The sequence below is a fragment of the Diabrotica undecimpunctata genome, chromosome 7 (assembly GCF_040954645.1).
Source record: "Diabrotica undecimpunctata isolate CICGRU chromosome 7, icDiaUnde3, whole genome shotgun sequence".
Taxonomy (NCBI): domain Eukaryota; kingdom Metazoa; phylum Arthropoda; class Insecta; order Coleoptera; family Chrysomelidae; genus Diabrotica; species Diabrotica undecimpunctata.
The window spans coordinates 97,073,118-97,189,921 of NC_092809.1; the positions used below are offsets into that span (position 1 = coordinate 97,073,118).

Consider the following 116,804-nt stretch of genomic DNA (forward strand, 5'->3'; position numbering starts at 1 on the left):
TAACTTTTTGTCAAACTAAGTGTTCGATATGTCCACCATTTTCTTTAATTTATTTGTCAATATATTCCATAAAAGATCGTCTCATATTAAATAGCATCATTGGTCCTAAAGAAACTGCTGCAGTATTTATTTCTTCCCATAGTTGGTTGCGAATGTTTATGGGATTCTTATAGACACGTTCTTTTAATGCGACCCATACACCAAAATCAATCAAGCGGATTAAATTCTGGGCTACGTGGTGGCTATAATGGATGAATATATTCTTTTGGATACATATCCAAATCTTATGGTATATTATGGAACTACATCTTATTTGTCGCAGAGGTTAAATAATGTATTAAACTGTTTTGTATCTCGTTCATTGGTTACTTCTATGCACACGGAATAACCTATCGATGACATTACTTATTTATATGATTACGTTACAGCTTACGAGTAACTATAATTACATCTCGAACAAATGGACTATTATGATTTACTAACAAACTAATATTATGCTGAAGTAAATTGTCTGTGTGTTTACTATATTTATAACACTATCGATTATTAGGCCAACAATGATGTTTTTGTAAAAATGCTTTCTCTGATGCTGAGTCTTTAAGGTTAGATTTGTTTGCAAAAGTATTATAAAACAAGACACATATGTGTTATTCAATACCTGTGCTCTAATTTCTATTTGTCGTAATAAAAATGGGTACACAATTTACGGAATGAATAATAAGTATTCTTTTCGGATTTTTTATGAATTAAATAATTATATCAATATCTCACCACATTGCCAAGGAATGTGACTACTACGACCAATACAACGTTCAGAAAAGTTGTATTTAAGTATGCTCTAACTACCTTCTCTCTAGAATGTGGTGGTATAACATCTTGCATAAACCACATATTTTGGGTTTTCAGCATTTTACAATAGAGAAAAAGTAATACAACGCCATTATAAAAACTGAAGAAGCGATAGAAGAGAGAAATTGTAAACATGATGGAGGCAAACGTCTGAATACGGACACGGCACCTAAAGTAGAAGATGAAGACTCTTTTCTCCAATAAGACATTTTGTGATGTTACATTATCATCTTTGAGTTGTTTTAATAAGAATAAACTATAAATTATGCTTATCTGCAGGTATTCAGAGCTTTACCGCACAAATATTAAACTAAGAATTATTATGCAACTGACTTATAAAATGCGATTATCTCGAAAACAGTTGAATTTTCAGGTTACTAAAAAGTATACCTTTTCTTTGTAAAAATAATGTATCCTTTATATTTATTAACAAAAATAAAGCTAACTTAAAGAGCAAAAAAGTTAAGCGCAAATTTATGACACAAATGTGTCATATGTGGCGCCCTCTATTAGTTACATTAAAGTATGTATAAAATTATAAATTGTCCTACTCAAAAGCATCCAACTGTAAATTTTTGTCCAAAAATATTTACAAACGTAAAAGTTATAGCGAAAAATAAAATTTTAAATTTCCACTTTAACACCCTGTATCTTTCTTAATATCAACATTTTATTAAAGCAAGTTGGCTTAAATCGTAATATTTTAAAGTGCAGAATCTACGGTTTCTGTTTGTACAATTACTTAAGGACCACCCTGTATATATATATATATATATATATATATATATATATATATATATATATATATATATGTATATGTACAACATATTTGCCTTTATAATATAGTTTTTTTATAGAGTATTTATATCCCAAACCATCAAACTGACTAAATAAAATGTATATACCAATCAAACATTACTTTTTAAACACCATTAAATAAACATTAATTCCGAACATATTGATGAAGCGTAATTGTCTGAAAGTTATTTATATTGTACTTGTTACATAACGTATTAAGGTTGCAGATCAAGGACAAGACAATTACTTTTGGTTGTATTGAAATGGGTACACACATTTTTAGTTTTTTTTTACCAACTACCAAATATCCAATAAAAACTTATAGCGAATATGCTGCTACATTACAAAAATAATTGTGTGAGTTTATTTAGTTATATGTTCTGATAAAACGAAATCAGATTGTTGTACAGTGTTCAGTTAACTAAATAGAGTAGGTAAGCATTTTCCACAACATTACGACATAAAACATTGTCTAAACCAATTTAAATATCTATTTTGGTGTCAAAGTGTGTTCTTAATATCGAGTAGGTAGTTTTGCTCGTGTTTCATAGTGTGACACGGGTCTTAAAAATATTGGATTTATATAATTATATATTATATAATTCTAATATAAGAATATAATATACGGTGTGTCCCGTGTGTCAATTTGAAAATGTACCACCCTCTATAATTTGGTCCCGATAGAAAATTTTAAAATATGTAAAAACACGTCAAATTTATTTGTGAGGGGGTCATTTTGTATACCAGTTTTCAACTAAATTACAGTGGGTGATCAAATTATTAGAGCCACCCCTAAAATTTTACTTTTTGTTTAATAATGTTATGTAAATAATCTATAAAAAGCATATTTTTGTGTTTAATTCTATTTTACTGTGATTTAGAATCTTACAAAGTTTGCAAATATTAAAAAAAAAAACGAGTAATTACAAGAAAGTACTTAAAATTAAGCCTAATAACTGGTAGTGTCACCCTTTGCAACAATGACTGCCTGGCACTTTCTTGGCATACTTTCTATGCATTTCTGGCAATTTTCTTTAATTCTTCCACTCCTCTGCCATACTGCTATTAAGCGCTCGATCAATTGATGCTTTGTGGTTAAATTTCATCATAAATTTCTTTCTTCGTGAGCTTCCAAAGATTTTCTATTGAATTCAGATCTGGCGAATTGCCAGGTCAGTCGAGCACCTTTATCTGGTTGTCAGCAAAGAATTTTATAACAGTTTTTGCCTTGTTACAAGGCGCCGAGTCATGGATAAACGTGAAACTCTTATTCGGTAACCACTATTGGACTTGCGGAAGCATTTTTGTTTGCAGTAGTCTTAAGTACTGGTCCTGCCGCATTGTTCCTTCGATAATGGAGAGTCTACCAGTTCCTTAACTGCTTATGATAGACCACACCATAATGCTCAGGGGGTGCTTTACCGTCCTTACAATACAATCCGCTTTATATTTTTCCACAGGTCCTCTCCTAACAAATTCAGCTCTATCCATGAGGATCTGCACGGTAGATTCATCCGAAAAGCAAACCTGGAATAATATTATTATTTTAGAATTTTGGACAAATTAAACAGCTGTAAACTACACAAAAATAAAAAAACAATATTAAGTAATGTTATTTACTTGATTCCAATCATCAATGATCCAATCTTAATCTTTAGCCCATTAAAGCATTATTTTCATGGCTGGTATGAGTACCGGCTTTTTTGCAGGGCGACAGGTCATTGTGTCATTAATAGTGATGCCAGACTCCTGTATCATTTTCGTTAAAATACTTTGAGATTTCCTTGAAACTTTAGAAATTGATGCTATTTTACTGTTGGAGTGATTAGTGTTCAATAATAAAGTTTTTATTTCCGCTTGGTGAGGCGTTTCCATGACATTCTGGTACTACTGGTGTAACGAATATGCAATGTTTGCTTAATTCACAAAAAATAGTATACGACTGTTAGAATATCACTAGAGAGCAATGTAAACACAAGGAGCACCGTGAATCATGTGTGCCTTATAATTAACCCTGGGAAAAATCATCAAAGGTGGGATTGCGTTTTCACAAGCATTAACGCAACAGCAAACGAGACCAATTCTCCATGTTTTGTTAACGTTATTTGTGCTATTTGTTTAATGCTCTTAGGAGCTAATATTTTTTCAGGGTTCTGAACAGTAGATACCTCCGTTTAATCATCATTGACGTAGGCCAATACAGTAGGAAAACACGTGATGAGGGCCAATAACATGTTTTATGAAAATATGTATTAATATATCATATAATACGTTGATAACAGGCTTATTAAAACCTATGACACGTGTAAGGATGCAGCCTGTGGAGTGCGAAATTAAATATCTTTAAGTAGTTTTAAAAACCTTGCAAAAAAGCTTGATCCCTTCGCCAATTTTGAGGCATTTTTTTTTTGTTATTAGCTTGGCTCCAACTTAGGAACCTATTTAATTGTAGCTATATTCCAAGTTATTTATGTTTGTTTATATTTTCTTGCATATCTAGTTAATGTTGTTCTTGCAATAGAAAAATGCATTGCAGTACGTTTAATTCACCATATGCCATCGAAAACAGTTCGCAATGCTGCAAACATATTTTCTTCGCTAGTAAGACCAATTTCCGTTTTCCTCTTTTTGCTGCTCACCATATTTTACAGTTTATATAAAGCACTATATAAATCATTGTACCTATTTTTGAAATGACCGTTATGCCCCAAAGTACAACTATGTTTTAACTGTTAGTATATTAAAAAACAGTTATGCTTTATATTTTTATGGGACAGTAGAATATTAATGCATGCAACAATCAACTACATAAACAAAATAAAATTACTTTAACTCTGACATTAGGTCCTTAAATAATATCATAACAGAAGCAGCCTTAACTAATATCGGTAAAACTAAACTTTGTAATAGACAACCAGTGGCTTGGTGGACCAACGAAATTGCACTAGCTCTATATATAACAAAACGCGCGTTTAATAAACTTAAAAAGCATAATACGAAAAAAAATTTACACAATTTTAAAAAATTTAGAGCAAGAACGAGATATCTCATAAAAAAAGCAAAAGAAATACATGGAAAAATTATGTCTCTTCTATAAATTTATCGACCTCTTCAGCTATCATTTCATCTAAAATTCGTAAACTCAAAGTTTTCAACTCTTTTAGACAAATAAACGCATTAACTCTTGGTCAAACACTAATTACTTGTAACAAAGCTATTGCAGAAACATTTTCTGATGTTTATCAACAAAATTCTATTCTAGCAATAATAATATACCGCAGGAAATGTTAACGCAGAAAGAAACTATATAATCCTCTATTATCACTATAAACGATATCAGTGATCCTTTAAACATCGCCATAGCTCTTCAAGGATTAGAATTTACTATTTCTGATTTAAAAAACACCTTGGCTGGACTAGATGTTCCACCAATATTTATAAAAAACTCACCATTTACAGCTAAACTAGTTTTACTAGATTTATTTAATATTTGTTTTCTAATACATAAATTTTCTGACCTTTGGTACCAGGCAGTAATAATTCCCATCATCAAGCCAAATAAAGCTGAAGATAAACCCACTTCTTACCGCCCCATCTCGCTTACCTGTAATATGTGTAAAATCTTGGAAAAATTTTAAACCTTTGTCTAACATGGCACTTGGAAAAAAATAATCTCCTTGTTCCTTATCGAAGTGACTTTCGAAGAAGCAGATTGACGTCAGATAACCATGTTACTTTACAAACCTCAATTAATCAAGATTTTGCAAACAACCAAAAACTGTTTGCAATATTTTTTGATATAAGCCAGGCCTTTGAGAGAACTTGGGGACACTGCATTTTGAAAAATTTAAGCGATATCGAGATTCAAGGTTACATACTAGCATTTGCAAACAATTTTTTTAAATAATCGATCAATAGAAAATAGGATAAATGGCCTTAAAAGCTCAACAAGAACACTAGATAATGGAATCCCTCAAGGTTCCATAATAAGTCCAACATTATTCTTAATTGCTATCAATAGTATTATTCATGAAATTAGAGCACCTATTAAAGCCAGTATTTATGCAGACGACATCGTCATTTATACTAAATCGAACAATATAGAATCGGCAATTAAAATTTTACAAAATTTTTAACTCGGCTTGAAAATTTAACTTCTCTACAGAAAAAATACAATACATAATTTTTAATAAAAACAGATCTCGGTATTTAACTGACCTGACTTTAAATAATTTATCATTGAAATAATTAGAAGAAGGTAATGTTCTAGGTTTAACGTTTACCAAAACCTAAAATTGGAACTTGCATATCAACAAACTACAACATTCCTCTCAAGCTAGGTTAAATATACTCAAAATTCTGTCTAATTAATTTTGAGACGCAGATACTAAAATATTAATAAACTTATATAAATAACTCATTAGGAGTAAACTAGATTACAGTTTTATTTGTTATAACGCCGCAAGCAAAACTACCTTAAAAAAGCTTAACAGTATTCCATCTGCAGCTTTGATTTTGGCACTTCGTGCATTTAGAACTAGTCCCACTAGTAGTCTACAAGTTCCAGCTAGAGCCAAGTCTAAACATAAGGCGACAACAATTATCACTAAACTACATTGCTAAAATTTCCATTCAGAAACATCATCCTTTTCTCTCTCAAATTTTGCACCCTGGCATCCTCTCTTTTAAAAAGACAACAAACTGCATACCTCTAATAGAAAGAATAAATGTCACAAATTTTAACATGGATCAACTTAGCCTATTGCTATATACAAATGCAATAATCTATTCTCCATGGACAACCCGCCTACTGACCACTAACACTAAGAAAGTACCCCAAATCAAATACAAACTTCTCGATAATTAAATGTCTTTTTACAAAAATCATATCCCATTACCCCAACTACTTACAAATCTTTACCGACGCCTCTAAAACCCCAAATGGACATGCTGCTGCTTACTATTCTGATGAAGAAAACTCCTACAGCATACACTTACCTACAAATTGTAGTATATTCACAGGCGAGACCACAGCTATATTAAAAGCCTTAATTTTTTTCAAAACGAGTAGGTAACACGATGAAGTGCGTCATAATTACAGAGTCACTTAATGCGTTATTTAAATTAAAGCAAATTCATACAACAAATCTTGTTATACAAGCAATAAAAATGAATTAGAAATACTTCATTCCATGGGAAAGGACACAGCTTTTATTTGGGTACCATCGCACACTGGAATCTGGAGAAATGAAAAAGCAGATCAACTAGCAACTACAAGCCGTATCAACTTAGAAGATACTACAAAAATTACAAAATATCCTTATAGTGACATAAAACATCTAATTAAAGTTCATTGCAATAACATTGGCAAAATTACTGGGAAAATTCATCAACCAAATTATATCCAATATGCCCAAAGGTGAACAGCTCTTTGAATAACCCCACCAATAGACGAGATCAAGTAATTATAAACCGTTTAAGAATTGGTCATACTGCGGTCACATACACATTTTTAATCAATAAGGATTCACCACCAGTTTACAACAACTGCTCCACTTCATTGACAGTGAAACACTTCCTGCTTGACTGCCCATGTTTCCAAAATCAAAGAAGAATGCATGGAATTTCAGACGACCTCAAATCGTGTAAAGTATAACACTATTTAATGTACATAATCATATTAAAACTATTGTGTTTGTCGTCCTACTAATAATCCTGCGTGGTTGACGTGGAATAAGTGTACTAAATAATAAAAAAAAAACTTCAGAAATTAGACAAACTTTGGAGATCGAAAAGTTACTTACACTCACAAATTAGAATAGGCTTTTTATCGGAAATCTGTTTTACTTCCTAGATCGTATTGTAAGATCCTGCACTTGGACTTATTTTTGCCTTTCTCTACTAGGTGGCCATAGTAGTAACGTATTCCATTTAAAAGATACTTTAAGGTGACCACTGAGCCTCTATGTCCAATGTCCCCGGTCTCCCCTATAGTGGTGTTTAGGGATCTATACAATAATATAAATACATAGTGATACTGCTAGAATTAAAACAATTCGAATTAATCTTAATTCAATAATTAATTAATTCATCTAAAGATTAATCCTTTGGTATTTGTTTATCTTTTGGCAGGTAGCCAATTTGCGTGGAATATATTGCTGTTATTGGGTTATAGACTGGTTTTCTGTGTAGCGATCCCTTTTTAGCATTTCATTTTTATTAAAATCAAAAAAAAAAAATTGCGTCGCTTCTCGACAGATATAAAAAATAGATTCTATTACTTATTTACGTCTTTTTACGATGTTTTCAAGGCTCGATTTTGTATGAATTAATTTAATTTCCATTTTATTGCTGACGAACTTAGTAATAGTCGTGTTTAAAGACTCTTGAATTCTTGAATTGAAATAAGGAAGCAGCTAGTTCCAGATTTCCGTTTTTAATACCACATCATGAGTAACATGGTTTCGTAAAGAATTCCGTCGTACCTATAATAGACTGAAAAAGAAGTTTTCACTTGCTAAGGTAATCAGTTTATTTTAATTATTGTATTAATTAATTTGTATTCATATTATAATCATATTTTGGTTAAATAGCCAACGCGCTATCTTTGTTGATAAAATTCTTATCATTTTTAAATAAACATATTATATAAACTCCCAATTTTATTTCTGAAAGTAACCGCAGTTTACATGTTAACGAAATCGGTACACAAATTTGATTACGGTATAATTTTTCTAATGAGGTAACCTTAGTTTAAGTTATAATGGAAGAAAATACACAAGAAAAAAAATGTCTGAAGGTTTTTCAAACAAATAGAGATAAAATAAGAAAACACTGGGATAAAACAGAATCAGAGGTGGAGGAAGTTTTGACAGAACTTAGAGAATGGACAAAAAGCCAAAATTTTCCAGAAACGCCAAGTAAGTAATAATAAATATATTAAATAATTTACAGTATTAATTTTAAAAATAATTTATATTCTTCTTATTTTTTAAATAGCTGCATTAAATACATACCTATTATTGGTTATTTAAATTACAATTTTTGTTTTTACTAATCTCCGAGTTTACTGTATCTCCTTCACTATGTTTTGTATTTCATCTTTCTAATTTGTTATTTATTGCATGCTTGCCAAACCGTTAATAGAATAGAATAGAAATATGCTTTATTGTCACTGAAAATTGTAAAATTTTATGGACAAAGCTTACAAAAAGTAAAAAAAAGCAATAACAATTAAAATTTACTAAAATTACATAAATCATCAATCATCAATATCACAAAATAAAAGATAATAAAATATACAATCCATTGTAAAATTTAAATATATTAAAATTGCATAAGAAAACCTTACGAACTAATAAGTTTATGTTGCTACATTTGAATATATATATATATATATATATATATATATATATATATATATATATATATATATATAGGGAATATTTCTTAGTATAAGTATTTAGCATAGTTTTATTCGTTAGTTACGCCACTGCAAGATACCACTTAAACCTATATTAAACCGCGATCCATAAAACTTCTCTTATGGATCTATGTGGATCCATAAGACTTCTCTTGTGGATCGCGCACTTTTATTCTAATGTTAATGCCTTTTCGAATAATGAAAGAACTTAATAGACCTACATATTGGGGGCTCAAACGGGATTATTTCGAAAGAGACAGTAACGTTTTATGTGTGCCGCGAATTATGGAAGCAAGATACGGGCAATAAAAAACAGTGCAATTTTTGGGCCAAACAAAATAGATTCAAGGACGTGACTTTTCTAACATATGGCAATCATCAAGTGTAGATAAGAGGCTGGCTGTAGTGACGAGACGAAGACGCAGAGGACAAATGGCTGTTTGCAGACGACGATAAGATTAATTTATGGTTTATCGATGTTTAGACCCACTGGATGATAACAAATGGTCAGGTGACTTTATTCCTTTAATAGGTCGTGCCAAGATTATTTTTTTATCATGAACTGTGAACATTAGGAAAGAACTTTTAAACAAACAAAACAATATTTGCAATTATTTGTTGATTTAACTTTATTCTGTTGATGTGAGGACTTAGATTTTGATAATGATAGTTGATACTTGACTCTATAATAATATTTTAATTTGAATGTTAAAATCAAAATCTTTTAGTAGGATATTTTGCTATATTCTGAGATATTACTCTGATTAATATATTGTTGTAATATAAAGAGAAAAGATTTGCGAATTAAAAGCGACCACAACCTCGTTCACGGTAATACTTATTTAGACTACACTCAGAAAAATAATCTAAGTTTTTAACTTTTTAATTTTTTTTAAATAACTTTGATATCAATTTTTTTTTTAAATGCAGTCTAAACAAACGACTCTTACCAATTATCAAAAAATTAGTCATAATATTAAAAATTCGGCATATAAAGCTGTTAAGGCGTTGCATATTATAGCATATGGTGATGAAGGGGTACGGCGACAAACAAGAAGGAACTTGCGAAATTTTTCAGGCTTTGCGTGGGATAAAAATGCCACTGAGAATATGCTGATAAGATAAACGACATAAAACAGAAACTAGATATGCCAGACTTAGTTGCAGTCTGTAACGTATTGGATCTGGATTATTCGGGTGCAAATGACGACGTAATTAAACGTATTTTTTTCGTTTTTGAATGAATTAAATGTAGATGAAAAGAATGACGAAGATGACGATGAAGACAATGACGCGGACGACGATAAAGAAGCTTATGACGAAGATAAAGACGTTTATGACGATAAAGACGGTTTCGACGATGAAAACGATAATGAATACGAGGACGTAACTGAAAGTAGGCGGACAATGGCTTTAAAGACGAAGAAAAAAACAAAATCAGGTAGAATGACGGCCGGTAAAGTAAATGATTCTTTTGCTTTGACTTTTAAAGACGTAGAAGACAGCATACGACTCTTCGATGGAAAAGACAATTATCCGGTGAGAAAATGGATTACTGACTTCAAAGAAGTTCCTGAGTTAATGGGATGGAATGATTTGAAAATGCTAATTTTTGCCAAATGATCCCTTAAAGGAATTGCGAAACTGTAATTATTCAGTCAGAAAAAGGAATTAATAGCTGAAAACTATTGAAGAAAAGACTTATTTCGGAATTCTAAAATAAAATAAGTAGTGCTGAAATACATAAAATGCAGGAGTATGTACTGAAGATGAGGGAAATTGGTAGCAGAGGTAACATAGAAGACGAGGTCATAATACAATTATATAATAGAAGGTATTCAAGACGACCCTGTTAACAAAGTTATGCTTTATGGCGCAAACAACTTCAGAGACTTCAAGGAAAAAATTAAATTGTATGAACTCATTAAAAAACAGACGACACACAAATCCTCTACAACTGAAACGCCTAGAAAGAAGTGAACAAACAATGAAGTACGACGAGATGGCAGAAACAATGAAATACGACGAGATTATAGCAACAATGAAGCTAGAGGAGATGACAGAACAATGTCGGAAAATAGGATTAAGAAAGAAGAACAATGTTATAATTGTGGAAATCGAGGGCACAGATCGAGAGATTGTCCTGATAAAGCCAAGGGAACGAAATGCTTCAAATGCAACCAATTTAGACACGTTTCCTCTCGATGCAATGCAAAAGAAGATAGACCTTCGACTTCTGGTCAGGTAAATGTCATTGACGTGGTATACAAAAACTCAGTGACCTTAAAATTTGAAAAAATATCGTTACGTGGATTGTTTGATACAGGAAGTGACATAAGTGCAATGGGACAAGATATTTTGAAAAACACTTTGATGACGTCATTCTTATAAAGAATATAGTAGAGTTAAATGGATTAGGAGGTATTAAGGTTAAAACTTTAGGTTCTTTTAACATAATAGTGGAAATTCAAGGCGAAGATTTCCATATTTTATTTCATGTAATCCCAAAAGGAGCACTAGGCGTCGAAGTTATTCTTGGAAACAATATACTAAAACAAGCAGAGGTTGCCATAACCGAAGATGGAATTATTGTATGCAAAAAAGAAGTAGATAATATGATAATGAGGATTGCCGTTGACGAGGCGACACACGATGATAATCTACAACTGGAACATATAAAAGACCCAAATCTTGAGATGGAGATAAAAGAATTAGTGGAAAATTATGAACCGCGACAGACCAAGGCTACAGATATAAAAATGAAAATAATTCTAAGTAGCGAAGAGACAATCTGGAAGAATAAACACCCAAGACAAGACACAAAAACAAGAATCTATGAAGCAACAATTAGACCTATATTAACATACACGGCGGAAACAAGACCTGACAGAAATGAAAATACTCCGACGAATATCAAGAAAAAGTCTGTTGGATAAGGAGAGAAGCGAAAACATAAGAAGAGATAGAAGAGACAATAGAAGACATAAATGGATGGGTGACAAAACGGAAATATTAGTGGAAAGAACACCAGATGTCACCAAATGGACAAAGAAGTATTTGCAGACCAAGAAAAAGATGGTGCGACAATTTAAACAGTTTAGGAGGCTAATATTGAAGAAGAAACAGGCTTTAAAACCTACATACAAGAAGGAAGAAGAAGAAGAAGAAGAAGAAGAAGAAGAAGAAGAAGAGTTTTATCATTCACTTCTTAGTGCATTTCTGGACTTTATTTAAGTTTTCTTGGAGCTGTTATGCTGTAACAACGAGATCGGAATGTACCGCCATTATTGCAGTATCGTCCGCATATGTAGTTGTACGTACTTACTTATTAATGAAGTTTATAGAAGAAAGTAAATAATTGCATATGGCTATGTGTGTGTTCGAATATTGTTGAGTAGGTATATTTGATCATGTAAGAAGAACTAGTGACAGCAGATGGATAAAGAGGATAACCGAATGGAGCCCCATAGAAAGGAGGAAAAGAGGACGACCCCGAAAATCCTGGAGGAACGAAGTAGACGACGCCATGAGTGAGAGAGGCCTAAACGATGGAAAATGGAACAACAGAGGGAGATGGAAACGGTTAAGCGAGCGAAGGGTGTGAATACTGTAGAATCCCTAAATATATATATATATATATATATATATATATATATATATATTATATATATATATATATATATATATATATATTATATATATATATATATATATTATATATATATATATATATATATATATATATATATATATATATATATATATATATATATATATATATATATATATATATATAGGTATATTTGAAAGCACGTGAGATAGCTAGTAGTTCACCAGTGTGGATAGTACACCAAGGAGAAATGTTATAAAGTTCGATAGGTTGTTGTACAGTGGTCACAGAATAAACAAGTCCACTTTCAGTCTTTGACGCATCGGCGTAAAGAACTATGTTATATTTGTTTTTGTTTATCAGCTTTAGAAAGAGATTTTTTAATCTATTACCACTGGTGTTTTTGTTTGTTAAATTTGGTGAAAGAAATATCTTGATAGAGTATGTTGGTCCAATAAGGGTTATTAAAGAGTGGTAGAGTTCTGGTTTCAGACAAATATATATCTTTTAATAACGGTTGTAGAAGAGTAGGAAATGAATGTATAAATATATTACATAGAGGGTTCTTATGGGGTTTGTGTGATGATGTAATTAAAACATATACTGGAATAGAGGCTGCTATGCAGCAGCATAGCAGAGGAAAAGGTTTTCTCATGAAAAAATTCTAAGATCTCTTATGCTCTCTGAACAAATCAAGAATATTTAGAAATGAACATATCGATCATAATTAAGTAAAAACCTATTTTAGTTCATATCACGTTCAATTTTGTAAAACACACAAGTATTTAAATCCTGTTCTTAATAAATATATTATCTTATTAATAAGGAATAGTCAATCATTTCGTTAACATAGATATTGAGTGATCTTATATTTTATTATTTTAATTCTAAACGTTAATTGTCATTAATGTTTACAATGTTAAGGAATAACAGTGATACTAACTAAAATAATTTGGAAATATTTTAATCACCAGGTCTATCTACTACTATTGCTTGTTTACATAATAAACGTTAATCTTTAAGTAAATATTCTAGTTATTATAAAAAATTGAGAGATAAGACGCAAATATTTTTTATCTGTTAAAGGTTTCACCTAAAAAATCTGAATTGCCTTTAATGAGAGCTAATAGCCCAGGAATTCTAAATTATTGAAAAACTATTTTAAAGTTTACTAGAATTGAAGCGAATCATGTATTGCCTTTTTACTATTTTTACAACTATAATTCCTTTTCTAAAACCACTTAACTGCACATAATTTGTTTTTTAATAGCTTTTGTGATTGTTTCACATATGGTTAATACTCCAGTCACCGTGGAGGAAAAGAGGTCAATACCTCTAAATTTTTTATAACTAAATCGATTTTGCTCATAATTTGGAATTAGGCTTATCTTACCTCCCTCTTCAAAAGTTATATATGCGATAGGTGAGCTTTTTATTTTTAAGGGGTGAAATCACTCCTTGCGGGTTGCCCACGCAACTTCAAAGGACTGTCGCTTTTCTGTGTTCGTTAGTTCTCTGAAGCAAATGTTCAGTTTAGAGGTGCCTATACATAACATATATATATATATATGTATGTATGTATGTATGTATTATATACATATTTGTGTTAGTGTTAGTGTGTCTGTTACCAGTTTTTCGAATATACTTGAATAAAGCATTTATATATACAGAAAATAAGTTGATGCTCCAAAATATAAATAACATGCTCCAAAATTTTTTAGAATAACTCCGTTAATTGTTAAGCTACAGTGTCCCTTAAAAAATATTTTGAAGGTAATTTTAAAAGATACAAGACTAAGTAGATTAAAATATGTTAAAATTCTTTCTTTTTAAATAGTAAAGGGCCAAAGTGCTGATTACAGGTGTGTCAGCCGCTGTATCTCAAACTTCAATTGGCTATATCTCTATTATTTTTCGAGCTACAGCAAAAATAAAAAAATAAAAATTTTTGTTAAGAAAAAAACTACATTTTCGTATAGAACCATTTTTCACGTATCTCTAATAGTTTTAGATTTATTTTGAAAAAATGTAAATTTTTAGATAATTAAAAAAAAGATTTTTTTAATTTAAACATGATTTTTTCAAAAAATACGCATTTTAAACAGGCTAAACTTTTAAAACTTATAAATAACACTAAAATAAAATGAATTGTAGAAGATATACGTTTAATTTCAATTCTGATCGAAATAGTATTACTTATACTGCTCGTTTTCTTTTTAAACGTTAGAGTAATTCAAATTCTTTCCTTCGTATTTCGCTTTGTTATAATCAAAATGGCTTTTAACATAGCTCATTTTAAAGGTTTTTTCTAGCTCTTTAAAAAGTGTTGTATGAGTTTTTATCAAAAAAGATGTCCATTTTCCGATATTTGATGTTAAATGCATCGAGTATAGTATCCCAAAAATAAAAAGTCAAACAATTATAAATCGCTTAGTATTGTACTTATAAAACTTAATAAAAAAACAATCTCTTTGTTTTTTTATAAGCTTTATTTTTGTTCATTATAGATTTTTCAATAAAACGCTTTGTTTTTGAGTTATTCGTACAAAATCATTGGAAAACATGTTCTTTTTTGCGAAAAGTTTACCTTTTCAAGTGCGTATAACTCAAAAAGTATTAATTTAGCGTAAAAAAATTATATGACATTTTTTGTTTAAAATTTGATTCTATATCAATTCCCGGAGTTATTTTGAGTGTAAAAAGTTCAACCTCCTAGATGGGGTGCCAACCACCCCAGGGGTAGAAGCACACATCGGCACAATATAACTTATGTTTTTTGAGTAATTTACTACCTAGTAAAAATTTTAGATAAATCGGTGCAGTTATAAAAAATTTAAAGGGAAAATGCCACAGTAACTGGACTATAACTTCTACTCTGGAAATCGTTCTCAAATAGATGTTTTTCTACAAATTATTTAGAAATGTGGAGAAACAAAGATTTTGTTATTGGTTATAATTGGGTACTAAATTTTTGTTTTGTAACTCTTGTAAATATTAGCTTTTTTTAAGACTCTTAATAAACATCTGTTGTTAATCTGAATACTAGAAATACCGATAAATTTTATTAATTAATTTAATAATTTTTAGCTGATAGTATGCTTGAATTTTTCGTTACAAATAATAAATATAATATAAAAAGAACCCAGGATAATATTAAATCATATTATGGCGTACGAAAAAATGTACCGGAATTTTTCAAAAATTCACATCCTAGATTATCTGAAATGCAAGAATGTTGGGACATGGGGTAAGTAATTATAATTTTATTAAATCATAAAGATCTATGATTCTATTCTTCTATTCTTTTTAGATTTTTCTTTGTGATACCTAGCATACATCGCCCCATTTACCTTTGAGTAACTTTGTGTTACGATATTATCTCTTTCTTTAGTGTCCGAGTTTCGCAGCCGTATGTCATGATTGGTAGTATACACTGATCGACTGCCTTTTTCTTCAGGTAGATTGCCATCTTCGATTTGAATATAACTGGATTTCTGCCAAAAAATGTCCAAACTAGTTTCATTCTTCTGTTGATTTCTGGAAGTAAGGAGCTAGATTTATTTAATTAATTGTCCTATGTATACATACTCGTCTATTGTCTCAAGTGAAGTGTTGTTTATTATTACATCTTGGACATCCACTAGCTCGTTGTACATGGTTTTTGTTTTTGTCAAGTTCATTTTTAGGCCAACTTCATTGCTAGCTGCATTTAGGTCGCTTATAAGTTCTTATAATCTTCCTCCTTCTTGGAAACTACACCCGTGCCGGTGTAGTTTCCAAGAAGGAGGAGTTCTGAATTGAGTAGGGGCTCTTCAGTACTTCTTGGAAAACACACTCGGAGGGGGGTAGTTCTCAACCTCAACATGGCGCGTCCCAATGGCTGATAGGGAACGTCCTACAGATATGTGGGGCAGGTGTGAATAAGGCTCTGCCAAATAAACACCCGCGGATCAACTGAGAGCATGGCATAGGGCAGCTGCTATGTTATTACAGGATCGGAGCGGTAGAGAAAATCTCTTTACCGGTCTGATACTGAATAATCACAGGCGGTAATTATGATTTAACCGGTTGTGACACTGCGAAATCACCGAATGTTTGCCGGTATAAGCAAACCCCCACTTACTGACCAACGGCTTCGGGCGGATGAGTTGGTAAGTGGAAGGGCACTCTTTTGTCCTGGGATTGAGAAATCGATCTCAAAGGCGGATGAACCAAGATCAACGGCATAAGGATGCAGAAAGCCAGGAGAAACCACTGCATTAAAGATCCCTAAGGATTCTCAAGAACAACCACAAATGGACGTAAATCAAACAGTGGCCCCGAGTGCCCGGCGTCCCTTTAATGGGACAGGGGTGCGAAGAATCCCCGGGTGGAGAAACAAATTTAGTGTAAGCGATTTAAAACGCATAGCAACGTGGAATATAAGAACACTTTATGAAGCAGGAAAATTAACAACAGTCATGCTAGAAATGGAGAGATTAGACATACAAGTATTGGGCCTTTCAGAAGTCCGATGGACAAAGTCTGGAAACTACACCAAGGATAATAATACTATTTTCTACTCAGCAAAAGTACTAAAGAACACAGTCATGGTGTTGGTATTATTATCAACAATAACTTAAAAGAGTTTGTGACAAATTTCATTCCCTTTAACGAACGTATGATGCTACTTCAGCTGAAAGCCAAACCTCTAAACATAAATCTAATCCAAGTGTATGCTCCAACATCTGATAGCAATGATGCCGAGGTCGAAAAATTCTTCGCGGACTTAGAACTGTTAACAAAAAACATAAAGCAGCAGGAGGTAAAAATAATTATGGGCGACTTTAATGCTAAAGTCGGTCGAGGAAAAACTGGAAATATAGTAGGAAATTTTGGGTTAGGTAAAAGAAACGAAAGAGGAGAGAGACTAGTCCAGTACTGCCAGGAGAAAGAATTAGTCATAACAAATACATACTACGACCTACCCTTACGAAGATTATACACGTGGACTTCTCCAAAAGATAACACCAACAATATAATCAGAAACCAAATGGATTTTATAACGATTAACAAAAGGTTTCGTAATGGAGTACAAAGTGCAAAAACCTATCCAAGCGCAGATGCAGATACGGATCATAATCTATTACTAGCAAACGTCAACATTAAACTCAGGAAACCGAAGAAAAAAGTTAAAACTACCAAAATTAACATCAAAAACCTAAAAGACGACAACTGCCAACAGCAACTAAACGCAGAGATAAATAAATTAAATAAAGGAAGCGTTGAATGGGAAGATATGAAAAAAGCCATACTAAAAGCGGGAAAGGAGGTCCTAGAGGCTCAGAAGTAAAGAATGCCCTACAGATTGCAAAACAAGGAAAAGCACCGGGTCCTGATCAAATTCCAGTTCAACTGTTAAAAGCCTTAGATGACGGTAATATAAAGAGACTCACCCGAATTCTCAACCACATATATGTAGAGGACAACATCCCGGAAGAATGGCTTAAATCGATATTTTTACCTCTACCAAAAAACAACAATCCCAAATCATGTAATGACTATAGATTGATAAGCCTAATGTGCCACCCTTTAAAGATTCTCTTGAAAATTGTTCAAAACCGAATTTATAAGAAATGTGAGGAGCAGATAGATGAAACTCAGTTTGCGTTGACGGTACTCAAGCCTTTAGGAAGGCCTTTGACCGAGTGCAGCATAGCACCAAGTTAATAGATGAATTAAAAAACATCAATTTAGACAAAAAAGACATTGAGTTTATTAAGGCTATATACTGGAACCAGAAAGCAGTAGTAAAGGTGAACGATATAGAAACAAATAATATACTAATTGCGAGAGGGGTTAGGCAAGGATGCGTCTTGTCTCCGACGCTTTTCAACATGTACTCACAGGTCATATTCAGAAAAGCCTTATGGGAAAGAGAAGAGGGAATAAGAATTGGTGGAGAAATCATAAACACCATGAGATTTGCAGATGACACGGTAATTATGGCTGAGAGTATAGAAGAACTACAAACTTTACTAGATGCAATAAATAGTGAATGCATTCTAATGGGACTTGACATCAACACAGATAAGACCAAATTTATGATAGTATCAAGGAGTCCAATAAATAATGAACAACTAACTCTTGGTGGACAGCAAATAGAGAGAGTGACAAAATATAAATATCTGGGAACTTACATCAACCCAGAATTCGATGCAGACCATGAGATCCGGGTACGAATAGAAATGGCAAGTGCAGGGTAGAGTCGATGGCAAAAAGGGAATAGGTAGAAAGAGGAAGTCTTCTTCTTCTTCTTCTTCTGGTTCCTATCCGTTTCGGATGTTGGAAATCATATTGGCAATCATGACCTTGCTCGCTGCGGCTCGAAACAGCTCCGTTGAGGTTTTCTTAAACCATGTTCTCAAATTCCGCAGCCATGATATTCTCCTTCTACCGGGTCCTCGCTTACCTTTGACTTTACCTTGCAATATAGACTGCAGCAGGGAGTAACGGTGCTGATTTCTCATAACGTGTCCCAGATATTGCAATTTTATGCGTTTGATCGTAAACACAATCTCTCTGGTAAAGAGGAAGTCATGGCTGCGAAATATTCGAGACTGGACAAACATGACTGTAGACGAATTATTCCACGTTGCAAAAGACAGAGAAGCTTTTAAAAATGTGGTCGCCAACCTCCGTTAATGGGGACGGCATAGGAAGAAGAAGATAAGTTCTTATAGTTCTGCAAGATTATTAGCAATCAGAACGATGTCGTCTGCAAATCTTAGATTGATGAGGTATTCTCCATCAATGGATATCTTTTTGTTCTGCCAGTTTATTTTGCTGAATATATTTTCTAGAGTTGCAGTGAAGATCTTTGGTGATATTGCGTCTTCTTGTCGGACGCCTGTGGTAGTGCAAAATTCTGGAGTGTTTTAATAAATTTTTAAGTTGCTTGTCTGTATATATTTGCTAAAGTTTCTATGTACGGTTTGTCAATGCCGTGGTTGGTCAAAGCTTCTATTACTGCCTTGGGATATATAGAATCCAAAGCCTTCTCGAAATCTATGAAGGTTAATGCGAGCATTATTTCATATTCTTTAGCTCTACTAATTAGTTCTTGAAGTGTATGAATATGATCTATGGTACAAATCCACTTCTGAAGCCAGATTGTTCTCTCGGCTGTGCAGCATCTAATGCGTTTGTTAATCTCTTGTTGATGATCTTTGTGAACATCTTGTATACGATTGGTAGTAGACTTATAGGTCTGTAGTTTTTGATTTCCTTTTTGCTACCTTTCTAATGAGTGAAAATTATGTTTGCTGTATTCCAGTGGTCTGGTAAGCATCTCGATGTTAGGTAGTTCGTAAATATGCCTAATAAGATTTTTTAAGTTTTATTGCCAGCGTATTTAAGCAGTTCCAGTGTTATACCATCTATTCCAGCTGCTTTACCGCTTTTCATTTTTGTAATTGTCGATTCTACTTCTTCTGGAAGGACTTCTGGTACATCTTCTTGCTTACTGATTACTTCTTCAAGTGTGCCAGGGGCTTTCTATAGTTCGCTGTAGAATTTAGTTACGAGTTGTATTATTTCATTTCTGTCTGTAATTCTGGTGTTTTCGTTTGTTAGAGCAACGATTTGCTTCTTCCCAATGATTAATGCTTTTCTTGTTTTCCTGTTTTCGATTGCATTTGCTACCAGTCTTTCATTGTATTTTCTTATGTCTTTCTTAATACTTTTCCGTATTGTATTACAAAGTTCTGTGTATTGTATTCTCTGTATTTTGCTACTTACTTTTATTTCCCTTTTTTGTTTATTTTGTTTACAAACAAAGAATATAAATAGCATGTATATCATGTACATATACATAGCATGTATATATATATATATATATATATATATATATACATACTATTTATATTACTATATATATGTATATATATATATATATATATATATATATATATATATATACTATTCATTTAATCATCGATCAGCTACATTTAAAATTATCAACATGTTGCATCCTTAGTTTATTATATCGATGTCATATCAGAACCCTAATGAATGGTTAAACAAGTGTTTCTCCTATTTAGTTTTATTAGTATTGGAAAATATTTGGTTTTTTCTCTCCAACGTACAGTTGCTATTTGCAAATTAAATTTTTACGTCACATATAAAATTCCTTGATATAACGTACATTTCTCCACATTGCTATATTATCAATAATAGGAAGAGAATTATTAACTATAAAACAAAAAAAAATTTGGATGTCAGCTATTAAATCTCAATTTGTTATTTTAGGGTTTACATTCCTCTAGCTATACCACACGAAGGACTTTACAGAGTATCTATTGTCAAACTATTACCATATACCTCAAAATTTCATGCCAACAGATATCATGCGCATTTAGCAAATCTATTCGAAATACGGATTTGTGAAGATTTATCAGTTGGTGAGATACTTATTGTCGACTACAGAAATCTGCAATGGAGTCACGTGTTTAAAATATCTCCTTTTGTTATACACAGGATGGCAACAGTAGTTGAGGTAAGTTATACATACGTTGTAAGACTTTAGGTTCAGATATTAAAAATTTTATTTAATAGTACTTTAATAGCATTTTTTTCTTCCATCCTCTATAAAGTTTTAATTTGTGTCTTACAAATATTCGAAAGATAAACACTTAAGAATTGCGTCTTAAAATATTCAAAGAAAAACACTTTAGTGTCTCTTAGAGAGTATAGAATAAATATCCAATTGGATATCTACACCGCCAAATTGACTTTTTAGTTTATTTTCTCTGGTTCGTCCATGGTAATTTTAAAGTAATATCAAAGTTTTCAATCAAGATTGACGTGCATATCGAAGTATATTCCGCGCCAATCGAGCTATTCACGGTTAAGAGGAACACTCTTCACCCCGTTTGTAGAAGAATTTTACCGGCGAAAAAGTATTGTCGCAGATATTAAAAGATTTTATAGTCCGAGTTCGTTTTTTAGTCGAGTCTGGGGCTCGCCTTAGACCAGTCACGTAGTGCTGGTATTATCCCAGTACTATCGAATTCCCATTTTCGATCTTGAGTCACGTAGTGCTGGTATTATCCCAGTACTATCGAATTCCCATTTTCGATCTTGAGGGCATTAGATCGAATTTAACGGGTCACGCGGTACATGCCACTTCGGTAAGAGCGATGTTTGGGTGTTTGAATACGCCTAAGGCTATACGAGTGTATCTTCTACAGTTTTTGTTTACAAAAACTGGTAAAATATGGAGAACTGATCCTCTTGACTTATTAGTAGTTTAAACGTCAGATTTTGGTTGATTATATTAACCCCATACTGCATGAGTTTTTTATTCTTTATTAAAAAAAGATTTATGATTACAAACTTGACTTCAAGATTACGGTAAAAATATAAAAAAAATCCTATTTGTATTTGTCTTATTTTTTTTTCATCTGTCATATATGGCACACCATGGAATAAAACAAGATTCAACAAGTAAAATTAATAAAAAAAATGTTTACTACTTTCTAATTATAATAATTATTCAGTATGCAAGTTGTAACAACAATTTCTATCTTTGTTTAAGCAAAGGAAAGCATTACACTTCTCGCATTTTATGAAGCTTTTTGAACCACAGAGATATTTGCATCTTTGCCTTTCACTACACCATAATGGAAGATGACCATATCCATCTGTTCGTACATCTTGCATTGGAATATCGGTTGCTGGACCCCTTATTTTCTTGTTTTGTAAATTTTACATAGCTCCTCCACACGGACTACCCCTTTTTGTAGTAAAACCAGCTTTATTAACTTTATATAAACACCCTTCTACTGCCATTTTGAAATCTGCCCTAGATTATTATGTTCATTGTCATTTCTTCTCCATAGAATCCACGCATTGACAGTCATCAAATCAATAATATGGTAAAATATACGCATGTACCATTTTTTGGATCTGAGTTTGATCCTATAATATCCCAATATTGAATGCAGGAGATCTACTCCCCCCAAATACTTGTTGTATATCGTTACAGCTTTTGGACATGGAACCATATGTGCCTTATCGTTTTTCGAAAACCATTTAACTTCAACTGTTGGCATACTCCCAGCATATGTTGATAAAATGTTTACTAATTTGTTGTCATACCATGTAACAACAGATATTTTTGTACTATCAATTGTGGCGACTTTCTCTACCATAGCTCCTCGGCGGTTCTTTTTTAATTCCGCGTCTTTTGGCATATTACTGTCTGGCACTCTGTTTATTTTAACTGTTTCTAGTGGTAACATACCCTGTTTCGTTAGATAAATTTGTAATGGGACGCTGATAAACCAATTATCAAAGAATATTTTGTGATTAAGTATCGGTACTCTTTGTGTTAGCCGAAGAACCACATTTAAAGTTATCCCTAAATCAGGAAAACCATCGTGTACAACATTAGTTTGGCTTCCTACAAAAATTTCATAATCGTAGGATAATCCGCTGACACCACTAAGAACAAACTCCTTATATCCCCACTTGGGGGGTTTCGCGAATTATATTGTTATATAGATGAACGCGCCTTTGTTGGAATTATCTGATCATATATGGCTAACAATTCCTCTTTTGGAACTTTGAATAACTGATTCCTTAGTTTATTTAGTAGCGGTCGGATTTAAAAAGGTTTATCATGACCAGGATTACCGGCAGCAATAGCATCGTTATTGTTCGCAAAATGTAAAAAACGTTTTATTTATTCCCATCTATTGCATGACATAACATCTGAGATCATTCGATAATTTAGGCTGGAGTTCCAATAACTTCTAGCGTTTGGCAATTGTACTATTGACATATAAATACAGGTTTCTAAGAACTGTTCTAGCTCATTTTCAGAAAGTTTCAAAGGTTTTTGAGGTCTTTTTTCCACTGAATATAATATAGTTTGATAAACTACATCTTTGATCATCTTATTTGTTAAAAAAAATTTAAAATGCGTAAGGGTAATCTGCTTGTTGCAACTCAGGTGGCAGGTCAGTAGAACCGAGAAATCTTATATCATCATCTGATGTTACCAAAATGTTACCAAATTTTCTTCTTTCCAAGTTGGATGATTTTTATTTCTATTCTTTTTTAGATTTTGTCGTAATTTGTCCAAAGAAATAAATATGAACTTCGCTATCCGAACTGTTTTTAAATCCGTTTGTGGGATAATAATATCTGATTCATTATTATCTATTATATCATCTTCATAGTCTGACTCTGGGGCTAATATAATAGGGGAAATATTATCATCTGATAGCCCTTCGTCGTCACTGCCATCTGGTATGTCCACTACCACAAAAGTTTCACCATACAACTTATTTGGATCCATTATCTAAATTTTAATCAAAGAATACCAAAATATATAGAAATATGTGAAAATACTTACAGAAATTCTTTCTTGAAGGTCTATCGATAATGTCGCTATTTTTTTTGTAAAAAAATATTCAGTAGAAACTTTGATAATTGAATATCAAATTGTATTTGCATAAATTCTTATGAACAGCTGTCAGACCGCGGCCATTTGCAAATTTTCATAAAAGTTCACTTTGCTGCATTGAGATGGCGCTTTATTACGAAAGGTTATGCGAAATATGTGCTCCATATGGACATGCCATGCATAAATACTTTAAAATAAGACTCGATCTCTAACGGTTAGGTATAGAAATAAGTATTGTGCCATATATGAAACACTATGCGGTAAGAGGTTAACAAATCTGACTTATCAATTTGTGTAATTGTCCAAAAATTGGTATATATTTTTTTAAAGGGTAAACGTAGGCATGTCTTTTAAATGTGACATACTCTATACTGGTTATAAAACTAGAACTTAATATACCGAACTAGTAAGAAACGTATAAGTTACTACAAGAAAACATTGCAGTAATAATAATATATACCGTTTCATTGTAGAGCATGTCAAGAACCAGATTACAAGAAATCCACTTTGTTGAGCCCCCATCATCGATAAATATATTGATAACAATTGCGAAGACCTTTTTAAAGAAAAAAATTGCTGACAGAGTAAGTAGTTTAGGTAAAATTACTAGTAAGGATTCTAGCAGTATAGTACTAGAAGAATTAGGGTTTTAAATTATGTATTCTATCGAATATCTTCCGATAGTTTAAAGATTACTCTTCCGATAGTTGTTGACAACCACATGTATCGCGGCTGATAGAAAAACCACAAAAGTTGAAAAGCAAACAGTGATTTTTTGCATTTAATAGCTGTTATATACATGCAGTTATATATATATATATATATATATATATATATATATATATATATATATATATATATATATACATATATATATATATGTATATATATAATATATATATATATATATATATATATATATATATATTTTATATATATATATATATATATAAATCTGTACCTTATTGATATTTTATACACGTTTTTCTGTTTTTGTGGTCTTCGTACGTCTGTTTGTCCTCTTGGATTTTTATTAAATACCTATTATTAAGTTTTAACCTTTAAAATAAACGTACTATATAACATCATTACTTCTAGTTTAGTTTTGCTTATGTTGATGATCATCGATTATACTCAGAGTAATCTGAAAGTTGTGTTAGGTCTCGTAGCTATTGAAAAGTTCTCGTACAATATACAGATAAACTGGTTGCCTACATCCAGGTTGTTAAATATCAATATAATCTAATTTATTATTTTATAATTTTATATTCCTTATAAATTATATAATTTCAGATAAGAATACATAATTCCATGGAAACTTTAATCGATTATGTACCCAAAGATATATTACCTGAAGACTATGGTGGTGATGACAAACCTTTAAGTGAGTTAATCGGTAAGTATATAGACAGGGCTATATATATATATAGATATATATATATATAGATATATATATAGATATTTTAATTAACACAAATAGTAACAGAAATATTTTTTACTATGATAAAGGTAAATTTGAGATTGACTTTTCGTTCCCAAAGCAAAGAAGTCCATACCATAATAACAAGACAATTATATATATATATATATATATATATATATATATATATATATATATATATATATATATATATATATATATATATATATATATATATATATATTAAATAAGATATTTTAATTAACACAAATAGTAACACAAATATTTTACTATAGTAAAGGTAAATTTTAGATTGACTTTCAGTTCACAAAGCAAAGAAGTCCATACCATACGAAACGCATGCACTTATAAGAAAAATATAAAATGATGACTTGTAACGATTTTCGAAAGAAATGCTTTTCGAAAGAAATGAGATATGGTTTTTACGGTCTGCAAAAGGAAATATGGCGCGGCGCTTCATAAGAGGTCAAATAACGGAGGAAAAGGAACTAATAGAACCAAAAATATCATAGAAAAGGAGACGTGGATTGACTACCTAAATAGTTCTACGCAGAGGAAGAACAAACGACACTAGAACCGGAAACACCAGAAATTACCACAAATGAAGAACTTAATATAAATGTACAGAAAGTTCGGAAAATACTTGAAAACCTGAAGAAGAGAAAAACAGCAGGTAAAGACGGGGTACCAAACGAATTACTGAAATATTGTGGAGCAGCAATGACAGAACAATTAACAACATTAATTAATAAAATTATAAAACACAATGAAATACCGGAAGAAGGGAGAACGAGCCAACTAATTCTACTATTTAAAAAAGGAGATAAAAACAGCCAGAAAACTACAGAGGTATAAACCAGTTAAATACTACGCTAAAACTTACAACTAAAATTTTACAAGTGCTAATAAATCAGAGGATAAGTTAAGAAGATAAACAACAGGGTTTCGAAGAGGAAGATCGTGTAAAGATGCAATATTCATTATAAAGCAAATTAATAAGAAATTACTAGAGTATAATAGACCAGTATTTCTGTTCAAATATGTAATTCATCTTTTGTATAACAGAGAAGTTCCCTTAAATATTATAAAAACTATCGAAAACATCTACCAAAACACAAAATGTAAGTCACAATATATGGACAACTTACAGAACCTATACAAATAGGCAGCGGAATAAGACAAGGCGATTCATTGAGCCCCATGCTCTCCAATTTGATCATGGATGAAATCATCAAAATCGTTAACAAAGAAAGAGGATGCAGAACGGGAAATAAAGAAATAAAAATACTCTGTAACGCAGACGACGCAATATTGATAGCCCAAGATGAAGATCGTCTGCAAAGACTGGTCCACTGAACATAAGAGCAAAAGAATTTAATATGACAATCTTTTCTCAGAAAACTAAAACAATGGTAGTCAGCAAAGAACCAACCAGATGTAAAATAGAAATTGATGGCATCAGTATTGAACAAGTGATGGAAATAAAATACCTGGGAATAACATTGTCCAGCTATGGAGATCTGGATAAAGAAGTGAGAGATCAAGTACAAAAAGCAAATAGACTGGCAAGATAACACTACATGGCGAAACAACACATTAATACTGAGATGAAGTCAGGAATTTATAAAGCCGGTGTAAGATCAATAATTATATAAGCCTCAGAAAACGCAAAGGCTACTGGAAGCGACAGGGATGAGAGTACTGAGAAGAGTTATAGGAAATACTCTAAGAGATTGAAAGAAAAGTGAAGACAGAAGAAAATGTAACGTACAGTGTATAAATGCATGGTCAGAAAATAGAAAAAAAAATGGAATAACTATAAGCAGAATGGAGGAGTTCCGTGTTGTCAAAATAGAAAGAGATAGTCACCAATCGGCAAAAGAAGTATCGAACGACCGCGCAAAAGATGGAGTGACAACCTTTCATAGAGGTATTAATCCGCCAATGAACAAGCAAAATTGCTTATAACGAAGAAGAAGAAGAAGACTTTTAGAAAAATGGATATTTTTAAAAACAGGACTTTAGAAATATTGTAGTGTATAGTACATTGTCCTGTATAGTACAGGATTTTTTTGGATTTTTAATGGAAGTTTTATCCATATTATTCGGCATCGTGAACAAATCTAATCCTCTATGAGTTACCGAGACCTTATGTCAGCAATATATTTCGCAATTGAAACTTTCACTCGTCTTGTACTTTCATAAAGATAGGGAAGCCGTCTGAATAAATTTTAAAGTTTAAAGTTTAAGTTCTCTTTTATTTTTTAACATAAAGTATTCTTTCATTTGCAGATCTATGGAAAGAAAAACTTATGGAATATAATGAACGATTTGATATGCTTCAAGAATATTCAACGAGAGATTCTCAGTAATTTATTTATAGTCAAATTTAAATTTTATTTTTGATGTGTAAAACAATATTTTTTATATTTTGTATATTTTGGTAATAAACTTTAGGAATATTTAGTTTTATTTATAATACAGTAACTAACGGTATTGTAGTTACTAAAATAATATCACGATAAATATTATTGGGAAGAAGAGAGAAAATAAAAAAGAAAGTAACAGAACCATAGTTCTAAAATCACTAATAGAGACCATAAACTTGGCGAACCATAGTTGAGTATCAAAATTGTAGACACTAAATTCATAGAAATGATAATTGAGGTTTAACAGCAAGACTCTTGCCAGGATGTGATTGTAGATAATGTATCAACTTCTGTATTAATAAAATAATGGACTTAATAAAGTATCTCATAAAACTTGACAATGTTGACCAGTAGAAAAAAACAGCAGATAATCGAAGCCTCAAGTTTGTAACGATTTAAAAATCTATATAGTTTAATTCTTGTATTTCAAAATTCTTTAACTGGATTTACAGCATTTACTTTTGGTCGACCCTGTATAAGGCGTCATTTGCTTATATACTCATATAGCAAAGAAATAATGAAATAAGTCATACGCATGATATCGTAAGTTATCGTATAATTTAGCTGTCTTTATGAGTTTTACCAAGAAGCCTAACTGTAGCGGAAAATTTATTTTTTATTTAAAGATTGTCATATTAAGAACACATGAATAAAAGCCATATTTTTATAAAAAACGTTAAATGGAGTATTACAAAAGAACATCTAATGTATCAATATAATCTAAAATATATTCGGTTTCATTTAGGAATTTCATCTTTTTAGTTTTCTTGCTGTTCTGTCAATATATTACCTTATCTCTTTACTTTTTTTGTTTGAATTCCTTTTTACTTTTGCTCAGATTCTGCTAAAATTTTCTCGTTTTTATTGGCTTACTTAGATCTTGTAGTTCTTGAAGTTCTTTGTTTATAGTTTTTTACTTTCTGCGGTGGATTTTCTTTTCTTCCTTGCGTAGTTATTTATATTCAACTTTTGCTTGTTAGGTTCTGTACCCCTGTTGCATCATTAAATATGCTCTGTTGTTTCTCTTTATTATAATCTGATATTCTTTGTCAAAACAGTCATTATTTCTTGTTCTTCTTTGTTTACCTTTCATGCCTAGTAATTCTTCAGCTGCTTCTTTCGTGATGTTTCTGCACCCTTCCTATTCTTCATTTATGTTTTCATGTTTAAGTCTGTTTTCTAGTTTGATGTTTATATTTCTTATTATTATTTGTATTTTTAAGTCCTTCTACATTGTATCGTTCATGTTTCTAAACTATTTCCTTTTTTCAACATTTAAAATTTAGTCCTTTACCCTACTTTCGATCCAGTAGTGATCAGAACCTCAGATCTCCTCTTCTGGTGCGAACGTTTATTATATTGGCTTGGTGTGTTAAGTCTAAGTCTATCTAATATAATGATCTAGCATATTTACTGTAAGTCCATCTGGTAATTTCTTTGTGCCTTTGTGTATATCTTTTTGAGCTAAAATCTTTTAGTTAAAATTATACCATCGATTAAAAAAGAAACTACTATAAAAAAGTCACTTTTAAAATCGAAGCACCAAAAATATTTAAAATATTTCTGAAGCACCAAATTTTTTTCATTTTGATGGGCTGTATTTTCATTCCTGTTCCATACCATGCAAGTTACACGTTTACTTTGTATTCCAGTTCTTCCTTTGACGGAATTTTTAGTTTTTTATTGACGCTTATACAATGACAGTATTTGGTTCGTTGTGTAGTTGTGGCAATCTGCTGATTCAGCTGTTGATTTATCTCCTGTGTAAACACATTTCGTCATAATGTTAGGACTTTGATTAATTCTGTTATTAAATAGACTTCTCGGTTATTTGATACTTAAGAGAATTACATTTTTGTCAGACATAAACTTTGAATCTCGATAATTGCGATTCGTTCTTTTCACTGCCGTAAACGACATATGTAGAATAATTATAACAAAATACAATAAGTATTGTATTTGTAAAAATATGATTTATGTCATGAATGACTCGATGTATAACTTCTTCAAAATAAAGACGTGTTGACATGTTTTACATTATGTATATACAAACCAAACAAGAATCCGCAGCTTATATACTTTGTTTCAAGTTAAGAAAATAACACTGCGCTTATGGAGATCAGTGTTGCCAAAACGCTTAAGCACGTGTTGCTATTAGACTGTCGATGTCTGACTTATTCTAATCAGAGCCGTATTCAGCACTTTGTAGTTGAAGTTAATTAATTTCACTAATAAAGGATATATATATATATATATATATATATATATATATATATATATATATATATATATATATATATAGTTGAATACAAAATAATACATTATAAATACTTGTTTCTTTAATTGACAGATATAGGTATGTAATTATTACAGATTTAATAAAAATAGTTAAATTTTACTATTGTTTAACATTACATATTTATTAACGCTTTGGATAAGATGTAACTAAAAAAAAAACAAGTGCAGCTTTAATTCTATTTTTATATAAGTAATAACAACAATTACATACATAAAATTTTTTCCTTGTATACAGGGTGAATCACCACTAACGAAATGGAAGATTACAGCGAAAGAGTAAAAAAATTTAAAAAATTTTAAATTATTAGTTTGTAAGTTGATAAAAGCTACATTTTAAAATTATTTTGAAATATACAGGCTGTCCCAATAAATTTCGGCATATCAAAGTTATATTTTATCTTCTTATTTTTCTTCCTCTTTATAAGCAATCCTGCTTGTTCATTGGCGGATTGATACCTCTATGGAAGGTTGTCACCGTTTTCGCGGTCGGTCAATACTTCTTCTACCGATTAATGATTTATCTCTTGCTATTTTGACCATGACCACAAGTTCTCTCCCATTCTGCTTATGTGGTTATTTCATTCTTTTTTCTATTTAGTGTCCATTCATTTATACAATATACACATATACATATATATATATATATATATATATATATATATATATATATGTATATATATATATATTTATATATATATATATATATATATATATATGTATATATATATATATATATATTTATATATATATATATATATTTATACATATATATATATATATATATTTATATATATATATATATATATATTTATACATATATATATATATATATATATATATATATATATATATATATATATATATATATATATATATATATATATTATATGAAATTTTTCGCATTATTACCTAATTTTCACTTTTGCTGGACTATTATTTACAGACTTTTCTGATTTGGCACTTTGTGTCCGCCGATTTACACACTATCACATAATTTACTCACTGCATATTAACATTATCCTCATCTTCTCTATTATCGGTATTCTTCTCTATCATCATATTTTTGCTCTTCCTTAATAGCAAGTTTACAATAGTTTTTCTAGTTTTCCACTGTTACTACACCAAATGCATTTCTTATTAATTGTTCCATAGCGGTGCGGCGGTCTTAAACTCTGGTGGCGGTGTTGTGTGAGGCAATATGTCTTTTGACTTGACTCCATACAATTTCAATTTTCCATTTCAATTTGATTTAACTCACAATGGTATGGAGGTACTCTCAGAATGGTCTTTTCTCTTTGCACATCTCGTCGATTTTATATTTTATGTATTTTTCTTTATATATGTATTAACGACTTCCATGAGCTCTGATTTTAAATAATCTTCTTCAAAAAAGATATTATTCTCCAGCAACCATGTCTTAATTTGATCTTTATTGAAGGCTTGTGTCGAAATCACTTCTTCTCTCCTCGAATGGTACGAAGTGTTGTCCATCACCATAAGAGTTTGCTCTGAAATATTAGGAATTAGCTTTTTGTTAAATCATTGTTCAAATATGATAGTCCGCTTACTTGTTTGTACCTAAAAATCAAAAAGCAGCACCTTCTACAAAGCCCAATTCGCTACCTTTATGCACTATAACAAATCGGGGGCCTTGTTGTGTCGGCTGTTAAAGACCTGTTGACAACCCCTTAACAAACGCATCCCTGGGTAAAGTCACTGAGAAGTCCTTTCATTCTTTGGAAACACTATGTCCAATATTCACCCAAGTTTCGTCCAAAAAAAACGACGGTGTATCCTTGAGAACGAAATTTTTTTATCTCACCCAAATACTGATGCCTCCATTTTAGAATATCAAGCCGTTCAATCATTATTGACTTTACTCCTCGTTTGCAAAAACAAAGTTCATTTCATGGAGTATTCAATTCATATTGTTGTGCGTGACATGTTTGCTCAATCTTTGTCTTTTTTAACCAGTGCAAAAACTTTGTTCAATGTCGGCAGTAAATTTTTAAAGAAAAAACTATGCACGATGGCACGTAGCTGCGTATGAAGTATTGCATTGTAAGTGAACTTTCTGCTATTCACTCTACTTTTGGTACGTTTTGTTTTTTTTATGGGCCCTAGTCCTTCTTCCGCAGCTTGTTTGCGTATTTTAGAAGTTGCGTATTTTAGTACTAAAACTAACTCCCGTCACACAACTTACTTTATCGGTTAAACTTCTAACACTTTAACCACTTCTTAAATTTAGATGATAATTAAATACATTTAAAACAATTTGTTTTGCACGGATGTCTAATTAATGTCCTTGGTTTAGTTTTTTAATTTCCATTTCGAATTAACATTTAATTGTAAAATCAGTATAACTACTAAAGCACTACAAAGCCTATTATCATTATGTAGTCAGAGAACCACAAAAATCGCTGACATACGCACACCGTATTATTTTAAGTTGCAATTAGTAATTACATATATGCATTCCAACGGATAGCTGGACAACTGCGCTACACAAAGCGGTCCGTTTAATTGCTTATCTTTAATAGCCGGCAAAATGCATGATTTGGCTAACCAATATTACCATGAATCATGCCATCAATATGGATTCATATACCTGAATCATGGAAATCAATACTAATTTCCATAATTCATGACCTATAAATAAAATTATCTTTTCTAAATACTATTTATTTAATTAAAATCATTTTCCCTACTTTTCATTTCTTGTTTCGAATGGGCACTTTTGATCAATTACGTTAAAAAACATTAATTGTAATTCATGTCTATGGAAACGAAAATAGAAATAATACAACCGTGAATCGTGTTTGTGTTCGTCCTGGCATCACCTCGCTTCTATCGTCCATGAGAAATATATGGCCCTATCTCCGCAATGTTATTTTCTTAAAGTGGAACGCTCTATAGCACTCTTTCTATTGACAGACTAAATAATTGAATATTGTTCTGAAATAAAAAAAATATACTAATTTGGGTATGATTACTATAAAACGAATATAGTAAAGAAATGATTTTTATAAACATCTCAAAATCGTCTGGTCTGGCAATAAAATAAACAAAATTTAAAAATGATTGTGTTATTCAATCCAAATTGTCTTAGGTAATCGTTTCTCTATAGTACCTATCTGATTAGTTTTGATTATTATTATTAGTGAAGTCATCACACAACTTTTTCTGCAAAAATCCGAATGCTACTTCTCACATTCAATTTAAAACAGATCCGCCCTGGCCCGACGTAACAAAAAAAATATTATTAAGTTTACTAGACAGTTTTGAGTGGGGTTGGTGAAGTGACTGTACTAATTCTTATCGCGACACTGAAAACAGTGCCGGTAAATATACATATTACAACAAACGTGAATGTCAATAATAAACACAGAAGAAGCCACGGGAAGTATAAATCATTGGCTTTTTTAAGGCAAATAAATATAATGGATTATTTAAAAATCAAACCTATTAAAATTTTATTAATATAATCCTGCATGTTAATTATTCATTAAAAAGTAGTCCTATTTCAAATATAAAAAAAGGAAAAATCTGGTTCCTGTTTATCATCGGGTTTAATAAACTAAAGTGAAACAAACATAATATAATATAATCATAAGTATATTCGAAAAATATGTAAAACGGATCTCGAATATGAAACGCATCTTAAAAATGAAAAATAAAGTTCATGGTCACTTTATTAATTTATTATCAATAAATTAGTTTTTAATAAAAAATAAATAGTAATTTTAAATAATTATTAAGCGCTTTTTACAATCAAAATGTTGAGAGTTTTAATAAAAATTATTTTAGACATTAACAATATAGTGTAAATTTTTTAATAACATAATACCAACTACAACCAATAGTGAAAAAAGAAGAAGTTCAAGATTTAAAGTTCATTAAATTAATCAAGAAAGGGACAATTTTAAAAAAAATTATAAAATTTTTTTTTTAAAAGGAACATAAATAGCAAAGTAATTTGTCCGGATTTGGATTATGGATGTAATGATTTTTGAAATAAATATAAAGATAATACATATAAAAGAATAGGCACATGTCCTTAAGGTAATATACTGAAAAAAGAATTAAGATTGTCGAGAAGTAACTATGAAAACAGAGTCAGTTCCAGAGGTCCCAAAGTGTTTTACAAATACGCGAGATCAAATTCTGTACTAAAACTGGTATACCGTTATTAGAATACATTGGTAAAATATGTTGAAAGGAAAAGCTTTGTGAATTATTTGCCGAAACATTTTCCTGTACATTTAGAGTTGAGAAGGATACTACGTTTTCAGATGTGCTTTCTACTGACAGAATATGGAAAGTTTATCAACAACTGATCCCTATTGAATTCGTTAATGATGTATTAGGTTCTTTAAAAACTAATTGTGCAGATAGCTTAGCGTCTCCAATAGCATCTTTACTGGCCAAATCTTTGCAAACAAATTCAATCCCAATTTCATGTACTCTTCTATCGCTACGATACAAACTCTTGTATCGTAGCACCGACATATAAAAATGATAATTTTTCGACTGTTCTAACAACCATTCAAATTTCGTCATTTTGTGTCATGTGGAACAATTTCACCCAATCATGTCAACATTAGACTGATAATTGCATTCAGTGCAATTTTCAATCCCTATAACAACACGATCGAGTTTAACAACTTCATCCAAATAAATTTCAAAATGTCACGTTTCGGCAATGAGAATGTTCAAAGTATAAATGCGCTAATCAAAGAAAACATTCCCAGAAATACAACCTACAGTCACAAATATATTTGGGGAATATTCATGGAATTTTGCTGCGGACGAGAATATGAGTTGAATGAACATAGAAGCTTAGAAGAATTGGCGTTGATACTAAAAGATTGGGCCGTCAATATGAGAAAGAAAAACGGGGACGAATTCAAAGAGGCAACGGTGAAGACAATGTGGAACGTTTCGTGCAAACTATTGCAAGAAAAGTACTATAATGACTATAATATTATGATTGACCCCTTTAACAATATAGTGTTTAAACCAGCCCGAGATGCCCGCGATGAAATCAGTAAGAAACTACAAGCAGATCCATGTAAACGTAAGGCCAGTTCAGTTTCGTTAAATTGGTCTGAAATTAACAAAATAATATTGCTTTGGGATGAAGATACCCCTGAAGGTCTTATGCGTAAATTTTACCATATTGCTGCTGTAGAATTAGCGTGGCGAGGAGGAGAGGCAGTTGCTTGTCTGGTGGATTTTTTTCAAATCGAAAAAAATAACGATGATACTCCAACAAATCGCATTGAATACAATCCGGTATTCGGTAAAACGTGCCATGGTGGTTCTAAAAGCTGTGCAAGTAGTAAATGGTTGGTTATCAATAGTGAGAGACAAAGATGCCCTGTACGTCTTTTTCATAAACTGATATCAAAACGAGGCGACAATATTACCTCACCACGACTGTTCTTAAAACCAAATCGACACTGGAAAAATGAAACTGACAAATGGTACGATAATGTACCTGTTGGAAGAAATACAATGAATGGATGGACTAAATCTTCTGCTGAAGCAATTGACTTGAATGTAAAGGAGAAAAAGATAACAAATCACTCGAATAGATCAACTGCTGTTAGCGAATTAGCAAAAAGTGGTGTAGAAGAACAACAATTGCTAAAAATTACTGGTCATGGCAATCAGAATTCTATAAAACCATACTTGAATCTCGATCAAGAACACCACAACAAGATTATAAATATTATAATCTTAATAATAGATCTTCTATAGTAGAGAACAGCAACGAATCTAATGTTAACTTAAATTTTAATAATTGTACTTTCACTAACTGTACTTTTAATAAATAAATGTTTCGTTATGTTGAGTTATGATTTTTTTTTTCGAAAAATTATCCGCCGAATATCCCTCGGACATTGATGAATGCCTCATAATTTCATGACAAATTTCTCAAGCTTGTTGCTTGGTAACAGAACTCAGCCTTCGGCTTCGTGCTGTTACCAAGGAACGAGCTTTTGATTGTCATGAAATTATCTCGTCTGTTATCAAAATGTCCTAGGGATATTCCTACTGAAAATAAACTTCTTTCGACTAATTATCAACCGGTAACAGTTCTACCAACATTAGTTAAAATAATGGAAAATTAATAGCTAATAAATAAATATCCTTTTGGTAAGAGCACAATGTTATTCCAGTCTCTGATTAAGGATTTCTGCCGAATCGTTCTGTAACTAGTAACCTCCTTCTCGCTCTCAATGAATGGACTTTATTTTTGGATCGATATGAACCGATTAAAATTATTTATATAGATTTTTCCCGCGTATTTAATAAGGTACCTATAAAAAAAATGCTAAAGCTACAACATTAGACAACATAGAAAACTTCCTCTCTTTATGAACTTTTTCGGTAAAAGTGGAAAATGACTGCAGTGTTCCACGTGCAGTAGCCAGTGGTGTACCTCAAGGATCAATATTAGGACCCATTTTGTTTTTACTATACGTATCTGATTTAACGCGAAGATGGCAATCCAGATATCATTAAGACTCTTCAGTGTCACCTCATCTTCAGTGTTGTCTCATTAAATGCGGATATCTATATCCGCATATAACATAATCCATATATAACATAATTTTTGGATAGAGTTTATTTAAGATCGGTATAGGAAGTTAATGATCTTAATATAATATGGCATCTAGAAACCATTCAGAGACATTATCTCAGGGTTAGCAGCAACCCCCATTGGGAGTCTTACGTTGCCATGTAGGGTATCTGTTAAAAGCTTTAACATCACACCATGTTTTTAAAAAAAATGTAACACATAATAAATTTTGTACCATTTTAAGGGTTTTTATCAAAATATTTAGTGGTTTAAGTCATGTACAGCTTGTAATATACCGATGATGGATTTTTTAGTCCGAAAACGTTCTGTGATGTAGCCCGAAAGGGTCTTATTATTTATATACCTTTTATAAAGGAATTATAAATCAAACTTTCATTTCTTTTGTTAGTGTCCATGTTCTATTCTATTTTGTTGTTGGTGATTGTTGCTCCTAGATGATATCTAATATCTTTGACCATCTCGAAGGTATGGTCATTTATAGTCATATTTTTAATAAAACGACATACACAGAGACCCAAATGATAAAAACAGACGTCGTAACTAAGTGAATGTGAAGGCCATTCGACTCCTGGATCAACATGGAATAGTAAGAAGACTCAGAAAAATTAAACGTTTTGAGTTGGTATACAACTGTTGTAAATATTTTAGGTTTACAAGCAGAATGTGCGTCTTCAGGCTGAAAGGAGGAATACAATTGGGAAGAACTCAACAAATATTAGTATTAAGATTTTTAACAGAGAAAATTTACTCGTTAGCCTAATTTTTCTGAATAGTTGTAAATATTTAAAGTACCACTTCTTTATCTTAGTCTTATATCATCTATTTTTCGAAAAAGGCCTCTTCCAACTCCCTCCATCGATCTCTTTTCTGAGCAACAGAGATCCAATTTGTTCCGGCTATTTTTTTTGTCGTCATCTACCTATTTCATCTGTGGTCTTTCTCTTGGTTGTCTAGGGCCTTTGTAGGGTCTCCAATGTTGTATTGTAGCGTTCTAACGTTAGTCGTCTTGTCTAGCAGTGTGGCCTGCAAATCACCTGCTAGGTGTTTTTTAAAATAAAAAAAAAACATTTTAACTGTTTTAATAAACTAAAACAAAATATAGACTTTATATTATTAGATACTCTCCATAATAATGTCTGTGATGTAATAATTTAAACTGTATAATATGCCACCGTAACATGTCGATTTCTATATATATTCAGGGATCCTACAGTATTCTTCCCTCGCTCAACCGTTTCCATCTCTCTCTGTTGTTCCATTCTCCATCGTTTAGGCCTCTCTTACTCATGGCGTCGTCTACTTAGTTTCTCCGCGATTTTCGGGGTCGTCCTCTTTTCCTCCTTCCTATGGGGCTCCATTCGGTTATTCTGTTTATCCATCTGCTGTCGCTAGTTCTTCTTACATGTCCATACCACTTTAGTCTTTTTTGTTCTATATATGTTAATATGTCTGTTTCATGGTTAATATAATGGTTAAAACATACAAATGCTATTTCCTTGTGATATCCCTAAACACACTGTTAAATATGCTATATGCTATTATATTTGTGGCTCTGATGCAATAATGATAAATCTCTTACAGTGCTCTCTCCATGGAGGATATTAAAAACTGAGTAGCGCAGTAAGTCCCAATAGATAGCTTTACCCAATTTCACTATTTTTACCAGATACCCGCAAGTATTGCCAAATGTCATATAAAAAGAATAATAAAAAAACTAGTCAGATATAGATGCTCAAGAATAATTTTATATAATCGCAGTATATCTACACATGTAGATGCCGTATCTACCCTTGTAATTATTCTATAAATTCACTAAGTGTAACATTTATCAAATCTATATATGATCCTCATATCTGTTCTAAACGTGAACCCTTTACTTAGTGTAAAATACGGGTTGTTCTTTTTTTATTGAAATTAAAAAGTCTGCAGAGTTGTTTATAAACATGCAACCGGAATAAACTAGTGTGGAATAAAAAAATAGTCATTTAAATGAAAGGCGTATATCAAAATTTAGGAGTGGTTAAAAAAAAAAAAATAAGAATCTTAATTCAAATGTCAACGGATGTTATCGACATAATGATAGCTAGAAGTTTATTAACGATTTATATATTATAAAAATATGCAAATATAATAGGTTAATATATCAAACCATGTAACAAACATTTGTGAACAAGACCAAATCAATTAATTTTTCTGGAAAATCTGCCACTAAAAGCACAATTATTGGTATTACTGATTGAATGTAAATAATAAGAAAAATCTTTATTATTGTTAAAATAAAATAATTACTGTTGTTATTGTGTTGTATTATAATACAGCGTAATAACGGTTTTCAGAACATTTATATAAATCTTTTTATTTCTTTATTACTTACTTTGAAAAGAAATCCAAACAACTGTTAAAAATAATTATTATGGTCAAAATATTCTTCCCTACTTTCTGTCAACCATATCTGCTAGAAAACTATGATTGAACTGGTAATTCTATACGCAAAACATAACACTTACACAAATATTATGCCCATATTAAAGCCTCCAAAACAAGATGTTTATGTATTTAACTATTTAAGACTACTTTTTCACATCTGAAAATCAACTCTTTACATTCTGCCAAACTATTTATGTTGTTAATAAAACGGTATGAAAAAATGAAATACAAAAGCAAAAGCTTTTATGCTACAAACAATATATACGGTATGTTTGACTACCATGACTTTACACACTATATCATTTTCTATCTTTCGAAGCATTCCTAAAAATCTTATAAAAAATCTGAAATGTCGAAAAAATCCTATACAGGTTTTTGAAAGTTCTAAAAGGTATATGAGGGATAGCTAATGACAAATCCTTAAAGACGTACAGCTGACTTTGCTTTGTTTTTTTTAAACAATCATAAAAAGTGAAAAAATCATTTTTTGATTATAAAACGTTTCTTATATATACATTTTAGGGAAAAATAGTTCAAATAAAAGCTATAGATCGTAAGAAGTTATTAAATTTGTGAGTTTTTAAATTAAAATGCACAAAGCATTAAGCAAGATAATTGCAAAAAGCATTATTTTTGCAGTAATTTAGAAATTTTAACAACTTTGTTTTTTACATAATGACATGTAATATTAATTCGTTGGATATTTAGAGATTTGACCTTTAAAAATCACACAAACAAGCTGAATTTTGAGCTTTCTTTTTTTAGATTATGTTTTGGTGGAAAATATGCAGTTGCTATTATCACATCATATTTTTTTTTTGTTTTAACACTTATACTAACTTCCTGCAGGGCTTCAGTCTCTATATTTGCTCTTTCGAAGTGAATTAGATTATTTTTCTGTATACATCATCTATAAATTTGATTATAAAAAGTAGATCTTCACTTAGAGTCTGTTCAATTTTCGGCTCTTAATGTTAATAAACAATGGAAATATGATTTAAAAAAAAATGCTATCTAGGTTTCTATTAGTTATAGAAAGTCCTTTTTTTTAAAGATTATATTTTCACCGTCTTTTTAGTGAGCCTACTTACAAACACATGACATAAAAAAATAACAAATATACTATAAATGTTTATGAGCTAAAAAGTTAGCCCTTTGTTAAAAGATTTTTTCAGTGACAATTTTGATAAAATTTTTTAATATATCTTAATTGAAGCCTCAAAGAATCGATTGCGACCAGCTAAACACCTTTAGAGTCATTGTTTGGGCAAGTACAGTTATTTAAATAATCGCTCTCCGGAATAAACAAATTTAATAATTTACAATATATCTGGTCGATCTAGCTGAGATTTAGCTCACTTCACTAGAATAGGGGGCACTTGAGGATAAAGCATTTGCGGACAAGACAAATTTGGGGGCACCTACGGACAAGATGAAAGATTACATATTCAGGTAAATAAATGGTAAAGAAATAGAGGCATTTCCATACAATGTTTTCTACTGCAATGATCGGTAAATAACCATAAAAGAAGTAAAAAAATCGTGAGAATGAATGAAAATCCTTTCGTAAGTTATCTAACAAACATTGTCGGTCCAATTTTGCAATATCCTATTTTTTTAGTTACATATCGAGCATAATAATTTCCTGAAATTTTAAAAAATATTCACGAATTTCACAGTTAACTAAATATTAAATAAATACATACTGTAGAGCTGATATCCAGTTGCATGAATTTCGAGAGAACCAATATGTACTCGTAATAGTTCGTAATAGTTCGGAGAAATTTCGGTTTCTTGGATACAGAAGAATGTTTATTACGAGACAAGAAAGTAAGGAATATTCGAAAGTGGTAATTACTTTCATCCTGTGTTGTGATTGGTTGCTCCAGTGGATATAATTACCATTGGCAATAACAAACACATATAACAGACAACTCTCATATCTTCGAATATTCTATTTGTCTACTTCTATAGAAATCATTTTTTAGTGTGTTATTTTAATTTTAACAAGTAATATGTCTAAACTCGAGATTATAGAAACAACAAAAAGAAACCCTTCTGCAATTCTCGATGGATATCGAGAAAAAAGCATTTTGTTTCTGTCAAGAAACGGTTGAGAAAAGAGGATGAATCAACATAAAAAACTTATAGTGAAGAAATTGGACCACTATGTAATAGTAGTTACGAGTTTGTAACTGAAATGCCTACACTGTCTTCAGTCAAATTAGTGCTACAAAAATAATTCTCGCAGAAGTAATGTTGAAGCTAGATGACGGGACCAGTTTTTTACATTTCAACAAGAGGGAAAAAGATTGTTTATGTTTCCAACTTCCATCGGCAAGAAAGCTTTAGCCGCATACTCAGACTTCGTCGTAGATGGGACGTTTAAAAGTTGCAGCAAACAATTTTAACAGATATATACAATTCATGGTAGTACAACGCAAGAAACTAATATAATAGCAGTTATCTATGCTTTGCTAAATAACAAAAACTCGTAAGGCATTATCTTAGTCAATTGTTTATATATTTTAATTTAGAAACTTGCAAATTAAAAAACTGTTGAAGATACCTATACAACTTTTATTTAATCCATTTTTTTCTAAAACCTTCAACAACCTGCATTTTACCTAAAAATCGATTATTTTTTCAGAGATAGACTGTGGTAAATCAAGTAAATAGAAGATTGCACAACACTGTAAACTATAGAGGTATGATTCAAGCAGATGATTTAGCATTTTGAAAACTAACAAACATTTTGTTTAAAAAGTATAACATAAGTAGATCAATATAAAAGCTTTTAAATGTTTAAAAATAGTCACTTGAGATTTTAAACTTGATTTTGATACCCTGGTCATTGTTTTACTAATTTTAAAAAATAACATGTCATCTCAGCCATTCTATAAAACCGATCGTCAGTTAGTGTGGAAATATTTTGGCAAAAATGAAAAAACTGTTGAAAAAGAAGTAAATGTTATAAGGAACTGGTTGGAAACCCAAAAACATTTACCAGAAACACCATGTGAGTAACCACCATTATTTTTGTGTTGTATTATTGATATTACCGTTTGCTTTAAACACTAATATGAATGTATAAATTCTGTTTTCATAAAATAAAACTACAAACTTTTAGGGAGTTAAAACTGCAACAAGAGGTTAATTTTAGTTTGTTTTGGCATAAATCACGCTTTCCAAAAATGTTTTTGCGTAAAAATATTTTAATAAATTTTAGACAGCTTCCTCTGATAATCCATAAGTGCAGTTTTATCTAAATATTGTACCTCCAGCACGTGTTAATACTTTCTTTAAATCGAAAAATATTTCTATACAATCTTGTCGCATTAGTAGAGCTTCCTGAATATAACTTTCTAAATCTAATATAGTATTTATGCCTGATGGATTTTATATAAAACCATTTTCTTCATTTATGAGTAGATTTGAACTTTCAAGTGTCCAGATGAGCCTTACATTGATAATTTTTTCTAGTAATTATGGGTCTGTAGAACTCGGGGACTTTGAGGTTTAAGAAATTGAAAATTAATAGCTTTATTCCTAATTGTGCGGCAATATAACATTAAATATCCGTAGCAATACCTTCACGGAAGTTGTTTCAGACAAATTGATGGTATACCAGCTGGTCCAGGACTTATAAATATAGAATATATAATATTATAAATATATATATATATATATATATATATATATATATATATATATATATATATAATATATATATATATATATATATATATATATATATATATATATATATATATATATAAGATATAGAATTTTTGCGCTAATTTCATATGAAAGTATACTGCAATTTTCGGATTGTATTTTATTTTGGAGAAAAACGGTGTCATAGCTTTCCTTGGAGGATATTTTTGTATAATTTTGTGGTAATATGTTGGCAATGCGTGTTGGTGATATAATTATTTGGTTATTCACCTTTAGGCTTGATATTGTGAGTGACTGTTGGAAATCGGAAATTTTGCGTATTTTTTCAAAACTTCACTCATTAAACAATAAAACACTGAAAACTTTTGTTTTCATCACTTTCATAAAATTTCACTAGGTACAGCTATTTTGGTCAGAATGCCTTTTTCAAGTGATCTATTTTTGGTATGTGTTTACATGTTATAGTCTTTAACCGAATAAGTTGAGGAGGCCAGAACTGTTTGTCTCAAGTTGGTCATAGCTTAAAGCTTTTATAATGAATGTAAAGAATTTGAAATTCGTCATTAAAATAATGATTATAGTCAAGAAGGTGAAGTGCGTATTTAAAGTGTGTTTTTCTATTATTGAAAGCCCTTTTATGTTCTGCTATACGTTTGATAAATGTTCTACTAGCTTGACCGATGTAAGTTTTTGGCCAGTTGCCACATTTAAGTTTGTATACACCGCTGTGTAATTGCTTTTTCTTTTGTCTCTTGTTGTTCTTAATCTATTTGCCTAAGTTGTTGTTTGTTCCTGATGTTATTCCTTGCTTTTTTATGTGTTTGGCTATTTTTGTTGATATCTTGCCTGTATATGTAATCGAGCAGAAGGCACTAGGTTTTTTCTTTGGTTCTGAAAATACTAATTTTAGGGTTTTCTTGTGTAGTTTTTGATTTAAAATTTTATTTATTGTGTGTTCGTTGTACCCATTGTTTACTGCTATTTGTTTAATGATATTTAGTTCTATCTCGAAGTTATTTTTTGACTTTTTTGACATAATTCTGAATGACCAATTTGGACAAAACAGTTCTCCCTTCCTCAACTTATTCAGTTAAAGACTATAAAATGTAAACACATACCAAAAATATATCACTTGAGAAAGGCATTCTGGCCGAAATAGCTGTAGTGATATCTAATAATTTAAAATAAATTTTGTGGAAGTGTTGAAAACAAAAATTTTCAGTGTTTTATTGTTACATAAAATGAATTTCCATCTTTTCCCAACTGCAAGTTGTTCCACCAAGATTTGATATATTGTTTCTTGTTCTCAGTTTACCAACTGCGTTTGTAAAATGACTTTTAAATGTTAGTTTTTTATCAAGTGTGACGCAGATATTTGGGGTTGTTGTTGTGTTTGATAGATGTGTCACTTAGAGTTACATTTAGAGTATCTTCCACAACTCGACTCGACACGTGAAAGAGACAGGTTTTACTAACAGGTTTTGCTTGTGTTAAGGCGTCATGATGTCAACGTATATTTTACATTTAATAATAATCAGCTACTATTATGTCAACTAATATGTCAAATAATAATTTTATGTCAAAATGATGACATTTTAATAACAAAGAGTTACGGATAAAAACGTTTAATATTCCTCCCAAAGAAGCCGCTTATCACTTAACATAAAAAGTATTAGGATTTTAATTTAATATACAAATAAAATTACAAACGTTTTTAGATGAGTTTAATGAAAACTAAAAACATACAACAACATGGCACCTAAAGTTAACGCCAACATTCGTACACGACGCGCATAAACTTAAAGTTAAAACAGTTTATCCAAATTATTACTTATAATATAACAATGTTTCTAAACCTTACAGTTTAAATGTTTTTTGTGGATAAACCCAACATGAGTTTAAGCGAAGAAAATTTCTGAACAGTCTGTGTATACATATTTTTTTTATTTACTATATACTATACTATATTATGTAAGACATAATGATACATATTATATACTATTACTTAATATAATTTTTCAGTTGATTCTATGATCGAATATTTCCTGACGATATGTCAGTTCAGCATAGAAAGGACGAAGCAGTGTTTGGATATGTATTACGCTATTAGAACAGTTATGCCAGAATATTTCAAACAAACGAATCCCAGATCATGCCACATGACTGCAACTTATGATCTATGGTAAGTTTTCTTCAAATACCTAATACATGCATTAACAATTGCATTTTGCGGCGAATTGTACTGTTGCGCCATAAATATGGCCTTCCAATTCATCATAGCTATAGCAAAGCTTTTGCTAAAGTGAAAATTTTACATTCTTCGAATAGCTCAAAAGGATAGAAACCGATTTTGTGAAATCGTGTTTTGTTCATCGTCACCACAATAGGTGGACCTCTTGTAGCTTCCACGACTTGTACGACACAAGCAGTGACATTCGTTGACCGTCTGTGTATGAATATGAATTTGTATCTTTCCCGGATCTCTGATGAAGCTGAGAATATGCAGAAATAACGTTCTAAGATCATAATGACACCGATTCATAAACAGAATGTTTGACGAATTGTACTGTTTCTATAGATTAGATTACATAGTTAACTAAAATACGTGCATTTTAGTTTCAAGTATTTATATTTTGTTATCGTTTCAGCACATTATGTCCATTGCCTACTCTTACAAATAATCTTGAACGAGTCTTTTTTGTCAAGTTTTATCCCAGAGACTCTGAACTGTTTAACCTAAATAAAATAATAGCAGCAGCTTTTATTAATATGAATGAAGTACGCTTGCGTGAAGATTTAGCAGTAACGGATAAGTTTATTGCGGATTTTGAAGGTATAAAACTTTCTTATATCCCTAAATTCACACAAATTGATTTTAGAAAAATGGCCTTCATGTTTGAAGTAAGTATAAATGCTGACTTGGTAATTTCAATGCATAACATGCTGTTTTATTTTTAAAATTTTAAAATATGAAAACTTTTCGTTTTCTTTGTATTAGTATTTTTCACAAATTTTCTCCATCTGCTTCAACATTTGACTATATTATTTTTACATATTACCTAAATGTTTATTTATTTTATTTTGTCATCCACCACTGGCTCAACAATCGCTTTTGAGTCTTCATTTTCGCTTTGTTCACGGTGTCTCAGATTAGTTCTTCCTCTAGTTCCTTTTCTACTGGCACTTGTTTGTTTGTTTTGTTTGGTATTTCGCCTTCTTTCATTCTTTCCACATGTCCCATCCAACGTATTCATCCAACAAAAATGTGTTGGAAGTCCTGGTCTCACTAATTAACGATTCCTTTGAAAAAGTGTGCCAGTGTACCTAAAGACAGCCATTATTATTCCTCTTCATAAGGGTGGTGAAAAATCTAATGACTGCAACTATAGACCTATTGCCTTACTAACGGTCCTATCCAAAATTATTGAGATACTTATAAAAACCCGACTTAAGTCCTTTCTCGTTGAAACCAATATTATATCACAAAGTCAGTTCGGCTTTTTATCTAATAAATGTAATAAATAATAATCTTGATTTATTTTATTTTTTACGTACAACAGGCCGTTAAGGCCTAGGGCATTTTTTTAAAACATAATCCTAATATTAACTAATTAAAATTATTTTAAACAAAACTTTAACTTAAATAAGTATATACAACATTCTTAACTGCTCTGAAGGAACTGGTAGACAATATTTCTCCATTCCCTTCTATTTTGTGCTTTTCTTTTCCAGTCCCTTACCTTCACGTGTTTAAGGTCTTCCTCCACTTTACTAATCCACCTCTGGATCTACCTTTTCTTTTGGGGCCGATTAGTTTTCTGGTTATTACTAGTTTAGGCATTCTGTTTACTACCATTCTTTCCATATGTCCCAACCATCTGATTCTTTGTGATTTGACGAACTTAGGAATGGTAGGTTTTTTGTATAAAGCCATTAATACATTGTTGGTTCTTCTCTCCCAACCATCTTCTGTCTTCCGTCCTCCGAATTTCCTCCGAAAAACTAAATTTCTACGGAATTCGAGGTATTTCTTTGAATTGGTTTAAATCTTACTTGAGGAATATGAAACAACTAGTTAAAGCAAATGATATTAACTCTAGTCACAAGAACATTTTATGTGGAGTACCATAAGGTTCAGTACTGGGTCCTCTACTTTTCCTTATCTTTATAAATGACATCAATAACTTAAAAATCGATGGAAAATTTTTTCTTTTGTTGATGATACCAGTATTACCTGGTGGAACTCTAATATTGCAACTCTTCATGCAATTAGAACTTCTGATCTACTTAAAATAAAAACCTGGTTCGACTCTAATTTACTCTCTTTTAACGTGGATAAGACAGTAGCATTATCCTATAAAGGAGCCCTTCAACCCTTGCTTCTTATTAGCAGCCAGATCAGTATCGTTGATTCTGTAAAATTTCTTGGTATTTTTATAGACAGCAACCTTAAATGGTCCCGTTATATCGACGTGTTTATTTTTGTTCGTGTCTTATCTTCCATATGGTCTTCCTTTTTGGGGTTATAGTACAGTTGCCAAACCTGCCAAAAAAGAGCAATACGGTATCTTTTTGGCCTCAGTAGAATAACACATTGTAGAAGCTACTTCAAAAATCACGGGATTTTAACTCTTCCCTCTTTATATATTCGTAAACACCTACCTGTTTTTTCAGCAAGGCCTAATCATGACTACTCCACTAGAAATTCAAGCTCTGATGTGGGTTTACCGATGCCGTCTGCTGAGTTAGTAAAGAAATCTATATTATATTCAGCAAAAAAATTGTGCAACCATCTCCCTTTGCAACTTAAATCTACAACTTCTTTCCTTAAGTTCCGTAAATTGACAAAAGCCTATCTATCTGAAAGACCATATTATACGGTGAAAGAGTTTCTTAGCGAATAACTAAGAAATTACAGTGCGTTTAATTACAAGCAACTAAAGTATTTTTTATATATATTTGGGTATCACATTCAGCAACATTAGTTTGTAAGGGTTTATTATGCAATTTCTAATTTAGTAAATTTTGCAATGGATTGTATATTTTATTATCTTTTATTTTGTGATTCTGTGATATTGACGATTTATGTAATTTTACTCAATTTTAATTGTTATTGTAATTTTTTTGACTTTTTATAAGCTTTGTCCATAAAATTGTACAATTTTCAGTGACAATAAAGCATATTTCTATTCTATTCTATATGTAGGATAGGTGTGAATAAGGTCTTACCAAATAAGTACCCGTAGACCAACTGCATGGCATAGGACATCAGCTATGTCATTACTGTATCAGGACTGCAGTGGAATGAGTTCTGCTAATGGGTTGATAACAGACACTCACGGGCGAATATCACATAATGATTCAACCGGACGTAACACTGCGATCAGGCAGACAAGGAAAACCACCTGATTATCTTCCGGAGAGTATACAGTGTCACCACGTCCTGACAAGGGCTCAAGGAATGAGGAGGAGGAGATGATATCCGGATCCTGGTATATTTTGTATACTTAACAGTTATCTCTTCCCGAGAAATTCCGTTTAATTTTGTGCCTTTGTGTATGTGTCGCAAGATTTTTATTTCTAAGTAATCTTTTCTATTTTAGAGAGTGTCCAAATTTTTGAACCATATCTGAGTACTAGTCTTATTAATGATTTTGACATTTGAGATTTTTTTTGTTTTGATGTTAACTGATCTTAGTTATCTAAGAACATTTTTTGGCAATGAATATTAACCTCTTTATTTTCACTGAAATCTGCAATGTTGTTATCAGGCATAACTATGTCACTAAGTTTTTTACACTCTCAATGCATTATTCTTCTATTGTTAGATTTTGGGGCTGCCATATTTTTGCGTTTTTACTTGCATGCACATTAGTTGTGGTGGTATATTAAATTCTTTCATTGTTTAAGACAAAAGTTTATTCAATTCTTTCATTTTCTTTGTGTTAATAATTCACGGTTTAGATCACGTTTAACAGCGTGCTTTCACGGTATTTTCCACATTCCAACTGGTCCCTTTTATATGCAATGGTACAACAATACCGCTACTCTACTCCGCTAGTAACTGCTTATTTAACAATATCTTCGTTATCAGTCATGTATTGTTTTTATTAACACGTCTTTTTGACTGTTTGATTGACCTAAAGAAAGCGTTTGACAGAATAATACTCAAAGATGTAATCCATCTTTTGTATAATAGAGAAGTTCCTCTAAATATTATAAAAACCATCAAAAACACCTACCAAAATAACAAAATGGAAGCCAGAATAGATAAACAACTTACAGAACCTATAGAAATAGGCAGCGGAATAAGACAAGGGGATTCATTGAGCTCCATGCTCTTCAATTTGATCATGGATGCAATTATCAAAAGCGTTAACAAAGGAAGAGGATGTAGAATTTCAAAAAAAGAAATAAAAATACTCTGTTACGCAGACGACGCAATATTGATAGCCGAAGATAAAGATAGTCTGTAAAGACTGGTCCAGAGATTTAACATGAATTTAATATGACAATCTCATCTCAGAAAACAATAGTAGTCAGCAAAAAACCAACCAGATGTAAAATAGAAATTGATGGCATCAGCATTGAACAAGTATTGGAAATAAAATACCTAGGAATTACACTGTCCAGCTATGGAGACCTGAACAAAGAAGTGAGAGATCAAGTGCAAAAAGAAAATAGACTTGCAGGATGCCTTAATAACACTATATGGCGAAACAGACACATTAACACTGAGATGAAGTCAAGACCTTATAAAGCCAGTGTAAGATCAATATTGACATATGGCTTAGAAAGAAGACCCGACACAGCCACAACGCAAAGGCTACTGGAAACTGCAGAGATAAGGGTACTGAGAAGAATTATAGGAAATACGCTGAGAGATCGAAAGAGAAGTGAAAACATTAGAAGAAAATGTAACGTACAGTTACAGTCTGTATCAATGAACGGACACAAAATAGAAAACAATAATGGAATACTACACAAGCAGAATGGAGGAGACCCGTGTAGTCAAAATAGCAAGAGATAAGTCACCAATCTATTTAAAAGAAGTATTGGCCGACCGCGCAAAAGATGGAGTGACAACCTTCCATAGACATATTAATCCGCCACTGAACAAGCAGATTTGCTTATAAAGATTAAGAAGAAGTGTCCTTCTAACTTTAGTATCTTCGATGTTATTTGATCCGACCCCAGTGATTTATTGTTAACATTTAGATATGACAAATCATGAAAACATGGTCAAAGTTCTACCGCATACAAGCCTGAAGCTTCAACCATAAGATGTTTCAGTTAATCTTTTATTTAATGCTGCCTCTTAGCCATTACTGGCCACTTTTTAGAAGAATTATCCCGGAAGAAGAGTAACCCAAATCGATATTGCAATGTTAGTTCGCACTACTTATGAAAAAAGTGCTGCTGTACAAAACTTTAAGTAGATTCAAATAAGCCGGAATTTTTTCCTGTAAAAATGCCCAAGCGATTGAAAGTAATAAAAATATCGTTGCGACTGACGAGGTAGGCAAAATGTTTAAGACTATATTAAAGAAATTTCCGCTACTATTGATAATAGTCCGGTGGTTTAAATCAGTGACATATTCGTGAACAATAACAAAGATAATATACCTAGCAAATGCAGAAAACGACTTCACAGAAGTTAATGCGTTTGTGGCGAATGTGGCGAATGGGGGATTATCTTATGGTCGTTGATAAAGAAATGGAAGAAGTTGTTATGCAAAAAATATAAACTAATTTCTATTCTTTTTGTTACCTTGCAGTGTTTTGATTATTGATAAAATTATAAACCAACAACAAAACATAGTCTGCATGTATGCATGTATGCATGTAGTTAAATATGTATATCTTATTTTTTGTTTTTATTTAAGGAGCTGTGGAATAAACAATTAAAAGAAATTCACTATTTTAATGTGCCCAAATATGCGGAAAAGTTAATTTATCTCTGTAGAACATTTTTGAACAAGGATTTACGTGAAAAGGTACATGACTTTTAACTTATATGCTTATTATTATTATTTTTATTTTTTTATTTATTATAATAATTGCAGATTTTTGTCCATAATTCTTTAGAAGAAGTTTATAAAGTCATTCCAAGGGAAATATTACCAAAAGATTATGGCGGCGATGAAAAATGTTTAAAAGAACTTAATAGTAAGTATTGATTTTATGGCACAAGTATAAGATCTCTTGTATGATGGTGGTAGAAAAAAAAATCTGTACAAAATATAAATAATATTTTATTCACGGCTTCGATGAAGTAACTTTCAAATAAAATGTAATGCAGTTTTGTTTGGTCCTTTTTGGTCTTGTGGAAATTGTAAATTTTGAAAGGGTCGCTCGGCTTCGTAAGTCTTTTCACACTGCCATATAATTTTTTTTTAAAAAGTTACGTCTAAAATATGGTCAACTGGTTAAGGTTATGCTTTACTACAGGGATTTTGGTTACCTGGTATTTTATTTTGAGATCGATTTCGGAAGTGAAAAAAAAACGTGAAAATAAACGCATTTCAACGCATTAAATTGTGGTTAGTATGTAATTACAATAAAATGAATATATATATATATATATATATATATATATATATATATATATATATATATAAAAGCTTCTTTTCTCCAATTTTCTATCTTCTTTTCTAGATCTTCTGCAACTGCTTCCCTCCATCTTCTCCTCGGTCTGAATCTTTCCCTCTTATCTTCAGGTGTTCTCCATACTATTTTTTTAGCCCTCTACTGTCTTACATTCAAGATGATGACCTAGCCACTGCAATCTTCTAACTTTGACAAAATCGCTTATTCTCCCTTCGCCGAACATTTCATAAACTTCAGCATTTGTTCTTTGCTCCCATCTTATTTCTGTCAACTTTCCTCCAAAAATGTTTCTTAATAATCTTCGTTTCCTTACTTCAATTTTCTGTTGTAGTATCTTTGTTATCACTCACGTCTCGCACCTATAAGTTAGAGTAGGCCACACAATAGTTTTATACAGCCTTATTTTTGTATTTCTCGATACCTCTTTCGATTTTATTATTCTTTGCAAACTGCCTGCATACCTGTTTCCTTTTGCTATTCGTAGATCTATTTCCTTTTTTTTTTCACATTTATTTGTCACAAGAACTCCCAGATACATGTCATCCTCCACCTCTTCAATTTCCAGAATTTCTCTCTCTATATGCAATTTCCATATTTAGTTTTCTGCTTTTCTTTTGTTTATTCTTTAGCTCCATTTATTTTGTTTTATTTATATTTATCTGTAATACCATATTTCCTGCGGCCTCTAGAATATTCTTAGCTATTTTTCTAATTCTTTTCTACCCCTAGCCAAAAGTACAACATCATCAGCATTGGTTAGACAGTGGTGACTCATATTAAATATTGTTCCCGCTCTATTTATTTTGCTGTCTTTTATTATCTTTTCAAGGGCCAAATTAAACAGCGTGGTGGATAAAGGATTTCCTTGTCTTACACCTTGCTGAACTCTAAAGTATTGGCTCTTCTTTACATTAATCTTAACTACCCTTGTAGTGTTCTGAAGCGTCATATATACCAGTCTGATTATCTTAGATGAAATTTTGAACTTTTGTAGTGCCTTCATCAATTTTGATCTACCTACATTGTCATAAGCACCCTTAAAATCCACAAAGAGAAAGTAAGTCGGTGTGTCGTATTCATATGCACCAGAAAGAACTTGTTTCAGCATAAATAAATGGTCACTAGTTGATGGATTTTTTCTAAAACCACCTTGATAGTCGACCAATAGATTTTCTGTGTAAACTTCTATTTTTATTTTTAGTATGGTTGCCAGTACTTTGTATGTGACGTCCAGGAATGCTATTCCTCTATAATTATCACAACGTGACAGGTCTTCCTTCTTAATTATTGGGTATATTAAAAACTTTCACCAGTCTTTAGGTATTATTTCCTCTTCCCAGATATGACATATTAGTTTGTAGATTTTTTCTCAGGTAGTCTCCTCTATATTTTAAGTTTTCTGCTGCTATCCCGTTTTCTCCCGTGCTTTTATTGTTTTTCATCGTAGTTAAAACTTCCTCAACCTCATCCTCAGTTGGTATTGTAATATCTATTCTATCCATTGGTATTGATTTTTGTTCATTGTCGTTTTCCTCCTCTATTTCACCGTTCAGGTTTTCTTCGAAATATTGTTTCAGATCATTAGTATCAGATTACCTTCTTTGTCTTTAATGTATGTCATTTTTGAATTGTAACCTCTGCTTATTTCTTTAACATCTTTGTAAACATATTTTATATCCTTCCTTTGCCAAATACCAAAATTTTTTACTAATTTCCTTTGCCCATTATATCTTTCTTTATAATTATCATTTTTTGGTTGCAACATCTTTTGTATATATATATTCGCTTTAACTCTATTTCTTTTTCACATTCTGTTCAACCATCCTTTCTTCTTTTTCCTTTTACTCTTTGTTATATTTCTGTACATGCATATACATATACACGAAAATGAATATGTTTTCGAAATGTTTTGAATATGAATTCTAAAAATATTAAAATTTTAATTTTTTTTAGGGGAATGGTTACATAAACTTAATGAATATGGAAACAGATTTGAGAACCTTGAAAATATTAAAGTTGACGACTCACTAAGAGTACCGTACGGAAAGAATTGTGATATTTTGGGATATTATGGAAACTACATGAAAACTGAGACTGAATAAATAGTTTTTTTTATCTTTTAGTGTTAAGTTCGTATTTTTAAACAAGTCATACTGTTAATTTCATTAAATGTATCTTAAATTAGTAAGTTATTTTTTGAATAAACTTTTTTAGGTATCAAGTTTACAATAAGTATCAATACGTCTAACTGAGATTAATAGTTTAAGAACAAATTAATCACCAAATTACCAAAGCCACACAAAAACACAAAAGACAGCAACAGATTCGACTATAATAGTCTTAAAAAAAAACAGCAAAAAAGGCTGGCCATTATGGTAGAAGAGCTAGTCACAAAAATAGTAAATGAGGCGATCAAAACTCTAAAAATAGCACTGAACCAATATACAAACCTAGGATACACCTTAAGATAGGCTCCTGAAACTCAAGCGGTATAAGAACAAACGCAAACATGCTGGACGAACTTATAAACATATATGAAATAAATGTCACAGCATTACCATTACAAGAAACTAAACTACCTCATATCATCAACATTAAGTTTCCGGAATACTCCATATACAGGAAAGACACTAAAAACCATACAAGCAACAATAAAAGTCCAGATGAGACAACGGGAAATAAGGATCACTTCAGCTTATGTAAGGGCAACAGATCCTTTAACCGGGGATGACCTGGATGCGATCCTGAACATAGAAGAACCAATTATAATATTATGAAATCTAAACGCCAGATCTTCTCACTGAAACGATAGAGCTACAAACAGAATTAGAAGCATAATAAATAGTTATTTAGTAAACAACAAAGACACCGTGGCAATTGGGCCCATCAAACCAACCCACTTTTCACAAAATCACTAACGTGGCTTTTCCCAAACTGATGAAAGAAAGCCCATGGAATCGACATACTGTAGCCAGGAAAGAACAACACATTTCCGCAAAATAACAAACCGATTAGATTGCTTTCAGAAGTCACCAAGATATTAGAGAGAGTCATCCAAATCAGACTTCAATCAGAGACAGACAGGCTAGTGTTAATCTCAGAAGCATAATTCAGATTCAGAGCTCAACATTCCAGCGAACTACAAGTTCCTAGAATGACAAAATAGATAGCAGATGGATTTAACGACAAGCAATATACAGAAACAGCCTTGCTAGATATAAGCAAAGCCTTCGATATAGTGTGGCAAGAAAGATTTACATAAAATAAGAGATTATGAATACAACGGGGCCATCACGAGTCGCATCTCCTCGTACCTAAGCGACCGGGGATTCAAAGTCCAGATAGGAAGAGTTCTATTTCCACATGGAGCTACAGAACCTAGAGTACTACAGAAGGTTGTATTATTATCCTTTCTGCATAGCCTATATACAGCAGACTTCCGAAAAACACCTGGAACACTACTCAGTTTTTATGCAGAATACACTGCAATGGCGGCAAAATAGCTGATAATAAAGATATCGGGATGATTTTTGCACGAAGTGAGAAAGGATAAAGCTATCTAGAAATAATATCTTAATAAGATGTAGCGTTTGTTTCTAATAAATTCTACAAGGTGTTGCAAAATAAGATAAAAATACACAACTAGATAATATATAGATGACTATAGTAATTATTTAGAAATATACCTACAATGTGAAAACAAAATCATCAAAATCCAATTAAGGGTTCAAAAGAAAGATAAAATCATGGTCCATTTGAGGTGATGCGTTAATTTTATTCAACTTCCAGGATAACCGGAAGTGGTAGGAGGCTCTAAATATTTTAAAATTGGTCTATTTTCAGATATTATATAGATTCACCTAATTCGAACCTCCCAAGAATCACTCACACACAAACACAATATTGTCTTCGAATCATTCAGTTTATTAAGAGAATGCTTGTAGTCTCACAATAAAACGATTTATTGATAAATATAAAGAACAAGTCAAAGTTTGGATAAATATTTTGATTAACACATGTAACTAATTAAAATGACATAAACAGTAACATATAAATATTAATTCAAAATTTTTATGACCGCCAATTCCGTTGGATATGATAAATACTCAAAACGTGGCAAATAAATTAAATAAACACATAAAATATATTTTATTATACCATAACACAATATAAAAGATTTGGAAAGCTTTCAGATTTTACAGTTTAAATTTTGAACGTTGACTCAATAGTCCTATACTTTTTATATTAGTATTTTATAATTAAAAAAAAGAAATACTATGCCTTCAAAACCATTTTTTAAAACAGACCGCCAGGATGTGTGGAAACATTTTGGCAAAGATGAGGAAAGTGTTAATGCAGAAGTAAATATTATAAAGAAATGGCTAAAAACGCAAAAACATTTTCCTGAAACACCAAGTAAGTAAATTTAAAAACTTAATCTATTATATATATATATATATATATATATATATATATATATATATATATATATATATATATATATATATATATATTATATATATTATATATTATTTATATTATATTATATTATATATAATATATAAGAAAAAGGATAATGCGAGTTAATAGTAAAATAAAGGTAAAAGATATCGGGCTAGGTAAAAGATTGCGAGCTATGCCGATATCTTTTACCTTTATTATATATATATATATATATATATATATATATATATATATATATATATATATATATATATATATATATATATATCTTTGATACAGGACTTTTATTTAATAATTATGATTTTTAAAGTTCTCGATATGCACCAAATTAGCATTTAGTTGTCTAATATTTAATGTAATGTAAAATATTACTAAACGTAAACAATATTGGATGCTTTCATTGCCAGAGTCAGAATAATCAAGTAATTGCCATTAGTGTTTTGACCGTATGTTGTTATTTGACCATATTAGGCAGTCAGTCAATGATCATTTTTGCGGGATAGGGTTAGGATATCTTTATTTCAAAAAGGAATGAACGATTATTACCCGTTTAGGATCATTTGATCATCTTCAGACTTGAGTTGGATGTGTTGAGAAAAGCAATAACAGTCCAAAAATCCACTGGGGCTTTAGCGATCTTATTCTTCTTCTTTTGTGATACATTTTGGAGGCTGTTGAGATGGAGTCCCTATTCAATTCAGGTGTGAAAGGCTTGTCTGGATTGTGATATTATTTCCAGAGTGACTGTGTGTTTTTTGAGCTAGATGCAACAGAGTCGGGTCTCTAGTTACTACTGTTCCTGCAAGCCGTTTTTGCGATTGCTACCAACTTCAGAACTAGTGTATTGCGCTATAATCCTGTTATTGGTCACTTTCGCTAACGGCCAGGCCTCGTCGGAGTTCGATAGACGGTTCCAGCAATTGCCGGTTCAGGAAAGAAAATCGTTGCTGCTATTTTCTCAGGGACGGATAGGTATCGTTAAGTAGTGAGATTGTCCTTACCCCTGTCCGGGGTAAGGAAAAGGATTGGAGGTTAGAGGTATGCTCTGTAAGCTATTGGAGTAGCGTCGAAGATGTCAGCGTATTCCCTTGGAAGTTCGTCAATGCATGCCTGCATTAAAATGGACGGGACGTGAAGTTTTTTGTGTTTGGGCTTTCGGGTTCTTACGTGACCACGAAAAGAGCATAGACTTTTTAAGGTGTCTTGTATATTAGATGGGGGGCTTCCGGGTTCTTACTTGATCACGAAAAGAGCATAGACTTTTTAAGGTATCTTGGGTATTAGATGAGGGGCCGTATGATCAATAATTTATGTATTATTGCAGTGATGCTTTTACTAGTGGTGGGCGGGTAGGGGGTGGAGGCATGAACATATAAAACAAACACCAATATTGTTTAATTTACTAAAATCAAAGCCAAACAACATTCTGACTAAATAAAAAATAAAATACACATGAACACTGATAAAGAGGTATAATTATAAAGAGCACTGAATACTAAATTATCAACAAGTTTAATGTATATTAGTGACTTCCTTTTAGAAAGAGGGATTTATTATTAAACTGTTTGTTGATTTCGGCATTTACCGTGAACTCTATGAAGGTTTCTTCTTCGACAGTAGAGAGCTTTTCGGGAGTAATTTGAAATGGATTCCTAACCCACCCGAACTACGTATTAGTCGGTCATCGGCAAAACAATATCTTAAAATTTTTTGTCAGCGTCGCTAAATGATTTTCAATGGTTACAAAAACAACGTTCACGTGTTGTTCTTGAAACATCTCGGCTTCCGGTCTATTTTCTTCTTCTAGAAAAATGGCTATTTCATGTCTTAATTTAAAAACACGTAAAAATTTTCCACGTGATAAACATCTTGCCTCACAATAAAATAATAATGTTGAATGCACTGCACCCATATGTCTTTACAAAGTGCAGAAAAGATTCTAGTTTTTAAAGGTCTCATTTTTATGTAATTAACTACTCTTACAGCCGTAGTTAGTACAATATTCAGGCCAGGAGACATTTCTTTGGCAGCCACAGCTTTTCTGTGGATCATACAGTGTGTTCGCATACACATTAGGGACTTTTGTTTCACAAGCGCTTGTAGACTTTGAAATTTTCCAGACATTTCACGAACACCATCAGTGCATATTCCAACGCAATTCCTCCACTCTATTTTTGCTTCGTTTACTTAATATAGCAAATACTGCGAGCGATGTTGCTTTCAATTCTATTGGTTTGCAAAAGTAGTTCTTCTACCACTGATGTGCCATCACAAAATCGAAAGAAGACAATAAAATGAGCATATTTATTGCTATATGTTGCCTCATCAAGCTGAATCGAAATCAGCTTGTCGCGCAATTCCCGAGTAGCCGATCTTGTACATCTTTAGCTATATCATCAATTCGACGGGCAACGGTATCATTTGATAGAGGTATAGACTCCAATTCTTTGGCAAAATTATCTCCAAACATAGTTTCTACAATATGAATTGCAGCTGGCAAAATAAGCTCTTCACCAATAGTGTTAGGCTTTTTACAAGAGGCAAGTAAAGCTTTTTCATTCACAGTCAAAGTTTTTTCTTTAAATGATTTTTGCTTTTCATGTGATTTTAATTTTAACTTAAAGAATTCTCGGGGTTTGTTAATGTACTCACTAAGTGTTTCCAAATGTCTTTTAAGTTTATTAGGTTTCATGATGTCGGATGCTAAAATTTTTGAGCAAATAATACATAGAGGCATTTCTTCTTCATTTACTTTAATAAAAATAAACCCAAAATTTAAGTATTTTTGTGAATATTTTCTTGATTTTATTTTTGGAACCACTCTCGCCTGTACACTTGTTGATGCTTCACTGGTATCTAATGCCCGCTTATGCTCAGTTAAAAATGTATCCAAGATTTTTTATAGCTTTATATTTACTGTTAACTGCAATTAACACGCAAACTAGTACATAGAGGTTCACAATAAATTTAACAGGTGCAGAAGGACTTACTTAACTGACACGACTAAGACTGGTCACGGTCAGAACTGTGGAGTGAGGGGAGAAGATGCAGACAGACAGACAAAGAAAGGCAATGGGTTCCGAATCAGTGTTGCAACATATCAATAAATTTATTTATTCTCGGTAATATGGTAATTACAGTAAGATTTTACTTTTACAGTAAGAACCTTTTTCTTCGCAAAATTTTATATAATCGCAATGAATATCTGCCAGAGTTTTGTCACCACTGACGAACTCTCTGGTAGTTTGTTTTCTTAAGTAGTGGGATTCCACTCTAGGAATGGATTCGATGTAACTCATTATATTTTGTTTCACGACTTCGTCGATTCTTTTTCCATTCTTGTGAGTTCCTCGCTTGTCTTTTGGGATAAACCCATCTACAATACGACGTTGTATATTTGCTACAGTCTTGTCGCTTATTCCCAGTGTTGCAATAAAATTGTGCTTACACACTCTATATTTCTTGCCTTCCACTTCGAAGAAATAGACATAGTTTGCTCCACGATTACTGTCTGGATTTACTCTTCTATATTTCACATTAATTTTTTCCATTGATCTTTCTATAAATTTTCACTGTTTTGTGGAATTTTATAGGAAGATCAATGGAAATCAACTCACAACACAACAGATAAAAGTAGGTACAGGCTGAGTTTTTGTTCCTATTTTAGAACCATAGAGCAACAACTGCAGATAATGCCTGATGGTATAAAAAGATGAATAGATTTTTTACAAAAGCCATAAGGACGTATCTTTCTGGTGCCGAATTTAAAATTCGTTGCAGAAGCTGCTAAATAGCATTAAAAAATAGATTTTTTTTTCTATTAGACTGCATTAAAAGGTCATTTTACGAAAAAATTGCAGATATTGCCATATGGTTTTCAAGGTGCGAAGTAACAGCTTACAAATATATAGGGCATGAGATTCACTTGGGCCTAGAGACAACTGAAATACAAAGAATAATATATCTCACATGGGCTGTGTTTGATAGATTGAACAACATTTTTAAGTCTAATTTCCAGTTTGTTTAAAAAGAAAACTTTTTAGCCAATGTGTTTTACCGGTCCTTACATATAAAATACCAAACCTAGAAATAATAAAAAGAAAAGGAGTCACGGATTCACTTGAAAGAATGGCCATGGCCAAATAGGCTTGAATCAGACATGTTGCCAGATGGACGTATGATAGATGGACCAGAAAGATTAAGACAACAGGAATATCGAAGAAGAGGACGACCACCGACTTGATATAAAGGGCATCACTACAAATTGGATGCAAGAAGCTCAAGATAGAAGTAGGTGGACAATTTTACGGGAGGGCTACATTCAACAGTGGACACATATAGGCTAATTGATGATTTGTCAAAGTCTATTCGTATTGTTTTTCCTATTTTATTCGTTTTCAATAGTTCTCTTTGAATATTTAGTCTATATAGAACTTCTTCCATTTTTATTTCGTGCAGTCCAAGGAGTTTTTTATATTTCTATTGTACACCTACATTTTAAATGTCTCTAACTTATTTAGAGTCTTTATTTTCAGAGTCCACGCTTCGACTACGTAGGGAACAATAAACCAAACAAAACATTTTACATCAATCTTAGTTTGATATCAATATATGTATGCACGTTGAAGATACAAAAGACTTTGGAAATAATAAACTTTTCTTTAATTTTAGCTGATGTTATGATTCAATATATTTTGACAATATGTCACTTCAGCATAGAAAGAACGAAGCAGTGTTTGGAAATGTATTACGCTATTAGAACAGTTATGCCGCAATATTTCAAGCAAACTAATCCAACATCGTACCACATGACGGAAACCAATAACCTATTGTAAGTAGTCAGTAATGGTCCCTATATTTATTTCTTAGATGTGATGACGTATAACGTAAAATATACAAGGGTGATTAATTAAGATTGTCCAATCTCTCAGTTGTACATTTATAGACCTCAGAATATGATGATTCCGCCCAACAGGCCTTATACAAATATTGCTAGTTTCCGAGATACCGGGTGTTTAACACTTTAACTGACACGAGTACCATATATGGACACAGGTTTTATCAGCGTTTCGGTCATATGTGTTCGTGGTTGGTACACATTAAGTCTGGAGTAGAACTATAATATTAAAAAATATTATGGGATTTTTTTAATTTTTAAAGGTATAAGGGATAATAAAATGAATATTAACTATACCTTATTTTTTTTTTATTTTTATAAGACTACGCACATATAATCAAAAGTAACGGAGAACCAGTGGCGGCCGGTCAAGGTCAGTAGGGTCGGCACTGCCGACCCACACATTCATAAATATTATAGATTTTTTAATATTTAATTTAATCAGTATTTCAATAATTAATTATTGCAGGTAATAGGTTGATGTCCTTTGTTTCTGTAAAATAAAAAAATATATGTGAGATAATACAGACTAAATTTTATTTATGGTTTTTAAAGGAATTCGACCAATTCAAGCGTTAAGTGATCCTTGCGCATTAAGACACTTTTCAAATTAATGTTCCGAGATCCGACTTATCCATCCGACTGTGTGAATTCTTATAAAGGAACGTTTCAGCAGACCGATCCCAAACTTGACGATTTACATGTAAAAATCAACAGAACATTAGTCGAGAAGCAACCAAACATACATTTCCCTCCGTACGCATTTAAATGGTATTACGGCAAATTTGAATCTGCTGATGCTTCATTTGAATTGGGCGCAAAGTTTCATGTACCATGCGAGCGCGGGATGAAATTTTATTTTGGTATCGAAAAGTACTTAAGTGGTGAAGTGATACTGAGTGCACTGACTAGCTTTTCTGGTATCGCATCGATCGATTTTGTATTGATTTAATTTGATTTTCCAAAATAATACTGCGATAAGTTATCGCTGCCATAAATAGTTAAAGGGTTTTTGAATACATTTAAGGTTTTTTCTTTTTTAAAATTAAAGTGTAAACAAATTCAGGTAAATAAACCTAAAAAATGCAAGCTAACAAATTGATATTAAAAATAAGGGGCGTCCTCTTTGCCTAAATTGTCCCTGCTTATAAATATTAGTGGGGGACTAAGGGAAGTAATAGATCATTTTCAGATAACTGGTACAGCAAGTACTCATGGCTTACCGGGAGTGAAAAAAACACAGTGAAACTTTTCTGTTGGCCTTGCATCTTATTTTTGACAAACAGGGACAAACATCAAAATCCCTAGTGTGAATCTGGTTACACTAATTTGAAGGAATTATTTGCGCTTGACACAAACATGATATTTCAAAAGCTCATAAATACAGCCAGATTAAATTAGATTTATTTAAAAAATATATATATATATTCAGGGATTCTACAGTATTCACTGCCTTTCCTCGCTCAACCGTTTCCATCTCTCTCTGTTGTTCCTTTCTCCATCGTTTAGGCCTCTCTTACTCATGGCGTCGTCTACTTCGTTCCTCCAGGATTTTCGGGGTCGTTCTCTTTTCCTCCTTCCTATGGAGCTCCATTCGGTTATTCTCTTTATCCATCTGCTGTCACTAGTTCTTTCTACATGTCCATTCCACTTTAGTCTTTTTTGTTCTATGTATGTTAGTATGTCTGTTTCTATTGATATTCTTTGCTTTATTTCGTCATTACTTCTCCTATCCATTCTTGTTACTCTGCAGCATCTTCGCAGGCATTCCATCTCTGTTGCTACTATCTTACTGCTGTTTTTCTTGTTTATTATCCAATTTTCAGCTCCATATGTCATAATACTTCGCACTAATGTTTTATATATTGGAGTGCTGTTCTTGTTTGTCCTAATCTTTGTGTAATTTGTTTCTCTGTTGTTGCCTTTTTCGTGATTATAAATCCCAAGTATCTGAATTTATCCCTTCCTTTGATTATTACGTTGTCATCAATCTGTAGATCTTCTATGTCTTCTTCACTTGTAGATAGGTACTCTGTTTTCGCGAGGTTAATATCTAGGCCAGCCTTGGTATATTCTTCTTGTAGTTTCTTCATCATGTAGCTAAGGTCGTCTTGGTCTTGTGCAATCACTACTTGATCGTCTGCAAAGCTTAACGTATATAGGTGTTCGTTCCGTACCGGTATTCCCATGCCTTCGCATTTTCTTTTCCATGTAGTCAAGGCTTTCTCTAAGTATATTTTGAATAGGGTTGAAGATTTGAAACAACCCTGCAGGAGCCCTTTTGTTGTGGACTGTGGTGAAGTCTCCTATGATTCTTGTTCCCATTTTAATGGACACTTTATTTTCGTTATACAGAGCTTTTGTAGCTTCTATAAGTTCCGTCTGTATTTCTAATTTGTACATTGCCTCCCATAGTTCTAACCTTGGTACAGGGTCATACGCCTTTCTCAGATCCACAAATGTCAAATGTGTATCTCTATTTTTTGCTTTTTTCTTTTCCAATAGTTGTTCCAGTGTGTATATGTGGTCTATGCATGATCTTCCTGCCGTGAAGCCTGCCTGATCCTCCCCGATTTTGCCTTTTATCGCTTGCTCTATCTTTTCTCGCAGTATATTCCCATATAATCTTCCTATTGATGATATTACGCTTATTCTTTTGTAGTTTTCGCATCGTTTTCTATCTTCTTTCTTTAATGTAGATGTCATATATGCCTTCGTCCATTCATTTGGAAGCTGTTCTCCATTTATGGCTTTCTGAAATATCCATTGTATTATCCGGTGTATTTTTTTTTATCCGTATTTTATAAGCTCAGGTGAGATGCCTCCAGGTTTCGGTGCTTTCTTATTTTTGATTGTTTTTATGGCCGTTCTCATTTCCCTATCTGTTATTTCTATTTCTTGTTGTGGGGAAGTTCTTGTACCTCCTATGTATGTTTCAATATTTAAGCAGGTTCTTTCCCACTCTTTATTCTTTTGTTGTGTTATTTGTTTTTTTACTTCTCTATCTTTTTCTCCATATTCTTTATAAACTTAATCGTTGTTTGTAGTTATCCATTTTCTGTACAGTTGCTTTTTTTGTTCAATTATTCTTTTTGTTGGTTCATTTATTTCATAATAGTGCTGTTTATTTGTTATATGTTCTTTTTCTCAAAGGGCTTCGAATGCTGCTTGTTTTATACACGCCTTTATATGCTCGTATATTTCTTCGATGTTGCCGTATCTATGTTTCATTAGATAATGCCCAACGTAAAAATCCTATTAAACATTGTAAACGAAATTGTAAAAAATAATCATGCAGTTTTAAACATTGTAAACGAAATTGTAAAAAATAATCATGAAGTTTTACGTCGTTTAATTAATATTGTAATTTTTTTAAGTTGTCAGGAATTATCATTTAGTGGACACGATGAATCGGAGCATTCGTTAAATCAAATAAATTGTAGAGGACTAATAAACATGTTTAATAAATACGTTTTGGAATTTTCTAATTAACTATCTGATTCGAAGACATTTAACGGCATATCTAAAACAATCTAGAATAAATTAATACAATAAATTAGTTACGTTTTGAATATAGTTATTGAATCCGAGATTCAGGAAACCATTCGCTTTCCGCTAGAAGTAAATGAAACTACCGATATATCATCTCATTCACAATTATCAATTGTTCTCCAAATTATCAATTTTTACCAAGTTCACCTAGTGTCTTAGAACAATTTGTTTCGAAAAAATGCCAACACTTTGTTAAATTCCAACACTTTGTTAGATGCGATGGAATTTTATATCTCGCTTAGTTTTCACTGTAGCTTTTTCGTGAACGGCTTTTGGAAGCTTTTAATTGTATTATTGAAGGTGACGATTTTGAAAGTGATGATATCTCGACTCGTGACGCAATCGGTTTGAAAACTTTATTAAATGATTACTCTTTTAATATTCCTTTAAATATTTTTAAGAAAGTGTTTACCCAAACCGATTTGATCGATCTTATACCTCTTTTCTCAAAAGAATCAAAACATATTGTTGAAACATCATGAAACAAGAGAGAATGTCAAACTTGTCCTCAAATGTCTATAAAAAAAATTTTAAAATCTCTCCAAAACTCTAATAAACTTTACGATGACATTATAACCCATCTTTCTACTTCCAAACAACATCGATTAGATTTATTTAATAAACATATTTAGATTATAAATTTATACAAAAAACAAAAAATCTTCTATGATGAATGAAATTCATAAATATATTGGCAAGGTCACAACCGTTCTCAGAAGAGAGAAAAATGACAAAAATTAATTATGGATAAATTCGAGAATGTTAGGTTTATTTGATGTTAAGAGATCTTTGCGAACCGGATCATAAAGTATATTGAAGTAAATGGTGGGCATTTTGAATATTTACTTTAAAAGTTTTTTATTTAAAAATTGCTAATTTTTAAATAGAAATTGTGACAACATATAAAATTATTGCAAAAATTAAAATCCATATTTAAACTTTAAAACTCGGTATCTCGGAAACTAGCAATATTTGTACGAGGCATATTGACAAGAATCATCATATTCTGAGGTCTAGAATCTCTAGTTTAGAGATTAGACATTATTAATGAATCACCCTGTATACTAAGATTTGTGGAAATGGATTAGAATTAGGTTAATGTAAATTTTAATTATTTCAGTATAATGTGCCCGTTGCCAACTCTAACAAAAAACCTGGAGAGGGTGTTTTTCGTAAAATTTAATAAACGTAATTCTGCAAGATTTAAGTTGAATAAAGTAATAGCGTCAGCTTTTATTATTCCACCTGAAGTTAGAATGTTTGAAGATCTTTCAGTGAATGACAAAATTGTCATGGATTTTAAAACTATAAAACTTTTGTACATCCCCAAATTTAAACCAGATCATTTTCGTAAAGTAGGATTCTTAGTTGAAGTAAGTAAATTAAATATTAGAAATTTTGTTTATTAATACAAAATATTAATGTTTCCTATTTTGAAAACGATTTCTGAAGTGGAAATTGAAAAGTCAAAAAATAAACTTATTTTAAACTTAATAAATAATAAACAGAGTAATTGAATTAAGACGCTATAAGAAAATAGCTTTAGAACAATACAGAAAAGGTTTCAAAAATTTACTATTGAACACAGCCTGAACACAGCCTGAACTGTAAGGAAAATATAGCTGTTATAATAGAATAAATTAATATACATTGATTATTTATACTTTTCTCTATCATCATTTTATACTGTTTGAAATTTGTCTAGATCGAATTTAAGTATTCTTTTGTTTTATTAATAAAACCGTTTTCCTGGGGCAGCCATAGCTCAGCGGACAATATACTGGCTTTCTAATTCAGAGGCATACTGGTATTTTCATTTCTAAAAATGATAACGAGCCGGTCTCGTATTTAACCCATTAGCGCCGAGAAAAGAAAATTCTTTTTATATGCAATAATTTTATTTAAAACTACGTAAAAACAACTTATTTTTATTAAATTTAAGCCGAAATAAATTTTTTTTTTGAAAAAAAAGGTGGTCCCGTACGGGACCACTAGACGTTTGGCAAGATCAAATATTGAAACAATTCATTAATTTGTCCCATTTGTATAAAATGGTTTAATACATGAAATGCAAAGCCCAACGTTGCATTTTTCACACATTGTACGTCCTTTTGAACTGCAAACTGGCATGACACACCTCTTTCTTTTGTCCTCGGGTACAGAGATAATCCAATGATCCTTGCAGTCAAACCTGACGCAGTCAGACACTCGAAAATCACTTCCTGCTGCTCCAACTATTTTTCCAGTTCTTTTAGTGGGGACTTTATATGTCGTTAAGTAGGTCTAAAAATTGTATGAATCGTAAACATTTTCTGAGTTTTGTATAAAAATACTTTTACCTGACAAATACTTCTTCTAAACTCTAAGAGACTAATATTCTTCCCGGATTTCCTACATATCGTCCAAGCATTTTGAAGAGCTGCGTCTATGAGGTACGTAAATATTGGCCAGTAACATTTTTTGGAGCGTATGCCGGCTCGGTAACTGAAAAAAAAAATTACCCATATATTTTCATTTATAGAAATATTGCTCTTTATTTCTTACCAAGATATATTACTGTCCATAAGATCAGTTCCTCAAATGCTGTTATTATACTGCGAAAGAAGATATGGCCTAGGTACTTGTATTGTCTTGCTATCCTTTTTGGAATATCTTTCCACATTTTTGACCGGCTGAACACCAAAACATGTGCTTGCAGCTGTTACAACTTTGTTGTCCCTCCAGCGAACATATTGAATACCAGTCTCCTTATTCAATGTTGAATCATTTTGGAAACAAGTGGACAATTTCTAGGAATTCTATTATCCCTCACAGTACCTGTAACCTCGTACCCATTAGCTTTTAGAGCACTTAACAAGTTTGTACTGGTAAATAAATTATCAACGAAAAACTTGTATCTCAGAGATCCTTTGTCACCCAATTCTTCGATCATCTGTACCATGGGAGTTGCAGCTTTTCCGAAATATTTTTGATATTCTTCATTAGATCTAGGATTTTTTACCTGATATACTTCAAAGTTTATCAAATATCCGCTAGGTGTACTCATACACACCATACCTTATAGCCAAACCTTACAGGCTTTCTTCTGATAAACTGTTTGCATCCATGATGTCCAAAGTAGCCTATCATCGATTTATCATAAGCTATATTTTCTTCTGGGACAAAATGCTCTATCAACGATTTTTTTAACATATCTGTAAGTGATCTTAGTTTGTTTATTTTGTCATTTTTATCTATATTATTATTGTCTGCAAAATGAAGTAAACGACAAATTTGTAAAAACCTGTCACGTCTTATGGCATCAGATACCAGAATATTTTGCATGTCAGGGCTTCTCTCCCAGTAGCTTCTTTTAGATGGTAGCTTATTATATCCGCTTACTAAGAGAATTGCCATAAATACTTTCAATTCAGGAAGTGTCACGTTAGGGTTCGGTTGATTTATCAGTAGAGCATATTTTGTTGTTTCAGCCACTATCATTTCTAGCAACTCATCAGTAATAAATAATTCAAACAGTTGCACACAACTCATCTCTAAATATTTACTGTAATCCCCTTTTGGAAATATGCGCGGCGTATAATGAAGGTCTCCGTCAATATAAGTTGTAGGTTCTGGCAGATCAATTACCATTCGGGGATTTGTATTAGTTTTTATTTCATAAGAACTATTTGCGTTCTGCAAATCCTTATTATAGCTTGCTTCTAGGTCTGACTGTACACCTCCTAGACGTTCAGAGTCTGCAAATACAACTTCCACACCTGCACGAAGTTGACGAGGATTCAAGTTATCCGGGTCAGCACCTTCGTCTTCGTCACATGAAACCTCATCCGGAAGGAAACTTGATTCAGGCGGCTAAATAAAAATGTCTGTTACATCATTTTTTTCATATGCGATATCTAAAGCTTCCTGTAGTGTAATTCCACTGAAATTATAAAAAGATATGTTTTGACTACATAACCGCCTAGTGGGTCCATATGGGTACAGCAATATTTACATGAATTTTTAATGGCCCCTTGTAAATTTGATACAAAAAAATGCACACTACGTTATATTTTAAGATCTTTTAAAATATATAAAATTGATTTGATGCTAGTATTAAACAAAAAGTACTTAAAATTTACTTACATAAATCGGATGTCCATTATCAAACCCTTTTTACTATAACGGGATTTTATAACTTCCTTAGCTTGTGAAGTCTAATAAAACACTGATGAGTATTCATCAACGCAGGTTCAGACAAGTCGAAATAAGGTATACATGTGGTAAATGTAATGTTGGTTGCCTGTTTTATTATAATTTTATTGTGTTAAACAACACCTTTACAGCTGGGTCCATATGGTGACGCTAATGGGTTAAGAAAGCACGTAGAGCTGTCGGTGCCTCTGGCCTAGTGCACATTGACACTAGCTACCTTAAACAGGGTTAAAGATGAAATAGGCGCCGGAACAACCGGAAAAGATCTTCGCGGGAAAAATTACATACTATAATATTATTACTGATTTCCTTTGCGGCGTTTATTTAGTTATATTATTAATCTATACATATTTGTCTTTATTTTAATTTGTTGTGATACAGTTTTGCGTACATTTTAGGAGCTGTGGAATAATCAACTTAAAGAAATTCACTGTGTCAATGTGCCAAAATATGCTGAGAAACTAATATATTTCTGCAGAACATTTTTAAATAAGGAGTTACGTGAGAAAGTATGTATATTAATTTTTAGTTGGACATACGAGGTCTGTAATTAATTACCGAGACTGTGGGTACAGGAATTTTGTTTAGCAATTTCTTATAATTCTTACATACATCGCTACATCGCACCACTATCGGAAAACTTTTCACTTGCTAGTGAAAAGTAGTGCTGCAAGTTTTTTTACGAAAAGTTTTCACCGGTTTTTGTTCAACGTTCTCTAATGATTCATTGCGGGTTTCTTTTACGAAGGATTTAATTTGTTGGGAACAGCTAAAACTAGCAAACGAGTAGGGCGAGTAAGGCAGGTGCTCCATGACCATTACTAAGTTTTTGAAATAAGATCCATCTAAGATCTGTCTACTACATTGTTGTGTTTTTAAGAAAAAACTTTAACTTTCATTATTTTTAAATTCTTATGCAAAATTTGTCTCAGAGTGTCTTTATTAATATCAATATGTTCAAAAATAGCCATCATACTTAATAATAATAATAAACTCCTTCCGAACCATTTCAGTGATTGTTTTAAGGCTTATTTGAAAGTTAAGAGGTTCCTAGAGATTTTCGTCATCTTTACCTTCCTCCCTGTCCTCCTTAAAATTATCTGTACCACTGTACTATTCAAAACCTCTGACATAAAATAGGCAATTATCTCCGTAAATTCCCTTATTTGTTTTTTCCCTAGGTATTTGATTATTACAATACCATTTTTGACAGTTTTACCTTAGGTCAAGGGACATTAAAACCACAGCTCACGAAAGTTCGTTAAAAAAATCTTCGTAAAAAAAGTCCCGGAACTTAATTTCAGACCTTGTATTCAACGAGCTTATGTTAATTTAATTAAACTTAATAGATTTACTTTAATGTTCGAATTGTACAAAAAATCGTTCAAAACACGTATACGTTACAGATTTTTGTCCACAAATCCTTAGAAGATCTTTACAAAGTTGTTCCAAGGGACATATTACCAAAAGATTATGGAGGCGACGAAGATGCTTTGAAAGACATCAACAGTGAGTATAAATCAACATTTTAACCTGTAGTTTCAGCAAGAGTAAACAAATCTATTCATTTAGTTTAATTCAATTTTTTTGATAACTTTACGGCTTATTACAATTATAAGCATAGCAGAAAATAAGCACTTATATAAGCATAAAATTAAGCAAAATAAGCAATTTTTTTAAATGCGGTTTCAAGCTAGGTTCCAAAAAAAGTGCTATAATATATAAAATATTGATATAAATCTGAATAAAATTTATTCACATATTTTGTTTTATTTGGTGAACATTAGTAAGAGAGTTAATTTATACATAATACCTATATATATATATGTCTACTATAAAAATTATGATTACCCGGATTCCAGAAAAATGCTGATTCCTAGAAAGTCATATGCTATAATTATTTAATTATATAGTCATCATCGATTAAAAGTATTTATTTTCTTAATGTCCTAATAATCCATTTCTAGTATTAAATCTTTAATTTTTGGAACATTTGAATAAAAAAATCACATATAGTGTTCCCTAGTTCAGTTTATTGTAGGAATGAGGCTGACAATGGGGTTTCGCGTTTTGTTTTTTCTTCTTTTTCTTCCTCTTTATAAGCAATTCTGCTTGTTCATTGGCGGAATAATAGCTCTACGGAAGGTTGTAACTCCATTTTTTGCGCAGTAGTACGATACTTTTTTTGCCGATCGATGACTTATCTCTTGCTATTTTGACGACACGGGTCTCCTCCATTCTGCTTCTGTGGTTATTTCATTCTTTTTTTCTATTTTGTGTCCATTCGTTTATGTCCATTCGTTTGTGTCCATACACTGCACATTACAGCGTATTTCCTGTAATTATTCTCAGTACTCTCATCTCTGCTGTTTCCAGTAGCCTTTGCGTTGTGACTGTGTCGGGTCTTGTTTCTGAGGCATGTGTCATTATTGATCTTACACTGGTTTTATAAATTCTTGCGCCATATAATGTTATTAGGGCATCCTGCCAGTCTATTTGCTTTTTGTACTTTATCTCTCAGTTCTTTGTCCAGGTCTCCATAGCTAGACAGTTTAATTCTCAGGTATTTTATTTTCATTATTTAATACTGATGCCATCAATTTCTATTTTACATCTGGTTGGTTCTTTGCGAACTACTATGGTTTTAGTTTTCTGAGATGAGATTATCCGTGGATGGACCAGTCTTTGCAGATTATCTTTATCTTGGGTTATCAATATTACGTCGTCTGCGCAACAAAATATTTTTATTTCTTTTTTTCTCATTCTGTGTTCTCTTCCTTTGTTAACGCTTTTGATAATTTCATCCATGATTAAATTGAAGAGCCTGGGGCTCAATGAATCCCCTTGTCTTATTCCGCTGCCTATTTCTATAGGTTCTGTAAGTTGTTCATCTATTCTGACTTCCATTTTGTTGTTTTGGTGGTTGTTTTCTAAAGTTTTTATAATATTTAGGGGAACTTTTCTATTATACAGAAGATGGATTATATCTTTGAGTCTTACTCTGTCAAACGCTTTCTTTAGGTCAATGAAGACACATAAATGCTGGTCTATTATATTTCAGTGATTTCTTAGTAATTTGTTTTATAACGAATATTGCAGCTGTACAGTGTACACGATCTTCCACTACGAAAATCCTGTTGTTTATCTGCTAAACTTATCCTCTGATTTATTAGCACTTGTTTTTAGTTGTAAGTTTTGTTTTTGATGGATGAAAATTCCTAAATAAAAAAAAAAAAAGTTGTTGTAGATGCGACATTTATAGACTAAGGAGGCAGACAATAGTTAATTATCAAAAGTGTTGTCCTCTTAGAAGGGTTACAACTATTATCATATTCTTCAATTTGTTGCTGGATTAATAATTCGGCAAATAATGTTTTAATTGTATTATTATTAGATTATACATGTACAAATTTACAAACGTATAAACGGTTTAATACAACCTTTATAAAATAAATATTTCTTCTAGGTAAATGGTTAAACAAACTCAAGGAATACAGACAACGATATGAAAAACTTGAACATATGAAAATTAATAATTCACTTAAAACACCGTATGGCCTTAATTGTGATATATTTGGATATTATGGTAACTACATGAAAACTGAGAGCAACTAAAATTTTTTCGTGTTTCTATGATTAATCCTAATTTATTATTTTAGTTTATATTTATTATTTTACCAATTAGTTAGTTTAGTATAGTACCCGTTAGTAGTCAAATTATTAATTTGAGTAATTAGTACAAGATATTTTATATGTTTTTAATAAATTATTTTAAAATATGATTTATGATAGTTTTAATTTATTTTATAAACTGTTCGCTTTACAAACTACGGTTTTTCGATAAAGAAGAGAATTAAAACAAAGGAAAAAAAATTAATGTGATTCTACACATAAAGCAAGCAGAGCTACCTCCTTACCCCATTGTTACACTATTAAAATTTCGGTATTTCGATAAACCCCCACCATTAACAGCCACATCTCAATTTTTTAAATAGCAAAGGGTCCTGTGACCCTATATTTGAAAGTTTAAAAAATCTTAATAAGAAAATGTAATACACTTAAATTTATTGCTGATTAAATAAATTTATTAACTGACTAAATAATAAGAAACCTGTTTTTTGTTTCTTATTCACTAACGGAAAAGAGTAAGGTCTAACAATGAATGTCAAGAAGACGAAATTTATGAGAATATCGAAAACTCAAAGAAATAGCGAGAATCTTCTAATAAACGGAACCAACGTCGAACAAGTGAACAAATATGCATACCTGGGAACAATGATTAACTCCACAAATGATTACAATCAGGAGATCAAAATAATAATAGAAAAGGCTATAGCAAATTTCAACAAAATGAGAAGAGTGCTATGTACCAGGGATTTAAAACTGGAACTAAGAGTTAGATTGGCGAGCTGCTATGTTTTTTCGACGTTATTTTATGGAATGGAATCTTGGACCTTGAATGCGACATTAATGAAAAAAACTGGAATCATTCGAGCTGAGGGTATACAGAAGAATTCTGAAAATATCATGGACAGAACACATCACAAACAAAGAGGTTCTGGTAAGGATGAATAAAGAAATGGAAATTTTAAATACAATAAAAACAAGAAAATTAGAACATCTCGGGCATATTACACGTGGCGAGAAATACACCTTGCTCCAACTGATTATGCTGGGAAAGATCCAAGGAAAGAGAAGCATAGGGAGGCGTAAAATGTCATGGCTGCGCAACCTGAGAGTGTGGTACGGATTTACATCAAATGAACTTTTCAGAGCAGCCGTCTCAAAAGTCCGAATAGCTTTGATGATTGCCGACCTCCGCCGCGGAGATGGCACTTGAAGAAGAAGATTCACTAACGATAATAAACCTTACTTACTTTCCGTGTCCGGATTACTTCTTTAAAGTTAATATTGCCAATGTTTCGCCACTTAAACGGCACTTATTGGCGGCCTCATTGGCTGCTACTAGAACTGGTATGGACAGTTGAAGAGAATACTTGAAAATAGATGGCCAAAAAAGAAAAATGGACTCCGTCACTAGAAGAAAACGAAGAAGACCAAGATGGTCATGGAGAGATGTCGATGATACAATAATCGCCAGAGGTTAGTTAAGGTCCACAGGTAACTTTGCACTGGAATAGGTTTCAAGCACCCATACATTATTCGGCCCGTCTGGTTTATAGCTTGATTAATATGACTCTTGTGAGCTAAAAATTAAGCTTCAAAATAATATAAAGCTATGCTAATGTTCTTAACATATTTGGCTGATATCGCCAACGTTTCAGTTAGCTTGCATATATCGTATTTCTTAAGAAAATCTTTGCTTGTGCGTTTTCTTCATAGTGATCTTTAAATAAGTGTCCAATTCCGCTCTCCCCCAATTTTGGTTTTTTACAGTTCTCTGGTAGTTTTCCTCAGCATGTTCTGTTAACCTCTTTGGTGACTTGACAGTTATTCGCAGACTTGAGTTTTCTTTGGGTTTAGTCTCTCTTCTGTATTTATTGTGAACAGTTCTCTGTGTAGCCATCGCCGTATCATAAGAATAAATAAGGAGAATAGTACTAAAGTGATCTGACAAGTAGTTAATATAAATAGTACATAGAAGTGGTGTATTCACGTTTCTATAAAGCAGTCCATTTCTCTTACGTCTTTAGCAGCTCTTCCTGAATTGTAATGTAACACTGAATTAATAATTCTGACCAAAGTCCTTGGCCCTTTCATATACTTTTACTAGCAATTTTTGGTGGTTAGCTGTGAAATATGTGGTATTTAAGTCAATATTATGCTTCATCCGTTATTTTCGTTTGCTTACATATAGTCTCGATGTACTTACTGTAGAAGATGTAGAATTTGAATGCAACAAAAATTTTCAGCTTTGAATCCAGCCTGCTCTGATATTAGCTTCTCATCTATACTGTTGTAGATTCTGTTCAGTATCATCAATTTAATAATTTTTTAAGAACTGGCAAAGCAATGAAACTGGTTGAAAAATGTTTGGCTGCGTTAGGTGCTTTACTTGGTTTTAGAAGTGCGACCACTTTTGATTTTCACCAGGTCCTAAATATTTTTAAAACTCCTACTCACGAATTCGTCATTACTAAGAGCCATTTTATATGTTTTTTCCAACATTTTTGATCTGTGCCGTTCTAACTATGGACGAAATTAAACAAGCAATATGATTAGCAAAGACCCGAAAAGCGACTGGACGAGATGAAATACCGAGTAAAATATTAAAGCTCTTCGAAAGTTCAGGTAAAATATCTCTCCTTCATCTGTTTAATAAAATTTATGAAACTGGCTATATACCAACGGATTGGCGGCTGTCGACTTTTGTGACGATACCTAAAAAAGCAAATGTAAAAAGATGTAGTGACTACCGAACCATCAGATTAATGAGTCATGTTTTAAAGATATTTCTACGAATTTTGCACTCTAGGATGTACCAAAAAATAGAACAACTTTGTGACACACAGCTTGGATTCCGCAATAACCTTGGAACAAGAGAAGCACTATTTAGTATTCAGATTATGGTACAGAGATACTTTGACGGATACACTTCTCAAGAAACTGGAAGCGTTTGAAATCTGAGTGTATCTGAGAATCCTACGAATAAGTTGGGTGGATAGAGTTCCTAACGAAGCTGTTTTGCATCGGATGGGAAAAGTTACGGAAGTCGTCAATATAGTTAAAAATCGCAAACTTGAATATTTTGGCCATGTTATGCGCCACCCAGAGAGATATAATATACTCCATTTAATAAAACAAAGCAAGATAGACGGAAGAAGAGGACCAAGTCGAAGAAGAACGTCATGGCTTAGAAACCTGAGATATTGGTTTAACAGATCCTCTGCATCTCTTTTCCGAGCTGCCGTCAACAAAATTACTATAGCCAATTTGATAGCCAACGCTCGATAATCGAGCTCGGCACATGAAGAAGAAGAAGCCGTTCTAATATCATTCATGTCTGTTGCATAACCAACTTTTATTAAAGAAATGGCTGCTAGAAGTTCTTCTTAGGTAAAGGGATTGCTACACATGTATTATTTTCATACCTATATATGTTATTCTGCCTATATTACAGTGTAACGTTGACTTATTTTATTTTTCAGAAGGTTTCCCGTTCAGTTAGAAGTGATATGCAGTTTGATCCTTCTAGTATATTTTGTTGTTAGTTTGTAGGTTCGTTGCTAAGGTTTTTTTTTGCAATTCTCAAGCAAGCCGATTGTTTTGTGCAATGGTTAATTCGCTTAGCAAATTAGTCAATCTTTTGGTTCAGAAATTTATTAAATAAATTACAACTTACCCAAATTACACTTTATCAAAACTGGAATGACTTTAAAAAACTACCATCAAAACAAATAAATCAAAGCATAGTTCTAAGTGGAGCAAAATCCTGAAACAAGCTAAAACCCATATTCGAGTAGTCAAACTAGTTGTAATGACTATGTGAGTGAACACTTGTCAATTGTTTGTTTTTAAAATACTTAGTTAATATAAACTGGGGGTATATTTTAAAATTTAGTCAATATAGAGCTTTGATACTAAAAGTACTGGAGATGTAGGTTTTTCTAATAGAAAACATAGAAAAGTCAACAGATAGATGGTAAAACAAGATCTAGAGTTAACAACAGGAAAAACAGAAATTCTGATCGTCAAAGATCCTAAAACCCTTTCAAATCTAAATTTTGTAATATGCAGTACAAGGATAGAGCCTATGTACTGCGCTAAGTAATTGAGCTTCCAACTAGACACACGTCTAAGATTTACAAAGCACCTGACGAAAGAAATCCAAAAAGCAGAAGAGTAATAAAATTATACCAAATTTCGGCAGAATGTACCTTCAGGTTATACGTTCTATCCTCTTATACGGTACACGTAGTACAAAACCTTGAGAATGACTAAATAAAAAAATAACTGCTTCCAAGGGCACAAAGAGAGACTCTCCTAAAGGTACCAAGCGCATATCGTACTACTTTTACGACTGTCCTGCAGTTTGTAACGGGAGAGCTCCCTATTCGCAAAAAAAGATAAACTATTTATACAAGAGGAAACGGCTGTCTACCGGAAATAGAATCTGAAGTAAAAGCCCATATTCTCTAAATATGGTCACAAATAATTTTTGCTTAGATTGCGACATTATAGACGACGTAGAACACTTTGGTTTCACCTGCACCAGTTTCCAAAGAGAACGAAACAACCTATCAGGCTACTAGTGATAACACCAAACAATTTTAGACAAAAAGCGATGTAAAAGAAAGAAGTCTACGATGTTATGGTAGACCTAATTATTCAAATAATAAAGAAAAAGGGATAAAGAGAGAGACGGGAACATGGTGAGTAAGATAACAAAAAAATATATATACGCGTTCGCCGTTACAAATTCATATGGAAGTCAATCTGCACAATCAATACATATATGTAATGCTATAGGTAAGAGAAAGCAAAAAGAGAAACGGAATTAGGTATATAGGTACATGGTGCATCGTTTGCTGTATATAAACAACATTTGACCTGTAATAGGAGTATAGTAAATGAAGGATTGAATCAATATTTATATGAAAATGTATATTTTTATTTTCATATATGTATGGAAGGAGTTGAATCCAAAAAATTTTTTACACATACTCTGCAGTAAAATTCATTGTTTATTTTGTTTTAAATATAAAAATACAATACAATACACTGCAACATAATTCAATATAATAATACAATGCAAATTAAAATACAATATCCATAACTATTTTAAAATGACAATAATAATATTAATAAAATAAAAATATTGTTTCGTGATACAACTGTCAATTTGTCTGACATTGACAGATACAAAATTTAATTGTTGTTTGTTGTGTATATAAGTACACATTTGTACTTTCTTGAGATATTTACAAGTTTGAATTTATAATTCAACATGCCTAAAGAGAGAGAGAGAGAGAGAGAAAGAGAGAGAGAGAGAGAGGGAGAGAGAGAGAGAGAGAACATATATCTTCTGTCTCTCTCTTACCTATATCTTACATATGTAATGATTTTGCCGATTCACTCCTCTACAAATTTCCAATGTGGAACGCGCATATAGAAGTATAACTTGAATAAAATCGACCTTTTTTGAAATGTATGTCATGCATATAAACATATATATAAAAGAAATTTAAAATAACAATCATTATATTTGTCCCTTTCATCTCTACGCCCATGAGGACTATATGTACTAAATATTCAATGATAAATAAAATAGTTTGGAAAATTAAATAATGTATAAAATTATCGAAACAATATTAAAAGAGATATTATGATTTTTCCATACTTTGATTTTGAAAACCAAAGTGACAAAAATCAGAACATAATAATTAAAAAAATATATTCCCACATTGGGATCGAACTCGCGACTTTTGGTTCTGAATACCGCGCCTCAACTCATTCGACCAGAAGCCTGAAGTAATTAGGTGGCTAATCAATGTCATTATTTGTCAAGAACATAATGTCAGTTTTTTGGTTGTATTTTGTGTTTGTGTTTATTTATTTATTGTATTCCAAAAATGAAAAGGTTATTACGAATCGTAGAAATTCTAGGAAAAATATTTATTTGCAAAAGACTTTGGCCAAATGTATATATCTACCGAATTAATATAAAATAATAATAATATTAATAAATAATAAATATATTTACAAAAGGAACATTTTAATTTTTGAGAGAGAGGGCGAGAAAATATATCTTCTGTCCCTCTCTTACCTATATCTTACATATGTAATGGTTTTGCCAATTTACTCCCGTACAAATTTTCAACGTCGAACGCGCGTATAGAAGGGAGCTATGACTTCAGAAAGTCATAGCTCCCTTACAGTCTGGCTGCACGATATAATACGATACGATATAATAATATAATAAGATCTATAATTTTGTATTACACACGATAATATTCTATTTCGTATACCCCCTTTTTAAATATCATATATAAGGATACAGATCTTTTTAAAAAGCCTTGCTAGAGTCGCAAGAATATTTATAAGGACGGTATGATGAGACCTCATTTGGATCTTTGCCAGGATTTGGCACCATACTTACTTTAGCTACTTTCCACTGAAAGAAAAAACTAATTTTTATATTAACGTTAAAAATATACATTATTAGAGTATATGATCAGAGAATGATCAGTAAGATCATAACTGGGTGATTTTTTGTTAAATTTTGTAATGACTTCTGTGATTTCACAAATTTTTATATTTTTGATAGGTGGACTTACTGATGAGGTTGGAATACAGACATAATATGTTCCTCAAAATTACTTGCTTTGTCTTCATTAATAAGAGCAATATGTTTGTGCATATATTTGGTATTTTAGTATTGTTTATTTATTAAAATTGAAATGGGTTAAAGTGTCGTCGCCATAAATAAAGTTTTTATTATTATATTGACCGCTGTTAACTATAATAAACTATATTTGTATACTAATTAGAATCAGTTTAAATATGTTTTCAAACATTGATTACTTTGGGAACAACATTTTTCTTATATAAAGCCTTTTTCGTATGCGATTTTACACATACCTATTCTGACAAATTTACCTATACCAGAATATTATTATTGCATTAAAATGGGAGAGTCTGAAAATTTTCTAGTAACAGAACATAAAAAAGTCTGGAATCATTTTGGAAAAACTGAAGAGGCTGTTGGTAAAGATGTAAAAATTATACAGGACTGGATAATACATAATCATTATTTTCCTGAAATACCAGGTAACTATTTTGTATAATTTTTTGTATAATTTGATTTCATTCTAAGTATATTTTTTTGGAAGTCTTCTATTTCTTTACATGAGTTCTCAAGACAAAATTCTTTCGCTTGTTTTATTTTTATTTTTACGAGTTTGTTGATTTCTCGATACTTGTAAATATTTTATTTTTTGTTTCCGTCGAACTTTCATCAGGCCTAGGATTTTCCGAGTTATCCACTTATCTTTTGAAAATATTGTGGGTGTTTTCAGAGACTCTTACTTCTTCTAAAATCAAGTTTTGTTTGTAATACCAACATTCCTTGATGGTTCTGTTTTCGTTTGATATATTTGTTAGTTTGTGTTTTTTTTTTTCTATTTATTTGTTGTGATATGTGTTTATGTGTTGAGGGTTTCTATAGGGGTCGAGATAGGGGAGAGTTGCCAATATTATACCACTTAACATACTTCGAATTTTAATTTAAATAATATTGGTCATTTCTAACTGACCAATGTATTAGGATAAATAATAAACATTTACACATACTGGATAATTTTTGATATTGATTTTACTGTTAAAATATATGTTTTCCTGGTAGGTTGCAACTGGTACAATTTAGAAAACTAGTTGTCTTTAATGTACCATGGATTTATTTAATTATTGTATCCGTAGTAACCAAGTAACCTATATAGAAGGATCAGTGTAAAGTAAAACAAATTTTAGTGTGAGTACCATTAATCATGTTTTGTTTAATACCATTTATTTTCCAAGGTCAGAAATCATTCAGTTTAAACGTACATAATATTTTTATGTACATTCAAAGCAAGAAAAAGTTTGGGTTCAAAGTTGGACTCCTGCACAAAGTTCGTGGCTCCATGAACGGGTTTGGTGCAATGGATCATGTCTTCAATTCTTTTTTCCCCGCAAATTGAACAGAACCATTCATCAACACACATCTCTATAACAACTTCAGGTTGATTTGAGCTTGACGCGGCATTTAGAAGAACAGACTCGGTAGGATTTTCGTTTCTGCTAAGTTTTTCTTGACAACTTGTTCCTTTTAAGACTAGTTTTACCTTCTAGTTTTATTTTTGGAGCACTTAAGTATAAGTTTTTTGGACGATTTCGGTTTAACCTTCTCCAATTTCATTTTTATTTGTTTTATCTCTTCCTGAGCTAACTGTAGCTAATTCTAATTCATTTTTATAGGGAGTTCCGTCAAAATCATTGCCTTTTGTGGTGTTCTCTTTTTGGATTTTGGATAAGGCTTCGGTATCAGGGAAATTGAATTAATTGAAATGTTAAGTTTTAGACTTGCTTCACTTTTAGTAGGACTAGTGGGTGTAGTGATCGTAGCTACTTAAACTCTCTTTAGGACGAGGTTGTTCAGACAAGATTATTTCGTACTCTACTTTTACTACTCTATTATTAGCTCCTGTTGTAGACTTAAGTGGTTCCTTGTTTGTCTCATTGGACACTTTATTTTCACCATCTTCCCCCGTTTCACTGCCGTCATGGTCATTTAAATTTCCAGACGCACAAAAGTCATGATCCTTAAAGACCATACAATCAACAGACCATACTCCACTAGTTCGGAAACTATTGAATGCAATTTCAATGCCTGCTGCTTTCCCATAACTTTCAGAAATCAAGTCAGCTCCGTGAAGTTGTGTAACACAAAATCCGAGGTTAGAACGAAGCCACTTTTCAACTGATTGAGTGTAGTTAAACAATGATCTATCCAAAGGCTACACGCAATGAGTCGTCTGCCCAGGCAATTGTAGCATTATTACACTGTGCTCTCTAGCACGAAAAAATATTTCAAGATTTTTGGAGTGCGTTGTATGCCCATCCAGTACCAAAAATATTTTTTTTTCTATTGTTAAGTTTACAGAATCAATAAAATGCTGGAGCTATTTTACAAAGAGATCACTAGTCATGTAGCCTAATTCTGATGTATCAACCATACTTCCCAGTGGAGCACAAACCCTCAAATCATTGTTTATTCGCATACGCTTAAATATAAGGGTAGGTGGAACGTGAATTCCTGAAGTACTCGAACAGCAAACAACTGTCGTGTTAACTACACGTTATTTACTGGACACTGACACAACTTGCCTTTTACCTTTATGTGCGTGAACAATTTGGCATTTGTTCTGCACAGTGCTGATGCCCATTTCGTCAACATTAAATATGCGAGTTGCATTAATATTATTCTCATCGACAATTTTTTCCAGAAGGTCGAAAAATATGTAAATATTCCTTTTATTGAATTCTGTTGCGCGTATCATGGACGTTCCTTGAGGTTCTCTCAGTGAGATTATGTCCTTATGACTAGCTTTGAAAGCATAAAACCACTTCTTTCCTGCCATTTGGGATTTTTTATTAAAATTATGTGGTATTTGATTTCTCCCGACGATTTGAAATACAAGCCGTCGAACATCATTTATCGTGAGGCCAAACATCAACGTCTCCTTTAAAATGTGATCAACTAGCTCCTTCTTCACTGCTGTTGGTAACACATTGCTCGGCCAAAAGTCTTCGTTTCCTCATTTGCATTTACATTGGCCACCTTAAGGTGACAAAGCAAGGTAGGCTTAGGAACTTAGGCTTAGAAACTTAGGCTTAGGACATGTCGTCCTCATTCATTCGTTATTTATTTATTTATTTTTAAACATAAGTAGGTCTTAAATACCCAATGGTATCAAATCGTACCGGTACAAAATAGGCAACTCGGCGTGGTACAATACAAGGAAACTTGCACTTTATGTAAATGAACTACAATTCCTAACCTAAAAATGGTCCGGCAAAGGGAAATAACTCAGTTTTATGCACCTAAATACACGCTTTTCTTGTATTTATGAATTAAAATGCACATTTTGTTTGCACATACCTTTATAGATGCTGTAAGTTTACGCGTGGAACTAGAAAACTATACTAAAATACCATAAAAAGCAAAAAATTCGATAACACAAAATCGACAAATTTAAACGTTGTAGAACTTCAACACTCAACTCTAGGTAGTAACTAGTACCACTAAACGACATAAGAGCGCTCGGGCTTCCTCATAAAGAATAAATACAGCGGTGGTACAATATTGGCGCCGGTACAATTTCGGCTACTTTTCCCTATATCCTACTAGGTTTAGTTGACTTTGTTAATTTCTTTTATTTAATTTGTGTTTTGGAAAAGTGTGAATTATAATTTGAGTTGATATCAGCGACGGAGTAAGTTTTTACTTTACTAATATTGTTCCGAAATCGGTGGTTTATTAAAATGTAATCTATTTGATTCGGTACTAATTTACTTTGTTGTTCATCTTGAGGATATTTCCACGTGTACAAGCGTCTTTCAGGAAGTTAAAACCAGGTATTTGTAATGACAAAGACATTTTTTTAGCAGAATTTGATTAGACGCTCACCCCATTGATTTGTCTCTTCGAAACCAAAGTTTTCGGTGATGTTTGCGTTATCTCTAAAGTTAGCGTTAAAGTCTTGCATAACTATTGTTGTTTCGTGTTTTTTTTGTTATCTTCAGTACATCTTCCATTTAATGGCAGAACTCATCAATTTTCTGCTAATCTGAGTCAGCGGTGGAAGCATAAATCTGAATTTATGTATATGTGTATACTTTATGTGTACAACGTCTTTGTCACTAAATATATCTCCAAGTACAGAGGAACCTATCTAAAACTTATTAAAACAGCTTAAAAAATGTAATATCAGAATCATCTGGGAAGCTCTAAAAATGTTGCAAGAGAAACTTGGTCCATAATAAACGATCTTCGAAATAAAACTAACACAGCTCAAACATTTTCTTTTCCAAACCCTGAAAATCTAAATAAATACTTCTTCGTAAGTAAAAATATAACATTGACTATTTTGCCGCAACAAGATCCTATTTCCTATCTCCTCAATGCAAAAAGGTCTCGAATTCGTTCTTTATAAGACCAGTTGATAAATCTGAACTGATTTAAACAATTAGTAGTATCAAAAGCAAATCTTCCTGTAGTACTGATGGACTATCCATAAAAATTTTCTTAAATCTCCCAAAATCTGTGATGGAAGTCCTGGTCTCACTAATTAACGATTCCTTTAAAAAAGGTTTATCTCCAGAGTGCCTAAAGACAGCCATTAATATTCCTCTTCATAAGGGTGGTGAAAAATCGTATGTCTGCAACTATAGTCCTATTGCCTTACTACCGGTCTTATCCAAAATTATTGAGAGACTTATAAAAGCCCGACTTATGTCCTTTTTTCGTTAAAAACAACATTTGATCACAAAGTCAGTTTGGCTTTTTATCTAATAAATGTACCAGTGATGCTATGTTTTCTGTACTACATGAGGTCTATCAAGCACTACACAATGATTTTAACTCTGCAACTGTTTTTGTGACTATGCCAAAGATTTTTATTGTGTAAATCACGACTTTTTTATAAAAAAACTAAATTTCTACGGAATTCGAGGTATTTCTTTGAATTAGTTCCAATCTAACTTGAGGAATAGGAAACAACTAGTTAGAGTAAATAGTACTGACTCTAGTCATAAAAGCATTGTATATGGAGTACCACAAGGTTCAGTATCGTTTCCTCTACTTTTCCTTATCTTTATAAATGATATAACTAACTTAAAAATCGATGGAAAATTTTTTCTTTTTGCTGATAATACCAGTATTACCTGGAGGAACTCTAATATTGTAGCTCTTCATGCAACTATAACTTCTGATCTACTTAAAATAAAAACCTGATCTGACTCTAATACACTCTCTTTTAACGTGGATAAAACAGTAGCATTATCCTATAAAGGAGCTCTTCAACCCTGGCTTCTTAATAACAGCCAGATCAGTATCGTTGATTTTGTAAAATTTCTTGGCATTTTTAACGCTAGCACCCTTAATATCGTCCCTTCATATCGAATTGTTAAGTATGAAACTCGCCTCAGCCTGCTATGCAACAAGATCTGTTTCTAATTGAATCAATTTAGCATCTTTAAAAATAACATATTTTTCTTTGTTCGAGTCTCATCTTCGATATGGCCTTCCTTTTTGGGGCTCTAGTACAGCTGCCCCATCTGATGTTATTTTTATATTACAAAAAAGAGCAATACGGTATCTTTTTGACCTCGGTAGAAAAACACATTGCAGAAGCTATATTCAAAAATTACGAGATTTTAACTCTTCCCTCTTTATATATTTTAGAAACTGTTTGCCTAATTCCTAAACACCTACATGTTTTTTCAGCAAGACACAATCATGACTACTCTACGAGAAATTCAATCTTTGATGTGTATTTACCGATCCCGTCCACTGAGTTAGTAAAGAAATCTATTATATTCGGCAAAAAAATTATACAACCACTTGATATAACGACGGCGTTATGCATCACTAGACCAAGCGCCAAAAATTGATTTTGAGATATTTGACTTTAAAGTTTTCACTTTATTAAAATTCAGTATATGTTACAATAGTCGTAATTTTTAATTTTCGAAGACAGCTTTTTAGGTTTTCTCTAAGTTCGAAATAGTAACTTGCTAACGTTAAAGAAAAACGAAAAAAAAAAAAAATAAAAAGGCTTTTGGTCTACTTACGATTTTCGCCACATTGTGTCATTGTGTTATACTTCAGTAGACTAAGCGACATGGAGGCCGTTTGGTCTAGTGATGAGTAACTAAAATATCACTTTTAGTGAATGATTAGTAGGCCACAAGCATTTTTTTCTTTTTGGGTATGACAATAAATGTCGTTGTTTTGAATATTTTATATTACTTAAGAAATTAATCAAAAATATAAAAAAAACTTGAACGCAGTGTTAACATCCGTCAATGTCATCTTCTACTGTATTGTTACTGAAAAGGGAGCGATACAGAGGTTTTACATCATTCGGTATTAGGTGCGTTAAAGATCTTAACTCGTTAAGCTTAGGCACAGAAAGTGGCTTGCCTGTGGGCCAAAGAGGAATCAAGTGGTTACTTAGAGATTGCATTGCAACGGACCGTCCTTTTTGAAGTTTCTTGTGAAGATCTACTTCAACTTCACTAGTGTTAAAATCAGTTTTCATAAAGATACTCAGTGGTTTATCCTTTCTTATTTCCATTTCTCTTGTTTTAAGCCAGCTTACCTTACTGTTTTCTATGTCTGATTTACGGTTTGTAATTATAGTTTTCAACTTCTTTGTTTCAACGAATTCTTCTTTTTTCATTGTGCATCAACAATGGTATATAAACATTGTTGAAATTTTAGGGCATTTTCAATATCTCCAAAATCACTATCATTGGGTAAAAAACTATGACCAGTAAAGAGATAGCCTAATGTAATTTTTTGAATGGTAGGATGACTTTCCAAAATCGTTTTCAGAATCAAAATTATTTTGATGTTGCGGTTTTGGCCGCCACAAGAGTCTGACCACAAAGTTACATGTTTTGCAGAAGTCACATTTTGTGCAATGTGTTTCTTCTCCCCGACCAGCTTTACCTTATATCCAAACATAACAATGACCTTTGTTATCCTTGCTGCTATGGATACCAAGGTTGTAAATACATAATTGACGCTTATAATATACGATATTTGTTAGAATTCTCGGAAGGGGAAGAGTTTTTTCTAAATCAAAACAAAAGGTTTCCAATTCTGGTTGATCGTTGTTCTTCTAAGTGCACATTTTTTTCTCCCTTTAACTTGCTTAATTTTTCGTTATCTGCGCAATTTTAAATTTCTAATTCGAAACAATCACATCTACTACAAGTACCTTTTTTCAACTTTTTTCTTTGAAGATTAAATCGTGTTAAAAATATTTTTTTGTAAAACGAAAATTTAACAGGATTATTGTCTACTTCTTCAATATATAATTCATACATTTCACTTAATGTTGTTTCTTCTGTTAGGTATTCTCTTTCTGTGTTAGCTCTTCTGTAATGTGACTTGTACTTAGGGAATTTCGTTATATGCTCAATTACTTTTTGTACACGATTATCGTAATTTTATTATGACCTCCACTTTGACCACGACAATCTCGAACACCCATTGGACGTTTCATAGCTTTCAATGCTGCATTGACTTTGCAACTTGATATTCTCAAGGTCTGTAAAAAGAAAGGTTTACACAAAGTCACAGTGGATATTGTGTATATCCTTGTAGTATTTCTTTTGTTACTAGTTTTTGTTCTTTTACGCTTTATTGGGACTTCGGAAATATTTGAACAAATTATAGCTTTCTTAATTTTATAGAAAAACTTAAGCAATAACACTACTTCTTAACCTAAACGCCTCAAAAAGTTATTATCAACAACGTTTATGTACGTATGTTGCCAAATGTTCGATTTAAAATCATTAAAACGTTCGCAAGAGGCGCTTGGTCTACTGATGCAAAACTAATACAGAAAATTATTCCCACCAGAAAGCGCCATAATCCACAATTTGAGAAAATGGCGCTTGGTCTAGTGATGCATAACCCCGTCCCTATATGAGATCTTCGTTTCCACTTTATGTCTGGTGTTCACTGGTTAGCGACCTGGGACGTTCTGTGGTTTAATTGTCTATTGCTTCATCTGTCGGAACTTGAGTTCCGCAGCCCATGATCAGTAATATTATTCATTTCACTAATCGATGCCATGATGACTTTACTAGGGAGTATATTCTGGTGGTTTCCCGTTGCCTTCTCCATCGCAGTCTTTAAGCCATATCAATCTAACATAGTAATTGTCGCCAAAAAGTGTCGTATTACTCTGTGCCGAAGATTTGTTTTTCACCGTTACATAGCATTAAAAATGCAGCTTCGCATTTCCATATGCTAGTTTTGGTCCAATCTGAGTATTTAATTACCTCGGTACCCCCATTTTTAAGAAATAACTCATATGGAGGCGGAATATAGAATATTTGTTTTACTTAATATGTTATGGAATGTTTGGTTAAAATATTTAACTAAAAAATTCACAATGACTAAAAATTTTAATCAGTCTTCTTGTGAAGTTGGACATTATTTTTTTTTTCAATATATGTGTCCATTTCACCGTTTCGCTTCCCTTGAAGGTAGCTGATTCAGAAGCAAGAAAAGGCTCTTCGTAACGGTAACTCAAGTACTCACTTGATTCAAAGACGAAACCAGCAGAACAATATCTGTGTTTGCGCTCTAGCCTGAACCGGAAATATCACTCTGTGGCACTCGTCCTATTGGCACTGTCGGCTCTGCAAATTCGCAATACATAAACGGCATTACGTTAAATATGACTTGTAGCGTAAACAGCGCAGTAACACAATTATTCGAATCTTCAGGGGAAAAATATTTTGGCTATAGCATTTTTCATATAAAAATGCTTGCACGTCACAATTTATATAAAGTGACGTCACTTATATTTAAAATTTCCAGAACGTCAACCTTAGAGTTCAAATTTTCCTAACACAGCTAATAATACGAAACCCATACGGAACTGCTCGATCTTTCAAAGGCATCAACATGGTGTAATAATCAGAAAATGTAATCATCATTATATTGGAAATTTAAGAATTACATAGATTACATAACCAAAAACATTTGTTATTATTAATAATGTAAATTTTATGAAATAACTCTGTAAGTCTAATATTCTACAAAATAATAATTTTAATGAAATAGATTGGACGACTGTACGCAACTGATACGGAAATACTTCAAATTTTATTGACAGTTCAGCGTGTGGCAAAAGTTTATTAAAATGTTGCCGCTTTTTTAGAGTAAGAATTTTGTTTATGATTTGATTTCTTACACAATTTGATCGTAATATAATGTATATTAATAAATTATATTTATAAATAAATATTAAATTTAGATTAATAGCTTTAAAAACTAATTATTGTTGCGTTTTGTGATTGTGCTATGCCAAAACAAATAAATAGTCTGTAGAAAGCTGATAAATTTTCCTATAAGATAGATTATTTTGAACAAGAAATAATGGCGGGACGTTTTTACTATTAAAGCCCTAAACGAGATAAGTTTAAAATTAAGAATATATAATTTTGTATTAAAATGTTTTCTTATGTATTTTAGAGTGTTGCAGTAGTCTTAAAACTAAGTGTATTTACTGTTAATATAATAGTTTGACAAATAGTTAACATTTTAAAAATTCCTCACTTACTAACTATTCTGATGTTTTGGCAACGCTCTGGGGTTGTGACGTCGTAAATCTTGAATGACGTGCAAGCATTTTTATATGAAAAACGCTATATTCGTAACCGATGTTCTTACGAAATATGTCATATGTGAAAAGAGAATTATGTAGAAGAGAGAAATAATATTGTGTTTTAAATATGTTTAGTATGAACTATTTAAGCCATTTGAAATATAAATAACGTTTCTTTAGATGATATTATGATTCAACACTTTCTGGTTAACTGCAACTTTAGTATTGAAAGAACAAAGCAGTGCTTGGACATGTATTATGCAGTTAGAATTGTTATTCCAGAGATGTACAATTACATCAATCCAACATCAAGTTACATGGCAGCAGCTTACGAACTTGTGTAAGTATATTCATTACTTTTTTGTATTACTAATAGGGAAAGAATGTAATCAATAACACAGCCCAACAAAAAAAAATTTTGTCTTGCTGCCGAAAAAAAATCAACTGATTTTGGTTAATTTATCTGTGCTGATTCCAAAAATACAAACCTTTTCTTTGTATCAGCTCTAGTTTTCGAGATATAACATACTCATCAAATACTTAAATATTCTTACATTTCTGTATATTCCACCACTATAACTGCAATATGTTTATAAACCAACTTAACAAATTCTAATACAAATACATACTAATAACTTCTAATTAAAGTGTACTTTTCGAAAATGTCCATAACTTGAAATTAGCGCTAATTGCTTTTTAACTATTGTCCGATAAGTAAATAGTATTTTCTCTGAAACGGCCTTAATAAATTCCTATAAAGTCAACTGCATTCTATTGTAAAATTTAGTTTGAACTTGAGTTTCGTTGCAAGAGTTTGTTTTTGACAACTGAAAACCATGGCTTCTACAAGCAGGCGTTGTTATGTGAATAACCCGGACGTTTTTTGCTACATATGTGGCGAGTACATTGTAAAGGAAAGTAGAAAACCAGTTTGTGGTTTTATAAAAAGGGCATATCAAGCCTATTTTGGTGTTCATTTAGGAGATCAAGCTCCTGGGCTCCACATGTAGTGTGCAAAACTTGTCTTGAAAACTTGCGGCAGTGGACGAAAGGACAACGAAAATGTTTAAAGTTTGGTGTACCAATGGTATGGAGTGAACCAAAAAATTGTTTTGACGATTGCTATATCTGTCTTGTGAATATAAAGGGCATTAATCGTAACAATCGACATACGTGGACATATCCTAACCTGGATTCAGCAATAAGACCAATTCCACATCAGCTTGAACAGATACCCATTCCAATATTTAGCTGTCTACCTACGTTATCAGAGGATAATGTCGAAACGTTATCTGACGAACTACAGCCTAATAGATTTGAGGAAGACGACAGTGATTTTGAAGAGAAGTCAACACGTCCTGAACTCTTTACTCAGGAAGAGCTAAGTGATCTGGTGTATCGGAATATACACCAGATCACTGGCGTCTTTTTATCGACAGTTCCAAACGAAGTTTAAAGTGTGTCCTTTTACATAATGGCAACAAATATGGAAGTATACCAATTGGACATTCTACAAAAATTAAAAAAGAATATAAAACAATTTTGCTGGTGCTAAAATCATCAAGTATAACCAACATTAGTGGGCGATCTGTGTTGATTTTACAAAATATCCTTGTTTCCTGTGTCTTTGGGATAGCAGAGCTAAGGACCAACACTGGAGTAGAAGAAAATGGCATCGCAGAGATGCATCAGTTCAAGGAGAATCTAATGTAGTTAACGAAGCATTGGTCGACCGGGAGAAAATAATATTACCTCCGTTACATATTAAACTAGGGCTGATGAAACAATTTGTAAAGGCCCTAGACCAGAATCGTCCTTGTTTTGAATACTTGTCCAGCAAATTCCCTGCACTTAGTAAAGAAAAATTCAAAGCTGGAATATTTGATGGGCCTCAGATACGACAACTTATAAAAGATTCGCATTTTACAGAATCGATGACTGAAATTGAATGTAATGCATGGTGCTTCATATAAAAGGAAGTTTTTAGGTGACGCTAATAACAGATTTGTGCTGCGATGCTGGTTAGGTTAGATGAAAAGTTAAGTTTTTTTGGCAGATATGTGTAATGATTTTTGTAAGTACATTATTGTACAATAAATATCTTACTTTTTATTAGTGTTTTGTTTATTTAATTGGTAGCAGCACTACATATATGTAGCTAGTGCTGCGTTAAATTACCCTATATGTTAGAAATGTGATCTGTTGTATTTCCTGAAAACGATCTGATGGAGCAAATCTGGTGGCATTTTTGGATTCAGCACACTCAACTTACCTAGAAACAGTTAAAAAATATCCGGCAGCAAACTGTGTGTTTACCAGTGTAATCAAAAGTTTTCCAAAATTACGTACATACTATTATTTCAAAATTACAATGTCCGGGTCAAGTCAATATCTTTCCGAGATATTTTTAATTTTCTTAAAATTTCGGTCAAAATTTTTTTGGTAGTTTCAAGTAGAAATAAGTATTGAGTATTGAATGATAATTTAACAAAATTGTTTTTATTTAATAAGTAACTAACAAAAAATATAAACCAAACAATATTCAATGAATGTATCAATAAATGTGATATTATGAAGAAATCATATTTTCTTAATGAAGTACAAGATTCCTATAATTCCTTCAAGATAATATGTTTTGTATAATAATATAACAAGATTATTTTTATTTAATAAATAACTCAAACAATAACAAACCAGAAAGCAATACAATATACAATTGATGTAACAATTTTTAGATTGTTCTATCAACAATATTCTAAGCCAGAAATTTTTAATAAATCATTCCTAACTGCCGATTGTGACGCGCAGTTATTAATAAGTAAAAGGCCATTTATGTCAGTTACAAAGTTAAAATAGTGAGCTTTGAAAAAATAACAGTTTTTATATAATTAAATCGTAAACAGTAGGCTTTGAAAATGACAGTTTTCATATGATTAGGTACCTACCTTTCTAGTCGGTCTGCATGGCTTGTATTTATTATTAAAAATAAATTTTTCTGTGGAAGAGTTAACAAACATGATCTGGGTATTAGGAAAAAGTTCGAGAAATTGCTTACTTGCATCCAGAATATATCACGAGCGATATCCTGAACAGAGGAAGCTAAGCGCAAGAGCGTTTGAAAAATTAATGGATCGTTTTGTTCGCACTGGGTCAGTTGTATATGAAAAAAATTAGAGAACCAAAACTGTTCTAAGTGAAGAAAAGGAATATGATGTACTGATAGCTACTATTAAAGATCCCCACAATAGCCCTCGTGAAATTCAGTCACAAATCACAGTCCTCAGTAATAGGGAAACAAGACGAGAAAGAGAGAGAGAGAGAGAGAGAGAGAGAAAGAGAGGGAGAAAGAGAGAGAGAGAGAGAGAGTGAGAGAGAGAGAAAGGGGAAGCTGTCATTATCTGTAGCGTGCGGATTAAAACGATTAAAAAGCATAACGATTTTATAAGCATTTTATTAGTTTTATTTTTATTTATTTATTTTTATTAAAAATAAACGAAAAAATCATTAGAAGGATCTAAACCTCCGAGGCGTTGAATAGTAGTAAAAAAAATAGTATTATTTGTAATTATACACCTAAACGGCCTATTAGGCCCCAAGCAGGGTTTATACTTGGATCTCATGGGTATGGCTATAGAAATGAAAGGGGTCAAAATCTTATAGAATTTAAAAAAAGCCCCCGAAGAAAGTGGACATTAAAATCACCAAATAGCTAAAACAAGAACGAAATTGACTTGCATGTACAATTTTTCTCCATTACTTCTTATTCTTTGCTTGGTTCCTTGCTTGTTCTTTGCCGATTCCTCGTGTCTCTAGGATTGAGGTTACATTATCATCCTATGTCTTCATTGGTCTGCCACTCTTGATTTGTCTTCTGGCTTCATATGTGTCCATACCATCTCAGTTGGGCCTCTTCAATTTTCTTAATAATTGGTTGGACCTTAAGATGTTCTCTGACTGCCTCGTTTCTAATTGTGTCTAACCTGGTTATACCCATTATTCTTCTAAGAAAATTCATTTCTATGCTCTGTATTTTCGATTTTAATTTATCAGTAACCGTCCAACTTTCACTACCAAAAGTTAAAATCGGCACAAACACCGTCTTGTATATGGTCACTTTGGCTTTTTAGGATACTTCTTTTTTCGACAAAAACGTACTTTTAATTGAGTGGTACATCCGAGCAGTACTTTCTATTCTGGAACTTATTTTAGTTTCTTCACTTCCTCTGTTCTCTATTTGTACTCCCAAGTATTTGTAAGTATCGACTTGTTCAAGTGTATTTCCGTTAAGTGTTATCTTTGTTTGTTTTCTATTTTTTTCACATACCATTACTTTCGTCTTCTCATTATTGATCCTCAAATTTCGTTTAATTAGTGCAGCGTTCCATACTAGTAAATTTATTTTGGTTGAGTGCTTCTTCATTTATCCCAAATATCACTAGATCGTCTGCGTATGCACACTCTGAGATCCACACTTCTTCTAGAGTTTTATGTCCGACATATAATTCCAATGTTTCTGCTCTAGTTTCTTTAATTATGTCATCCAAGACAATGTTAAACAGTATGGGGCCTAGGACTCCTCCTTGACGTAGACTCTCATTTACTATGAACTCTTTGGATTCCATATTATTGGTTCTGATTCTTTTCCTTGTATGTCTATATATACTCATAATGGCTTGCCTGAGTTTGATTTTCACACCTTTCTTTTTTAAACATATGTCAATCACCTTCCTGGGAGTACTATCAAATGCCTTTTCTAAGTCTATAAAGGCTTAGTATAACTCAGTGCTTGAGTTCCGTGCGTTTTGTATAAGTTTCTTAATAGTAAAAATGTGATCTTGGATACTTCTGCCTTTTCTAAATCCACTCTGTGATTGTTCCATTTTAGAATCAACTTCTTGTAAAAGACGTTTTCTCTCTACTATTCTCTCATATACTTTGGATGGGATGCTCAGAAGTGTTATTCATCTGTAGTTACTACATGCGCGTCTGTCTCCCTTTTTGAAAACGGGTAGAATAACTCCCACTTCCCAATCTTTTGGTATTTGTAAAAAGTATAAAAGTATTACATACTTTTGTTAGCAGTTCAATGCCCTTGTCGTCTATGTTTTTAAGCATTTCTGCTGTGATTTTATCAAATCCAACCGTCTTACCTTTCTTAAGCTTTGTATGATTTCTTTTATTTCTGCTATAGTTATTTCGTCTTGAAGTTGGTCTTCTTGCTCTACCTCTTCTGGTTCTTCTGTGATAATGTCTACATCGTTTTGGATATTCAGTAGATCCTCGAAATATTGCTTCCATCTATCTGGGATGTGGTCATTGTCATGCAGTAAATGTCCTTCTTTGTCCCTTATTTGCTTTGGTGTTTGTGGAGTCTTTTCGGTTCTGAAATTATTCAGGGTTTTAAAGAATAACTTTTCGTTAGAGTGGTAGTCTTCTTCTATCTTGTTTCCGAATTCTTCCCAACTTTTCCGTTTCGTTGCTAGTACCATATCTTTGAATTTGATTCTTTGCAGTTCGTATATTTGGTGGTTGCCTGCGGTTCCGGTTCTTAAATAATTTTTTCAAGCTGTCTTCTTGAACTTCACTTCTGATTTTATTTCATTGTTCCACCAGTTTGTACACATTTTGCTTCTGTTATTTCTTGTTATTTCACATGCTTGTTTACCACCGTTTAGGAGTGCTACTTTCAGTATTTGCCAATTTTGGTCTAAGTCACAGTCATGTTCAGCATGCTCTGTTAGGTAGTTTTTAAAGTAGTTTTTAAACTTGTCTGCTGTCTCCTTGTCTGCTAGTTTATGTGACCTGATTACTTCTATAGTGGGTGTATCATGAGCTTTACTTGTTTTCTTGGTCTCTTTCTTTATTGATTATTATCGCACTCCCAAGCTGGTCCTGACTACAACTAGATAGTCGTCACTATATATTTCAGCTCCTCGTTTTACTCTTACGTCTTTAATACATTGCCTCGATGATCTATTTACTAAAACATAGTCTATGATGGATCTTTCGCCTTTTCTTTTGACTTCTCTTGTATATTTATGTACATCTTTGTGTTTAAAAAATGTGTTATTATTAAATTATTTTCTCTGCGTATATCAATAATACGTTCTCCATTGTCATTTTTTATTTATCCTCCATATGGTCCTAATACATCTTGGGTATATTAATCTCTTACACCCACTCGACCATTAAGATCCCCTAGTGCTATAGTATTGCCTTCTAAACTGTCTATTATTTCTGAGGCCTTATCCCAGAATAGGTCTTTGCTAGCTGATTTTTCATCATCATTTATTCCATATATAACGATGATATTGACTAGTTTGTGTTCCGCAGTTACCAGTCTTATCTTTAGAATTCTTTCGGAAATGCATTCCCAATCTTAAATATTCTTTATTAGTTTACTGTGTATCAGGCAGCCTACCCCTTCTTTTGCTATTTCGCCAAGTAACACTCCACTGGTGATGAGAAAGTGTCCATTTTCTAAAAACTGTATGTTTTTACCCTTCTTTTTGGTCTCTGTTATACCCAGTAAGTCTATTTGATTTTTCTCAAATTCTTCAGCAAATTCGACTTCTTTGCTGTTAAGACCTCTGACATTCCATGTTGCTAATGTCCATACTTTGGGTTTTAGCACTGCTCCGTTATTGTTGGCCGTGCCATTAAGCTCTTTCTTGTTTAATGTGAGTTTTAAATAGTTACTGTATATATAATTGTACGAGTGCGAGAATAATGTATATTCTTGCTCGTTGCTGACTGCATTTTTATGGGTTTACCCTTTATTGTCTCCGGTTGCTCACGTCCTTGGTCATTATTTTTGGATCTATCTTTGTCTTTTTATAACTACTCCTGTCCATTGGCATTGCCCGGGTTGTCATAGTATTTCCGGCACATTTGTTTACTAGTTTTTTTATCCCCATTTTGACTAGTTTCTTCTCTTTGTTGTCCCATTTCCAACCGACCTTGTTTATCCATATTTTATTTTCACCAAGTCTTACACCCTTTCCTCTCTCCTTTTCTTTTTGTGCAAGTTTTCTTATTGTTTTCTAAATTTCTCTCTCTTTATTCTTAATATCATCATTGATGTATACTTTTTCTTCTTTAACATGTCTTAATATAGATTCATTTTTCATAACCTTTACATTCTCTTCATGTTCTGCTAATTCAATTAGACAGGTTTTCTCTCCCATGCATTTTTAATTTTAACATCTATCTTTAAATTGTGTTTAATGAAGTTGCTCATTTCCTCTTTTAAGACGCTTTGATCGTATGTTTCAAATGCTAGTCTACTCATGACTACATTCTTTTTTCTTCTTTGTTTTTCCATGAATTGAATAGTTTTCTTGACTTCATTTAACTCCTTTTTGATTTCCATATTTTCGTTCTTCAGGTCTTTATTTTCTTCTCTTAAAGTCTGGGTATCAGCAATAAGTCTTTCTATCGCGTCATTACTTCTGTTTTGGGTTCTCTTTATTTCTTTAATATCACTTGCCAGATTGTTCGTCACGTCTATTAATTTTTCCAGTTTTGTCTCATCATGGTTATCTGTTATTTTGGGTGAAGTCTTGAAGAGTTTTCGACTCTTCGTTGACCTTTCTTCTTCGTTATCTGAACCCTCATCTCTTGTCCTCCTTTTTGTGCCATTATCCGTGATTCCGCCGCTGTCCAGACATGTGTTCTTTTCCAGGTATCTGTCCATTTTCGGCGCCAAGCACTGTTTTCCACCTCAACGGTTCAGAGAAAACTATGCCTACCGTTTCACTGTGATACTGTTATTGATTTTATTCTGTACTTAGAAATTCTTGTCAGTTTGGCAACGTCGCTTTTAAAATCGGACAAGAATTAGATGTAATTACCGGTTAAATTGTCTACGGCCAATCCTTATCACTGCCATTAACGTAATTTTTAATTATACACATCGGATTATTGCACTTAATTATTTTTCACTGTAACTCTCGAGTTTTCGGGATTATCACGGACGAGAGATAACAAAGTATTTTACCAATCACTACCATGTTGCCAAACCCGACTTATATTTACCAACAAAGAAGACGCTGTGCAAAAACGATCGGATGCAATGGAATAATTTACGGGAGGCCTATGTTGAGCAGTGGACTCAAAGCGGCTAATGATGAAGATGATGATGGTATAAACATAATAAGTAGATATTGTTATTTTTAAAATGTATACACTATGTATTTCAGATGATTTCACTAACAAAATTATAGTAACTATATGTATGGTATTTATTAACATAGTATTCACATCAGTTAAGTACGAAATTATATTATTGTATAATGTTTCACCAATCGACATATTAAAATTCTTTAATAAAGGTGCGTTTGATAGAGATTGGCTGAATTACAAAAAAAAATTATTCAGATTAGCGCAACCGTTTTGTTTTAGCTTATGTTGCCCTTTGCCCCGTCTAACAGACCAATTGGAGAGAATATTGTTTTTAAAAGTAAATGATGGTGATCTCCAAATGTTCAATATAAATAAGGCAGTGGCTGTAGTCCATACCAATGTTTCTGAAGTCAGAATTTGGGAAGATCTAACGCTAGGTGACAAAGTTGTTTCAGATCTTAAAGATATGAAAATTGGTCATGTTACAAAGATAAATCCAAGCGATGTTAGGAAGTTTGGTTTTATTCTGGAGGTAAGTTCGGTTCAGGATTTCGTATTCATACTAAAAACTTATTACCATATATTAAAAAAGGACACTTTGAACTGTCTCTGTTATCTCCTCTAATATTAGTCAAATGATCATGAAATAAATCTTTTACATAAAATCCCAGTGTCTCTCCTACACATGTTCTACCACTAGTTGTTACTTCATCATAGATATCTTTCATCTTCTTTATGTAGAATCCTTGTTTTGAAGATTGGCAATTATTATTGTTATGCCTACTTTTGAGATTGTTTCTTTAAACAGATGGTTATTGCTAATGTCAAATGATTCGCGCGGATTTTTTAACAATAATGTTTTTTCTGAATTTGTTATAAGTACAAACTTGGCTCTGTGCATAGTTATAGTCTACACTCCTTATTAACTTCGACGACTGCATTAATAAGCACCTGTAAGCCTTAAAGTATTTCGGCTATGGGCACATTTCTTATAATCTTAACAAACTAAATCTTCTTTTATTTTATTCAGTACCCTCCATAGACTCTCTTGAAGTACCCTCTACTCCTTTGCACAATCAAAATATATCGTATAACCGTTTGTTTTTTTATTTAATTTTTTTTTCTATTACCTTAAATAAAACCTACATCTCTGTTGTTAAGGTGACTTTCATAAATACAAACCGATAATTAAATATGTGAGTTTCTTTACGTATCCAAATATCAATAAACGTCTACCAGTTTGTTTGTGTATTATGGAATATTTTTGTTGGGTTTTGTTTTTATACACAGGCACTAAGAAACTATATTGTTCTGAAGCTATTTTCTTGTGGCATTTTAAATTAATTACTATTTAAATGGGAATAAGCCACAATTAAAGGTTAAAATACGTTTATTGACGTTTCAATTTCCACTTCGGAAATCGTTCTCAAAATACAAACATTAGTAAACTAATTAGTTTACTAATGTTTGTATTTTGAGAACGATTTCCGAAGTGGAAATTGAAACGTCAATAAACGTATTTTAACCTTTAATTGTGGCTTATTCCCATTTATATAGTAATTAACTAAGAAACTACTCTCCATTGATCTGAACTTGATCTTACTTTTATAGTTCTGTCATAAATGAATTAGCTGCGTTGTTCTTGTGTCGGACAAGCTATCCAGACTTCATTAGAAATATAAGCTGGTTCATTTTTTTCCTTTTGTTTATTTTTGAATTGGTTGGGCATCTTTCTTCTCAATATACTGTCTTCTTTAGAAGATTGGCAAGCATCATTACTATTTTCATTCCCACATAATGTAACCTCAAATCCTCAATTCATCAAATTTAATTTAACAACATTTAAAGGGTTTTTACCCATATATTTAGTGGTTCAAAATATGTACATCCAATAAGTATTAACCCCATTTTTGTATTAACCTTGGTCAAAATTTTAAATTTCATGTTTGCTTTAATTAAAGTGGTTATACTTTTAGGATAACACTGATGATGGAATATTTATTCCGAAAACTTTCTGTGATAATTGGTATACAACCAGCTACAGGAATTTAGTTTCCTTGTGGATTTTCATTCTGTTTACAGCTGTTTTAAAAGCTGATTTGAAGAACATTTAAAATTATTCTCCAAGATTTTGGAGCCAAGACATTCGTTAATATTGCGCCAGCGCTACTTTTCCTCATAATCTTTCTCTATTTTGGCCGTCTAATTGTCTCCTTATATGACCTAGATACTGTAATTTTCATATTTTATTGTTCTGAAGCCATTTTCTTGAGGCATATTAATACAGTTACTATTTTTAATGTGAATAAGCTACAATTTAAGTTTAAAATAAGTTTATTTTGACGTTTCAAATTCTACTTCAGAAATCGTTATCAAAACACAAACATTGTATGTCGGCAAAATCACTCACATAAGTTTACAATCTATAAAAGCTTGTAAAAGATTTTTCAGGAGTTTTTTTCTTTACTTGTCTAAACATCATATTTCTGTACGCTTCTTCGAATCTGTTTACAATTGTTTACAAACAATTTGTTGTTTACAAAAAAATGTTTTTTTATAACTAATATATATTTATCTTTTTAATTGTTTAAGATTTTGTCCTTTTCTAGAACGTTTGGAATTTAAAAATAAAGGAAATTCATTTTTTCAACGTACCTAGATATGCAGAAAAAATTATTAAACTTTGTAAAACTTTGTTTAATAAAAAGCTGGGCGAAAAGGTTAGTATCATTTTAACATAAATTTATAATTAAAAAAAAAATATCAATATTATTAATAGTTTATGTCAATACACATTTTACAATAAGAATTGGCAAATATGCGGGTAAAAAAGTGAAAAATATGAATTGATTTATGAAAAATCTGCATTTAGATTAGAAAAGTTACTACTTTTTCTTTAAGTGAATTGTCCTCCAAAAACATTGGTGAGCAGTCGAATTATCTTTACGACCCTATACCATTTTGAAACTGAAGTGGAAGATCAAGTGAATAGAGCAAACAGAGATTCAGGTTGCTTAAATGAAACAATATGGAGAAATATAAATATCGGGAAAGAAATGAAAGGTAGAATTTCTGACACAGAGGGCACAAAAATAATATTAGAAACAGCAGAAATGAAAACACTTACAAAAATTAATAGTAAGACGCTATGGGACAGAGCTAGAAGTACAAATATACCACGTGGATGCAAGGTGGAGAACATCAAAAACTGGACAAAAATAGAAGAGTAGAATGGAACGATCATGTAGGCCAAATGACAACAAATAGAGTAGTAAAGACGGCAAGAGATGGTTCCCCAATAGGAAGATGATTAGTAGGAAGATCCCGAAATCGATGGAACGACAACTTACTGGAGGCACATTGAAAAACAGAAGTAGAAGAAGACTCTATACTACTGGCGAAGGTTCTTGAGTCAGGAAATATATAGTCTATTTTTTCCTGAACAATTATATGTAGTAACTGATATTTAGTATTTCTTAGGCTTTCTCATCTTGTCGGTAAACTCTTCGAATTATGTCATTTTTCGTTTGCCTCCTTTTTTGTTTACACGCTGCAAAGCGCTATTTTACATAAAAAGCTGATCAAAAATGGAAATTCCAAAAAATTAGCAGTTCGGCCTGATTCTTGCCCCTATACCAGATAGTTATATGTGACGTCATATGATACCGTCCCCAACCCAAATACTCTTACTAAAAAAAATTTACAGCACCTATTTTGTGACACATTTTGGATGCGTTTAGTTGTGAGATTTTACTACACTTTTTAACGATTTGGTATTTTTTTTATAATTCAAGTGATTTTTGTGAAAGGGGCAGTTATGGATATGCCAAAGAAATGTAAGGTAATAATTCATAAGAACTAAAAACCATAAGTCCACCTACACCCTATAAAGAATTGCCTGTCCAACTGTGACATTAAATGGTCAGTTCTTGCCACAAAAAGAAGATAGCTTGATCGACGAATAACTTTGAAAACACATATTTGCTAAAAAGAAGCAGCTGGACTTAAAACTTAGCAAATTGTACTGTTAGGTCGTAAATCACACTAAACAGTTACCAATAAATTCTACAATCAATCCTCCCGAATTCCGACAAAGATTCCAGTTCAAAGTACTTAGGATTATCGTCAACGCTCGCTGTTACTTAACTAACAGTGTTATTTCTCGTGGTCTTAAAATGAAATCTGTCAAACAAAAAATATCCTACTTCTCCGCGAAGTATAACAAACGCATATAAATCTCCCCAACGCATTGGTTTAACCGCTCATGAGATATCTCGACTAGCGAAGGTTAAAAAGGCATCTTCCATATGATCTACTTGTCAGATCATCGAACCTTACTAATGTTCTTTAGTGTAGTGTAGAGTGGTGTTGTGTAGTAGTTTCCTAAACCGAACCTTGGATAAGTAAAAGGGTACTATCATTGGACAGTTTTCCTAAATGTTTTATTGCTGTCGTTAAATGTACAGATTGCAAATTAAATTGGACTAATTTAATTTGCAATGGTTTATTAAAAAAACTCTTTCAAAGTTCGTAGGGGAGTCTGCCAAGGATATATTTTATCTCCTAGTCTCTTTAACTTTTATGGAGAATGAGAAAAGCTCTTGACAACTAGAATGGTGGCATCTCTATCGCAGGCAATAAGAATCTCAGATATACAGACGATGCAACTCTTATAACTAGATTCAAAGAAGAAATGCCAAACCTTCTACAACTAGTGGAAACCAATAGCAATAAACATGATCTTAAGATCCATAAACAAAAACCAACAATTATGATAGTCGATATTCAAACTTACTGCAAACAACCGGAGACTTGCACCAGTTTAAAATGGTTAACGAGTTTAATTAGAAGGATCCTATATTAGTAGTATATGCTTTTATATAATCCAAATACGTCAGAGAATAGGAATGACCAAAAATGCTATGCGATGATTATCAAAAGTATGGAAAGGTTGCTTCTTGTCGAAAAACACCAAAGTGAGATTGGTACGTGCCCTTATCTTTCCTATATTTAGTTTAAAGTTCGGAACATGGACAATAAAATCAAACGATAGGAAATTAAATGACGCCTTAGAGATGTCATGCTGGAGGATAATACTTTGGATCTCATGGAAAGAGCTCAATTCTACAAGAGCTTAACATTCAGACTCGACTCCTCTCGTTTATTTGTCTGGAAGGTGTCTTATAGTTTTTCGGACATAGGGGCAAATATAGTGGCTTGTACGGTAGAAAATTACGACTCTCGGTCATACGATAACGATTAGAGAGAAAGAGGGAGAGAAAGAGAGAGAGGGAAAGAGAGAGAGAGAGAGAGAGAAAGGGACGGAGATAGGGAGGGAGGGAGAGAGAGAAAGATATAGAGAGAGAGAGAGAAATGGTGGTTGTGTTGTGTTCTTATTCAGAATCTTATCTGATAGTATTGCTTTATGGCACTCCTAAGGTTTGCTTTGAATGGAAGTATTTTAAAACTGCAGTTTTTTTAGTTGTTCTCGATATCCTTACACTACCTTGGGGACCATAAGAGCCATCATTGCTGCTTGACTCTCTGAACAAATATTAATCCGTTTAATTCCAAAAACCTTCTTAAAGATTTCTCTTGAATAATGCAAGCTTGTATAAATTTCTCTCTGGAATATAGAGTTATAAGCTTGTAGTGTATTGAAATGCTTACATTTCCACTACTACTATAAATTCCTGCACCAGACATTTCTGTAGTTCTCGACGGGTCTGTGTATCAATTAAACCTTGACCTTAAGTCTGATTTGTTTTTCATCCTATTTGTTTACGAATGTAAAATATTATACTTTATAGAGACTTTTCTACACTTTATATAGACTTCTACTGTTTTTTTTTAATTGCTCATTACTATTAGTATCGAATTATATCGTAATTAATTGGTACCGGTCGTCCTAAAAAAGATACAGAGATAACTGACAATCTATTTTACATGAAAGTATATTTCAAAAATAAATATATAAAAAGAATCCGTAACCTTAGATGTAATAAATAAAAAGAAAGAACGAAATAAGATAAGATTCAATATAAGACTAGAATTGATTCTAATATTTTAAGAGCGATATTGAATTTAAATCGTTATAATTTTTCAATTTGAAAACCTGTATAATAAATTTATATATTTTAAGATCTTTATTCATAATTCACTTGAAGAAATCTATAAAGTTGTACCTAAGGAGATATTACCAAAAGAGTATGGAGGAAATGAAAAATCTTTACACGAACTTAATGGTAAGTTGTCAGCGTTAAAAACTTTTTTTTTAAGTTAAAGCATAACTGCAGCTGCTTTTTGGCTGTACTTCAACGAGATTTGGATCAAAGTAGTTTGTAGATGACCCTCTTCTGGCAAGTTTATCAGTTTTTCATTTCCATGTATTTCGCGATGAAGTGGCAAAAATAAAATTGTGACACTTTGTGTGCACCCATTCTATCAAAATTTTCTCAGCTTTCCATTACTAACCTACAGTCTACCTTAGGACCGTCCTGTAGTTACTTAAAATAAGAATGAAAGGTTATTTATAATTTGTAAGTTTTATACTTTTTAGATATATGGCTAAAAAAGATGAAACAATATGAGGACCGTTTTACAAATCTTGAAAAGATGGATATTAATAATTTCATTAGACCAGATTTTGGCTACAATGATATATCAGGATATTTTGGCAATTATATGAAACTTGAAATGGAATAAATATCAGCTCAGCTGCATAAGATTAATATCTGCAGTACTCTGTACTTATCCTCTTTAGTTAATAAATATTATAAGCATTATTTATTTTGAATGAATGAGAAAGAGAAGTATTTTTGAAGTTTGTTAAATATTGAATTTCTAGATAAGCGCTTTCAGCAAACAAAGATATCCTCAGATATAGGCTTACCATACGTCCCGGTTTAACCGGGATTGTCTCGGTTTTAGACATCGGTCCCGGAGTCCCGGCCGGTTTGTCATTTTGTCCCGGTTTGACAAAACTGTCGTAATTTTGAATTTTTGTTAAGTGATTTCACACGAATGATTTTTTTCCTCCTGGATTCATATTTACTGATATGATAATAAATAAGATTATTTACGTTCGTATTATATAAACAATTCTAATAATGATGACTGCACATCTGATTGATAAGATATTTTAACATGGTTCCCACAGAAGACGTGCTTAATTCTCAAAATCATCAAAATGACCAATTCAGCAATTCACCGTATCACATTTCTTAAACACATTATTTCAGTGAGTTGTTTGAAGAATATAAATATAAAAAAATCAAGAATAGATGAATTAAAAAAAAAACAGATCTCAGTTTACCCTAATCATTTGCAGTGTGATTACATTTCGATTTTTTGTGAACGGTGGTAAAATACGAAAACACTTTGTGTTTTATTTAATTGCTGTGTTTGATTTAAAATGCCGAAAAGAAATTGCAAATTCACAAGCGAACTTAAAAAAGATTATCCTTTTATAAAAAAGCTTTGTAGTGACAATAGCAGGGTAAAATGCCAGCAATGTTTTTCAGAATTTTTAATTGCACACGGTGGAGGAGCAGATATTAAAGATCACTTAAAGTATGCAAAATACAAGACTGGTGTTCAAGATAGTGGCTGCATAATTATTAAAAAGGGGAAATGTCAAGGTTGCCAATAGCAACTAATAATTTATCTGTATCATCTCTGTGTGTGTCAAGCGAGAATAAAAAAGTCAGATCTTGAAATTCATTTTGTATAATTTTATTATAAGAATTTTTCACATTACGAATAGATAAATCATCAGATCATATCTAAGAAAAAGAACAAAACAAACATTGGTCCTTAGAGCTTCGGATATTTGTGCTATTCCACGCCATACAACCTACAAGATCAGCCGACAACGTTGAACGAGACAGTCGCAGAAATACATCGAGTGCTCCTTTGCCCCAGGCTTCAAGTCAAGTATACAATCCGATTGAACACATACTGACGATTTCACTGGACGGGACATCGAATCATCAAAAATCAGGGAAGTGAGCTTTTGTTCCTTACTTATCTGCCTTTCATTTCAATTTCCTAACTTAGACTTCTTCAATCTTGAAATTTATTGTTCATTGTTAGTTTACTTTGACACATAATAGTTAAAACATTTAAATTTGAATTAAAATGGGGGATTTGCCTACGTTAAAAAAGATAAGAGCATCTCTTAAAGCGCGATTAACCTCATTTATTAAATTCATTGATAAGGACTCAACCCACGGTGAGATGAATGAGCCAACTCGCGCTGAAATTGAATTGCGCATCGAAAACGCGAATAGTATTCATACTCAATATCAAGAAATCCAATTAAAAATAGAAAGTTTACTGGACGCAATAACTGAGGAAGAAATAAATTACAGAGAAACGTTCGAAACATCATTTTATTCAGTTATAATTAAGGCAAAACAACTGTTGACAACAACCTCAGCTAGTGCCTCCAGTACATCTAGTCCTACTAGTGAACATTTTGCATCCAATCATACATATACAACCTCCAATATAAAACTTCCTTCTATTGAATTGCCAAAATTCAGTGGCAACATAAAAGAATGGTTAGATTTTCATGACTTATTTGATTCGTTAGTTATAAAAAATAATAGTATATCTGAAATACAAAAATTACATTATTTAAGAGCATGCATAACAGGTTCTGCTGAGAGAGTCATTGCTTCTATACCTCTCTCTGCTTCTAATTTTACTGTTACATGGAATCTTTTGGTTGAGAGATATTCTAACAAGGAATTGTTGTTGCATAACCATATTAAAGCCATCTTAAATTTAAAGGCAATCAATAAAGAAGGTTCATTTTCAATCAGAAACTTAATTGATAAATTTTGTAGCAATCTTAGAGCTTTGGAGGCATTAAAACAACCAGTCGAACATTGGGATGCCCTTCTCAAATATATTCTTTTGGAAAAATTAGATTCTGAATCTGTGAAAGAATGGGAGAAGGCCAACAATGGTAAAGTCAGTCAAGTTTCGGACCTCATATATTTCCTAAAAACGAAGGCAGATACTCTAGAAAGATATAATCTAAATAAACCCAATATTCAAGGGACTTCTGTCAATAATCATGTCAAATTCAGACACAACAGTACTAAGGCTCTTGTAAGTACAAAATCTTCTTTTCTTTCTTGTCCTTTATGCAACCAGCAACACAAACTGGTTCACTGTAGTCAATTTCATTCATTAGACATTCCTGCCCGTATCAATAAAGTACGTAGATTTAAATTATGCTTGAATTGTCTGCATTCTGGACATCAACAAGCTACGTGCAAATATGGCGAATGTAAGAAATGTAACCAGAAACATCATACTCTTCTCCATGAATTTATTGAAAATCCACTAAATCCATTGCCTCAGTTTAATGATCAAGTAGTTGCTTCTCAGAGTAGCCCTCAGACACTTTCTAATACTTCTCAAAATCAACAAATCCTTCTATCAACGGTTGTTGTCCAAGTTCGTGACCATTTTTTAGGGGTTGCTCATAATTGTAGAGCTCTTTTAGATAGTGGAGCTCAATCTAATTTTATCACATCAAGTTTAGTTGATTTTCTGGGTATTTCAAGGGAGCAGGTTAACATTTCTGTAGTGGGTATCGCTCATGTTTCTTCTAAAATAAATCACAAATGCAATATTGTTATTAACTCTTTACAATCTATATATTCTTTCCCCCTAGAGTGTTTAATCATTCCACAAATATGTGGACAACTTCCAGTTTGTCAAATTGATGCATCTTCGTTGCCCATACCTGCAAATATTCGTTTATCAGACCCAAATTTTCATACTCCTTCGGAAGTAAATATTCTGATCAGTGCTAGTATTTTTTGGGACCTGCTATGTGTGGGTCAGGTCAAGTTAGGTCCTGAAAAACCCATACTTCAGAAAACTAGATTAGGGTGGATCATTTCTGGTCCTTTAATAAATACCAAGGTAAATAGTCAGCAATCTACCATATGTGGATTATCACACAATATCGAAACTGACGGCCTTTCTAGGTTTTGGGAGATTGAGGAATGCTCAGGTACTAAACTTCAGTCTCCAGAAGAGTTATTGTGCGGGGAGCACTTCAAATCAACCTTTAGGAGAAATTTGGATGGTCGGTTCATTGTGTCCATTCCTTTTAAGTCACAGGTTGACTCTTTGGGAGAATCCAGATCAATAGCTCAAAGAAGGTTCTATAGCTTAGAAAAAAGGCTTCTTAATGATCCTATCATGAAGGAGCAGTATGTTGCATTTATGGAGGAATACTTGTCTTTAGGCCACATGTCAAGAGTTACTGATTGTACTTTGCCAGTACATAGTTATTACTTTCCTCATCACGGGGTGATGAAGCAGGACAGTCTCACTACAAAACTCAGAGTAGTGTTCGATGGTTCCTGTCCGTCATCATCTGGTCATTCGCTCAACGATCTTCAGATGGTAGGTCCCGTCATGCAGAATGATTTGATATCTATCCTGTTGAGATTTAGAAGGTATCCATTTGTTGCATCTGCGGACATTGCCAAAATGTACCGCCAAATTCTTATTGATGATACTCAACGGTGTCTCCAAAGAATCTTATGGAGAAATCATCCGAAAGATCCTCTTCATTCATATGAATTAAATACAGTTACTTATGGCTCTACGTCAAGTAGTTATCTAGCCACTAGATGTCTCTATCAGCTATCATTAGAGCATTCTGATACATTCCCTCAAGCTTCTAAAATCATAGCTGAAGACTTCTATGTTGACGACTTGTTAACTGGTTCTGATTCGTTAGAGGACTTAATCCTTAATTGTAAACAAGTCTCTGAAATTCTTTCAAAAGGTTGCTTCCCACTTAGAAAGTGGACGTCAAACAATTCTTCATTTCTTAAGTCCATCCAGGAATCTATTTCATTAGACACTCCCTTCCTTTTTGGTGCCAATGAAAACACAAAGACACTTGGGTTACAATGGTGCCCTAGTTTAGATTCATTGTCCTATTCTATTGATTCAAATGTTACTCCCAAAATTATCACTAAAAGATCAATACTTTCTGGTATTGCTCAAATATTCGACCCTTTAGGTCTCTTAAGTCCATCAATCATTAAAGTCAAAATCCTTATGCAACTCCTTTGGTTAGAGAAGTTAGACTGGGATGAAGGAGTGCCATTGCATATTCAGTCTGAGTGGTTATCTTTCAGAGATCAGTTGCATGATCTCTGAAATTGCAAATTCAAAGAAATGTAGTTCTCCCTAATTCTGTTCTTATTGAAATGCACGGATTCTGTGAAGCAAGCGAAGTTGCTTATGGCGCAGCCATATATATTCGCAGTGTTGATAAAAAGGGTAACATTTTTATAAATTTACTTTGTGCTAAAAGCAAAGTAGCACCTGTAAAGAAGCTGAGCATACCTCGCCTGGAACTTAGCGGAGCTTTGATCTTATCACGTCTTTCTAAAATGGTTATTACTTCTTTGAATATTCAGTTCAATAAGATTTTTCTGTGGTCTGACTCAACCATTACCTTGGGCTGGATGAAAACTTCGTCACATGTACTAAAAACTTTCGTTGGTAATCGTGTTTCAGAAATTCAGTCCAACACAGATCCCGAAAATTGGAGACATGTACCTACGGATTGTAACCCTGCTGATTTACTCTCTCGAGGAATTGAACCTCAGGTTCTAAGCTCTTGTTCATTTTGGTGGCACGGCCCATCATTCTTGCTAGATTCTCCTGAAACTTGGCCAGTTCAAGTATCTTTTGATAAAGAAAAACTTCCAGAGTTTAAAAGTATTAGCAACCAATTTATGATAGTTTCGTCTACTCCATTATTTGATTTTGAAAAATATTCGAGTTTTTCAACCTTGGTAAGGTCAGTGGCTTACTCTTTGCGTTTCTACTACAATTCTCAACAAGGCCACTCGTGTTTTGGGGCATTTAACCACGCAGGAGATTAACAATTCTACCCTTACTCTAGTTAAGTTGGTACAAGCTAAAGGTTTCCCATCTGAGATTCAGTACTTAAGAAGAGGTAATGCAGTTTCTTCTAAAAGCAGAATCTTATCACTTAATCCCTTTTTAGATCCAGGATTACTCAGGGTCGGTGGTAGATTAAGTAATTCAAACTTTTCTTATCAAAAGAAACATCCTATTCTAATTCAATCTAATCATAAGTTTACTATTCTATTTTTCCGTCAAGAGCATTTCAAGCTGTGCCATGCAGGACCTCAACATCTCCTAGCTCACGTGCGTGAGAAATATTGGCCTTTACATGAAAAATCATTGGCTAGGAGAACGGTTCGCGAATGCTTGCGTTGCTTTCGCTTCAATCCCGATCAAGTTAATCCCATCATGGGAGATCTTCCCCAATCAAGAGTCACCCCCTCATTTCCATTTGCTGTTACAGGAGTTGATTATGCTGGTCCATTTGCCCTCAGAACTAGTCGTCATAGGGGTGCTTCTTCATATAAAGGTTATATTAGTTTATTTGTTTGCCTATCGACAAAAGCCATTCATTTAGAGGTGGTAACGGATCTTTCCACCGAAGCCTTTATGGCGGCAATAAAACGATTTATAGCTAGAAGGGGCAAACCATGTCAGATGATGAGTGATAACGGAACCACATTTGTGGGTGCCAACAATTCTTTGTTGGAATTGGGTAAATTTTTGAAAACCAATGGTAATAAATTCCCTGATATGTGTGCTAAATCTGATATAAATTGGAAGTTCATACCGGCTCATTCTCCTCATTTTGGCGGTCTCTGGGAGGCTGGAGTCAAATCGGTGAAGGCTAACCTCAAACGAGTTATGACAGATACGAAATTAGATTATGAAAGATTTGTTACATTACTAACTCAGATTGAAGGAGTATTAAATTCTCGTCCTTTGAGTGCCTTGTCTTCTAACCCTTCTGATCTTTTGCCTTTGACACCAGCTCACTTCCTCATTGGAAGAGCCATGGATTCCGTTCCAGAAATAAATCTATCAAACTCATCCATTACCAGTTTGTCTAGATTCCAGCAGTTGCAGCAACTTCGCCATCATTTTTGGAAACGTTGGTCTCTGGAATACATCTCCGAATTGCAAGAACGGAAGAAATGGAAAGTCAACCAATCTAAAATTCAGACTGACACACTCGTCCTCATCAAAGAAAGAAATTTACCTCCTTTAAACTGGTGTCTTGGGCGCGTAGAAGTTTTGCATCCCGGCGCTGATGGAGTTACACGAGTGGTTACCATAAGAACTTCAAAAGGACTTATAAAGCGAGCTGTTACAAACATTTGTCCACTTCCGGTTCCTAGTGATCAAAGTGAAGGTGCAATCACGTCTTAAGTTCTAGAACTGTTAATGCGTCTTAGTTAAAGAACATTTGTTTGATTTTTAAACTTAAAAGTTTATAATAATTATTGAAGATGTATTTGTTTATTTTTTATTGCATGTAATGCATTTCCTCATTTACTTGCTTACCTGTTAAATTGAAAGCGATCCTTTCAAGGTGGGGGGCATGTTCAAGATAGTGGCTGCATAATTATTAAAAAGGGGAAGTGTCAAGGTTGCCAATAGCAACTAATAATTTATCTGTATCATCTCTGTGTGTGTCAAGCGAGAATAAAAAAGTCAGATCTTGAAATTCATTTTGTATAATTTTATTATAAGAATTTCTCACATTACGAATAGATAAATCATCAGATCATATCTAAGAAAAAGAACAAAACAAACAACTGGTGTATTTAAAAAAAATGATGATCCCATCCAAAACGATTTAATTATTCGCTTATCACATGGCAATGCATGATATAAGCTTCAAAACATCTGATTGTACGTCGAAATTGATTTCAAAATTTTTTGAATAAAAATTTGGGGTTGCCAGAACCAAATGTGAAGCGATCATTTTAAATGTGTTGGCACCTTTGTCTTTGTCAGAGGTACACACCGACTTACAGAAGGTTTTTTTCGTAAGTGTTACTAACGACACCTCAAATAAAAAGCACATCAAACTGGCACCGATTATTGTTAGATACTTTTTACCATTAGAAGGTGTACATGTGAAACTATTGAATTTTGAGTCCGTTCAGGGTGAGACATCCGAAATATTGACTCAAAATATAATTTTAACATTACGTCGTTATGACATTACAAAAAAAGTGGCTGCATTTTGTAGCGACAATTGTAATACAAATTTTGGAGGTGTGCATAGAAGAGAACAAAATAATGTTTTACAGAAGACTTAAACAAGAACTCGGTATAGATATTGTAGGAATTGGATGTGGCGCACATATTGTACACAATGTACTTCAAAATGCTGTGGATGGTTTACCAATCGAAATTAAAGCACTAGTTGTCAAAATATATAAACATTTTCATATCTACACAGTTCGAGTAACTCAGTTGAACGAATTCTGTAAATGTGTAGGTGTGGAATATAAAAACCTAATCCAACATGAAAGTACTAGATTTCTTTCTCTTTTGCCGCCAATTGAGAAAATTCTAAATATATTCGAAGGACTAAAAGTATATTTCTTTTCCCAAGATAACTGTCCACGTGCAATCCGAGATTTTTTTGAAAGTGAAACGGGTGAGTTATATTTTTGGTTTGTGTATGGACAATTAAACAATTTTAACAAGACTGTACCACTCATGGAAAAAAGTAAAGCAAGTGCGACTGACATTATTTTGGAATTAAAAAGATTGAAATCTAATCTTCAAGAACGCATGGACAGCAATTTTGTACCACAAAGAGCGAAACAATTATTATTAAAGAATCTTGGTAGTAGCCAGGATATTGATAAATTTCAAACAGAAGTAACTGATTTTTACCGACGATGCATTTCATACATTGAATTGTGGGAAGACAGTTTCGGAGGAGCCGACATGGATTGGACTGAATCGCGTATTGAAATGGGACGAAATCGAAGAATCTGCTGAGATTATAAACAAAATAAACGGTTCGGACGCTCGACAAAAAAATATTAATACTGACATCCTTTTTGACGAGCTGTCACTTACGAAAGTTTTTTAGCATCAAAGAATGATGAATGGAATTCCACGACGATACAAATTGATTATTTTGACAAATGGGTTCTACCATTTAAACATTTTCATGAACAACACATCGATACACCCAACCTGGTAAAAATGGTGCAATATATTTTGTGCTTATCAGGAACCTCCGGTCCTTTAGAGCGTGTCTTCTCGATAATGAAACATATTTGGTCAAACGATAGAAGCCGTATGTTGGAGTCTACCATATAAGCATTACTATACTGTAAATTAAACCTTATTTTAACATGTAACGGTTTTTACGAAAAAATAAAAAAAATTACATTTTTACATTAAAAAAAGTACATACAAGCTAGAAGTATGAATGGTACAAAAAATAGGTATTTTATTAATAAAAATTTTTGGCAGCAACTATCCACCATTTACTGTCCCGGTTAAGAGTTTCATAATAATGGTAAGACAGATAATAACTAATTTAAGTTAATAATTTGAGTGTTGCAATGTCTAACTTACGTCAAATTTATAAAGTACTAATACTAAAGTGTAAAATTCACATCGGTGAAAAATATAAAAATTTTTAAAAGTTAAAAAAGCTTAGAAATCTCTTTAAAAAAACTTTCAAAAGGCGCATTTCACTTTCACTCAAAACTTTCAAATAGAAATTGTACGGAAAGATTTTAAAAACAGTTTTTCTGTCATTTTAAATCGCGATATAACTAATAGATGACGACATACTATGACTAACAAAGGAAGTTATAATTAAAAAAATAAATAGAGAGTTATTAAAGAAGTATTTTATGTCGTCCTTTAATAAAAAAACCTTTATTTTGACTATTATGCGCAGGTGTGCGTCCTTTATTACAATGCTCTAATAAATTAAACGCCGCCTGTATTTAAATTAAATACGGAACAGATAATAAAATAGAATAAAATAAAATAAAATAGAATAAAATAGAATAAAACAGAATAAAATAGAATAAAATAGAATAAAATCTAATAAAATGGAATAAAATAGAATAAAATCTAATAAAATGGAATAAAATAAAATAAAATAGAATAAAATAGAATAAAGTAGAATAAAATCTAATAAAATAGAATAAAATGGAATAAAATAGAATAAAATAGAATAAAATAGAATAAAATAGAATAAAATAGAATAAAATAGAATAAAATAGAATAAAATAGAATAAAATAGAATAAAATGGAATAAAATGGAATAAAATAGTATAAAATAAAATAAAATAGAATATAATAAAAATAAAATATAATAAAATCAAACCTTAAATTTCACGAATCTTAACAGCAGTATGCTAATTTAATTGTTTGGTCTGACTTTTACTTTAATTTTTAATTTGAGTTTATTATCAAAACATAGTTTTTATATAGCTTAATGTATCTTTTAAAGACAATTTATGATGCACCAATAATATTTGACAGTAAATCAATGTTGACAGCATCAACGTCAGAGTCAACAACAAATAATTGCGTGCAATACTTTAGAAGCTGTGAACATTGGATCTGGTGGAATTTACTTCCTTGGTGCTCGTAATGGACAGAAAAAACATTACTAATTTTATTGTTATTGGCAAGAATCAGATCGCAGTACTTATTTAACGAAGATCAAATTTTGTCTTGAAATTATCATTAAACATGCAAATTATGGGTGTGGTACACCCACATTTTGGGTGTGGTAGTCAATAAAAAATAGAGCTTTGCTAAGGCGTACTATTTATTCTGAATCCAAGCTTTCGGTGGTTTTTTGCCACCTTTATCAAGGTCTACAAAGAAAATTACTATACTGTAACAATTTGAATGGTGCAAAAAAAACTATAAAAAACTATAAAAAACTTACCCAAATGTAAGATTCGTGACATAAACAACAACGTTAAATAACATGATAATACTGAAATTGCAACTAAACTTAAAAATGATACTGTTAAAAAGACACTTTTAAAATTAATACATACGTTAAAAAGTTAAAAAACAAAATAAAAGACGACATGTTAAAACAGTCGTCGTTGCAAGCTTGATTTCAGTCACATTTCACGAGCAGAAAGAGAAAGTGGGAGGACAATTATTGTTTAAATAGTTTGAAGAAAATACAAAAAAAAAAAATTTAAAACTAATGTCTCTCAAAATACTGTTTATGAATTTTAAGTACTACCAACTGTATTCTTCTTCTTCTTCTTCTACGGCACTACAGCCCAAAATGAGCCTTGGCCTCCTTTATTTTTTGCCTCCACCCTTGTCTGTCTGTGGCTGCTCTTCTCCATACACGGACTCCTAAAAGTGCTTGTGCGTCGCTGCTTACTGTGTCTTCCCAGCGCTTTCTTGGCTTTCCAACTGGTCTCTTTCCCTGCATTCTGGCGTTCAGTGCTCGTTTTGGTAGCCTATCCTCTCCCATTCGTATCACATGTCCGGCCCATTGCAATCTTTGTATTCTAATGAAGTCTGACAGGGGTGTTTCCTTATACAGTTGATAGAGCTCGTTGTTATATCGAATTCTGAAGATTCCGTTTTCCCTCACAGGTCCTAGTATTCTCCTCAGTACTTTTCTTTCGAATGTGTCGAGTTTGTTTTTGGATGTTTCTTTCAGGACCCATGCTTCGCTGCCATAACATGCTATTGGCCGAATTAAAGTTTTATAGATTCTCATCTTTGTATTTCGGTGGACACTTTTAGACCGAAATATATGTGAGGGGGCAAAATAAGCTTTGTTTGCCTGCGTTATCCTTTTTCGTATTTCTCCATCCTCTGCCCCATCGGCATATATTTCTACTCCCAGGTATGTAAACTTTCCAACCGTTTCAATGTCATCTTCATGCATAATGTTTTGTGGGATTATATTTCTTCTCGTCTGTACCATTATTTTTGTTTTTCTGTGTTAATTTCCAGACCTAGCCTTTTCGTTTGTGTTTTTAACTCTGCGTATGCTTCCTGTGCTCCTGTTGATGTTTTACTCATAATATTAATATCATCGGCGTAGGCAGCCAGTTGAACCGTTTTATTGGTCAGTAGGTTTTCTCGTCCAGTTTGCATTTGCCTAACCGCATACTCCAGTGCCAGGTTAAACAATGTTGGTGCCAGCCCATCTCCCTGCTTTAGTCCCTGCGAGATTTTGAAAAAGTCTGTCCGGTTGTTTTGTATTCGTACACATGCCTGAGTTTCATCCATTGTGGCTTTAATGAGTCTAATCAGCTTATGTGGTATTGCTAATTCTGCCAATATATAGTATAGTCTGTCCCTTTTGACTGAATCGTATGCCTGTTTGAAGTCTACAAACACGTTGTGAACATCAATGTCGTGTTCCCACGATTTGCTCAAGACCTGCTTGACTGTAAATATTTGATCCATTGTCGATCTTCCCCGTCTGAAGCCCGTGTGATATTCTCCAATAATATTTTCTGCTAGTGGTTGGAGTCGCTGGTTTATAATATACGTGAGGACTTTATACGCTGTACATAGTAGAGAAATTCCACGGTAGTTTTTGCACTGGAGTTTGTCTCCTTTTTTATAGATTGGGCATACTATACTTTTCTTCCATTCGTCGGGTATTTTCTCTTCTTGCCATATTTCTTTGATAAGCGCGTGGATATGACTTGATAGGTGGTTGCCACCTACCTTATACAGTTCTGCTGGAATCTCGTCAACTCCCGGGGCTTTATTGTTTTTCTGGGCCTTAATAGCTTCGAGAACTTCCTCTATGGTTGGAGCTTCTACTTCAACTTCGTTCGCTTCTACATGGTTCGTACCCATTTCATCTTCCATATCTACTTGTGTTCCAAGTAGGGTCTGAAAATAATGCTTCCAGGTTTCTGTGACTTTCTGTTGGTCACTGATTATTTGCCCACTTTCATCTTTGCATAGGCTTGTTTGAGGTTTATATCCACTTTTTATCTTTTTTAGGTATTCGTAAGCTCCTCTAGTTTCGTTTTTTTTTTGAAATTTTGTTCCATTTCTTCTATTTGTCCATTTTCATAAGCTCTCTTTTTGTTTCTGCATATCTTGTCTGCTTTCCGTCTTGCGACTTCAAATGATGTTCGTCTTTCCCGTGTTCTTCTTGTTATGTACATTTTGTGCGCTTCGTTTCTTTTTTCTATCGCTTGCCTATCGCTTGCCTATCACTACCAACTGTATTATCAACTTGAAATTGAGCGGGAAATTAAAAATATATGTAACATAAGCAACAGAAAGAAAATAGTATGTAGTAAATAGGTTTAGAAAAAACAATTCAAACAAAACAAAACTGAATTAATAACTGAAGTTTGATCAAAAATATTCAATTAATAAAGAAATTTTAAAAAAAAGAGAAAAGAAAAAAAGAAAACTCTAAAATGCAAAATAGCTCAGTCAAAACTCAATACAAAATTGTAAATTTTGCTAGGATTCTGGATCTCAAGTCTTTTATTCAGATTGTTATTATCACTCTTGCTGATATGTACCATCTCTAAGAAAGTTCTCTTAAATTTATTTTTCTCTCTGGCTAATATTTTTACATTGTTGAAATCTATCTTATGGTCTGGATCGATAGTATGCTCTGCCAAAGCACAAGTAGGTTTGTTTAATCTACAATCACTCTTATGAGAAATGATACGGCTATACAGATTCCTTCCAGTTTCACCAATGTACGTGGATGGACATTCAGTACATTAAATGCAATAAACAACATCTGTAGTCTCTAAAGTGGTTAGGGGTTGTTTGATTTTACTATACAGCTGACGTATGGTTTTGATGTTCTTGATATATATATATATATATATATATATATATATATATATATATATATATATATATATATATATATATATATATATATATATAGATGAAGAGAACAAAATTGATTGTAATGTTTTCTAGTATGGTACATAAATGAATTAAAATTTTATCTCGTGATGGTAAATGTACAAATTATGTCATTGTTCTACTCACATAAGTCATATTACAGTTCTCACAATGCAGTTTGTAAATACCATTTCATTTAATTTGTCAATTTTGTTTTTGGCTTTGCTAAAATGGACTTAATGTGTTTGGTTTTAAAAGCGATGTTTAAATTAGTGACCTTATTACAAAGCATTCTTGATAATTTTTCTGAAATTGGTCCTAAGTAGGATAAGGA

The 116,804-nt window shown here is 32.3% G+C and overlaps 5 protein-coding genes and 1 long non-coding RNA gene across 10 annotated transcripts; 5 read left to right on the forward strand and 1 right to left on the reverse strand.

The window, feature by feature from the left end:
* Positions 1–1,935: 1,935 nt before the first annotated feature.
* Positions 1,936–28,035, forward strand: LOC140445620 (alpha-tocopherol transfer protein-like). 4 transcript variants are annotated; one of them, XM_072537819.1, is made up of 7 exons: positions 1,936–2,081; positions 8,400–8,567; positions 15,768–15,927; positions 20,970–21,216; positions 24,606–24,716; positions 25,426–25,528; positions 27,866–28,035. In XM_072537819.1, exons 2-7 carry the CDS (start codon positions 8,411–8,413, stop codon positions 27,943–27,945), a joined length of 858 nt encoding a protein of 285 aa, XP_072393920.1. In that variant the 5' UTR covers positions 1,936–2,081; positions 8,400–8,410; the 3' UTR covers positions 27,946–28,035. The 4 variants fall into 4 exon arrangements, with proteins under 4 accessions (XP_072393920.1, XP_072393921.1, XP_072393918.1 ...); XM_072537820.1 differs by having other exon boundaries at positions 1,984–2,004; XM_072537817.1 differs by lacking the exon at positions 1,936–2,081 and adding an exon at positions 7,966–8,169.
* Positions 28,036–42,163: 14,128 nt separating this feature from the next.
* Positions 42,164–53,767, forward strand: LOC140446882 (alpha-tocopherol transfer protein-like). 2 transcript variants are annotated; one of them, XM_072539460.1, is made up of 6 exons: positions 42,164–42,356; positions 45,038–45,197; positions 45,664–45,916; positions 50,902–51,012; positions 51,082–51,184; positions 53,579–53,767. In XM_072539460.1, exons 1-6 carry the CDS (start codon positions 42,218–42,220, stop codon positions 53,725–53,727), a joined length of 915 nt encoding a protein of 304 aa, XP_072395561.1. In that variant the 5' UTR covers positions 42,164–42,217; the 3' UTR covers positions 53,728–53,767. The 2 variants fall into 2 exon arrangements, with proteins under 2 accessions (XP_072395561.1, XP_072395562.1); XM_072539461.1 differs by lacking the exon at positions 42,164–42,356 and adding an exon at positions 44,656–44,986.
* A 2,040-nt stretch (positions 53,768–55,807) lies between these two features.
* Positions 55,808–103,436, forward strand: LOC140446559 (uncharacterized). Its single transcript, XM_072539123.1, has 11 exons — positions 55,808–56,041; positions 60,761–60,920; positions 65,659–65,911; positions 69,131–69,241; positions 70,139–70,241; positions 72,199–72,345; positions 88,766–88,925; positions 96,989–97,241; positions 99,319–99,429; positions 102,852–102,954; positions 103,269–103,436. The coding sequence occupies exons 1-11, from the start codon at positions 55,903–55,905 to the stop codon at positions 103,412–103,414; spliced, it is 1,686 nt and encodes a 561-aa protein (XP_072395224.1). The 5' UTR covers positions 55,808–55,902; the 3' UTR covers positions 103,415–103,436.
* Positions 66,688–69,124, reverse strand: LOC140445621 (uncharacterized). Its single transcript, XR_011951425.1, has 3 exons — positions 68,664–69,124; positions 66,878–67,022; positions 66,688–66,821 (listed from the first exon to the last, which is right to left on the reverse strand). It is a non-coding gene; the product is annotated as an uncharacterized lncRNA (long non-coding RNA).
* A 1,412-nt stretch (positions 103,437–104,848) lies between the features above and the next one.
* LOC140446560 (uncharacterized) lies at positions 104,849–107,911 on the forward strand. The gene is made up of 2 exons (XM_072539124.1): positions 104,849–105,300; positions 105,355–107,911. Exons 1-2 carry the CDS (start codon positions 104,849–104,851, stop codon positions 107,909–107,911), a joined length of 3,009 nt encoding a protein of 1,002 aa, XP_072395225.1.
* Positions 107,912–107,961: 50 nt separating this feature from the next.
* On the forward strand, positions 107,962–110,020 carry LOC140446561 (uncharacterized). The gene is made up of 2 exons (XM_072539125.1): positions 107,962–108,555; positions 108,638–110,020. Exons 1-2 carry the CDS (start codon positions 107,962–107,964, stop codon positions 110,018–110,020), a joined length of 1,977 nt encoding a protein of 658 aa, XP_072395226.1.
* The last annotated feature ends 6,784 nt before the right edge of the window (positions 110,021–116,804 follow it).

Coding starts and splice junctions, on each gene's coding strand:
- LOC140445620 (XM_072537819.1), top strand. CDS start 8,411: ATGGAAGAAAATACACAAGAAAAAAAATGTCTGAAGGTTTTTCAAACA. Junction 15,928..20,969: donor CAAGAATGTTGGGACATGGG/GTAAGTAATTAT, acceptor TTGTTATTTTAG/GGTTTACATTCCTCTAGCTA. Junction 25,529..27,865: donor ACCTTTAAGTGAGTTAATCG/GTAAGTATATAG, acceptor TTTCATTTGCAG/ATCTATGGAAAGAAAAACTT.
- LOC140446882 (XM_072539460.1), top strand. CDS start 42,218: ATGTCATCTCAGCCATTCTATAAAACCGATCGTCAGTTAGTGTGGAAA. Junction 42,357..45,037: donor ACATTTACCAGAAACACCAT/GTGAGTAACCAC, acceptor ATAATTTTTCAG/TTGATTCTATGATCGAATAT. Junction 51,013..51,081: donor ACAAGGATTTACGTGAAAAG/GTACATGACTTT, acceptor TAATAATTGCAG/ATTTTTGTCCATAATTCTTT.
- LOC140446559 (XM_072539123.1), top strand. CDS start 55,903: ATGCCTTCAAAACCATTTTTTAAAACAGACCGCCAGGATGTGTGGAAA. Junction 88,926..96,988: donor GCAGCAGCTTACGAACTTGT/GTAAGTATATTC, acceptor GTTTTGTTTTAG/CTTATGTTGCCCTTTGCCCC. Junction 102,955..103,268: donor ATCTTTACACGAACTTAATG/GTAAGTTGTCAG, acceptor TATACTTTTTAG/ATATATGGCTAAAAAAGATG.
- LOC140446560 (XM_072539124.1), top strand. CDS start 104,849: ATGGGGGATTTGCCTACGTTAAAAAAGATAAGAGCATCTCTTAAAGCG. Junction 105,301..105,354: donor TTTCATGACTTATTTGATTC/GTTAGTTATAAA, acceptor ACATTATTTAAG/AGCATGCATAACAGGTTCTG.
- LOC140446561 (XM_072539125.1), top strand. CDS start 107,962: ATGCACGGATTCTGTGAAGCAAGCGAAGTTGCTTATGGCGCAGCCATA. Junction 108,556..108,637: donor ATTCGAGTTTTTCAACCTTG/GTAAGGTCAGTG, acceptor TTAACCACGCAG/GAGATTAACAATTCTACCCT.